The sequence below is a fragment of the Rhyacophila brunnea genome, unplaced genomic scaffold (assembly GCF_057557595.1).
Source record: "Rhyacophila brunnea isolate RB1 unplaced genomic scaffold, BYU_Rbru_1.0 scaffold_5, whole genome shotgun sequence".
NCBI lineage: Eukaryota > Metazoa > Arthropoda > Insecta > Trichoptera > Rhyacophilidae > Rhyacophila > Rhyacophila brunnea.
The window spans coordinates 1,042,332-1,186,510 of record NW_028233170.1 but is presented as its reverse complement, the minus strand read 5'-3'; the positions used below and the strand labels follow the sequence as shown (position 1 = coordinate 1,186,510).

The 144,179-nt window shown below is 32.7% G+C and overlaps 1 protein-coding gene across 1 annotated transcript; it reads left to right on the top strand.

The window, feature by feature from the left end:
* The first annotated feature begins 44,770 nt into the window (after positions 1-44,770).
* LOC147065874 (inactive dipeptidyl peptidase 10) lies at positions 44,771-141,829 on the top strand. The gene is made up of 16 exons (XM_085955574.1): positions 44,771-44,878; positions 61,160-61,266; positions 61,972-62,170; positions 66,031-66,105; positions 91,392-91,444; positions 113,094-113,308; positions 114,792-114,958; positions 117,147-117,250; positions 118,154-118,283; positions 136,792-137,032; positions 137,795-138,005; positions 138,122-138,361; positions 138,444-138,629; positions 139,109-139,266; positions 140,614-140,819; positions 141,701-141,829. Exons 1-16 carry the CDS (start codon positions 44,771-44,773, stop codon positions 141,827-141,829), a joined length of 2,529 nt encoding a protein of 842 aa, XP_085811700.1.
* The last annotated feature ends 2,350 nt before the right edge of the window (positions 141,830-144,179 follow it).

Sequence of the window (144,179 nt, the reverse complement as noted above, 5' to 3'; positions counted from 1 at the left end):
AAATTTTGTCTTCCAATAAATCTTTTCCAATTCCATCAAGCATATTTTTTTTTATTCTGAGTCATTCACTCTTTGCAGATGTCTCGCCCATCTCAGTAAAGTGAGGAATAATAGATTAATATTAAAACGAATACAAAAGTCCAAGTATTGCACTAAGTGCAAAATGATCAAACACTACATAGTAAATTGTTTTGAGATTCTAAATAATATTTTGAGATACGAAAAGTCAATATTTTGTTTGTCGTTGTGCCAATTAAATTTAGTACACTACTCAGGATATTATTATTTGGCAAAAATTCAGAAATGCGAGCAATTTCACGGAAAATGTGTAATCTTTTAACGCTTGTTTTAATATCTCCAATGCGGTCAATGTTAGGCATGGCACGAATTGTTAAGCAATTACATTTTTTACTAAATAATCATACATCCATGAAACCGACGTGTTCATTAAATTACTTCTAGAAAATCAGTCAGTATAAAATACCATATCTCGAGATCTCTCCGAAATCATACACTGAATTACGCGAATTAGATGGCAGTATGATTTTGTAGATTAATCGAGTTTTTTTTTATATAAAACTAAAGCTTTAGTGTTTTGTCGTTTAATAAATTAATGTGTGGGCAACGAGAAAAATGGCGCCAAACGCGAATAAAATGGCGGATTTCACCAACGGTTGCTGTGTTAGTAAAGCGTGTTGTTGTTTTTGCAATAATATGTGTTTAAATCAGAGCATTGGAGCGGACCCTTTTTTGAGCTGCTTCGCTCCAGCTCAGACCTAATACTTGCTCCAGTTCCGCTCCAGGGTCTGCTCCGCTCCGGGTAAAAAGTTTTAATAAGTATTATATGTATATAAATGTTAAAAAAATAAGTAGCAACTAGCAAAGTGCAGAACTACCATGCAATTGCTGATGCCAATTGGGAGGGACATAACTCTGCTCCCACAAATCGCTTCGGATATTGGTATATTCCACTTACGTGAGGATAAGTATTGATGAATGTTGTTTTATAATTTCTTAAAATGGAGTCCACTTCGCTCAGATGTTGATATAGTCCACCTGCGTGAGGATGAGTATAGGTAAATTTTGTTTTATAAATGCTTAAAGTAGGTTCCAGTTAGTTCATTCGGTGTACTTCCATGAATCTACTTTATAATTTTTATACCTATTCACTCTTTATACTGTTTTTCTGTGGATATATTTCTTTGTTCTTTATAGATACTGTGTTAATATTATTTCATTATTTTTTTAAATACCATGTAATGAACGTCTTAAATTTATAATTTGTAAATTTCCCTACTTATATAAAAAAAATGAATTTAAATTTGAATAATTATTATAAAAATCATATACCTACATTGAAAGTTGTTATATTATAATCTATTTAACAAATTCTTTCTACAATCTTTCACAGGTCTTGGGCTGCACCAGAAACTTCATTAGGGATGATACAGCAATGTCTTTTTCCAAGTTTATTGGTCAAGCATGTCAAATATCCTATGGCATAGTACAGCTATCACAATATTGCCGCCCAAGTTTTTTTTATCATTAAAAAATTATACATAAGTATATCAGTTATATATAAGTAGTAAATTTTGCGGGTAACTCCTTCAGTATTTTATACACTTGGCGCAGTATTTGCAATTTTGTGAATGTCATCAAAAAAGATAGTTATCGTAATAGTAAGTATACACGCACGTTCTTGCTCGATGGTTTTACGCTCATTCCAACATGTGTCAACGTGTGTACCATCTGGCTCGATGGTTTTTTGTTCGACATAGAACAAATTGTGCTACCCGAAAAATATTGAAGGTCAGTAATTCTTGCTCGATGTAAATTTAGTGAGGGAGTGAGGATGCACCGGCAAGGCTAGTATGGCCTCACTCTCACTCATGGTCGAAGTCTTGGCGGTGCGACGGTGGCCTCACAGCGTCTTGTGTCGAGTTGCTCGATTGTGTGGACGCAACGACGAGCATGCTTCCAAGTCAACGTGCTTGATCGAGCAAAACCGTCGAGCAATAACGTTCGTGGGTACTAGGCTTAACAATACAATATTCGAGCACTTCTATAGCGAAAATCGGCAAGGGCCCAAGATGACGTCATATCGGGTCAGTGTCGACGGCACGTCCTCGCTCACCAACGAGACACCGCGACGAAAAAGATACGTCGCGGTTCTATTCGCGCAAAAATTTTCACGCGCGCTTTTTTTCGTTCGTCGTCAGTCCATACCGTCATAGCGCTCAGATGTGTGTTGCAGATTAGTGGATTAGAGTGCTTGTGACGTGAAAAGTGTATTTATGTGTGAAGTGCTTTAAAATAAAATACTTATATTATTATTATTATTTTAATTTCGTTGTTTTGTTTTTCATTTTTCTCTCAAAAAAATGTGACCAGTTCAACACCTTGATATTTCATTAAAAATAGTTCTTGTTATAATTAAATAGGTATGTTGCGATAGTATTTTTTGTCGGTATGATTTAAATATGTTATCTTCAAGTGAAGTCTTCGTTTGTGAATTTAGTGATTAAATAATATTTATTATTTTGATTATAAAGTACAATATCGTTAATCAATCGACGACATTAGGATTACTTAGGATCAGACCTGCATAAAGTAAGTAGTAAGTTTTACAAATTGCGTTTGCATGAAGTCATGTATTATGTTTTTTACGATATTTACTTGCAAATGGGGAATATGGATCCTTTAATATTATGAAAATATATATAAATATTGAAGATTTAAAAATATGAAATAGGTTTTGCTAACTCCTGGATAACTACGACCTATTCTATTCGTGTATGTAATAATTTACATAATTATTTGATTACCATTTAATAAAACAATACTTTTAATAAAAAAAGGCTTCATGGCAACATTTTTATATTTAAATTTCTAAGTGTGGTTCACGGTGGGTTGTTTTGGAGGGCTCTATACTCGTATTGTTATTTATGGATAGTTCCGATGAGTTATACTGCTTCCTGTTCCGCCAGAGCATGCGGTATTACCATTACAACGAATCTGTCATCTCTAAGATTAATTTTTTGATACGAATATACATCGTAACAGTAGTTCCCTCCCAAATTCCTTACTCAGTATCTGCCTTTCAAAGATGTCCAGTTTACTCTTATCGTCCTACTGAAGTTTTTATAAAGCTTTATTTGCTTCATTGATAGTCTTTATCTGACGTGTTCTGTAAGCTTTAATAGGATTTTTATGCCAGAGTAATTATTCAACTAACTCTTTGGATGATAATATCATACGTAATTAAACATGGGTTTAATAAAATACAATAAAACTTTTCCCATAGTTATATTTCAAATCGTAAGCCATTTCTCAGCCTTATTTAATGTAAAACTTTTCTTTAAAACGTCTCTTTAAATTACATTAACGCTTGTAACTGAATTTATTCAACGTCTCCCGTAATACGCATTATTCATAGACTCTCTTGCAGAGCATGTCTCATTCATTATTCCGGGCACTGCTCACTGTATAGAATTTATCCTACGTGAAACAGCTGATACGCTGTGTTATTATCTTTTGGGTCTGAATTATATTTTTATTTTCTTGTAAACTGTACTTTACAAGTCATACATACTTACATTAATACTTGGGTAATTATAGTCTAAATATGCATGATATAAATATTACTAATATTGATTTTCTAAAGATATTTAAAATTATATACACTACTGTAGGACATGGGTAACATAATATAATCCATATAGAATTATATTTTTCTTATAATGTCATTCTCTAACGGAGGTTGGCCACCATCATTTGCGAGCTGGAACAGTTCAGTGGCTAACTTTCAAAACTGGACATATCCCATATATGCCGATAATGAATTACTATCGGAAAATCATTCTATAACCTCATACACACTTTGTTGACTTTCAAAAATAGCCACAAAACACCAATTTCATATTGAAAAGAGGTTTCAAAAAGAAGGTTGACATTCAAATAGGGACACGTCCAACGATGTTGACATTCGAAATGAGACATGTCACTTTCAGCTAATGGCGGGACTATATTAAGTCACGTGACCAAGTATGTTGTCATACAATCTGACAATTTGGTTTTTGTCGCATGCGTGTTTTTATTTGAAAAGTTCATTTATCTCTGAGGAGTGAATAGTGGACATGTCCAGTTTTGAAAAATAACCACTGAGTTCATTGAAGCTGCAGTCGTAACAATCACGGACGTTCTTGACCCACGAAATACGGCGTCGTCCTCTGCTACGCTTAATGTTGATCTTTCCTTGACAAGTTGGGGAATATTGTACTTTTGTCGTCTCATAATGTCGTAGAGGGACTGTAGTTTTCTGGTTTTGATACTACCCAAAACTTATCCGTCCTTTCCCATTCGATTGAAAATTTCAAAATATTTTAAAGATTCAAAAGCTTCAACTCTCTGTGACATCTTTTGATTTAGCATTCATACTTCCATACCATAGAAAAAATAAGAGAACATAACAAATAATCATACGAAGTCTCAGACTTGGGTTAAAGTCTTGATTGTCTAGGAGGCGTCTGATTTTGAGTAAGGCACCCTTACGATCTCAATTCTAGTTTTTATTTTCTGACACTGATCCCATTTCTCATTGACTCATGTTCCTAAATTCTATTAATAACAAAACTTGCGTTAGTGTTTGATGTCAATATTTTTGATACTAATAATAATTGTGTTTTCTTGAGGTATATTTTTAATCCATAAGAATAAATTGCTGGCTCATCAACCCTTTCTACCAATTGATGCAAAGCCTTTAAGCTATCAGTAATCAGCAAATCCCTTCCCGAAATGACATAACTAAATACCAATGACAGGTAATTTCTACACCATTATTGATTATTGAGTCGCAACGACTACGATGATCGGGTCATATTGAGATAGTGCTGGATGGTTGTATAGCCAAAATCCTGACTAGAAAGATATACCAGCTAAATCAACCTGGAGGTAGACCAGGAAAAGTGTGGATTGATTGTATTAATGCAAGAGAACTGGAGCAGAAAAATGAAAACTGAGGAAGATTGGCGTGGAACATAATGACGCCTTGTGGTCCATTTAGCTCCAAAAAATAAAGATAATGAACCATAAATACTAAAATATTAAAGGTGTTAAAATAAATTATTAGTACAAATAATCAATTATAAATTTATATAATATCATAAACAATGAACCCACATCAAAAAATATTCTGTATTTTTTAAACCTTGCCGCCAACTAAGAAATACCCAATTGAAATATCATTGTTGAGTGATCGTTTTAATGTTTATATTCATTTTCCAGTCTGGAATTGAAGTTTCACGGAATTAAAGAAATATTACTTAAATTCTATTTTTATTGGTAGGATTATTCTAGTAGTATTTATTTTTCAATTATACATGTATCTGAAATATACAGAGTATACATAAATATTATATTTGTAAAAAATAGATTCGAGAATATTTTTTACGTATTTATAGAATGACACGCTTTTACAGAGAGACATTATGTACGTGGATGGAACGAGCTTTTCACCATACCGCACGTGCGTGAGTCAGTATCCAGTTTGAAGCTTTAAGCTCAACTATAGTCTTCGCGAAGCTTTTGTTTACGCCGCGTTAAGAGACGCGTGATTTATCTCGGCCCCCTGAATAGGTACACTTCCCCGTGATTTAGTGGAGTGCAGTGATTTGAAAGATTGCGGCGTTTCATATGGCCGTTGAGCGTAAATATTTTCCTCTGATAAATGAATAACACCCCCGATACAACCTTGCTCACTTTTGTGCGGCAATTTGTTTGAAAGTTATCCATTGGAGTTCTGTGACCCGTAAAGATCAAACGGTTTGATTGAATATTATATTTTTACATTGCCGCTTATAACTTTCTACAAGTTTTTTCTTGTGAACGAGGGTTATTTATAATATTTCCAAATTTTGCTTTATTAATAAATATTATTTTCTTTTTTAAGTAACGTTGTACATGGACTACATAGAAGCCTTCAATCTAAAAAGGGAAATGTATTTAAATCAAAACAAAATTTAAAAAATAATTCACAAGATTTAAGAATGTAACATTCTTTCATTGAACATAGCTACATAATTTGAAAACACTTTTGAGAAATATAACATAACCACTAAAACATTTTTGAAAAAAATAGTATTTAAAGGGGAGACGCATGCCAGCAGAGAACCTAGCGGAAATATACGAAGCTTGCAATTTGAGATTTTTTTTTGATAATTTACAATTTCAACTGTATTATTTAATAAATATGTATCCGACAACGTAATATAAATAAAAAGGATTTCAAGTTATACACATTTATATTTTTTTAAAAATCGATGTTTTTTAAAATATATATAAAAAATATTAAAACGATGAATTAGTCAAAAATCTACACTACATAAAATCTAAAACTTAATAAACTAAATTTTAATAATAAATATGGCCATAAAATATAGTGTAATAATAAGATTTGACCCTGCAACGAATTCACATTTTATTATATTTTTTTACAATTGCCAGTTTATCTTTAAATTTAAAAAATAAATAAAAAAAATTTTTAGTGTTTTCAGATACATATTTATTAAGTACTACAGTTGAAATTGTAAATTATCAAAAAAAATCTCAAATTGCAAGCTTCGTATTTTTCCGTTAGGTGCCTCTTTTCGCTTCTGATAGTATAAGCATCCCCCTTAAACTTGCGCTACCTGGATTTGCGCCCATGTGCTCAGACTGTTAAGCTATACGTTTCCTATCTAATTGCGACAAAGTTTACTAATGTTTTCATAATAATCTTTGATGCGCTTTATTTGCAATCGGTGTTTATATTTTAAATCAAATTGTTCTCGATTACCTTAATTACTAACCGGCGTCAGGATCACCCCATTTTTTGTTATGGTGTGCCTGTACTTGTTGATAATTATCACGTGGTCAACATATTTATTTTTCCCTGTTCAACAAAAACTTATAACTACGTATGTTACACAGTTATTTGTTATATAATATACAGAACTAGGGGCATCAGGACATGGGTCCATCCTTCGAAGAATAAAATTTGATGGCGTTGTCACGTGATTATATTGATGTTAGTACTAGAGTCAGTATACAGCCTTTTTATAATGTTCGGCTATCATTTTTTTCTAGTTAAAAAATGATTATTGCCATCGACGGATTTTAAGAGAAACCTTTTCCGTTGATACCTTGCGAAATATTATAAATTAAAAAATTAAATGAAACTCTTTTTGGCCAACTTATCGTAATCATAACAATACGTTAATTTACAAGATTCCAATTTATTAAACTGACGGTCACAATACAATCCAAACCGTAGACAATACAGAACTAAAACTTATTTCAATTTCTTAAAGAGCAATGGCGCCCAATTTTAGCCCTGCGGAACACCAGATTTTTTTTAAATGTACTTATATATTATGAGTGGTTCACAAGCATTGTGAACCAAGTCCATTCTGGGGTTTTTTGAGTGAGGTAGGTTCAAACATAATATTTAAGTATTTCTAATTCTGAAGTGTTATTTTGAGACATTTAAGTTATTATGTAAGAGAAATCATACCCTTATAGAATAGAAATACTCAAAAATTATGTTTGAACTTATCTTACTCTAAAATAACCAGAATGGACTTGGTTCATGCTTGTGAAATACTCATATAATATAAGCCGTTACATTAAATCAACATAGTTGATCCTATAATGATTATTTGGGCCTCAACAGATTGGAGATTGTATTAACAGATTATTGTTTTTAAGAGAAATAATCACATCCTCAACCTATTAGGTCTATACTCTGGGTCCAAATACACATAAAAAAAGAACATTTAAATTTTCCAGAACCACGATTCCAACCCGGAACCCACAGCATTATAAGCTGACACATTACTGTTCGGCCATCGTAGACATACAATACTTATTAATTATTGACGATTCCTAAAATAAATCACGAATAACCTAAGATATCGATTCGACAATCCAATTAGTTGGAGTTTTTCCACTGAGGTGTTGTGATCGACTCTGTCAAATGCTTTCGGAAATTCATTAAAAGAGCATTCAACGTGGTAATCTCTTTTCAGTATTGACGACACTTAATCACTAAATGCAATACATGGTCACCTCAAAAACTTAATCACTAAATGCAATACATGGTCACCTCAAAAACTTAATCACTAAATGCAATACATGGTCACCTCAAAAACTTAATCACTAAATGCAATACATGGTCACCTCAAAAACTTAATCACTAAATGCAATACATGGTCACCTCAAAAACTTAATCACTAAATGCAATACATGGTCACCTCAAAAACTTAATCACTAAATGCAATACATGGTCACCTCAAAAACTTAATCACTAAATGCAATACATGGTCACCTCAAAAACTTAATCACTAAATGCAATACATGGTCACCTCAAAAACTTAATCACTAAATGCAATACATGGTCACCTCAAAAACTTTTACTCGTGCAAAGAGAACAGTTTTCAGTATTTAATTATCCACTAATGTCTCTGTACCCAGTAACGTCCCGTGGGAGTAGGCAGATTGAGCGTCGCTTGAAGGCGGCAGTTACTCGAAGGGCGGCAAATCGAAGAAAACCATTCGGAATATGTTCGCGATATCTAGTTTACTTCCGTTGCCCTTCAACGTCCTTGTGACCAGAAACGACACGTGCAGATTTGCGAATAATTAGTCTGATATTTTGTTAGTAATGTATCAATACAACACATTTATTAGATATTGGACTCATGAACAAAAAACACGGTGGCCGCGCGGCGTAAGCGTTAGACTATCACGCCGTGGGTCCCAGGTTCGAATCCTGGGTCTGGTAAGTACATATAATGTTTTTCAATTTGTGTCTTTCAGGGTATGAACCTAATAGGTTGAGCAAGTGGCTGACATCCATTTCTCGTAAAAAACAAAATTTGTTAATACAAACCTCTACTCTGTGGAGGCCCATATGATCCTATTAGGATCGGACATGGTCAAAAAAAAAAAAAGTGGCGGCATTTTATCTGGGGACGTCACTGTCTGTACCACTCTTTAAATTAAAGTAACCTTTACGTTTTCGGAAAAATATCCGTATCTATTTTAAGATTAAGTTATTAACCTTTGGACTTAAATAAAAACTTTCGCGGCTTATTTCAAATACTAAATACCGTGTAAAAGTCATCACTTTGCGCAAAGTGCTAAATATTTCACAAATAATAACATCAACGATCCTGGCAAGTGCGTATCACGTCTGCTTCTGTGCGGCTTCTGATTCCCGTCGGCGCCGAACGCGTTACACCAGTTTTAATAATAATTCTGCCGACAGTCGTCAGCCAAATTGTTGGGGTAATCCGAAAATTCGCTTGACATATTATTATGTGACAAATTATGTGGAATCTTAAATGCGTGGGTGTCTCGCGGAAGCACTCTGTACCATATTTCAACCAGTTTCTTAATGTGCAGTCAAATTAGGATGCACTAAATTGTATATTATAATCTGTGAGTAGCTTATAATATTATACGGGAAATTTATTGTGACTATTAAAATTATGAAATTAATCGTCTTATATATTTATTAAGATTTAGGCATATAGATTTTTTGCAACATAAATTAGGTAGGTACTCATATTATAAGAAAATACATATTTTAAGATACAGTTTTGTAATGTAACTATATAAGCCAGGGGTGTAAGTGAAAATCGAAATGATACGAACATTGAAACCGATGGACTTGCTATGTTAGAATGGCGTGTTGCATTCTGTCTGTCATACTCGGAGTATAATATTATGTCAATTGAGGGAGTGGCTAATTTCTGTATCGCGTATTACAGATTAACGGTCTAACACTTGTTTACTTTGATTTAAATGGGTGATAATGCTAGATAAGTATTTATAAAATAATTACAAGATAAAAAAAACTTTATATACACATCGTTTTTAAATTTTCTGTTGAATCATATAAAATTGACTTGACTAGCTTAAACGATCATAGAATACTGAAATGTCATATTGTCATTTTATTTTTCCATAGTAACGCACGTATATATTAATAATTTAGTTGCTAGGACAATCCGCTTAGCAACCAATAATGGTGTCGAAATAACTTTTCATACAAAACAGAGAAAAACAAAGAAACAGTGTAAAGAAGAAATTTAGTATTAAAATGCGTAGCCAATATCCGATAGAGGATGGTACGAGAAGAAGAATGTTGTATTTACAGATTCTCTTTCATTATTAGATGATTTATGATCAATTTTGCATAATACATAATACTATCTCACTGTGTTATAATAATTGATAATAATAACAAGATAAAAAGAACTTTTTATATAATACCACGTTTTTAAATTTTCTGTTGAATCATATAAACTTGACAATTCTATGTATTAATAATTTAGGACAAATAAGGTCAACAAATCATTTTTTTGATATTTTGCAACAAACATATATAGAATATTGAAATGTCATTTTGATTTCCATTGTAATGCATGTATATATTCATAATTTAGTTGCTAAGACCACCCACTTAGCAACCAATAACAGTGGATTGGATTACGGATATCTCCCGAAATAACTTTTCACACAAAATAGAATTAACTGAAAATAAATTCAATTCTACTTAAAGATGGCTAAAAGTATTTAAAAAATGCATAGGCATCGTGTTCTGATATATTCTAAAAGTTTCAAATGTTTAACTAGTCGGAAAGTTAGTTAAAAATCGATTGCAAGATTTGTACCGGGCAAGGAACCATCGGAAAAATAAGAATACGAGCTAAGAAAAACGTAAAATTATCGTAATCTATGATTTTCGTTTCGTATTTCAGTTATAATAAATCGATAATCTCATCTTAAAATTATTAGTAAATGGATACCTAGAGTATACGCTTCATAATTTTGCACTTTTTACTACGATACCCTTTGTGTATAATACACAGGGCTTGAAATTAAATCAAATCATATTAAGATGTATTAATATATGTAATAATAAATAAATAAATATATATATATATACTTAAATATATAATATAATTAAGTACTTATATGTTAAAAAATATTTATAGAATAATATATTACATCATGGTCACTCTAGAGCCGGAATTCAAACAGCTGAAGTGGCAACACTACATACTATTACAATGTTATTCTATTATTCTCTATGACATTAATTATTAGTACATTTACGGTATGTATGATTGTTGCAATATGTCATTAATAATTGCTATACGATTGACAAGTTGATACTTACTTTAATAGTTAATTTTACAGATATTCCATCAATTAGTCACGATATTTCAATTTGTGAATTGGTGAATTACCAATGCCTACATCAAGTACACAATGAAATAAATAAAATTAATATTATCGACCGAAGGTACTTGATGAAATTTGAATTTAAATTCTTTACAAAACTTTAATCCATTAGAAATAAATATAATTACAAGATAAAAAGAACTTTTTATACATAACGTTTTTAAATTTTCTGTTGAATCATATAAACTTGACTTGACTAGCTTAAACGATCAAAAAAAATAATAAAAACTTGATAGAAATAATACTGAAACGCCATATTGATTCCCATAGTAACGCACGTATATATTAATATTAATAATTTATTTGCTAGGACCCACTTAGTAACCAATAATATTTTTTTCTTTTTACGGATTTCTTCCGAAATAACTTTTCATACAAAACAGAATTAACTGAAAATGAAGTCAATTCTACTTAAAGATGACTAAAAGTATTAAAAAATGCATTGGCATCGTGTTTTGATATATTCTAAAAGTTTCAAATGTCTAGCTAGTAGGAAACTTAGTTAAAAATCGATTGCAAGATTTGTACCGGATAAACAACCACCGGACAAATAAGAATACGAGCTAAGGAAAACCTTGTAAAAAAAATTAAATGATCGATTCTAAAAGTTTCACCACCTACTTGTTTGTTCTTTGTTACACACAACATTTTTATGTACTGTGACGTTTCTTATGCACATAAGCTAGCGCCAAAAAGTCTGTAATATTTTATTTGAATGAAAGAAATTCATTGGGAAAATAATAATCAAAGCGGTAGAATAAAATGATACATACGTATCATTGATGGCACCTTACTAACTACTAACGCACGTATATCTTTTATATACTTCAACTACTGATGAAACCAGATGAAAATCGTATGATATTTAGAAATGACATAGGTATAAATATTTCAAGATACTCTGCGAACACACCCGCACGTGAATACGACATTTATTATAGTTTATTATCTCGCGCGAAATATTTCAGATTTTTCTGCGTTACTGCATTATTATTTTCAGATACTATTTTGTTCTGCTTAATATTTACAAAGTGGCGACATGCTTTTAGGTTAGGTGTGAAATATATATGAAAAGAAATATTGTTTTATATGTCAAAAAGTATATACGATTATCGTTGTTTACTTTTGTCATAATTTTACATGATAATAACAATATTATACATAAAAACGTAGAAAACCGTCGTTCTACCATAGCGTTAAAATAATTATTATCAAAATACAGCTATGGGCTACATACGTAGTAATTGTACCTAACGTAAATGTGAGAGAGGATGTGCTCTAAAAAGATAAAAGAGTTAGAATTAAGAAATTAAGCGCGTATATTGTTATACTGAACAATCTGTTAAATTTGTAGGAAAGATACTTGTGTCATTATTTTACTTTGTCTCTTCTCAAAATATAAATAAAATTAATATATAATGACAATTTAAAAACTGTTATCATAAATATAATACTATCTAAATAATGTAATTTATTAATATTCCGTTTTAAAAATTTAAAATAAAGTCATATTTCGCTTCATCATATTTCCAGATTTCAAAAATATTGATTTGTCTCCATTAGCAATATAATAAATTAACATTCACCAAAAATTATTTATATAAGTAAGTAGTTATTTGGAATTGTTTTTTTTTATTATTATACATACTGAATTAACCTACGACGATTACACATATGGACTGATAATAACAGTATGTGTAATTATCGTAGAATCCAGTGGTTAATATGTATAGAAAAAATATTTAAAGGTACAAGTCGATTACAAACTCGAATATAAAGTTTTTCCAAAAATATTTTAATAAATAATGTTTCGTCAACACTGCATTCGGTATACTTAAATCAACTGTTTTTAAGTATGCATAGAGTTGGGTTTCGGGGATTTTCCATCCTGAATCTCGAGAATTGAAATTTTTAACATTTCGGGAAATCCCGGATCTCGAGACTCTTTTTTCGGGATTCAGGATTTCTTTATTATCAAATATTAATTGAAAAAACGATTTTCTATATGAAAAAAGTGAACAGAAAACATAAAACGTTCAAAGACTGATCGGGGCATTTAACACAATTAAGCCAACATCGACTCAAAATGAGCTCAATTTTGCAACATCAGGGAATTTTGTGTCTCAACAGCATACGCGATAGTCGGTATGTGTTTTTTGAAACTCTATTTTAATAAGTAATGTTTCGAATTATTTTTGTTTTCCTACTTTTGTTTTGATTGTCTTCTTATATAAATAAGAAAAAATCATATCTTTTTGGAATTTGACTGTTTTTACACTGATTTTAGGATTTTTACAGGTTTTTTTTATTTCCCGATATCTCGAGAATTCTCGAGAACTCTTTTCTGAAAATCCTGTATCTCGAGAAATACCCAACTCTAGGTGTGCACGTGTTCAGACGAATAATTTGGAAAGGTGCAACCATTACGGAAATTATTTCAAACAAAATATGGCTTTGACTTAAAAGGGTGTTTAAAAATATTGATACAACCATAATATTATATGATTATATATAAGCTAAATTTATTTTCTCACAATGAGAAAAGATACTTAGTATTTTTAATAATATATTTTTTTCAGGCTTGGACTTTTAATGCCCTAAATTCTTAATTTCGACTTATTTTGAATCATTTTACTCAAAGATAAATATTATAGTACTTCAAAGTCTTTAAAAATATTATTATATCTTTACAGTTATTTATATATAATTACATCAGCTCTAACAATAGTAAGACAAAAATCCGTTTGTAAATTAATACAGCAATTACTTATCTGCATTCCTAAAAAGTTTTAATGTATATATTATTTTTAGAATGTGGCAAACAAAAAAAAAATAATTTTCCAATTTGAAATTTCGAATGTGGCAAGTCTAATCATCTGTAGTGACAGATTGTTTTTTCATGTCAACACTGCTCAAACTATGGCAGACTAAAAGTAAAATATTATTTCTACAAAGTTAAAATGTAGTTCGCGATAATAGAACACAGCAATGCGTCTCCCATTTTAATATAACTTTATTGTTACTACTTTATTATACATGTTGTCAATATCACGATTATTTCCTGATAATAACTGTGAATCTGGACAAGTATGTTTGCCAAGTCATATTAGTATGTTAATAAAATCTTATCACGCCAATATTAATTATAGACAATGTTATTATTGAAGAAGTCCTTCGAACGGAGATCATATCGAACACTATAGTCAAACAAAACATAATTATATCTCTCAAAATATAATACTATAATAAAATCTACAGAGTATCATTTAGTTTACCTACCTATTTCTTATTTTGAAATGGTCACAAATTATTCTATAAGATCTTGCTGTTAATACTTTATATAAAGCTAAACAAATAACTTTGATTTACTACATTTTATATAACGTCTGATTATAAGTTCAAAATATTTGCATGACAGAAGAAATCTGTCTGAATTTAAAAAAAAGGTTTTATAAATGTTGTGTTTTATCTGAAATATGTAATTTCATAGTGGATGATTGAGCTAGGAACTACATTACTGTAAAATAAAATTCATAATCACATTGCCAGATAACCTAAAATTGTGCAATATTTCTAAAAGAAGCAATACCAATATAAGTACTTAGTTTAAAATTGAGTTCATCATCTGGTATCGATCCACTGCTGGATGAAGGCCTCTCCTATCTCCCTCCAATCGTATGACGGCATTTTCCATTAGTTGTCCACTCGCCACGCGATATGTCCAGCCATTGCCGACTCCAGTAGAAAGCCGATACATTCACAACGATTGGTCCTACTTTTTCCGCCCCTCCCGTTGTTGTTTATGGATGAACTGTCATTGCCTTTATGTCATTATTCTATAGAGTGCTCATACTGACGCGTCTGTTGTGTTCACACAGGGAATGGTTTGATTTGGATAGATGAGTTACATGATAAATAATACACTAGCATTAACACACCTTCTATAAATGTAATGTATAGATCAATGCTATATATTTTTTGGAAATCGATATTACCACCGGTTTTTGTGTGAAAGACTAGTCTGACTTTGACAGCTGATGAATAACAGGAATGTAAATTATTTAAGTATAAATAACGCTGATAGTTAATATATTTGATTTGAGAATTTTGTATAATTCAATTTGAAACGAGAAAGAGCAAATCAATATGTCAAGCAATCTAGGATCTGATTTTGACAGCTAAACAATGGACCACTCGTTACTTGTGCAAAAAGATATGCTTAGGCTCTATTAATCTAAAGATGGCGCTGGTCCAGCCCATTGTCATTTCACCTGCTTAGCGACCTCTATCTCATCGCGCAATCTTGTCTGATTCATTATCTATTAGCTTCTTTTGTGATATTTGCGCGTCATGCCCAACATGTACCTCTCGTAATTTTTGCATTTTTCTTACATCAAGAGTCCATGTTTCACACGCATACATTAGCGTTGGTAGCACACGTTTGTTTAACACTTTACACTTATGACACGATGAGAGGTCACTTTTAAAGATACTATTCAGGTGCCCAAATGCAATCCATGCAAGTTTGGTTCTGTTAGCAATCTCGTCATACATACCACTGTTAATTGAAATAATAATTGTCAAAATTAGACGTAGTTGTTGACACACTCGATTTGAGTGCCATTGATGAGGATCGCTTTTGGTTCAGCAAAGCAATTTATCAAATGTATGAGTATCTCTAAGAAATATAATGATTTAAACATTCTCATTAGGTATTTAAGTTAAATTAAGTGCAATCTAAACATGTAAATTCATTCCGTTATAGGTATATCGGGGGAGTCTGTAACCCCTAGAGAGCGCGTCTCCAGGTGGCGGATAGGAGAATGCCCTAATCAAGGGTAAGAGAAAAGTAAAATATCTCCCGCGGACCAACAGACCTGGTCCTCCAGGTTGGGGGTTGGGCAGAGGGTTAACCACTCTCTCCCGTGAAAACGCCAAAGGTTACTAATACTACACAATGCCTCGGACATATGGCAACCGCTTCTAGACGACCCGGACCAAAAAATAGACTACGAATAGAATTTTGGAACGTACTCAGCCTATACCGAGCTGGCGCAGCTCAAAACCTAGTGGAAGAACTGTCAAAATATAAGGTCCAAATTACCGCCATCCAGGAAACCCGTTGGCCGGATAGCGGAGAACTTATAGTCGGACAGCATGTTATCTACTATAGCGGAAACACAGAAGGGAAACATGTTTTCGGAACAGGTTTTGTGGTCTCCAGAGAAGTAGCAGATGCTATACTTTCTTTTGAACCCATAAGCGAGCGCATATGTGTGATCAGAATCAAAGGAAGATGGTTTAATATATCACTTGTGAATGTACATGCCCCGACAGAGACTTCAGAAGAGGCCGAAAAGGATGATTTCTATGATCTTCTTGAAGCGACTTTTGACAGGCTACCGGGACATGATATTAAATGTGTGCTAGGAGACTTCAATGCGAAAATAGGGAAGAAAGCTGTATTCAGACCCTTTATTGGAAAAGAGAGCCTACATGATCATTCTAACGAAAATGGTAAAAAAGTGGCTCTCTTCTGCAGCGCCAAAAACTTAATCGCCCGAAGTACCACTTTCACTCGTAAAAATATACACAAAGTGACTTGAAATTCAAGGGACAGGAAGACCTTTAACCAGATTGACCATTTTCTAATTGATAGACGACACCATAAAGCTATTGAAAACATTCGAAGCTACAGAGGCGCTGACTGTGATACGGACCACAACTTATCGATAGCAACCTTTAGGGAAAAACTTAAAAAGACAGCCCACGCAAATGCGAAGACGAGAGTGAATTACCATATAGAAAAGCTGACAACTCCTAACGGAAGAGATAGCTACAGAAAAGAGTTAAAAAACCATGTCGTAAAACTCACCGAAGGAGAAGTCTGAAGTATCGATGAGAGGTGGGAGAGACTAAAAGAAGGAATGGTAAAAGCTGCGGAAGTCTCGATAGGACTAGCACCCAAGAAAGTAAAGTACCCTTGGTACGACGACACTTGCCGACAAATGGTGAAGGAGAGAAGAGCAAAAAGAGCGCTCTATCTGCAAAATACGCAGAGCGAAGAAGCACAGAAACGATATAGCGAGACGTGCAAAAATGTCCGAAAGCATCTGAAAAAGTGCAAACGAAGTTTCATCAAAAGTAAGTTTGAGCAGATGGAAGAAGAAGCAAAGCGAAATAAAACTCGATCATTCTTCTCGAAAGTGAGCTTTGAAAAAAGAGGCTTTCAACCTAGCACGCTACAAATCAAAGATCAACAGGGTCAGATAGTGGCAAACAAAGAGCAAGTGCTAAACATATGGAAGTCCCATTTTGAAAACTTACTTCAACGCTCTGTACCAGATGAACCTTTGGAATCGCCAGAAATCGCGACAGCAGAACCTCTTATACCGCCACCAAATAAGGCAGAGTTGATGGGAGCACTGAGTTATTTAAAGAATAACAAATCGGCAGGAAACGATAATATTCCATCGGAGCTTCTCAAGCATGGAAGAGAAACCTTTCTTAGTGCCATGCTTGAGCTACTGCAACAAATATGGGAGGAAGAAAAGATCCCTGAAGAATGGAAAGAATCACTAGTCTGTCCTATCTTCAAGAAAGGGGACAAACTCAACTGTGCAAACTACCGTGGCATCTCTCTTCTTCTTACTGCATACAAAGTTCTGTCGAACATTATTCTCGAAAGAATTCTGCCATATGCCGAAAACATTCTGGGTGACTACCAATGCGGCTTTAGACGAAACCGCAGTACTACCGATCAAATCTTTACACTGCGCCAAATCTTTGAAAAGAAATGGGAATACGCCCAAAATGTACACTGTCTCTTTGTAGATTTTAAAACCGCATATGACTCTATCGATAGAGAAGCTCTCTGGAATATTTTGAAAGAATTTGAAATACCGTCAAAACTTATAAATATAATAAAAGTATGCATGGACGGATCCAGAAGTAGAATTCATATGCAGGGTAGTATATCAGAATCTTTTAAGGTGACAGCAGGACTAAAACAAGGTGACTCCCTATCACCAATGCTGCTTAACTTAGCTTTAGAGAAAGCCGTTAGAGAAGCTCTGAAAGCAGAAGGTGGAGTTACCCTGAACGGGTCCCATAAAATATTGGGCTACGCAGATGATTTGGTGGTGCTCGAAGAATCGGAAGAAGAAGTCAGAGATATTTTCACTCCTCTGGAGGACACAGCGAAAAGGTTGAACCTACGAGTAAATGTGGGAAAGACCAAGTATTTGAAAATGACAAGAGGCATTGAACCCTCTGGAAACATTGGAATAAGAAACTCTTCGTTCGAGAGAACCTCTCTCTTCAAGTACTTGGGCTCCAACATTACCTCTAAAAATGAAATGTCCCTAGAGCTCGCTGACCGACTGAGAAGTGGAAATGCAGCATACTTCGCGCTGAGTCGTTTGTTCAGGTCCAAAATGCTGTCCATTAAAACGAAATTCCGGGTGTATAACGTAGTCATCAAACCGATCGTCATGTATGGATGTGAAACGTGGGGTTTAACGGAAAAACAAGAAAAGGCGCTCCAAGTGTTTAAAAACTTGGACCCGTCAATGAGAACCACCGGTGGCGCATCCGCACAAACGCTGAGCTCTTCGACCGATACCAACCTAGAATCACTAATATTCTGAGGTCTTAGGCTCAGATGGGCGGGCCACGTTGTACGATCTGAAAGATCTAGAACTCTCTATAGGATTTACAAAGGCACACCAGCTGGCACTCGACCTCTTGGCCGCCCTCGACGGAGATGGGCGGACAACATTCAAAGGGATGCGGAAAGGCTGGGGATAGTCAACTGGGAAGAGAGAGCGCTGGACAGAGATGCCTGGAGGAACGTTGTGCAGTCGGCCATGGACCTGAACGGCCCCTAGCGCCAGTTTAATATATAATATAATATAGGTATAATAAAATGAACTTGTTAGCCCCGTATCAGTGCTTAATTTAATTTCATAATACGTTCTCGTAAAAATCCTAATATATTTTTTATAATTGTTAAATCTCTTTATACATTATTATTTTTTCAGGCAAACCACGGGAATAATTGAATGAACTTAACCTCCAATTTAACTCACGACGGGTGTGTGTCTTATCATTGTTCTGAATGCTTACTGAAATACATGAAGTTACAATTACGTATTGTATTTTATTAGAATTATTATTAGACTTGAAATGAGAATCTTGTATATTTACATAATAATATAATCATTATTAATTATATGCCTATTTAATTTTGCGTAGAAAATTACAGTCTATGGTTTTACGATAAATAATGTTTCTTATATAATTATTATAGTTTAATTTTGTTTGATAATAGTCTTGAGCGCTCAGCTGTCCGAGGCAAGGTTGGAAGCTATTTTCGCTCCTTTATAAAAGTGGCATTGAAAATAAAATTGGAAAATCTATTTTCATATCACGCGACAGAAATAAAAACATGAACGACCGGGAAACATTATAGGAATTCAAAATTATCTTGGAACTCACACTGTGTTTACACTGTTTACTTATAATGTTTATGGAGGTACGTAGATGGTTGTAAAATTTATCAAGAGGTGTTATCTCTTAATAATTTTGATCAAACTAGTTTCATATTATTATGGATATCCATAATGAAGATAAAATTAAAATAAAGCCCAATCAATCTTTGTATTATTTCATGTCCATCTTCACGCCTTCTAGTTAATCGTCGCTCTGCTATGTCTCTCAGGGAAGAAAGCAAAGGAAACAGGTAGCTTGGGTTGACAGTAACCTGATGTGGTTTGATGGTGTTATATTTCTTTCGTCCCGTTACCAAAGACTGGACTTCTGTGCAACTCCTGAGTAGTATTCACAGCTGTTACTTTTAAAGCCCGTCGTCTTGAAGGTAATTGTCAGGTGATTTACCTTCAAGGATATATTTAGACTAGATGGCGAGAAGATGCTTGGGAAACAATTAGCTTTCATGAAATTTAAAAACAGCGGACAAGATATACCCGTTACAATGATTTAAAAATAATAGACGAAGGGCGCGAGGTGAGTATCCCTTATTATACATTTTTGGTGATATCATTTTAATTAGTTTATCGACGTCTTGTATGTGATATCCGGCGTGGCTCCAACGTCCAATGATCGTCTCTGTCCTACATGTGTGTTTATCAAGTTCTGTAGGTGCTTCATCATATTACATGGCTATTGTTTATTAACCCTTATAAACTTGCAAAGTTTGGTAGGTATAACCTACTCTGAGACTAGGGATAATGTATAATAGCTCGTTCCTCTTCTTACATGTTGTAGCTTCGTCATATCTACACTATGGCTAGTATTTAGTGGCCTTACAGGATGCTGGTACTTGGTTAATTTGAAGAGAAGAAGGGCCAAGTTTAGGTAGCTTTGAGGCAGCCATAATACGTGACCGAGGTCCAACGCCACATTTTCATCTAGGATGTTGCATGTGCATATTGAATCTTATTCATATTTTGGTAAAATCGTACACTGCACACTCAGTATCCAATTGAAGCTCACAAAGCTATAAGCGAATAAACGTAGAGAATAAACATAAAGTAGAAGTTATATTGACAAAGTTTTATGATAAATAATAATATAATACTGTTATCTATTTCTTCAACCCATTAAATTCTTGTACTGAATCAAATACATATTGACAAAATAACATGTACCTCTCTCCTCTTTTAGCCTTAAAGAGAATGACTCCAACTAAGTGACTGTGGGTTATTTTTTCATTAGATAACTACTCAATACATATACTTTACTAACGATCAGAAATTGTTACATTCACTTAGACTAGTGGTAGGTATTTACTACAGTTTGCAAGCCATACGTAGCTGTTTGGTACGCGCGCGTGATCCAATAGAAATAGTGATTGGAAACATAATGTAAATTGTTTATGAACATGGAATATTCTTGAAATATTGAATCACCGGATTTTGAACCAAAAACAAAAGCATTCTTAGGAATAATTATTAAAATACTAGCTGAAGTACCCGGCTTCGCACAGGGTCGCTTCGTGGTTATATTTATCTTAGATATTTAAAAAAATAATAAGAGGTAATTATTTTTTTAATATTAAAATATCTGTGTAATACAATATTGCAATATGAAAACAATTCTATTAGGAGTAAAGGTCAAACAAAAGAACACTAAATTAAAATCGAATCCAAAATATGAAAACGTTATTAATGTTATTAATATGTAGTAAGTATAAAAAATCAAAATTGGATGGAACAAACAAACAACAAACTTTGTATTTTATATTATACTAATTTAGAAACATTCGCAGGTGTGCGCAAAACAACTGACAAAAGTTTCATCGCAATCGGATAAATGATATAGGAACGCATACGAATAGAAGAAAAAGACGATTTTCTAATTCTGATATCTTCGTGGGCATGCGCACCACAACTCACCAAAAATTCATTGCAATCGGATTAATGGTATAGGAACGCATACGAATAGAAGAAGAATAAGATGGTTGTACTAATTCAGAAACCTTTGCGAGCGTGCGCACAACAACTGGTCAAAATTTCATCGCAATCGGATAAATGGTATAAGAACGCATACGAATAGAAGAAGATGGAATAGAAGAAAAAGAAGAAGAAAATGGTTGTACTAATTCAGAAACCTTTGCGGGCGTAAGCAGAACACTTGATCAAAATTTCATCGCAATCGGATGAATGGTATAGGAACGCATACCGGACAGACAGATAGACAGACAAACAGACAGACAGGCATTCATTTTTATATATAAGTTATAGCCTATGCTCTTTGCACAAGTGCAAGCAATAAGTTGACAAAGTTTTATTGCAATCGGATGAACGGTATGGCAGCGCATAAAATACGAACAAACAAATATTGATTTTTATATATGAGATATTAATATGCTTATGGTAGTAATTTATATTTAACCAATTTAAATATATTATAGAAAATGTTTTGGAAATCGTATATACTAGAGACGTATATATATGATCTCCGCAAAACTTTTCGTTAGAAAGTATCGATGAGAGATAAACTTTCTTCTGAAAGAAGTTTGCTTCAGCAGATATCCACTCAATAAATTCGTAAAGAGTAGGTGCATTGGACGAACCAGCTTCCCAAACTCTTCGTAAGTAATTTACGTTTATAATGATTTTTTCAAGTCACCGTGATAAACTTAAGAACTTTGGTGCTATTGTAACACCAGTAAAAGTTTTTAATGATGTTACTTAACTGTAAATTTGTGGTAGCAAAAACTGTTTAAATTATAATACAACGCAGAATATTATACCTATATTATCCACTTATAATAGGCTTCGTAGGCGGAAATTTTGAGAACAAATCAGTTGATAACTTTAGAAAATACATTGAAAAAACATCACCAAATTTTAACGAGTTGAACTATTAAATTCTAAACTAGAGGTTACCAACTGCTTTTTGATCAAGAGGTCATTAATTATGATCAAGAAAGGAGTGGTGGGTATATATTTTCTCAGCGAAACTTTTATAATTTCAGAGTACCTAGACATAATTTGAATACCTCCAATTTTCTAATAGCATACTATTTGTTTTTTTTCTGATTGAGTAACACAGTATTTATAATCTGAGAAGCAAGTAAAATTGCACTGTAGGTCGCTTTTTTCTTTGTATGAAACAGAAAGTGAAAGAAAATACAATTTCTTATCGGAATTAACAAAATTTAGGAGGAGAATAAGATTATCTAGAGTTTTTTTACACAATTTTGTAACCTGGTGATGAAATTTTGTTTATTCATCGCTTGGACTGACGTCTAAGTCGATTACTTGTACTCAGACACAAATAAAAATATTTACCCGAATATTATCAAAATGTCAATATATAAATAAATTTCGTAGATTTTAACAGGTTTGATCAATATTTAATAAGAAACTAAGATAAATATTTTTAAAAAAAAATAAAAAATAAATCTTTTCGTTTATCGACATTAATTTGCTGTGGGTGCAAATGGTATTAAGCTATTAATAATTAATATTGTGAATCCCTGTTATGAATGGTTGCGTCAAATATACTTATTTTAAAATATGAAATAGCTATATAGCTAAACACTCATTGTAATGTAAAGCTAAATGAATGTAATAACAAACATTTTTTATTGTTAATTTTATTTATTTTTTTGTATTTTTCACAATTTAATTGACTGCAAGATCGGTTTCGTTCCTCAACTATTTATTTTTAAAGCGTCTATTAAAATACTAGTACCTTTTCTTAGATGGTTCAGTTTTTTACCTTATTGTGAAATATTGTTTAATGATCATATTATTAATATACAAAGGAAAAAAATATTTCATTTCATCCAATGATTTTATAAGCGGCATTTTATCGCATTGCTTAGACTGTAGAAACAATTTTATTTGAGTGGGTAGTTATTTCATACGGTCGGCAACTACGATCAGTGGAGTGCATATATATTGATACCGGGGGGAAAGAGGAACTCACATGTCTTCTGGGTAGATGTCCTGATCCGGTATCACTTCGGGTTGCAGGTCATGTGTGGACATCAGGATACATAATTCAAGATAAAACACGTCTTTGATTTGACAGTCCCACGTGGAACTACATTTATTTACGCTAGGGCATAGGCAAACATTGATAATATTACATCGTTTTACATCTAAAGAGGTCTTAAATTAGTTACCGCACTGTCTTTATATTAGGGGTCGGTTTATCATTATTATCCCGCGCACTGAGCACTGATTCACTTTTTCGCTCACTAGGGAATTGATTAACTTTCGTTGGGTTTTTGCGCGAGTCACCGATTGGTATTACAACGATTGCGGGTTATTGACGATTGATTTAAAAATGGGCCGGGAGCGTCATTAATTGCGCGGGGGCACGCCTCACGCCCCTCCGGCGTGAAACTTATTTCATGTTATCGCTTTGGTAGGTAGGTCCGGACTGACTTTTCTTTTCAAAAGCGTCTTTTAATTTTGGCGGGTCCATTCTACGGAGGGGAAGAGAGAGGGGAAGGTTCCTGAACTACGATACTTCACTTGGCCGCTCGATCCCGTGCTAGGTAAAAAAAATTATGCACCCTTGTCCCTCGTCGGCACGCTGCTTCGGCCGACAGAATGCGTTTTGCAATTATTATTACGTGGATCAGGGAAGCTAAACATTTAGCCGGGGGCGTTTTGATTAGGTTGTGGATTTGTGATTTGAAACTGCGGACCAAGGGTTTTTTTGTCTGGTGACAATATATATATCTAGTTTTGTATTGAATGGCTAGTATTGTCTTTGTCACATATAAGCATAATTATGATAGTGGTTGACATATTTATTTTTTATCGTGAGGTCTCATTTTGAAAGTCTAGCTATCGGATAAGGATACTATTTTTGTCGGACATCTCTATTAAACGGTGGCACCATAATACTTTGTCATGTGGAGTAATTTTCTTGGTGGATTTAAAAAATATATATTAATACTTAAACTGTTTCAAAATATTTTCCACAATTATAGGTACCTATGGCAGGCATCTAAGATGAAGCTGGGTTGACGAATTTTCATCTGATAATAAACCCGATGATAGAGCTTCCAGTAACCCACCCCCGTAATTACACTGTAGTCTTGAACGTCGCACGTTGCATATTATAACATGTATAAATGGGAATTGAATCCCTTGCCTTTATGTGAGTGTGGATAACTCTGAGAACCTGAGAATGTTGTTAAAATGTATGTTAAGGCAAGCTGCAGGCTTGGATTTAGGTCCTACCAGCGCCTCTCGAGCTTTTTCTTGACAATACTATGATATGTCTACGATGTTGCCTATCTTTGATGTCATACGTGTAAGTAAATGAATGAAAGGATATCTTAGAAAATGGTAATGTAGAAGCAGAAAACATCAAATTATCTTTAATCTAAAAAATGCAAATTTGCATGCATTAACGTAAATATTAGTGACTACTCATCGCTGGTAGAGACGTGACATTGCGTCACATGTCAATATTATGACCATTTTTTTTTTTAAATATTTATTCCCTTATAATAGTTATAAAAATTGAAATCGTAAAAAAGTGTGGAATTAGTATCCGAACTGCATAGTATAAATTGAATAATTATAAATGAATAGTTAATATTAACTATAAATGATTTCTTTACTAAGTACTTTAAAGTGTTTTCATAATAGAATTGAATTTTGGATAAAGTATTCCCAATAAATAATATGTATTAAGTAGTCGAGTGGCCATACAGTTTCGCTTACCGCAGCTAACTTCATTTCTGTTATGAGATAGCTGACGAAGGATTGACTTGGAATTGACTGGAAATGAAAAGGGATCTACATATTAATGATCTCTATATAATATTATCATGTATATCAATCATCATATGACAATCTTAATATCACCAGTGTGTTTGAGACTTTGTTGCCTTGTTTATTACAGTTCTCTTGCAATTACTACCATAGGAGATATTTTGAAAGAATGCAAAATGCTTCCAATTCTTCCAATTGCATAATATCTTAATGCCAGATAAAGCAGTAACTTTTTAGTTGTAGGTATTTTATCATAATGTTACACAAATACATCTTATCCATTGGAAATACTGCGTTTATATGACATCTTTAGTGAATAATCGACATAAAGGAGCATTGCATCTCGATCTAGACTATGGATCAAAATCCATGATGTACGTATTTTGTGGGTTTGGATCGAAATCCCGAAGGCAATCCCGAAAAATAAAAAATATTACAAAGGTTAACAATTGCGCAATCTTAACACTTATCTTGAATTGCGTAAATTTTACAAGATAAAAAAAAACCATGTTTTGTGGAAACATGGGTTTTTGTCTCTCTTGTAAAATTTGCGCAATTCAAGATAAGTGGATTGAGCAATTATTACTGTTTTTTTATTTTTCGGGATTTCGGCCTTCGGGATTTCGGCTTTCGGGATTTAGGCTTTCGGTATTTCGGCCATTTGAGGTTTCAGCATTTGGGATTTTGGCCTTCGGGATTCCGGCCTTCGGGTTTTCGTTCGGCTCCCGTATTTTGTAAACGGCATGATTACTATTTTTAAAGTTCGTAAATACTCTGCAAAATCTACAAAATTAATGAAGCTTTCAATTATAATTATTAATGATGATTCTTACCAACAAAAAATACTGTCTCACTGACAGGAGGCAGCCGTTTGCAATTACGCAGTGACGTCACATTGTTTACATTTTTTTTTATAAATGTCTTATTAAAAAAACTTTCTTAATAAGATTACCTTCAGTGGGGTTTGGTATGTCATGCATTCGCCTCGATCTTTACTCGTCTATTTGATCTGTGGTAGATACATGTAAGTATAAAATTATAAGATTGAAAGAATATTAAACTTTCATATTATTAACTACTAATTTTGAGTTGTAAGTATACTCTATATCAAAGTCTGTGTACGCCACTGCTTACGATAGGTATCTAATGAATAAGCAATCCCATATAATATTATCGACTTTTGAAGCGATTTCTGTGGACATTGATAAATGGCGGCGCAGAAAACAGCATAACAGTTTGAGGAAACCGATTAAGAATTTACTAAACGGAGCATCCTCTCCCAGAGTTGTGAGAAGATATAAATATGCGATAGAAAGAAATGGAAGGAGCGGAGAAAGTAGACCGTTACATTTTATTGGCGGGGTGAAAGGGAAATTAATGGATTTCTAGCGAAATGCAGGCTCGCAAAAACAAGTAGATACCGATCCACGTAAGGATTCCGTCCAACTAAGCATCAGGTGCGCGTATAAAAAATATTCAATAGTTTATTTCACTATACAATACTCTCTCAGTAATCCGCCACCCCAAAAACCAGACAAGGGTCCAATTAGTGAAAGCGGCGGATTTATAGTGCATACATACAAAATATGGTAAAAATTAAAACAGGTATTACGTAAAAATTGTTTTTTTTTTGGGAAATTTGTATTTACTAGCACATTACAGTTTTATTTATAATCAAAATCAAGTATTTACTAAATTATACATCAATTTATAAACTAAGTTTATTAACTAAATATTAAACAGAAAATCACTTGAAACAACCAGTTGTTCAGTGAGGCAGATATTCTTGAATGGCTTAGGATTCCTGGCTTTCCCTATGACCAAAAGCTGCAGTTTGTGTGTCCCGGTTGCATTGGAGCACGGCATAATTATTGTGATGCGGTCATTGGGCAATTTCCTCCCTGGTACATCACTTTCTTCGCGATGAACGTACGTTTTACGAAGGAGAAGTTTCCAAAATAAACCCGTCTCATCTGCGTTGTATACCTACTTATACGCGGCGGACTACTGAATTTTACAATCGTATACCAGCTTATTGTAGAGCTTGACTTTGTACTTTCAACTAGTAAAAATAAGCGCGGATTATAGTAGTTGTCGGATAATCGAGAGGTGGATTACTGAGAGTGTACTGTACATACATAATACTCGTAATATATTATAACCCGAACTAAATAATTTTGTCTTATATTTTTATCCTCAATCTTTTAATCTCCCTTGAGAGAATGAGTAACTTATCCTTGTGAACATTTTTTTTATGAAGGTTCCTCCGACCGTTGGTACAATACCGCATTATGTTCCGTTGACGCATAATAGGGCAGAGGAATTAAATAAAATACGTATTCAAAGTATTCCAAAAGTATGTAAAATGTTGGGGGCGGTTCGGACTCCAAAACTAGTTTTCGTTTGAGCGTTTTACCTATTATTTAATATGCTTTTATGTTAATATTTCATATACTTTTATTATAATTTCTATGAAATGTAAATCAGTTATAATATTTTATTAAGGTTAACTAACTTAAACAGAGTTTTTTTAGTTTTCTCTGGAATCATCGCATGATACTTAGTGTATTTATATATTATATACAAAGTTTATTGAACCGTTATAAGTTGAAAGACTCTTTGAGAAACACAGTTTAGTTGAAACAAATTGATTGAGATGGATTTCATTATAATCGACGGTCTTGTTTTGTATGGTGTATTGATTTTTGTAGCGATTTTTACCATTATTAAAATTGCGGCGTAAAAATGCACTGAGAAAATAAGGCAATCTATAATCAACAGAATTTTGTATGAATCGTCTGAAAAAAACATAGACTACGATGATTGCGTATAATATGGTAGTTATAAGAGAAAAAAACAAAAGCAGCCGAATTTGGTTTTCAGTGTAACAGTCTAATAAAAGAACATTACCTATAGGTATATTTTAAATCAAAATCAATTCGATATATTCAAAGTAAGGTATCTGATTAGTAGGTATTATTGACAATCAATAATTTTATTAGTGACTAAGTACTTGCAGTTTTAATTCTTTAAGTAATTATGTTTAAAAAAACATTCTAGACATAACTTGCTAAAACCATGTACTTAACAGTTTTTCTGACAGTTAAATCCTAACCATCTAGAAAGTGTTGTGGTTTAAGTTATTTTTTGGCAGAAAATGTACTTATTAGTTAAATAACTATGCAATTTAAACATATTATCTTATTACAAAGGGGTAGGTATACATATGATGGTTGTCAATAAATGACTCCAATTAATGCATTTTCTAATATTGACCTGCCTGATTTTGATAATTATTTGCCGTATCAGTTTTATCATTTATAATTAAGAAAAATAGTTTATAAAGATTTTTTTAAATCAGTTGAGAATGTCCAAGATGTTGATAAACTTCTCATCACCATCATTAGGGGCGCGACAACCCGGTGTGGGTCCTGGCCTCCTCCAACAGCTCCCTCCACCTGTCCCTATCCAGTGTAGCTGCTTTCCAATTTGGTACCCCCAGAATACGGCAGTCACTAGCAGCTCCATCCAACCAGCGAATCTTTGGCCTCCCTCTTCTTCTACGTCCTATCGGATTGCTGGACATCACTCTCTTTGCCGGTTCATTGTCATTCATACGGTGCACATGACCTTGCCATCGCAGTCTCCCAATCTTCATTGATTGAACTGCGCTGCAATCTTCGTACAGCCCGTAGAGCTCAGCATTATATGTTCTCCTCCAATTGGTGCCATCCCTGATCGGTCCATATATACGGCGGAGAATTTTTCTTTCAAAGATGTTCAGGGATCGTTCATTTCTCAGAGTTAATGTCCAGGTTTCCGATGCGTAGGTGAGCACTGGCTTTACAAGTGTCTTGTAAAGAATGCTTTTAGTTCGGCGGAGATACTATGCGGGACTTAAAATGTCTTAACAGGCCAAAGTAGCATTTATTCGCAGACATGATTCTCTTGTTGATTTCTTCTGTAATATCATTATGTCGAGTTACAAGAGATCCAAGGTATATGAAACTGTCGACCGTATCAAACTTGTATGCACCAATATCTAACTTTGGTGCGACTTCTCGTGGTGTGACATAGACAGGCATGTATTTAGTTTTTGCCTCGTTTGTTCGTAAACCCATTCTTTTGGCAGAGGCTTCTAGTACTGTGAATGCCTTTTTCAGTGCCAATTCTGATATTGCAGTGATGTCGATATCATCGGCATACGCCAGCAGCTGCACAAGCTTAGTTAAATATCGTGCCGCTGCCACGGGCATCAATTTTTGCATCCCGTATCGTCTTTTCTAGCGCAATATTGAAAAGAAGGCATGCCAGAGCGTCACTTTGCCTGAGGCCATTCAGTGATATAAATGGCTCAGATATTTTTGCTTGAAGCGTCACCCGGCTCTGTACTGGTGTCATTGTTATCTCAACAAGTTTAATTATTTTCGTCGGAATTTCAAATTATTTCATTGCTTCGTATAACCGGTATCGATTAATGCTATCATAAGCTGCCTTAAAATCGATGAACAGGTGATACGTGTTAATATTGAATTCAGTGGTCTTTTCTAGAATCTGCCTTAGAGTGAATATTTGAGTAACACATGATCTCCCTCGTCGAAAGCCTCTTTGGTAGTGCCCGAGTATTCCTTCTACAATGGGTTCCAGCCGCTGGAATATCAGAATGGACAACAGTTTATATGCAGAGTTAAGAAGTGTCACCCCTCTGTAGTTACTACGTTCTAGTTGGTCTCCTTTCTTGTGCAGGGGACAAATCAGCCCATCCTTCCACTCCTCTGGCATCTTTTTTGAAGTCCATACTTGGTGGATGCAAATGTTTGAGCAGGCTTTCTCCCCCACGTTTTATTAATTCACTCTGTAGGTTATCTATTCCAGGCAATTTGTTTGTTTTTAACCTTGTCATGGCACCTTTTACCTCATTTAATGTCGGTGGTTCTTCGTTATCATCCATGCCACATTGTACTATATAAACTGCTCCTGATCATTATTAAATTGTGTGGAATAATTTATAATATAACAATATGTAAGAAGGTTTATTGTAATTCATTTTAAATGATACTATGTATGGCCATGCCATTAATAATTCATAATATTTAGTCATAGTGTTCAGTTACTTCCATAATTCGCTATTTTGAGTAATTGCAAAAAACCGTAAAGCAAATTTAGTAATTTAGTACCTACTGCAATTAACACAATACTTTATGTTTGCAAATATATTAGTGAATAATCACAAATAACTAAAACATATTAAGTATATAAATTACATAATAATTGTGTCGATATTCGACAACTCCATAATTCAAGTGGATTTGTTCAAGAATATAACAAAATCGGTAAAACTACCCTTAATTTTAGCCGAAACAACATTTAGAAAACGATTCTGTAGAGCGTCTCACTGCCTTTAAATCTAGATGGGTAGGGGGTCCGACAAAGATCCTGGCCTGGGGCCCCGTATCAAGATGTAGGTGCCATGTTAATTATTATAGATTATTCATTTATCAAGGTTAAAAAGTTGACATACTTAACTGTAATTATTTTAATTATCTCAACGACCTAGACAACTATATCTCGATCAGGTAAAGAATTTGTTCAAATACCTAAATAAATCAGTACAAAAATACAAGCTGAATATAATGACTTTAGGTCGCCAGAAAGACAAAGACGGATGGGTATGGTAAAGAAAAAAAGCACCTCAAGGCTTTAGTCCCAGGTATCCTTCATAAATAGTGAATTATGATAAATCTAATATTCGGCAAACTATTAACGTTATCCGGTGACAGTACTTATCAAATTATTTCTGATAGATTATTCAAAACATTGTCACAGAAATGTTAAAGGCTGACTGTTTGAATAATAACCATTTATATTTGACGGGAAATAGCTGTGTAATCATTATTGTTATGTTCATGATTGTTTATGACAGAATATAAGATATAAATTGCAATACACAATAGAGACTGCTACACTAACCAAAACATTAGGTTTTACGCGTCACCATTTGAAGCCTGAAATTGCCTAAAGGGCTAAAAACAAAAAGCCCTCACAGTCCGGGACTCCAATTTGAATAACAAAACAAAATTAAATAGGAAAAAGACAATGGCGGGCCTGGGGAACAATTGAGGCACAATTGGGGCAGGAGATTGGAGTATTAGCAGCGACATCTCCAATGAAATATATTGCGCCCGTTCTGAGAAAGATAAATGTCTTTCGCTTGAAGTGGAATGCAAATAAAACACGTCATTTGTATTTTTTTCTCTGGCGTTTTTATTATACTCGTTCAAATATCCGAAATTTTCATATTTTATGAAGCTTTAGTGTCTTAAATTTCTCTAACTTCTTTTCGTTCTGGCATATAACTTTTTACGAGAATTTGTTGTTTATCTACTCTTAGCCTTATTTTTCTGCTAATTTAACAACAGTCTTGCGATTAATAAAAAAATCGTTTATCATTTTCTCTTGATGGACCATATGACATCCATAGATTTTTTTACGATCTTTGCTAAATGCCTAACCTACAGGCGGAAACACATATATATATATATATACTTATAATGTCTAAATAAATATATGCACGCTTAGCTATTGGACGATTGCCACAGAAAGCAATTACACGGTCGACAATTTTTAAATGACTTAATTCGAATGCATTTTTGCAGTTTTAGTTGGATCCACTAAATGGAGACCACTACACTGTTCAGTTAATTAACTCTAGCCAGGATTAAGGCTGTAGCAATTATTACATTATTACACATCCAAAGTATTTTGTCCTTAGAGGGCCAGACACAGAAAATATCTTTATTTTGGTGTGGTTGAATTTTGTTGTAAGAAATTAATGATTCAAATTTTATATAGTTATTCAGACCCTCTTTTCAATTCTCTTTAACAATACTTTAAAATTTTGCCTAGCTCTTCCGTCTTCCCTAATGTTTGAGCACACTCCTCGTCCATTCACGCGTCCTCATATTGCAGATCCACTATGTGCTGTTCAAAGTTAGAGAATTGTACCACTTTTTGTGCAATGTCCTCTTGAATATCATAATATTAATCTTATATTCGAATGAATTTAAGTTTTGTACTATTCCATTTGAGTCACTTTTGGTGACCCGTATTTCACCTTTCGGCATCTTCAGGCACTGTGTACACTCACCAAGAGGCAAATAAACACTGACCAAGTTTAAAAAAGGCTTGATATAAAATGTTTTGTATTAAGACAATTTTTACCACAAAAAGTATCGTATATTTCTAAAAGAACTCGCGTTGATAACAAAATGTACATATTATATTAACACGCCTCTTCTCTATATTCTAGCCTAAGCGGAGTAGGTAGGTATACATAATATTATATACTTCTATAGAGTGGATATTTTTTTGACTGGCTTGTATTATGACGAATAGTTATTAACTATTTACTCAAACTTTTGGATAATTACTATAGATTAAACATACATGGCAAAGACAATACGCGAATTTGCCAAACACTAGATTCAATGTCATCATAGCAATCTCTGATCTTCGTCAATTCATACTTTTCCTGCTTTACGTTCAAAATAGGCACAACAAGTTTATAAAAATAAGCGTGCAAGTTTATATTTGTTATTTGAATTTTTAAATTCAATAAAATAAATGCATATATTTTAACGAATGACCAAATTGATATCGAAAGTTTAAAATTGTACTCACGTATTTACATTTAAGTTAATGATATGTGTCCATCTTTTGATATTGAAAAATGAATATTGTACATACGTAATATTGAGATCGTAAATCATTTTTTATTGTTATGTGTTTCAAAGTGTTTCAAAATAAAAATAAAATATTTAAAAACATTTTTATTGTTGCTACTTTCAAACTATAATAAACATTTTTTTTAATTTAAAATTATTATAGGTACTTACTTAATGGAGTTCTACCACGTAAACGCCAATTTAATATTAAAAATCTTTCTAAATAATATTATTCATAACATTTAAATATCAAAAATAAAAAAATACTTTGCTCTTCGTTCAGTTTTATTAAATTTTACAAGCAAAGTTTTCTCTCCAAATGAACATGAGAACTGCATAAAATCACAAAGCTCTCATGGACCGTACAGGGTAATAATTTCATTCCGTCCGGTACCATTTAAATGAATGTTGCCAGGCACGACCTGTTAATTGAATTTCACAGTTCAACGACGGCCAGTGTTGCCAGCGCCTGTCTGAAATATTCATTCCAGTTCCACACCCAACCAGAACAGCTGTTCGATCTGACAACTTTTACAAGCGTTTGATATATGGCCGATATCAATCGGACACATTGAATTTTATCGTTACAGTCGAAAATGGCATTTTTAGCAATTCAGTTTTTGCGCACATCCCCGCCTTCGTGAATTAATTATACACCGAATTCCAGTCGACATAGATTTTTCATTATAATTTTCATCTCTACCAAGTCTAGCTTTGTCAGTATAAAAAAGTATACTTGATAAAATTAATATGTCCAGCATTTTGTTTTCTATCAAATAAAGACCGTAATGTGATGTAATAAAGTTTCCTAAACACCTTAAATGGATATAAGTAGGACATAATTGCTGGACACATATTCCGCTGGATTAAGGGCGGACGTGCTCAGCGTGGGTCAAAATGGAGCTTTTATTCTATTTTCTAAGCATGATCCTGGACACTCCTTAAACGTTGTAGATAATCTATTTATATAATTTTGAAGCCTTATTATCCTTTATATTTATTTTAAACATTTGATGACTGCATAAAGTATTTTTATTACATAAAATAGTATTCTTTTAAACCTCTCGTTCTAATGTTTTAGAATATAGTCATATTTCAGTACATAACTATGCAGTGGTGTTAATATTTTTTACATTTATTAATTTTTAAACGCATTTATAATTTATGACGAGATAATTTTAGTAAAATATTTACGATAAAAAATTATATTGATAATCTACTATAATATAATAAGTACCTATATTAATTTAAGTGTCAAACACTAATACATCTAATTGTGCATACTTTTTCATCCATAATTTTTTGTTTTCGTTGAATTAATAATACATATTATTACACATGTTGTTTGTCTGTTTTTTTAAATTCATTAATCCCTGCTTAACCAAGCCATAATATATAATAATTACAAGATAAAAAGAACTTTTTATATACCACGTTTTAAATTTCCTGTTGAATCGTATAAACTTGACAATTTCATGTATTAATAAATATTTTATTTTTGTACTTGAAATACTGAATAAATATAGAATACTGAAATGTCATTTTGACATTTCATATTGATTTCCATATTAACGCATGTATATATTAATAATTTAGTTACTAGGACCCCCTTAGCAACCAATAATAGTGTTTTACTTTTTACGATTTTTTTTCCGAAATAACTTTCGTTTACAAAACAGAATTAGCTGAAAATGAATTCAATTCTGCTCAAAGATGGCTAAAAGTAATAAAAAAATGCATTGTAATCGTGTTCTGATATATTCTAAATGTTTCAAATGTCTAGCTAGTCGGGAAGTTAGTTAAAAATCTTCAATCGTCCAATACAAATATTTAACAAATTTGCAGTGGACAAACAAGAATACGAGCTAATAAAAACGTGGTAAAAATATACGCAACCCCCGATAGCAAGAGAAGACCTGGACGGCCGAAATTGAGATGGCTGCACTGTGCCACGAAAGATTTAAAAATGCTCGGTCAAAGCAATTGGAGAGTGACGGCGCTGGATCGTCCAGGATGGAGGAAGTTTTTGAAGGAGGCCAAAATCTACCAAGGGTTGTACTGCCATTTATGATGAAAATGATAATATAGAGAAATATTATTCTATCTATAAAATATTCCAAAGTATGTATGATTTAATGACATAATTATGGATATATTATAGATAGACGAATATTTTTTGACTATTATCTATACGGCTTGGTTTTTAGAGGGTTTAATTGAATTTTAAAAACTAACCAACAAAATCTGTAAATTGTAGACTTAGTTCAATGAAAAAAAAATACGTATAATAGACAAAGTTTAGTATGCACTATTTATATCGGATCTTAACAGCCTACCTCCATCCTTTCGCAACTGATATATACGTATGACGTAATATGATTTTCAAAACTTGCAGACAAAAGCTCAGTATTGTAAGCGCTACTTGCTAAGTAATAATATGAAAAATTGGATTTACCGGTTCAGTGAAAAGTTACACAACAGAAAAGTGAAGGTTGATTTTCTCACCAAAGGATTACGCCGGCGGCGGCATAATTCCGGCTTCGGTTATTATCATAAACACGCTGCAATATTTTGCCACAATCTAATTATAATATTTTCTCGAGGCTGAAGAAGATTAGTACAAAAACCTCGACTTTTGAACGAAGCCTTTGGCTGGAATATTGCCAATATCTACCGTAAATTCTTATATATAGTGTTGTCATAAATTGTCACGCAGTAACATATTATATTCGGATGATTTTCTCTTTCGAATTTTTATTTATCTGCTGTTCAGAATAGAAAGTTAAATAATGTAATGCTGGAAACCATTACTGTGTCAATGGTTATTTAAAACAGTATTATCAAGTATAATCATACTAAGTATATCAGTGCATCTATTCTATACACAAGACTGCTATCGGCGACAATAAGTTAGTTATAATTGTCACAATAAGTGCTATGTTTTAACAGCACCTCTCTTGGATGGGCTAAATTTTTTTTAAACACCACAACAGACCGCGAAGCCCAATAATAGTGGTAAAACTCCCAGGCTTGAGGAATTTACATATTAGATTATGTAAATATAATTTGACCACCCAGGAATCGAACCCAGAACTCCGGGATGGAAGGCCAGCGTCTTACGCATTGCACAACGAGAGCCGCCTAAAGAGACGGGCAGACGGCTAACTTGTTGTAACAATTATAATATCTCAATACAAACATATAATAAACTACCCTCTATAACCGCCGATAGCGGCTGATAGTAGTCTTGTGTATAGAATAGATCGTCAGATGAATGCAGAACTATTCTAACTTACATTTGAAATTTTTGAGGAAAAACAACTTACTGAATTTATTTATTATCGTTATGGATAAATGGGTGCATCATATTTTAGTAGGATTATTGATGAAAAAAATGGTACAAAGACTTGTCCATATAAATAATAAATAACTGAAGTAGGCTGTTTCAAAAAACTCTTCTGCAAAATATTTCAAATGTGAGTTAGAATAGTTCTGCATTCAGCTGAAGAGATGCTCAGCAGTGATTTCCCTAGGTAAAGTGCCGCCCTTAAGCTGGCTTTGAATGCCGTCCTCTTTCATTTTTAATTTCGAATTGTCTGAAAATTTGTTAAGTACCTATTTATTCTACTTAACAGATAAATACACGAAAAAAATCTTTAAATTATCATACACATACCATCCACTGAGAATTAGCGCATTTCCATGAAACTTACTTTTAAAAAGTGGTTGTTTTAAGTATTTCAAGGTCTGGAGGTTTACAGGAACCCTCGTGAAAGTCTATAGTGCCTATGCGATAAACCGCCATTACAATATGTATTATAATACAACAATATTATAGATGTCTGATCTTAAGCTGTTGGTTGTGAGACATAACATCTATCAATTTTATGCAGAAGGTTGCGTCGCGTGAGTTATATTATTATATGTTCGGGGCACAATAGAAATAAAACACAGTGATGTTTTTTCTTGGGTTTATATTATAGCACTACATTTTAGATTACAGATATTTCGTGCACGGCATTAAAGAATAGTGAGACATTCGTATTGATGTTATTTTACGTAAGATTTGCATTATGATTTTAATTGAATTTGGATATTCACTGAGTTTCGCGTGAATATTTGACTGTACATTAAATTTCTAGACCGAAAATGCAACTAATTTGTTAACTCTCATTTCCGCTTAGTATTATTTTCTGTACTATAAAAATGACCATAGATAATAATACATCGGTTGTAGAGTTGGGTAAACCTCTACAGGAGTCTGCCTATTTTTTTTTTTAAGAAATTTTTTGAGAGTAAAGTTGTGGGTGAAATTACATTTCGATTATTGCAGAGACATCTGTGAAACATTTTGTAAATTTGGCAGTTGAAATTAGTATACAATATATTAATAATACAATATGACAATTGATATTAGCCTAAATAATTATTCTATATACAAATAGATAGATGAAAAAAATTTAGAAAAGGGTTTTTTTGTATGAAAATTTTTGTTATTTAATTTACGTAGCACGTTTGGTTTGGATTGCACTGATTGGAATGGTTTTCACTGATTGACTTTTCACTTCTTTTTGGTTTTCACTTGTTTGGATTTTCACTTTGTTTTGCGTGTTGTTGTTAGGCGATTTTTATGACATTTCAGATGTTTTGATGGGTGAATTTCATGTTGATGATGAGTGATCGCTATGTAGATGATGCTGAAAGCTGATTGTTTGTGACCTATTTGTTGCGTTAGGCTTATCCAGTGTGGATCCATACTAATGCGTGCTAGGGGGATTGTATCCACAGCCGAGGGCGTTTGTTGCTTGCTTGCTGGCAAAAACGATCTATCACGAGGGAATGGTGTTCGACTGCCCGTCTTGGTCCGGGATATCAGTGGCTCAGCTGCCCGAGCCCAGGACGAGGGAACGGTGTTCGCTGCCCGTGAGTGAATTTGCTGTTCTCACTCATACAGTAAGTCAGTTACGTACAAGTGAGAGTGTCTACATAGTACATGGGAATCGTTCCGCAGATCTAGAGGGGTTGCTGGTTATATAGGCTACCGGGTGAGTTGGGACTTACCTAATAAAGCTTGTGTGCAATATGGGTTGGTGATCTAGGCTACCTAGTGAGTTTGGACTTATCTTGAGAGAGAGTTGCTACGTGAGTATCTACATATTGTGCATGTACTGCAGGTGGGTTGCAAGGTCTTTGTTTGGTTTGTTCTACATGTTAATGATGATGATGATGATGTATGAAACATTCGGAGGTAGTGAAAATAATTCGCTTTTATCTGCGGCCTCCTTTTGTATGTAGTTATCGTGCATTTATATTCTTATGAATGTTTTTATGCCTGCATCATAAAACTTCCAGTAATTCGATTTATGCAATGTATTTATTATGCATATTTGATTAGGAGCTCAATAGTTTCTCAAAAAAATTAAACATTTAATAAGAATACATTTCATTAAGTGTTATTCTTTCATACTATTATAACCACTCTTTCCAGCTCAGCCTTCGTCACTGTAGTCAAAATACCGCCTGATCCGGTAGTCGTGGGCAGCAAGTTTTAATCCCGCGTCTGATATTTTAGCGTTTTTCACGTGTGTTTGGAACCAAAGCATTGCACCCAATACATTGATCGAATTACTAATAATAAGTTTTCATTTTTTTTTTAATAAACCTCTTCAGGAATCAAAAGACAATCATTGTAAGCATAAATATTACAATATTATGACGTTAACAACTTGACATAGCTTAGGTAATGAAAATAAGGAACACAGTGAAATATAATAAAAATACTAAAAAGGAGCAGTGTAATAAAGCAATAATAATATATACAAAATGATAAATTATAAGTACTTATAAATAATTACCTACACCGATGGGTCTGTTCTATAAAAAAGACGGCTATCGACTGTAGTTTATCATATGTATGTAGGAGGTTAATTTTTACAGTTATAGTTATATAATTGTTATAATGAGTATAGAATAGACCCACAAATGAGCTAAATATGATTTATAAAACAATTCTCACCTACATTTACCTCGAGACACACAGAATATATCGATATCTGAAGCGATTTGATCTAACACAGTTATTGACCATCCCAATTAATATTACCAATTAATAGCAGATTAGTTCCTGAAGAATAAAAAAATATACTTCAAATAGTTATCGGGGGGACACACCATTCAAAACAAGGAATAATGGCAAAATTTCAATTTTTTTAATGTTTTTTACCATGTCCGATCATATTAAGATCATATTATGGGCCTCCATAGAGTGGAGGGTTGTATTTACAGATTTCCAGGGTCTGGTTTATTTTTTCTTTTATCCTGTCATGCTCCAGCCCTACGCCCCAATGCATAGGGCAAGCATAAATTCGCGGCAATTCCCTCGGTAAATCGCACAACTCTCGCGTCTCCCGCCATGCCAGACCTGCGTAGATTGCTTTTGTAGTACCGCTTTAGGGTGAGGGAGATCCAGCCACGGCGACGGAACCCTTATGGCAAAAATTTCATATTCTTTTTCGGTGTGTGTTTAGACCCAAACTTTGGAACTATTAGGTTGAACAAGTGGCTAACATTCGTTTCTCGTAAAATCAAACATCTGTTAATAAAGCCTCCACTCCGTGAAGCCCCATATAATATTCGTGGGATCGAACTTGCTAAAAAAATTTAAGAATATCTCAAATACATTCTACCATTACAAATTACTACTCAAAAACAATAACACAATTAGGTAGGTAGCTCGTATGTTACCATAATTCATCACTCGCAGTTTGAGAAGCACTGGTTGGATTGCCACGATGGCATGCGACATTATACATTACACACCACGTTAATAAATTTTGTGCTCATGTTTTTCTGTCACATTTACATACATATGCTTGCCTTCAAGCGCTATTTATTTGAACTGATTTTATGTTTAACCATAGGCACGGGAATCTAATAAAAAAAAACATGAAATTAAGTTTTCCTTTACTGCAATGGAATATAATAACAAATGTCTGTATATATTATATTATCGATTATTATTTAACAGATTTTTGTGACTCTCCCTTATACGTCGTTCTCTATAGTATGCCGTATTAATTCTAGTAAGTATAGTAAAAAATAAAGAATTTAAACCAGTTAGCCTCCGGCAACCAATGACAATAAATTACTTGAACAATGAAAGCTTACTTCCTATATAAAGTTTTTTTTAGTCTCCTGATAATAATAATATATCATGTGGATAAAAAGACCATTTCGATATCGATAAATCATGCGTGAGAAATCGAGAAATTAGTGTCATTAAATCTCGATTGTCTCACAAGCGATACAGTCTGTATCCATCCCCCATAATTCCATCCCCCTCCGCGTTGCAGGCAGGCTTCGAATCTCAGCGATCCCACCCCGGAACACCCCGGTCGTTCAATCAGTTCCAAGTAATTAATTCTCTATTTGGGTCTCGTCCACACAGTGAAGCCTGTGCTATATCGTTAGCCACTTGAAACAATTGCCCTCAAAGCGGCACGATGATGGCTTAATTAGTTGGCGACCTCAATGAAAGTCTCAATCGAAATAATTGATGATGGCATCAACGAAAGATGCTGAAGTCAAGTCTTGTTTACGAGGCTCTGTCACATTTACAGTATTTTATATGTGAATGAAATGAATTGATATAGGTTTTCTTATATTTAAATGGACTACCATATATATGTAGGTATTCCACTTCAGCGGTGGATATGTGTTACAGACGAATGACGGTAGTAGTTGTTTGTGATGATGGAGGAGGCGAACATTAATTTACTATTATAAATTAAATAAGAACTCTGCCATTCTGGGCAGTGTAAGTTGACCTGTGTGTCCCTGATATCTATGTTAGAAATAGAGAGCATCAGTTGTTTATGTGCAGAACAAACCTGCCACTGGTAATGGTAATTGGGAGGGCAATAATTATGTTAAACCAAATTACTTCGGGTGTTGATATATTCCACTTGCGTCATGTGAGTTTAGGTGGACGCTATTTTATAAATTCTTAAAATAGGTTAAGCAAACTCGGTGTACTTCTTTGAACTTCTATATGAATAATTGTGTTTTCACTGCTTCTGTGTGTTTATAATATTATTATGTTATCTTTTTATATTTTCATTTTTATCGTTTTTATTACTTTTTTCTTTATAATTATGTTTCATTTCATGTTGTAAACGGCTTGACCTTATAAATTGTAATGTCCACAATATGTTAAAAAATAAATTGAATTGAACAATATAATAAATATAATGTCAATTTGAAGCGATGTGTTTTTAACGGGAACTTATAATCAAGTGACATGTCCAATTCATTCATAGGCTATCAATATATTATTTATAGCAATGAAGCAGTTCCGCAAGAATATTTATAAAATCACTAAGTTTCCGACGATGGGTACTAACAAACCACCCTTTGGCTGTGGACGAATACGTGGAGGAATAGAGAAAGAAAGAGGTGGACTATTTTTGGTGGGGGAAGGGGATTCATTAAGATGAACACTGGTTTGGTGAACTTACTTATTAACACAGTATAAATTATAAATATGAGTACAATATAATATTATGTTTGATTACACAGTGTGTGTAGGGGGAAAGTATTTAGTAAAGAACGCGTCTTCTTGGTTTAACAAGCAGGTCGGAACCATTGCCATTATATACGAGTCAGAACTGGATTCAAAACACTATTCAAAATTCAAATGATGGTGAATGAACTCTGTGATCACGGCGTAAGCGTAAACCAGAATATGTGACGAATCGGTTTTATTGTCGTCCAGACGGGTGCCGTCATAAAAAGAGGGTGCTAGTATGTATGCAAAAGTGTTAGTTAATTATTATGCATCAACTCTACTGACTTTAACATTCTAAATGGGCTCAAATTAATGAAGCAAAGCGAATAAGATAACATTAGAGCTTAGATTCCACGAAAATGATGCTAATAAACTGTTAATATTTGTGAACATGTAGACGCAAATAAATAAAAATAATAAAATTTCGTAGGCAATAAATTTACATACTATTAACGTTTTGGCTGTTTCCGTGATATAATATAAGCACAATATATAGTTTCTTTTCTTAAGTTTATAATATGAAGTCTGTTAGAGTAAGAGTATCCCGGTATAACTCAATTACTCATATTTTGACCGATATTCATAAAACTTGCACAACTTGGCTGCATAGTTGGTAGATAATATTTAAGAACGTTTGATCTCGAGATCTCGAAAGATTCGAAAGTTAAAGATAAAACTTATCGCAAATAACGCACTAGGTGATAAGGTGAGGTGTGGGTAGATACATGTACGCCTACATTCAACCGTTAGCGATCGCGTGAGGTTACTCAACCTCTTAAGTCGAGTGTGATACTAACATACGTGTCTAACTGGCTGGTTATTCACAGAGCGTTAGAGCGCAGCTCGGAGCAGGAGCACGGAGCAGTGAAAATTTGTAGTGCTCCACTGCTACAGATATTTTTTTATTATTATTATAGCTGAATGCAGATGAATTAAAGCGGCATTTCGAGTCGTATCCAGTATGCCCACTACCCAAGCGAGAGTTAAGAGGTTATTTTCAGTATGAAAATTAATTTTAATTGAGAAGAGGCAAATAATGAAAAACGATTTACTGTCGGAAATTTTGTTTAACATAATTAATAATGAAAATGACCAATAATGCCTTGTTTTAAAACTACTTATTTTTTACCATTTGTATACATATATCTAATACCTATTTTTTTACCCAGAGCGGAGCTGGAGCAAGTGTTTGATCCCGGAGCGGAGCAACTCGAAAAAGCTTCCGCTCCAACCCCCTGGTTATTCATAAATATAGAACGGCTAGGAAGAGGGGTGCGCGTATAGATTTGTATACCCATATATCGTTGTATATCTCAGTGATATGACAAAATTCAAATCAAAACAATCTATTTCCTCATTCTGTTTTTCAGGCGAACTAGGTCGTTGGCTATCACTAATCAAAATATTATTTATTATGATAATATTATACGCATATCTAATGGAAATGGAATAAAAACGATATTTGGAAAGAATTACATTTACAAAATATCTGTGGTTTTCATATGGGAATAAAATTAATTAAAAAAATATTTACGTCACATCGTGGTTCACAATATTCTTTGTACTATGTTTGCTCCTTGGTTGAAACCATGCAATTTCAGGTCTTCTTCAGTCTTCACAGTTCTTCTCAGAATTCCCGTTCAAAATTTATATTTAATACGAGGCATATAATAGTGTGTTTTTGTTATCACCCACTATCTTCATGAGCAACGTGTTTTCAACCCCTGTAAGAAGATTGAGTTATGGGTGAATAAAAATATTGGTAAATATATTACATGGGGGATAGGCGGTAGTCAGTGTGTAGTATTAGCTGTGAAATAATCATAGAAACATCCAGACCTGAAAAAATGATAAAGATACCTATATTTAGGCTTACCATACGTCCCAGTTTGACCGGGATTGTCCCGGCGTTTCGGCAGGTTTGGCATTTTGTCCCGGTTATTCCACGTATGAATGATTGTCAATGATAAATTATCATGATTAACCGTAGTAGCATATATTTATGATGAGATAGCGGGGAATGGTGCTAAAAAAGTTCATTCCAGCGAGAAGTACAGCTGGTACAATAAATAAATAAAATAATTGAAATTTCTGCTGCATCAGACTTGCATTCTTCTTTTGTAGGTACATACTTTTAATAATAAAACAATTTTTGGTGATTAACTTTGTTTCTTTACCATATACCTATCCCGTTTCTGTCCCGGTTTAGAGTTTCACAATTATGGTAAGCCTATCTATACTGCTCTCATAAGGAAAAGGGCAGCTTTTCACCAAAAATCACAAATTTAGTTAGTGTACAGTTAATGCTCTACGTGGAATTCTAAACCATTTGACATAAAGTCAAAAGCGGTATAAAATTTATTTCAGTATAATAATCGATATTTTTTATGTTTTTTTCACAAAAACGGTAGTTATTCTAAACAAAAAGACATTACAACGAGTTTTCTAAGCAAAAACACAGCATCGATTGAAAATATACTGGCTTTTGCTAATACCATATATCAAATTAACGATCCATATTATTTAAAAAAAATATTAAGAAAAGTTGAAAAAACGTTAATGTCTCATTATCTCAAAATGTGACTTTGGCAAATAGCTGCCTTTTTGCTTATGGGGACAGTATATTGTAACCTCACTGTGAATTGAGCCAAAAATACCTGGTATAAAAAGCCATTGCCTTACGAATTACACTATGAGGTTTGCTGATCAAGTTATTACGACAATATCAATCGTTGTCTGATTTTACAATTTTCCCCTCTTTTAAAAGGCTTCTGAGCGTCATCAAATACGTATAATATGGTATTAATAGGATTGTGTTTTTCTTGTTTCAGTCGTGGGTTCGGCGGTGGAGGCGTCTTCGCGGGCTCGGGCGGTAGCTTGGGGGGCGGTGGAGGCGGCGGGGGGAGCCAGGGGGGCTTATGCACGCCGCCGGCCAGGCTGACCGCTCGGGCGGCGGCGGGGGCGGCTCCTGGAGGCTGCCCCCCGACGAGACCTTGCAGGTTGCTGACCCCAAGTCCAAGGAAGACGTAAGGATAAAACTCTTTCCACTAGTTTTAGATATAAATCTTGACCAACTTTCAGAAATATGTGAGTACAAGATTACAGATCCCATATTTATAATTAAATGCGTTGTGTTGTAAGGTCTACTATAAGATCTACCATCGTAAATTGGCATTTCAGCGGGGGCGCTAGTCTCACATTAAGAATGTTGCCATACTTAACTAAAAAAAATGGTAATTTATAAAAAAATATTAGTAATTTGTACCTGTATATTGAATTAAAGCGCGTTACTCTTTTTTATATAAGCTGGAAAAGTCATAAATTGGAAAATATGTAGTAATATTGTGCTAAAATGTTAGTTTAGTCTCTAAAATAAATATAATGAAAAAGCGAAAAAAAACATCATAAATTGTCAGGTGTTCGAATTTAGAACTAAGCTCATCTCAGTATAAAAAGTGTGAAATTATATGTCAAATCTTAGCATGTGGCGCCCTTACTCAGCGGACAACTTATGCTGGTGGATCTATAGTTACATACAATTAAATAAATTATTAAATATTCTCACCCCTTGTCGCGGAGATAAATAATTGATACCCACTTCAGTGGGAGTATTGGATTGTATTTTTATTAAATACGACAACATATTGTTAAGTAATCGTAAAATCCAGGGAATTCAGAAATAATGGAAACTGAAATACCTAACGGGTGTGGAGTAATAGGTAACCGATCTCGAGTGTGGAAGAATATGTAATGGATTTAAACACGTATCAAAAATACGCTTTTCCTTCATTCTGACAACTGCTCTAGGTTTATGCACTGACGCTCATTCAATATTGATGAATGAGATATTTGAAGGTTACAACATACACTATTACAACACGTGTGTGGTTTATTTTCGTAGGACACACACACACATTCAAAACCCTGCGTTAAAATGTAGTGTATTTGGGGTATGGCCTATCGGAATTTTATTTATTAATCTGTTGTATGGTAAAATCATTAATAAATCGTCATATTATTATAATAGTCACTACGGTAGTATCGACTTATCGTCGTTGAGCTGTTAAAAGCTCCGATGTGACAAAATTTAAAATTGACAGGAGATAGATAATTGCTATATAATCAATTTTTGCATCCTCTGAATGAATTGATTCGTCTACCTACATAAAAGATTGTAAAGGCCTAGAGCACGATGTAGAACTATACTAATTCCCTAAGATACGCGCTAATCTCTAGGCTTCGCACATTGAAAATCGTCTCGACTGGGATAACACTCATAAATCAAAACTAAGCGCAACATGCAACTTTCTTATGTGCGTACAGCAAGGCCGTGTAAGGACAGTGACGTCACTCGGGAAACTAAAATGAATGCCGAAGTGCGACATTACGGGTATAAATAGTTGCACGTAGAGATTGCAATACAGAATGAAAATATCAATACCGGTTTTTCGGTATTTCTTATTCAATACCGGTATTAATACCGGTATTTCTTAAACATTTAAAAAAACAGAAATAGGTGGTTATCAATAAATATAGCTATTAAAATCTTTTTACAACTTTATTTAGTAAAAACCTAAATAGGTACCTACATTTATTATGTTAACATTTAAAAATATATATTGATCGTAATTATAGAACTAGCGATTTTTTACAAATAATTTGAATACTTATATTAATAGTTTTAACCAAATGCCTCAAAAGTTCATCAAGTGCCAATAAGTCCGACTGCAGGAAAAGCTTCTTAAATGCAACACTTATAGAAATAATAATTAAACATTTTTGTCACGGATGTTTTTTACAAAATAATATTTTGATAATTCATCGCGACAATTATTTATATAAATATATTTGATGAAATTTGTTTTATTACTTTTTCACCTCTGTTGGATTCATTCAATATACTTGCATTTTATCACCACATAACTTATAGATCATTTTCAAAAACGTAAACGAGTGTGCTTTCTTAATACCGAAAATTCCGGTATATTAGATTTTTAAAACTGGTATTTCGGTATTGATAAATACTGGAATACCGGTATTGCAATTCCTAGTTGCATGTATCTCCAAATGTTTTTTTCAAACTAAAATGTTTTATTCCAGCAGTGTGCGAAGGTCTATAAGATAAGTTACACGTATGTTTTGTGAATAACGATAACGTCACATCGACGTATTCGACACGTTGAATTTGAGACGAGTTTTGATGTGAGATCCGGCTTAAGAGGCCATTATCGGCAATTTAGATTGCATCGCTTACAAAATCCATTCTTAATAATACATCATAATATTATAGCAGATAGTAATTTTACAGAAAAAAGCAGTGGTTCAAAATGAAACCATTAAAAATACGGCTAGTACATGCCTAAGTCAAGCTAAATTCTAAATTAACTACTCTGGATGGTTTTTAATGTCAAGGTCAGTCCAGATGTTCTGCATCGCGCTCCTAGTAATTATCGATTATTCTTACTTATTAAGCTCTAATGTAATTTTTGCGTAAATTTGAAGTATTACGGTTTTATTAAAATGAGACATGTTAAATCAGAAGTTTTTATAATTAATTTTATTAAAATTTTGTGGTAAGTATATTATATTATGAGGTGTAATATAAATACATAGAAAATATTTGCCGACAATTTTCCGCGTTAGTCTTCGGCATCGCAAAAACTAGAATAAAGGAATAAAGGGCCGCTGATTTATTTCTTTATACTTTAACTTATATCACTAAATAATTTATAGAATTATTTCTCGTTTTTATTTTATTTTGGCCAACAATAATAAATTCGTTGCCTAGGCAACGGAACAATTCGACTATCAAACTTGCGTTTGTATGAAGCTGACTGTTCGCATATTCGCGTTTGGTGTATGTGTGGGTCGCACTTTAACGTAACGGTGTGCGAGCCTACCTGCCATACCTACTTCTTAACACAGCTCGGATGCGACATTTTATTCAGCAAAAACAGTTGGTATCGCAAGCAACAAATTTCACTTGACACTCGGCAATACCAAAATTTTGCTTCAGCTCATATGCATGAGCTGCTTTTTTATTCATTTCAGCTAACCACGTGACCACACTGTTACGGTATGGCTTCGCCTGTGTGCACGGAAGAAAGTTGCAACATTGTGCCCAGTTTTTACTTTTGACTATCTCAGTCGAGACGATTTTCAGTGTACGGCGGGGCTTATTTTACATAAATTTTAGACGGAATGTAAAAATATAGGTTAATACACTACATAATGCATTATATTAAAATTATTTCAATAAAATTGTTTATATTGTACCTATACAATTAAAGAACCCTGTTTTTTTCACTCTTATAGGTACTTTGTATTATGTTCGTGCTCAAAGAATATGATATACAGACGTGCATGATTTAAAGAATCGTTTTTTTTTAATAGAAAAAGTTTTAATTTGATTAGTTTAACTTATTCTGTAATTCTCACGCGAGGACAACACTTTATTGTAGTAATAATATTTTTAATACAATGTACAATTTTATAATAATTTTATTCCTATTGTAATGTTTGTTAGTTACAACCTTGCAACAAAAAAATGCATCAGAAAAATCATAAATCATACCACTTAACGATTTAAAAATTAACTAAGTAATAATTTTACTTGCTAATAAGTCTGAAGAAATAATTTGATTCTAAATGTCAAATTACAGCTTGTAGTTAGAATGAATTAATGTTGCTATTTTATATTGGTATGTTTATCATCATTATCTTAACCATTATTGATCTACTGCTAGACGAAAGCTTCCTTTAACATAGCGACCAATGCATAAAATATAATATACGTTATTTAAAATGAACAAATCACGATCTCCGTGCATACCTATATGACATTTTACAGAAACAGTCAATGTCACTTTCCGTGATTGAAATTGTTGCCATTTGTTTAATTACATTTTTTTAATAAATCATAGTAAATATAAATCTAATACTTGTAAAATAATAATTAATATATATTTCAAATAATGTATTTCTACTTTATCAGTGTTTAATTATTGTAAATACACGCATCGTGGATAAAGTATTCTCACCGTGTTTTTTTATTTAATAATAAAAATGCAACACGCTCACCATATTCATTATTCATAAAATTCTCCATTGATTAATAGACTAAGACTAAATTAATACTTGCAAATTATTCATTACATTTTGTTTTGTGTTTTTCTAGATCACTGAACACTAACACAATCTTCCTTTATTCAAAATTATATTTAATAATTCTATTTTTTTTAAACGTAATTTAAAAGACAGTGACTGTCAGTTTTGTTTCAGTGTTTTGCCACCAGCGACATCAGATTGTTATAAGTTCTTTTTATCTGAAAATTAGCCAACTAAAGTACCTATAATAACTGGAGTTAAATAAGTACCATGGTGCATTGACACATAGTATTTTATTGCTACGTATTTTCTATTTAATTCTTTTTCGATTCCTGTAGGCTATGCCTAACATACATCTATCCATATCGTGCTATAATATTCTTAGTTCTTAACCTATTTTAAATTTAAGGTCCATATTTTACACTCATATATTAACACTGAGAGAATATATTGGTTAAACGCTTTACTCGTCGGGGTTACTGGAGGGTCACTCTTAAATATATTGTTATTCAGACGTCGAAGTTGACATTTCCGTATAAGTAGAAAATATATACTTAAATACTCTACCTACCAGAACTTTGTTTTTACCAAATATATTGTAATAGTTATTTGAATCAAACTCGAGCTGAACATGAAATGCATATGGATTCACAAATATTATTTTTCTTCTCGCTTCAGCGTTTCTGAAAGCTTTCGTATAGTCGTAATAAAATGCAATAAAAAGTATGCTTACAAACGTTTCAGAAATATTCTACTTGCCATTTGCAAATATATACATTGACCATGCCTTAAAAACATGTTGTACATACCCAACTTTTACTTTGTTCTCCTTTGTATCTTTGTCAACACATTTTTTTTTTTTAGAATTATTATTAACCATGTCCTTGCTTTTTCTTACAAGGTGGTTATTAGAATTTTGGACAATCACAAACACCCAGGGTTTGAAAAAAACACATAAATATTGTTTCCTCACCGGGAATCGAACCCAGAACTCTCGGGCGGAAGGCAAGCGCCTTACCCACTGCACCACGGGAGCCGCCTTTGTCAACACATTGTGACAGTGTCTGAAGTGTAGAATCGTTTGTTATGCTCTTTCATCATTTTAACATCGATTGTCAATGATTTTTCCAGTAGGAGTCAGTTAATTTTATGGTGAGACAACTGATTATCGGACATCTGTATGCCGTTATAGATTAACGAAATACCGTAAATATAGATAAAATATTCATATTTATGTTGTGACTTGAACCAACAAATAGACAATTAAGTCTTATGTAAGTTTACATAATTATAATAAAGTAAGACTTCAGTAAGTTGTTGCAAAGATTCATGTCGATGGTGTGTTTATTAACACGTTAATAAAATATTGCATAAAAGCGTAGTAATGTTTCACAATAATTCGTAAGAACGAATCAGTATTCCGCAATGTATACCAATAACTTTTGTGGTACAATATAGTACAGGGTTAGCGAACCTTTTTACGTACGCGTGCCAAAATTTCCCGTATATTATTTTTTGATTGTCTGACGTGCCGAAAAGTTTTTCAAATGAAAAAAATAATTATAAGAATTTTACTAAAAACGTTCAAAAATGTAATTAAATTCTTAAGTACCTATTACTGTATTACTTATTTTGATTCTTTATGCACAAATTAACGCCAGAACAGCTCCGATCAGATGAGGAATTCTCTCGCTACAGTAGTCTCAAGCATTGTAAAATGATTGTAAATCGATGTTCATGGCGCGGGTTTCCCCACCGCCTGGTGAGGTCAGTGCGATAATATGATGTGTGGCTCATAAAACTTTAAGACCTATCTATGCAATTTAAATTAAAAGTAATGCTTATTCTTGAAGGGTATCTGCCTGTTATTTGTATACAATGCGATGCGAGTATTTATTTTTTTCTCTTCAATATAAAACATTCGCGTGTCACAGGTTCGCCATCACTGAATAGTATATCCTCACAGGGGCCCGCTTATAATGTGGGGGCCATGATTGTCAGTATAGGTATATCAACAATATTATGTAAACTTATTTAAGTTTGTTCGATGTATTGTAGGTAGGTACTAATAGAAAAATCATTGAAATAAATTGTGCAATTTGCGTATTATCGCCTTATATTTAAATAGTATTGTACAATATTCATGCAGTTCAGTGCAGAATTGGAATCTGAAAGCACACTATTAACACAAGACTTTATAACAATCATAAATTTCGCGTTATTACTTTATATTAGATACGCTTATCTACTTGCTGGTTCAAGTCGTAATGTAAGTCTGCCAGTCGACCAGTTGGCTTAGGGTCTAGTCAGTAGCGTCAAATCTTCCTAGAGTCATCACCAACTGACTACAATGTATTTGAAAATTGCTATGAAATTCATGCGTTTTTAATTCACTGCTGTTGAACAATAAAATTGTGGAAAAGATATAATGTATTTAGTAAATTCGCATCTCCTAACGACGCCGGATAGAAGATGTTTTTTTTTCTGAAGTAAGTCAGTGGTTATTTTTCAAAACTGGACATGTCCACTATTCACTCTTCAGAGATAAATGAACTTTTCAAATAAAAACACAGAGCGAAAACATGCACGCGACAAAACCAAACTGTCAGATTGTATGACAACATACTTGGTCAGTCCCGCCATTTCTTATATTGAAAAATAGCTCAAAAAGTAGGTTGACATCAAGACTAAGGGACTATTTGAATGTCAACCTACTTTTTGAAGCTATTTTCAATATAAAATTGGTGTTTTATGGCTATTTTTGAAAGTCAACAAAGTGTGTATGAGGTTATAGAATGATATTCCGTTATTAACTCATTTTCAGCATATATGGGACATGTCCAGTTTTGAAAGTCAACCACTGAAGTATAGAAAGCAAACTATGAATCTTACACATCTAGTGTGCGTCCTTCAAAACCAGGCTTTTCTGACGTACTCCCTAGGTCGCTCCTTCTCAGCTTTGAACGGAGCATTTTGTTCTTAGCGTTACGATAAAGACATCGCTCGAAATGGACTGGAACGCACTAGACTCACTAGAGCACAAGCTCTTGTTCGTAAAATCCCAAAAATTATCGCTCCGTCTCGTAGAAAAATTAAATATTGCATTCCGGTTCGTGAATTATTAAAAAGCAATAAAATTAATTGAGATACATATTTTTTACAAAATCTGTCGGAATAAATAAAAATATTTATGACGCGACGTAAACCTTGATTTATATCTGCGACGCTGACAACATCATGTTGTAAACTTGCATACAGACAGTTAATCCGTTAAACCATCTGAGCTTGGCAAGAGTATTTCCATAATATAATACATTCAACTATTAGGTACATAAATATGCAAATATTTTCGGAAAATTATCATGCACTCCGGTTTGTAAAGTCTTCTATTTCGAGCGCTGGATATACGTGTACCAAATATTATGAAGATAAGGAGGTGGGTGGAGAGAGACCATTTGGTATTTTATCTGTCTTAATACCAATTAAAAGAAACTGCAGTTACTTTTAAAAGTTAAAATATAACTGGATCATACACATGACATATTGAGAGAACTATATAGAAACTAAAGTGAGAAGGTTATATCGTATGAAGTACGTACATATATTATTATGAACTAGTTAGGAAAATTGCATAACTAAGAAAATGTTCTTCTGCGAAAACCTCTTCTGACACTTTTTCTACATTATGAGCTAAAGTAAATTATACTTCTCATTTAGAAAAATATGAGGCTGTTCTACGCTCCGTAGTAGCTATAAGTTATTTTGGTTTATTGGTTCATCTTAAAGCTCTACTTTGGTAATGTGATCAGCTCAGAAAATCTTCATAGTACACCAATACATCCAAATCTCGATAGCTTCCACTTCCAGTCATTTGACGATTAATTCTTTCAACGTATCCCCTAATCATCCTCCTAACCTAGTGACTTGATTCCAGACGATATAGACGGAGGAATTAAACATTATTATAATAGTATTGGAAACTGAATATGATACTTAACTAAAAGTAAAATATAATTATTAGTACGTAGCATGGTTACTCGACTAGATTATATTCCACACACTTAGTTGTATAATAATATAAAATATATATCAGTAGAAAAGCGCCAGTATGTGAACCGTAGTGCATAAATCAAGAATGCCTGCCCTCTACCGCACTTAGAATATATTAACTGGAGTAATAAAGGAACAATAAAATGTTGATAACATTATTCTATTATGTGTGTTATTATTTTAATGATATATTCGCGTTAATAAAAAAGCTTTATTACCTGCCTGCATTCTTAGTAATACTGTACTACCCTCCATTTAAATGGCAGCTACGAGCCCACTTCTACGTTTTTATTAATTTTACTGAAGGCACATTATTAAGAGTTTTTTTCTACAATAATTTCAGTTTAATAATAACATACATATATCATTGTATTGTATGTTATAAAACATATATGTCATCAATACTGATCAATAAAGAGTACAGCTCTATCTTATCATCATAACGACTATTCAGAATTGGGCAGAAAGCCAGCACTTCCTCGACCGATTGTGCGTTTTTGTGATGGTTTTCGTTAAAATCACATATTCTGTTTTAATTTCCTGCTTTGGGAGTTTATTTTTTTATAAATGAATATATAATAAATAATACATAGGTATATCCATATTTATAAAAATAACTATTAAAACGATTTAATTCAAATGATAATACACTAAATTAAAGAATATTACATTTTAAAAATATATTTTTAATAAACCGTTTCTTTTATTCAACGAATAATTCACAAGATTTGAGAATATAACATTCCATAATGAATTGAACATACATAACCCGAAAACACCTCAGATATATATTACCCACTAGAAAAAATACGATACTCGACGGGATTTGAACCCGTATATCCATTGGTATCGCGCCAATATGCTTTAATCAATTAAGCTACGAGCCTCATACCTAATTGCAATAATTTAAACTAGTAGGTCCTAAATAAAATGCGTATCAAATTACATTATTATTGACTATCGGCTTTTGTGTTTTAAATCAAGTAATAATAATTACCTTAATTACTAACCGTTGTCCGGCTCTCGCTAATTATTTAGTTGTAACGTCTACTTGAACTTGCTAACATTTTTTAATAAACCATTTCTTTTATTCAACGAATTTTCACAAGATTTGAGAATGTAGTAGTTTTATTTAAACCACAACGATATCAACCAATAACTAGCTAACTATATATGCGTCCGACATACTGAAATTACACTTAATTCGTCTTAAATTGACGGCGTCCGTTGTTAGGATTGCTGATACTATATGCGATGCTGGTAGATAGAGGTATCTTGGAAATGTAGAGAATATTGTGGTCAGATCAAGGCCTGAACAAAAACGATGCACGAGTGCGAGTGAGAAAGTATTCGGCACTCTTATAATCTCTGCGATACGCGCTAGAGTAAGATAAAAGGTCTACATAATATCTGTGAGCTAGTTTCCAAAAGTATCGCCAGCAAATCGTGGTGAATCGCTTCACGCAGCGTCGATAACCTGCAAGCCCGTGTTGCTAAAATTGCTATTTTTTGTGTTCAACATAAAGTCAGTGGTAAATATTTTTAGTTAATTAAGTAGGAAAGATGGTTCTGTGTGTTGTATTAAAATATGGTAGCCGTACTGATAAGCAATAAGGTGGTATTACGTTTCATAGGTAAGTTGATACATGATAATTTATTTGTATATTATTATATATTTTAATATCAGTGACCTAGTATTTCTTTAAAATAACTTAAATTGTGGATATCTTTACCTAATGGTTGCATTTTGACCGCTTAAAAATACTATATAACGTTAAAAAATAGAAAATTATATTTTAATTCTGAGCGTCTAGTGCGAGCACTTTGGGCGAGCACTACCGAAATGGTTTAAGATCTCGAACATTTGTAGACGAATGCGTTTGCTCCCACAAACCAAACGCATGGCACGCAGCTTCATTTAGCAATGCAACGGGTGGCGTCTAGATGTATCTATAGTCTATGGGTCAGATCCTTTATCCGATGTTACGATTTTGATTATCCGTCCCAAAAGGCTTAGCGATGAATTTTTTCGGGCTATTCTTCAATATGTTTTATATTGTTCTGTCAAGATCGTACCTAAGCATATTTTGCCTCCATTAGTTTGCGAATTTTATATACGCCCAACTATCACAATCCTCGACTTTCTTTTAAATATTCTATTTAATTTTGTTGGGAGAGATGCAATATTTTAATGCAATGTGTTTGGCCATAAGGATCATTCACGGTCACAGTTTCTGAGCGAGATCATAAATCCGAGTGGCTGTATCAATTATTATCATCGATGTCATATTATAGTCTTCTTAGAGAACTTTCTCCATCTCCCTTTATTGGTCTATACTAATAGATGCTTAATAATACATAATACATCGTTGCAGTTGAGCTATATAGCGTACCCATACGTATTTACCAACTTTAAGAGAAGTGGAGATACATGCACTGAAGAAATTGTAGAACTTCAGATTGTGACGCCATTCGCCCTCTTCTAGTATTATCGCATAATCTACAGGGGCCTTATGTTGTAACTTGCGAGTTGAAGTCGCCCGGTCGACATGACGTCATATGACATCATTGTGACGTACTACCGGAGTGATAATAGCATTCGAGAAATTAACGCTACTCAAACACTGGCGTTATTCATTGTCCCCATTGATACCGGGAAGAATGGTGGGACTCACATGTAGGCTGGTGGGATCCTTCATCAGCATCACTTAGACCAGGGGGAAAGGTGTGACATCATAGGACATAATTATAACACAGAAACTTCGATTCAAAACCTCCGCTCAGAGGATATATTTAATTACACTAAATTATACAAGCGTGGGTTGTAATAACATTAGGGTGGACATCGATTGTTTTACATTATTAATTACACTTAAAGGAGTCTTAGATTTAGCTATCGCACAGTCACTATGTGGGAGCACGTGTTTGAACACATTAGCCAAACTGGCGCGAAAGCGTTTTATCGAGGACGCGACGCGTGGTTTTGAGGTGGTTATAGGGATTATTATTAACACAATAACGGGGAAAGAGATTCACTAATTTATCATATTGAGACAAGCGTGGCTTTGCACTTCGCGTTGAGGAGGGCCGGCCAGGCCACGCCGAGCGCGTGGTCCTAGACACCTACCACTCTCCCGGGAGAATTTGTACTGTCCGCCCTTATCTACAACGACCCTATCGGTGGTGAGACAGCGGGGAGGGGTACAAAGGGAATGCCTTCGGTCAAGTCAAAACCTAACGGTGATTTTTTTCTGTCACTCGGCCGAGCGACGATTTCGACGGTAGGTACAGTTTTTTTTCGCCCATTGAGGGTGCTATTGTTTACTTAGCTTTGTCAGAGATTCTAAATATTCGTCGGGGGCAATGGTGTTTTTGATTAAATCGCTGATCTGGAATTTGAAACTGTCGGGCACCAGGGCCTTCCTTTTTCTTTTGGTGACACCATACACAAATAGGTGTTTCAGCATAATAATATCTTTGGTGAGCCGTGTGCTTGAGCGGCCCGCCTCGATGCGTGTTTGAGCTTACGTCACAATTACGTCATGTCGTCGGGTGACTTCATATCACAAGTTATAACATAAGGGCCCAGCATCTCAAATATGAATACCTAGAGTGCTATTTAGTAAGCCTAGATGAGAATCTAATAGTATGACTCTTAGCCGGCTCGCATATCTAAACTCGCCTCGTCTGCTGCATAGCCATAAATCAAACCTTCTAGAAACGTCGCACCGATGTTGCATATGAAGATCGCGCACATATGCGTCTAGTTTTAGTCGTACGTAACCTCTCTAAACGTAGATAAATTTATAGGAATGATCAATTCGTAGCGTGTGCGTATGAAGTACGTGCATTGGCGGCTTCGACTCTACTCGACGGCACAAACTAAAAAGTCGCATTATACCAATGTGCGGGGCTCCATTTGGTAACGTGTGTTTTGTGAATAACGATGACGTCATATCAACGTATTCGACACGTTGCAGACGGACGAGTTTAAATGTGCGAACCGGCTTAAGTCAATACTGATTGGATAACCAAACAAATTAAAAATTCCAATATATAAATAATTATAATAATGAGTAAAATCACTAAAGTGCAAAAATAATGAGAATAAAATAAAACAAATGTTGCTACATAAGCAACTTTACTATTTTACATGATCATGATGCAATTCCAACCATTTTCCATCATTTAAATGTACAAGTAAGCGGTCAAAATAATTGGCCAGCGAGCGAATAATGTAATCCCTACCGCACTCGGAACTAACCGAACTATCAACAATGCGCCAGGCCCGAACTAGGCAAGCAGAGAGATAGAGAGAGGGCAGAATCACTAACCGCCCACTCATTACCGCTGGCAAGGTGTTCCCAAACCTGCAATTAACCCTCCCGCGGATGCGCTATCTGATTGTTTTCAATTTGATTCACTTGTATGATAACAGTCATTATTTATTACGACGGGTTGCTTTACGATTAAATACTAATGGATGTGTATAATTATTGGAATGATTAATAATATACTAAGAAAATCAGTTTTGTTAATTCTACGATAATATTATTCTATATATTGCCATATGTTTTAAAGTAAACTCATCTTCAAAATGAACCTAATACCCAGTTTACACGTGCATAGATTTACTGATGATGATAGTACGTATTATCGCGGCCATAATAAGAAAATGTCCGTGTAAACATGTATTATCCTGCAGTTGCAAGATTGCATTCATGAATCAAAAAAAAATCTGAATTTTCATGCGACGGTTGGGATTTATTCGATCTGCGCCTGTAAAAACCTGAACTACACCGAGCAGAGACTCATTTTAAAGTTAACCGATTTTGACTACTTGTCAAAAATAGCACCATGAAATGACAATATCGCGTTTCACTTACTCTTGAAGAATGAGATTGGAGAGACAGTCCGCACTTTTACGTGTAAGCAGTTATTGTCACGATAGTTTAAAATACTCACTATTTCTGCTAGTAAATCCATGCATGTGTACAGGCGCTATAAGATAGGTAACTATTATTCACATTTTCCTCTTCACACAACAGTGGCGTAGTTCGTTTACTTTGTTTATTTATTTCATTAGAAAGATTCACTTCTTGTTTAAACAGTTTTACATCTAACATTTGGATTTTTTTGCGATATATTTATTTATCTTAAGTTTCTCCGAGTTATTAAGGGGGGACATGCTCGTCGAAGGTCAAAATTGAGTTTTTATTGTATTTTCGAACCATGATCCTGGACACTCCTTAAACGTTGTAGATAATCTATTTATATAATTTTGAAGCCTTATTATCCTTTATAGTTATTTTAAACATTTGATGACTGCATAAAGTATTTTTGTTACATAAAATAGTATTCTTTTAAACCTCTCGCTCTAATGTTTTAGAATATAGTCATATTTCGGTACATAACTGTGCAGTGGTGTTAAGATTTTGTACATTTATTAATTTTTAAACGCATTTATAAAACCATTAGCATAATTTATTACGAGATATTTTTTGTAAAATATTCACGATAAAAAATTATATTGATAATCTCTGTGATCCCAAATTTGACAAGAACTAGGCATTTTATTATTCAAAAAATCGGCAAGATTAACACATTTTGAAGATGATTCTAAAGTTATTTATCATAAGCTTTGTCTTTGACCATTTAAGTGTGATAAACATCTTATGAATAATGATTGCTTTATAATAATTATTGACCTAAGAATAAGGTAGTGTTTTTTTGAAATACGCCATTTCTTTTGTCATTCCCCAGTGGTTAAGCTACAACATACGGCCGTAGCCATAAATTGACAAACTATAATTGAAGTAGGGAGTATATATAATATAACGCATAATAATGTGTAAGTACGGTAATATTTGAATAATAATGTTGAGGTAGATTTTAAATAACCAGAAATGCAGCGACATATTACATAATATAGCTATATTTCCTTTTTATATCAAAAACTTTTACGAAATTAGTGGAATTAAAATAAAAAAAGGTTTTTAATTTAATTTATTTTTAGGACTATAATTATAGTTTAACATAATATTATAATATACTGATATAGATATAATACGTAGCAATCATACCACTCAGCATTAAATGAGTGACACACTACACATTGACTGCCGACTAGATAATTACTTTTTAATTACCACATTTAAATAGCATGCTGATTATATCGATTGGCCACCTAATCGTTACGCGCTAGGTGTGTCTTTGCCTCCAATGTATTAATATTTCCACACTCATAACTAGATTAATAGGATCTATTATGATTTGTTAATTACGACAACATCTCTTGTAATATATATACTACATTTATATAAATTGGAAGGACAATCTACGAATCCTCACTCACTCATCGAGTCTGTCGCGCGATGCACTACTATCGTCATGAGTCCTTCACTCAGAATGCAGGAACTCGCTGAAGTAAATGTAACAAAGATGAAAGTCATGTTCAACTGCTTTGCGGGCCATAAAGAGATCCTCATCAATGGAACTCAGCTCGAACAGGTGAAAAGCTACATCTATCTGGGACAACAAGTGTCTATAGATGGATGTATATTTGATGAAATTGTTCGCAGAGTAAAGCTAGGCTGGAGTGTTTTTGGCCGCCTGAATAATGTCTTCAAAAGTGACCTTCCACTATGCCTAAAGCGCAAAGAGTTCAACCAGTGTGTGTTTCCCGTGATCACATATGCGTGTGAAACATGGACACTAACTAAAAGAGAGATCCAGAAACTTAAAGTAGCACAACGTGGTATGGAGAGGTGCATGCTGGGCATAACGCGAAACGACAAAAAGAGGAATGAGTGGATAAGGAAGCAGAAAAGGGTTTGCGATGTAATAGAGTTCATTAAAAGCCTCAAATGGAGATGGGCTGGACATTGGCCGGGCATAGCTCGAAGAAGAGATAATCGTTGGACAAATTTAGTCATCCGGTGGTATCCAAGAGATACAAAACGTCCGCAAGGTAGACCTAGAGGCCGCTAGATCGATGAAATGATAAAATTCTGCGGAAGTACGTGGCAACGCACAAGACCGAGCGAAGTGGAAGTAGCTTGAAAAGGCCTTTATCCAGCAGTGGATAGACTCAGGCTGATGATGATGATGAAATTTATGTTGTTATTCATAATGTCAATAATATCGACTCTTATTTACTTTTTTACCACAATTTTGTTTTTTATAATTTTATTATGAATACTTTTTTTGGGTTCTGGGAATCACATAGTCAAAATTCACATACTCGCCAATAGATGGCGCCAAAGAGGGCATCTTATTAAAAGTCTTAAGTGGAGATGGGCTGGACACATAGCTCGAAGAAGAGACAATCATTGGAAAAATCTAATCATCCAGTGGTATCCAAGAAGTACAAAACGTCCGCAAGGTAGACCTAGAGGCCGCTGGATCGATGAAATGATAAAGTTCTGCGGAAGTACGTGGTAACGCAATGCACAGCACCGAGAGAAGTGGAAGCAGCTTGAAGAGGCCTTCATCCAGCAGTAGATAGATTCAGGTTGATGATGATGATGATGAATATAACTTAACAATTCATAATCACTGCATGTCGGCCATTTGGTGTAAAAACGTCAAAAATTCATCTGCTTATTTTGATAATCTCTAGAATCCTGAACTCTACATAATTGAGTCCCGTTTAATTGAGGCTTTCCAGCGATTAGGAATGCAGAAATTATAATAATGCAGATTTTTTTACGGCGTATTGAAAACCTGTGTTATTAAAAATCTATACAATATATAGAGATATGACAATTTCAATATTATATGTTGTATTTTTCTTGAAAGGTCATAGTTCTATTTATCGCTGTTCTGTTTTGCCACTGTTCTGTTTTTTCATATTCTGTTTATTCGTCGAATCCATGTTGTCTCGTCAAACATGCGGCGCATATATTTTTTAGTATCTTCAGAATCTGTGCGGCTTACCACAAAGGTGTGTTGTATAAAACCGTAATCAATTGGAAAGAATGATTCAATGTTGAATACATCTATTTATATAAATGTTTTTATTCGGTACTTATATGCTTACATGTGTTTTTAAAGATGGCGGGATTTCTGTTTCGACCCGTCATCTTAATAATAAACTATATGTTTTATAACAATTGTTATTAACATGTTTTTTTCTTTATTTGTTTCAGGATTTGGTTTATCCGGGTGATGGCCACAACTGGCGAAGTATTATATTCTCGTTGATGGTCATCGGAATGGTGATTGCCGGTATTGTCACTGCCATCTACCTTCTTGGGTATGAAAAACAATATCTATATACATATTTACATGAATTAAAACTTATATTGATATCATACAGATAATCAGATAAACACTAAGGCAGTTGCTTTAAACCTTAGTTATGATTTCACCATTAATAACTTAATGAAACATTAATTGGTTTTTGTATCAAGTCAAAGTCTTTATGTAATAACAGTAGTATCAGTATATTACGTGTATAACCTCTCAAGCATATTGTGTTAAATTAAAGTAAATTTAAACCACATTGGAAGTAAAAGCAGAGGTATCGTGCATTATTTATTTTTTAAAAGGTAGTGGTCACCAAATGGGGCATCATAACTATTCAAACCATATAGAAATATTTAATAATATATTATGAGAGTGAAAGACATAAATACGATATATAGTATCTCTTAGTATTAAGACCGTGAATACACGATAACTACTTAACGGGCCGTAACGACTCGAAGCTGACCATACCATCAGTGGTTTAGTCGCAAGTCAGATATCCATGATTAGAATTAATGCGCGGAATCTCGGAATGTAGACAGAGAAGTGCATGAATCCACTACAGTAAGTCATATGGGGGTGAAACTAAAAGCCAGTGTAAACAGTTAATTTGGAATTTTTAAACTCCGCACCGAATCACACATCGTATGCAGACGTCTCATGGTTGGTAGTCATATATTACAGAGCACCAAAATGTATGTTTTCTTTGCAGATATGTGGACGAGCTCCTGTACTGGTCCGGCCGCCGAATGCGACTCGAGGAGTTTCTTCGGGGAGAGCTGGCGCCGCAAAGACTACCACCAGCCTGGGTTTCACCAACGCACTTCGTCTTCCAGTCCGATGATGGAGGGCTCGCCGTCCTTGATACTGCTAATGATTCCATCACGACCCTTGTCACCAATCATACCCTTGTGAGTTCAATTATCAAGTGATCGATGTATTGTTTTTCAAAAAGTAATTTTTATAATATTTTATTTAATTAGTTCTCATTTATATTGACTTTATTTTCATTATATTAATTTCATAATAATAAGTAGAGGAAATCTACACAAATCTTAAAAAAATATGTCTATTAATCAACACAGGATTATTATAATTTCACTATTTTACCTGTCAATAGAATATAATACTTAAATTATAATTGAAGATAAATTTACACTATTACTTTGGAATCCATTTGCCTTTTGGGATCTACATATATTATGTATATTGACATTATTACATATACTTAGTAGGTTAATTGCCAGGTAACATAGTATAAAATTCTCGTCAATTCTAATTTAATCTTAACATATATTTAATTCCTCTATCGATAGTACAAGTGCTATAAATACCTACTTAGTTCAAATAATTACATAAAAATAAATATCGGTTTTGTAGTAGTAAGCATCAAGATATTATATTGAATTTTCGATAAGAAAATTTGACAGTTTACAACATTCTATGTAATATCATTAAAATTATTTATTTACTACGAAATTATTCAAGTGACTCTGGAATGTTTTTTTGCGTAACACAGAGTCAAAGAAAACTTTTTAGAGCCCCTAAAGCTTATTCAATAAATCTTGGGCTTTTTTTCATCTTGTAATGATTGCAGTGTTTACCTTTTCTACTCCAGCTGTAATAATTATTAATCTCTCCGCAAAAGCTCATATAAATTTTAATATTTATGAAGTGAGACTAAATTATTCACTTTCAACACTGCAGGTGGTTTCGCAATCTGAATGCAAAAATTATGCAAATTCACTTCTCTTTATTAATCGTTGTTTGTTTTAAATTGAAGATAACGAATTTTCTTTGGAATATATTTAATTTAGTGGAAACTATTAACAACTGTTAGAATTCTATAGTTTTGCAATAATACATTTCTATCTTCGTTGGATATTATTTATCAATCATTCTGTCAATTTAGGTTGTCTAAAGAAAATATTAGCTGATTGCTGATAAAATGACATTTTAAGCTAAAGAAACTGATTGTTATTTATTATTTTTCGTACTTGATTTGTTTTTCACCAATTAATAACGTAGAATTAATAATATATTATTTTTTTTTTTAATTGAAAAGGCAATCCATAATTCAGACTAAAAACCTATATTCTTATACTCGTAATATTATTAGCTCATGTCGTATTTGGCAGCGGAAAAAACTTGCCCTATATATAGTCATAATATATTATCATGGATTTGATTCCCCGGTATGGCAAATTCACATTTTTTAATGTGTATTCAAACCTATAAAATAGATAGTTGATAGGTTAAGCACCGGCTTATAGAGTCGTGGGTCCCAGGTTCGAATCCTGGGTCTGGCAAGTACACATATTGTTTTTCAATTTGTCTATGAGTCAGAGTATAGACCTAATAGGTTGAGCAAGTGGCTGCTTACATCCATTTCTCGAAAAACAAAAATCTGTTAATATAAACCTCTACTCTGTGAAGGCCCATTATGATCTTATTAGGATCGGATATGGTTGGGTAAGTGGCTAATATCCTTTACTCATAAAAAACACAAAATACGTATAGTAAATATTTTAAACTATTATTCAACTAGAAATATTTAATATGATTGTTCTTTGGTTCGTGCTTAACATTTAACTGTAACTTTTAGTTATCATAAAAGTATCAATAAAAGCAGAAATAATAGAATTTTCAAAGGTTCTTTTTTTATATTTATAAAACAAAAATCTTACAGTCCTTCCGGTCAATCTCCTATCGAAGGTCACACCCCTTCAATACCACGATGTCTCTTACTATAACAGCAACAGTGCCTAAATTATTTAAATTTACTCTTCTTTGCTATTTTTAATATATCTGTTTGTTTTCTCATATTTTTCAAGATTTTTTGACTGATGATCAATAGTCTTCATATAATATAGTATATTCTCACATAAACCAAGATAAACTCTTCAAAATTGCTTGATTTTCTCTAAATTGAATCAACAAAAGCATTTGTTATTCGTAGTACTAAAAAATTGTCAACAAAAATCACCGGAATTTCCTCGTTTTATTTTGAGGACTCGATGATATAATTCAATTACAGGCTGTATTGTGTTCGGTAGACGGATACGTGTTTCTTGTAGACCTCTTGCATGAGCCATCATCTAAAACAGTGCTTTTTAAATGTTTCCAACTGCGAATTATATATATTTTTGGGGATGCGTGACAATATTTTCTAACCGTAATGTTTACTATTATTTTCATTCAAAAACGATGTCAATATATTAAAATGTACTTATTCTGAGAATCGGCTCGTATCAGTAAATATTATAAACACGCATAGGTACATGTAAAAAAGGACATGTTGGTTTCACCGAATCACTGGATTTAAACTCAAGATCTATAAACAAGAATAAATCTTGTTTTTAGGTTCAATTTATAGAATTAACGTTCTGCATTAATGGCGAATCAAGATAGGCTCCAAATATATTATTGAATATTAGTATTATATGAGTGAATATTATTCAGGTTAACAAAATCTTGCCTTATGACTTAATTAAAAGGTAATAATATAGTAACTTAATACGTTAACCTAACTTATTATCATTGCTAAAGTTATTTTCTTTTCTTTCGACCATGTCCAATCTTAATAGGATCATATGGGCCTACACAGAGTGGAGGTTTGTATTGATAGATTTTGTATTTACGAGAAATGGATGTCAGCCACTTGCTCAACCTATTAGGTCCATACTCTGACTCAAACAATATGTGTACTTGTCAGACCCAGGATTCGAACCTGGGACCCATTATGCAATAGCGTAACGCTTAAGCCGCGCAGCCATAGTGGGTATTATTTAGGTAGTTTTTTTATATGATTGATATGTTTTAGTTTGGGTCTTGCACGTGTTGATATAATTGTTAAATATATGTGTATTTCCATAAGTCATCAAATAATTTTATAAATATTATGTTGTTCTGTAAAGTTTTTTTTACCAGTAATTGAAAATGTTTATCAGGAATAAACTGTTATCAGACCTATATGTATATATTGCGAAATAAGTAGGTACCAATAAATGTATTAGTTAACATCTTGTTATTTGTAAATAACGCGTCGTTACATCGAGAATATTAACAAAGAAAATAATCAATTATAATAATAATTTTAATCCAAATAATGAATTTTATAATAATTATTATTAGTGCAAGAACGTAGTGGTCGCGCGGCGGCGTCTTGCGAAACTCAAACGTATAACCGTGTGTAAAATGTTCGTAGACAGTGTCTTTTTTGGGGCATAATACGCACGGTTATACGTTTGAGTTTCGCAAGACGCCGCCGCGTCGCGCCCGCTAATTCACTACGGCCGAGCACTTACACTTGTCTCGTGAAAAAGACGTACATTTTTTTTAATTAAATGGTACACTCACCGTTTCTACAGAACTAAATGAACTAAGTAACTACTTAGATAATTCTCAAATTCAAATTAAAAATTATTTTTCATATTAAGAGTATGTGTAGTTCATATTAGTATTATACATGTATTAATAATGAATTTTAACAAAATACAATTTTTTGTACTAAATCCACTTCTTTTTTTTTGTGTTTTATTAAAATTATTAATAAAATATATTTTCACCGCGAATTAACAGTTAACACAGTTAAAAGAATATATTTATTGACAAGATGCAAATTTTACGGGAAAAAAAAATAATGCGAACCGCGATATGAGAAACGTTGGTCCTCGCTGTTACTGTAGACCTCTACGAGAGGCATCTACGGCTTAGACCGTCTACGATGATAACCGAAGGTGAAGTAACGAACGCATTGTATTGTTCACAGAGGCAGCTGAACGTGCGAGGCTACCAGTGCTCCCCCGACCTGCGCTACGTGCTCTTCCAACACAACGTCAAAACGGTACGTGATGATTTACTTAGCACGCGTCTCGTCTTTCAGGAACATAACTGCTTCGCGTAGACACATCAACGCAAAGTCTCTCTGTCTGTATGACGTCGTTCTTTGCAAATACCGTCTGCATAATATAAACTCATAATTGGTTTTTCTTCGAAACTTTATCCTTCAAGGTACTTAACTACTTTAACATGGCGTAAAATATATATCTTTCTTAGTGTTAGTATATAATGATATAAATAAAAGAACGTGCTTATATGGTGAAACGTAGAATAATAATAATGCCCTCTGAAGTGTACTTTTATGTTCATTGAGTGGAAGAAAAACTCAAGTACGTCCAACGTCAGTCGATCGGCTATTGCGGTGAGAGTTATTTCACTTTTAGTAATAGCATAGTACGCGATAAATAAGGTATATTTTAATCTTAAAGTCCAACTAATAATTGTACACACTTATAAGTACTCTATTCAAAACTAAAGTTTTGACATTATTTCTTAGGTATACCCATGAAAAGGTGTGGAAACAGCGTGGTGAATGATAATCGTTTTATGTGTATGTATTTTAAAATAATAAAGCTATAAATACTTTATTATTGACGATTGAAGATGTTTTATTGTTCATTTTTTTAGAAATTAACAACGTTTTCTCTCAGCTAAACAGACCCTTTTTCGATACAGTTAATCTAACCTAACCTAACCTAACCTAACAGTTAACTGCAATATATTATCTCATGACATTTACTCTTCAATTAGCTCGAAACTTTGAACAATAAGAATAATGGAGGAGAAACACGCGGTGACAACCCAAACATCTATTGAGATAACGCCAGTCTAGAATCTAAATCTCCCGATCCTTCTTTTCCGTTTCTGTCTACTGAAAATTTTTTAGTTGATTTGGTGTCTTTATCCTTGAGACATGGCCTGCCCAACAAAATCGCCCCGCTTCTATTTGTATTCTATGTAGGTATGTTTTAATATTTAATTAACTATCTTTGATATTTAACGAGAATGTCACTCTTTATATTGAATATACATAGTTTGAAAATACCTACTAAAAAAAAAATCTAGTAGGAATATATCTGAGTTATGTGTATTCTTAATATTTATTCAATTTAAACTGATATCATTATGGTACTCATTGACCCCTTACCTTATAGATCACAGGTTCTCAAACGTATTAGGACCACCGCCCACTTTGAGATTTAAAATAATCTAGTGCCCCCATATTTTTTAACTTACCTTTTTACATTTCCATCTGTTGCGTATCTTAAAAACAGTTAGGTATTGCAAATATACTTTTTAAACATGCATTATTATATGGGTATGATAAATAAGGTGAGATACATATCCTATTTCTGAGATCAAAGAATGTTTCAATGAGAGGAAATAAAACTCATACTTATTCATATTTAGAAGTATTTTTATAAACATTAAAGGAAGGCTTTGAATTTAAAACTTATCTAATGTGAAGGATGAACCTGGTGCATTTTGACGAGTTTGTTAATATCAGGCTCGAATTCACTTAAAAACGTAAGTCGCCGCGTTCAGTAACTTGAAACCGATTTCTCTTTTTAGTTATCAACGTTGCTACAACACTAAATTTACGTTCATACAAATACGACGATGGGAATGCTATCAGAAATCGTTGAACAACCGACCATAACCCAGGGTACAGTTGAGAGATTCGCTTCTGCAGCCAAATCGCATCTCAAGTGGTGTCGTGTCTAGATTCCGTCTAATTTTTAGAGATAGAATTTGTCTGCCGTCACTCCTCTAGATTTTCTTAACGCCCTCTACTTTTTTTGAGCCTTCTACTGCCCTCCTGAAAGCCTCCAGCGCCCACAAGGGGGCGTTATCGCCCACTTTGACAAATTATAGATCTATTATAGATCATTAGATACTTAAACACTACAAATTCATTCAATAGGCGTAAAATCGTCAATACTAGGAAAACATTGGCAACTAGGAATTTAATGGAGTTAACTAATGGTGTAATAATATATTAAGTACAAACTAATAATAAATAACGAAAGGCGAGACCGGGGTCACAAAAAGCGACTCAAATAGAATAGTACAAAACTGAAATCCATTAGAATTTAAATTCATATTCGTTATAGTCTTATTTTATCAATTTTATTTTCATTAAGTAAGTAATCAATATCTACTTTGTAAAATCTTATGATGGTTTGTGGACAGAGTGAAAGTATAAACTAACTACGCGAATAAACAAACTGTAGGCATAACGGTGGTGGAGTTGTGTCGAGTAGTAAACGGCAAGCGGCGAGCAGCAAGAGTTTCACTCAAGTATGCTAAACAGCTCCGAAGCAAATGGGTCGAAAATTTAATTTTCAAATTACAACAGGACCAAAACGTTTCGCTTCGCCTCATCTTTATATGCTTTACCAGTGAAGAAAATCTTTTTAAAAAAAATGTAAAATTGCTTTGTATTTTTAAGGCTTTTTAAATAACAGTATATCGATTGTTAAGTAACCATAAAAAATCCAATGCAATCTGAATTATGCAGTCTTAATTCGAGGGCTTAATGTCAAACAACACTATCTACAAAAGTGCAACTTTACAGGAGAGCCAAAATACGTTTTTTTTAGTTTTTTGTAACTCAACAAAGGAGATGTTTATTTAAAACCTAATGTTCATATTTTATAATTTATTGTGTATTGTACATTTATCTTGCTTATGGTGAATTTATAGGTATGGTTTTTAAAAAATATGAAAACAAGGGTAACTTTATTTAGTTAAATGTTTAACTTTACTGATGATTTAAGAATAAACTAGAAAATATTGACATAAAGTTGTTTGACTATCATGTATCCGAGAATGTAAAATAGCGTTATCTAAAAAATAAAAATAAAAGTTTTTGTAGATAACGTTGTTTAACTTTAACCACTCGAATTTTTACGTGAAATAAGAAAGGTTATATATAATAATATAATAATTTGTGACAGCAAAAGAAAACAATTTATTGAACTGTGGTAGACAACACATTTTTTTTTTAAACTACTACTGCGATTTTTCTTTTCAACATATTATTATACACGATATTTATCACTCCCACTTAATACTATCTAAACAGCGTTAGGTTTAAGAATGACCGCAACTAAAAGAGATAAGAGAGAGATAACATACTTTTTTGATCTCCCATCAATTAACACAGATGTGTGTGGTCTTCCTTCAGGCATTATCATATTTTATCTTACAAAATTCAGAGTGTGCTATCTGGAATTTACTCTGCCACATATTCCAACAGATTCAATCTTAAAACTAGATAAGGTCAAAATAATAAATCGCACTCATAACAAGATATAAACTAGGGGACGATATTATGATTCGCGCACATGATCAACAATTACACTCATCATAACATTGCGTGTAAAAATAAAGATGCTGAATAAATGCTGAATCATTCAGTATGCCTTATTTATGAACGTTTAGTTGAATATCACTTTAACACTTTAGATAGTAAAATTATATAAGGCCCCGTTCAGGGTGGACGTGTTCGGCGGAGCGTTGAGCGGCGTGCGCAACTCAAACTTATAACCGTGTGTGAAAATGTTCGTAAACAATGTCTTTTTGGTTATACGTTTGAGTTGCTCACTCCGCTCAACGCTCCGCCGAACGCGTCCACCCTGGACGGGTGCCTAAGTGTCATTTTTTTTTTACATCACGTTATCTACATCAATTTATATACTTATTGGTTATTTTAAAACTAATAAATCACACTTACAACAAAGTAGAACTAAGATGACAATATGATTCGCAGCTATGTTTTACACACAATTCAAAAAAATACTCGTATCATAACGTCATTATATTGTATGGGTATATAGGGAGACTGAATATTATATCAATATGTCTTATTTACTACATTTTAGTAAACAAATATTTTTATACTTTGGCTGATAATATTATATTCTCAAATTAACTAGTATTATTATGTGTCATCTCAGCAATATCAAGCTGATAATTTACTGGTATTTTTTTTTAGAATTTGCGTTATTTTTATAAATTAAGGACACACGATTACCTACAAAAAAGAAGGAATAATCTACGTCACGTACGTGTGAATCAAAACTCAAATTTGACTTTTGAATTGATTATTCATACCTGTTTGAATTCAGAGCATGGAATTTTAGTGAATATTTAACAACCATTTATATCGTAAAATAAATATATTCACATAACTTTCACAGTGATAATTTAACTTTTTGGTATGTTTTTTAAAACTGTATGTTTTAATCATTTTTAAATACTACCTAATAGTTTCCCCCTTACCAGCCCGCCTTGCACCACACTCGGTTTTTTTCGAACATTTCACGTGTCCCTGCATTTATATGTGAAGCATACGCAGTTTTTTACCCACTGAAGTGTGTTCAGACTGAGTTTACTGAGAGTTAATTTAAAAAAAAAAGTCCCCATAGGAGAGAGAAGCATGGAATATGGAAAAAACAAAGCTAAAATAATACGAACATACTGTAACTATGAAAAACTATTTGTAATTACTGTCAATTCTGACTTGGTCCATTTGATATAACCATAGTAGGCTATTTTAAATAAGAAATTATTAGTAATTTTAATTTGATTGCTCCGCCGTTAGGGCTTTTAGTACATTATATAGTAAATCAATAGATATAGTATGCTTTCCTATTAAATCATAACTAAAATTCATTAAATAAAAAGGTGTTGCTTCACTGAGATAAACTCACTTAACAGCTATGAGGTTTTCTAGCGGCGGACAGGAGAAACAATTTCGTTATAATATTATCATCTTCATAATATAATATTCCGTAGCAGAAGAATCCTCCGTTGATGAAAACATTTCCTCAGATATTCGAGATTTAAATATTATGCAAATATATTGTTTATCGATTTCAATTTAACTACATTCTATAAAAATATATCAAATACATTCATTTTTTTTTAAAAAATATTTTTTTTATGAACTGGTTTTATACTAATTGTATTGTATATAATAATGCAAATATTTTAATTTTATAGGTATTTCAAGTCAACGGCATGTCGTCATTTAATCATACAATCTTTAAATATCAATCATTCTAGTAATTGATTGAATAATTATTATGTACACATATTTTTATTCAAACATTTTAAAATCTCAAATTAAAAATAAATATTAAAAAACGTGTAGATCACTTGGCTTAAATAAGTGGTATGAAAGATTTTATATTTCTATTAATTAACGTATTTAACACTAAAACTGACCACTGGCTATAGTTTTATAAATGACAGTATAGGAATAGTATTAAAATAATCACAGACACATTAGTGTGAGTAAAAACACATGAATGTACTATTTTGATCGTACTAGGGATCGAATCAGAGAAATCTGTTGATTACGTATTGGACAACGTTGGTTTCCAAATGGATACTTACGAAACGATAATCCACTAATTTATGATGGTATTAAAATTTTAAAAACTTAAATATAACACAAATAATAGCAACTACAAAAAAATATTACAAAATTAAATTATATAGTATAATAAGTAAGCGCTTAACGGTGGAGCCTTGAACATTCTTGAATTATTTGTGTATTCAAAATAATATCACGCATAGCATTACAGCTGCAATAATAAAAGAAAACTAAAAAGAGCATTTCAGTTTCATAACTTATTCCCATATTGCATTGCAAACATAAGCGAAAAACCTCTTTTGAGGAAAAACAGTTTACAAAAAGATTTTTCCCAGCTCGCAGTCGTGTTCTACTTAAGAACCTCTCCGGCCCAAGAAGAAAATGTTTGCCCGAGTAAGCTTTCCATCCAGAAAGAGGTGAGGTGATTTTTCCAACCTCGAAAAGTAGAAAGAGCTCTGTGAAAATATAGAAAAGATTTCTGTCAAAACTAAACAAATCTTGATATTCTTTTTGTATGAAAGACTTTTGTGTATTTTGTGCAATTTCTTTTGTATTATTTGTTAGAGAAAAAGTAAAACATAAAAAGACTGTTTTTTTACATTAACATGAGTACTTACTTTTATTTTTTTCAAGTTTTAATTCTAATTTAAATACCTATATATCTTTTAATCTTAGGGAATATTTTCAATAATTTCATAATCAGTTCAGTTATTTAATATTTAAAACGATTAATCTATTAGGCACTAACTTCTTATACGGAAATTCCGGTTTCGATTCCCGACACGGTAACAAAATATCTTTGTGATTTTCTGCAGTCTGACTATTTCTGTGTCTGATAGACTACCACAGTATTGAAATTGGGCCTCGTGGCATGTTATAGTGTTAAATATAAAAATAAATATACGATATTTTCACCTAAACTGAGCATATAATATGCCCCATCGTAAAATGTGTGTTAAAATAGGCTATATAGAAAAACATCACGTAATTGATACTTGTACTTGTCCGTGATTGGTACAAGTGCAGCTCCACTGAACTGTTCTGGGTAGCAGACAACAAATCTAAGATCGCCTTGATGGGGTCCAACCTCCGCTAGGGCATGACACAATAAGAAGAAGACACCATTTTGGAATCAAACTAATCAAAGCAAAAATTATGGACCGTTCTCCGTGAATACACATTCCAATGGAGTTAAATTATTTAAACCTATATATTTTAATTAGTTCAATAGGAATTGTAAAATCCATTAAAATGCTGGAAGCTACTTACCCTAGATAAAAATGATAGCCTTTTGTCTGTCTTCTACGGTTGCTATGTACTGTATAATAATACAGGATTGCAGTTCGCCTTCCTTATTCTTAAAAGACATTTCAGTGAGAAAACAGGTTCATTTCATGAGTACGCCACATTTTTGCATTCATAACTGTTTAATAGGACATAGTGGTTTTCGTGTATGTATATACTTACTATTACAGCTTTTAGTCGTATTGCACTTATATTATTTATGTGTATGACATCTTTATTTTAGGTTTATTCCTGTACCTCTATATAATATGTTTAGGTTACATGAAAGAAATCATAACTCTGTAAAATTAAAACTTGGAAAACCAGTTTTGGTTTCCAAAAAGCACATTGTAGTCGACAAATAATTATTTAAAACGATTATTTTATTATCACATGTACTTATTTTCTATATCCAAGATTATATCAACACCTCTTACATATAAGGTCAGTACTGCAAAATGGTAACTTTAAAGTATTTTTTTTACCATATCCAATCCTAATATGGGCCTCCACAGAGGTTTGTATTAACAAATTTCTGTTTTTACGAGAAATGCATGTTAGCCACTTGCTCAATCTATTACGTCCATATTCTGACTCTAAACACAAATTGAAAAACAATATATGTAGTTGACAGATCCAGGATTTGAACATGGGACCCACGGCGTTATAGGACGACGCTTAAGCCGCGCGGGGGAATGGGACGATTTGGCACCGCAAACTGGCCTCCGCCGATTGGCCGAGAGGCCAGTTTGCGGTGCCAAATCGTCCTAGACCCGCCGCGCGGCCATCGTGGAGTCATTTTCAGTAGTACGATTTTAATAAACTTGAATGACACCACAAAGTTAATTTTACTGCTGGAATCGTATTTTTTCGGTTATGCTTATAAAATAATGATTAAATTTTGTTTTTTTTTCGATATAATAGTTTTATTATCTTTAAAATTATTTAATTAAGGCAATTAAGTCAAAATAGCCAAAAACGCAGTTACGACTTTTAACATAGGAGGTATTGATATTATTAAGGGGTCTATATCCTATTATTTATCGGGTCTAATAATATTTAGAAAATGTCTATTTTATTTCAAATAATAGCTAATTATCAAAAATTCCACCATCAGTTCCAATAAAAGTTAATCTGTTTTTCATTAAAGTTAGCAACACCAACGTATAATATACAATCATTACATAATATTATGTAACGATTGTAATGTTTTACTGGATGTGTTGTGGTATTTTTCCCCAGCTTTAATATGTCATAAATAAAAATGCTGTATCTCATATGTGTATGTAAAGGCTTAACGTCAGGGGCTCAAAACAATTGGCACAAATCTGCTATTAATACTGAAAAACGAAAAAATTAAGTACCTCTAGGTACTATGTATTTATAATACTAAGATGTATTAATAAATTTTATACTAATTTTATCATTAATTAACAACTAATTAGTTAAATACGTGGATTGTTTTCGTTTTATAATGTATCTATCAAATAAGACTTTTTTTTCTTTTTCCTTCCGTATAAATTCTGATAATTTTGATTCTGATGATTGCGCTTCGCGGGGGAGCTCCGCTCCCCTGGGTACCTCAGATGATGGTTACTTAAACCCTGACGGCTAAAATTATTAAACATGGAACATGCTTTGCCTACCAATTCTCTGAATGCTGGTTGTCCAAATTCGAAAGAAAATATATTTGTCAATGTAACCGAATCCAAAGGATTCAAGCAATTTTACATTTTTGAAAATTATGTAATTACAATAATAAAACTAAAGAAGTAATAATAACAGAAAACAATACGTCGTACAGAATGTAGGCTACTGAACTTAGAATGAAAATAATCGGGACGCGTAAGTAATCAGGGCGGGGCGCGGGCCGCGGGCGGGCTGCGCGTCTATAGTTATTATACGTCTATTTTTCGTAACGCTTTTGCATAAGAGATCATGAATAAAACATGTTCCATTTTAAAAAAGAAATAGGAGAGCATTAAACAGTAGAAAAGTGTAAATACAAAAAATATTAATTAGATACAAGAAAGTATACCGAATGAGAATCCAGCAGATCCCATTTTAAGAATTTATAAAACAATGCCCGTCTATAAATACTCACGCAGGTGGAATATGTCAACATCCGAAGTGATTTGGTTGAACAGAGTTACGTTTACGCTTACGTTATTCTGACAAGTGCTCTTCCATACATTAAAAATCCGTATGTTAACAACGATATTGATCAACAAAATTACCCAATATATTAAACTAAAATTGTTGTTTTAAAAAATGATAGGTATACTGCTGACATCGTTTTAAACCTTGTAGATATACAATTATTGAAGTTTAATATTGCAAAAACAATAAATGCACCACATTCTCCAATATACTAATTTTATATTGCACGTGTACGTGTACAAAAAAAATGTTTTCTGTAAAATATTATCGCGTAAAACGAAAGAGAGAGAAGAAACAAGACAAAATTGAGATGGCATAGATAGATACACAAAAACTCTGTAGCAGCGGTCATTCGTCTTTTTTCATACTGAAAAATAATGTCTACAAGTTGAGACGTTATCCGAAAAAATGAGGTTTATTATTATGATAAAACTGGTCACTTTTGATAAATTTGTTAAAATGACGTGCCATAAATATACTAGCATAATACCCCGTTTAGACGTGCATGGATTTACTGTTGACAGTAAGTATTATCGCGGCCATAACAGGAAAATGTATGGATGTATTATCCAGCAGTTGGCAAGATTGCATGCATGAATCAAAAAAGTTTGGAAGCTTCTGAATTTTCATGCAACAGTAGGATTTTTTTGATCTGCGCCTGCATAGTAGAATGATAATGGCGAACCTGCCGGCAAAAAAACACACTACGAACGAATTTTCAGGTTGACCGATTTTCACTACCTGTCAAATAGTACCATAAAATGATAACATCGCGTGTCGTTTGCTCTTGAAGAATGAGATTGGAGTGACATTCAGCACTTTTAAGTGTAAACAGTTATTGTTACGATAGTTAAAAATACTCACTACTGCTGCCAGCAAATCCATGCACGTGTATAGGCGCTATAAAGCAATATTTCATTTCGACAACATTGGCAGGAGAAATAATAAACTTGTGAATGCGGTGCATATTAATTGTATCTTTGAACTGGTGTATCGTGCTCAAATGCTATTATCTCAAAACGAAGATTAGACACAGGTGACACTACTTATACTGAAAGGGGCTCAAATTTACTGTTCAATTCACAATAATATTACTAAGATTTTTAACATAATTGATATGCCCTTATGTGCGCAATCAATTTCTTGCGATCTTTGCGATCTTTTCCCTACGACCTCCCTTAAAAGTGTACGTGCGCGCGCATGTTGGCAGTTTTTAGCGAGTATTGCTGCTTGTCTATGCTTGATTATATAATATATGTGCTTCTGATGAAAATCCAGTTGGTAACTCCTGCTTTACGGCAACGACGAAGGTTGTATTTTGCTTTTGACGCGTTGTAAGTAATTTAAGTTTTCCGGCGCAAAGTTTCGGCGCGATCAGAGTGACAGTTTCAGACCGAGATAATCTCATCTGTGACGGATCAATGGGCAAAAAACTTAACCGTCCCTAATGTCGGATTACGCAGGACAGTTTAAACTTGCCGCGAGCTTTGTTAAATGCCTCCCGGAGATTATGGAGGCTTTGTTTTAGCGCCACTCTGTGGATGAAGGTTAAACCTCGTTCAAATGTTAGCAACACGTGGCTTTTAAAATTAAATAGGGCAAAGTTCTATACAGCTGCGCTATTTTTGGGTTACCAGCAATACAGCTTATAATTTTTTTTTACATTGTGATGGTAAACTTTGTTGGTGAGAACCATCTTTTAAAATTTAGATAAAGAAAATCATTCGACAATATTCGAGTCCTACGAGTATGTACGTTATAATTAATCAATAAATCATACCTATTTGAAAACAATATAAAACAACTTTCAGCTAAACTTAACTAGAATATATCCGTATATACATATAAAATATTTGGTACAATTTAGTCGTCAATTATTACAAAACAAATGGATGAACAACACCATACTATTGGAAATCAAATGAATTCGAATAAAATCTATTCTAATTAACTATTTCTTTTATTCAATAAATAATCCACAAGATTTTAAGAATGTACCATTCTAATTATTGAACAAACATAATTCTGAAAAATCTTTTTTGAAAAAAGTAAGACACCCGGCAGGATCGAACCTGCGTCTCTTGTGTATCGTGCCCTGTGCATTACCACTATACTACAACTGCCATGCTTAATTGCGACAAATTTTAACTATAATAAGTGCTCTCCAAATTTCGCCCAGAGACGCAGGTTCGATTCCTGTGTGTTTTTAGAATTATGTATGTAAAATCTATTCATTTTTAAATCTTCGCTACTCCTCTTTATATGACGCAAGCTCCTTATGCAACATTAGCCTTAGGATGCTGTATCTCTTATTACAGAGTCAAAAAAAAAGAAGTGGAGCCTCTTGGGTGATTGTGTGTCTTCCATCTTACACAAATGACTTGCCCAACTCACCCTACTTTTTTTCATTAACTCCCAGCATAATGCATGTGTACATCGCCTAAACGTCCTAAACAATGCAAGTTCCGTGATTTGTCTCCCGGAAGGCTTGACAAAAAGCGAACTCACCGATGGCTTGTAGCGCTGGCTTGCACGACTTTTCCACATTCAAATAGGCGCATATTGTTGGACGCCGGGAGCTTTTCCGCTTTCCGCGACCGACGCAGTATCTGACGTCGCAATGCTCTGAAAGCTTCGTGATATCAACCTATAAATACTTGAATGCATTGAGATAGATTTATATAACTATCATGCTCTATAGTCTATATTGATATAACCATGAGTAAATAAATTTTAAATGACTTATTCTAGCACTTAATAGGAGCATTTGAATCCCTGACGGCCTAAAGTATTAACGGACATATATTATGTATATGTACCCAAAACTTTGAGCACATTATCTCTTTGGCTTTATATACTCACCCATTGCGTTAAGTACTCATTAATTTGGTACTAATGAATCTAGTCTTAATCGACTATCTAGTACTAACAACTGAAAAGTAAGTTATAAATACCAAACATTTCTGTGACACCATATTTTTATATTTAACATCAGGTTACATCGATGTCAACATTATACTTGTATAAAAAAATAACTATTTCGGTTGATAATGATCAAAACTACCGGAATATCTACTCTTGATAATGGTATTACAAAAAATAAAAGCTATCGACTAAAAAAGAATCTTTATAATTTAATATAATATTATGTTATCATTTTGTAAAATGCAATTCCAACAAATACTTATATTCCTCAATTAATAAATAAGTAATTCTTTTTGTCAACAGATTTAATACGACTAGTACTTCGGTCACATAATAAACTGTATCAATAATAACTACTAAGAGTAGCATGCACAATCTAAGATTTCGTTCCTAAGGATAAGTCACCGAAAAGCATGACTTAACTACAGACAATCCTGAGTATAAAGTTAAGGAATCCTTAACCATAGACTACTTTTGTTATGAACACGCCCCCTTCTGTATTACCATTTACCACTGACAGCTGCTGTCAAAATAAATTCGCATGTCTATAACACAGTCCATACACTCAAATTCAATTAACAATGTATCTCAATATGGATATTGATAGTGTTAATTCGTTTGGCATGTACTTGCAGAATATTATTTTACTTTTATACGCCAAACCCGCAGAAATACAAAATGCCAGGTGAAGAATGACACTTGACGCTAGTGTTACCATGTTAAAAAAATATCTTGCGGTGCCTGTGGAATCACGTATAATGACTTATAACGGAAACATAAGAATATTATAATTAAATATTGATATGTATTTATAGTTATTGCATTTATAAAATGCAGTTGTCATATTTTTGTCATGGTTTAACAATTATAAAATAATTTACCTAATTTACCTAACGAGAATTTTTAAATATGGTATTATTTTCAATAGAAATGATCTTAACTAAGGACAATGTTTCTGCATAGTGTTTTCTGCTAAGGAAATTTTAGTTATGGCAAATGTTTCTGCATTCCGCTCTAAAGCATTAAGTTTTAGTCTTGTCCATCTCTAAAATAATGATCAAAATTACAACTAGTACCTTTGTTCCAATAGAGAAACCAAGGTAAAGAAGGTTTTAAATAATACTTGATAAAATGTGAAAAACTGAACAAAATGTACTTAAAATATTTATACTTATATATAGGACAAGTAAAAGATAAATTCATTTAATAAATTATCATGAAAACACAATATTTAAAACGGTGCAATTTTATGATAATATTGTGCAAATATTCTGATAGAGACATAAAAGCTTTATGAAATAAAATAAATGCAATAAAGTTTGTGCTATTTAAACAGAATCCGTCTGTCTCTTGGTATCGATGTAACCTGAACGAGATATCTTTGATTTTCTTGGAACTCTTGTGAAGCTTCCCTCAATTAGATTAGTGACAGCTGATTAAGTCTGCGATGTGAATGGGTGCGCCAAACTCCTTCGCTTCGTACCATTTCCGATAATTCAACTCGGTTTTCTTAGCGTCTCAAATAATATATCGATACGATATGTTATGTTATATCAGGGGATAGACAAACCTCAGCGAGTTCATACTTCAGATAAATACGAAAATACTTGATATACTTGATCGTGTCATACTTCACTTCTTAACGTTTGGGTGAATAATGTATTTCTTTTTATTTTCTTTTATCACACCAATGTTCACAAAATTTCTCAACTTGTTTTGAAGGAATATGGTTATTTATTTTATACTGTCTCAACAGCTAACAGCATAAGACATATTATTGTAAAATGGATATTTGTGTGTTTGTTCCATTTCAAATTTGAATTTTCACTATAAATTAAGATAAAATTTGAATATTTTGGTTTGGATTTGAATTTGTTGTTCTTTGTTCAACATATTTCACTTCTGTCTAAATTATTCGACGTACTGTTCTATGGCTAGATTAATTAGTTAATTTAATATTAAAATGTAATTATTATGATTTTGTTAGAGAGTATCGATATCTTTAAATATTTAGGGGTGTACGTAATGGCAGTAGCACTTTGTAAAGAGTGCTCTTTATCTGAATGAGAACTGCTGAAGCAACATTCAACTTGGGTATCCTGAACTAAAGGAACGCGGATTTAGACAGACCTAGATGGAAGCTGAGTCGGCCAAGTCCCACACAGGATTGTAGTACCAGTAAGAAGAAGAAGTCAGTGGACCTATGGGATACTAGTATGAGCTGGGAAGATTCAAGAAAATTGGCAAGTGTCAGAGATTCTTGAAAGTGCCTCGTGGTGTCCGTATACTCCAACTGAAAAGAGAAAAAAAAAAGTGAATCTTCTATATCACAAGGGCATGCGAAATAAGTGTAAAACCTTTTAAAATCTCAACCACTAGCATGAAAAATATCCCGGTGGACGTCTCATTTGGTAAAAGTAGTTAAAATGCGAACAGATCGGATTTTGGAAATCATTTTCATTATCTGAAAAAGAAATAAAATTGGAAAGCATAATTATATTTTTGGAATGAAACGCTAAAATTATGTATTTTGAAAATCTTATGATACGTTACCGGTTATTACAAATACTAACTTCAGCTAAGTTATTTATATTTTATTTATATTTATACTTTTGATAGTAAGATAAAAGTAAGATGAAAGTTCTTCAAACACTAAATGAGTCGTCAACATATGATCTTTCGGTGGATAATTAACTGAGGAATACAATACATTAATATTACCCGTATATAGCCACATTAATTTAACCCGCAGCCCGTAGGCTGAATGTGGCCCAAAATAACAAGTACTTCATAATTAAATTTTTCATTGAATACGACAAAATTTTAATTTCCTATATACTATGTCCTATCATTCAAATACATATTATGTATGTATGCAGAGTGAAGAGTGATTGGAGTAGCTGATATGTAACTATTCAATTTACAATATTAAAATTTATGCCTCGTGTATACCTATATCATTATTTTGATTTTACCTTTTAACACTTTTACCCACTGCGGCTCGTCATAAATTATAAAATGAATAAATCAGCCCATCTTTCAAATAGGTTGTATACCACCATTATTATATTAACAGATTTTTTAAGAAAAATATTATTAGCCAGTCGACTTACTAATAGGGTCCTATTGATAAATATTGAAAAAATAACCGGATTTCATTGGCAAGAGCCAGGATTCTAATCTGCGATTCTTGGCTTCATAAGCGAATACTTTTGTTACTCTGTTACAATATATAATGTAGGTATATATATTAATATGGATATGTCTACAAATTGTTTATTTTTTAGACAATAACACCAATTGTTTCAGACCCATAGTCCACTTGTGACTGCTCTTTCTTTTTCTATAGATATATGCACTTTATGACAACAAACACTGATTGCGCGCCTCACCCACGACTACATTTAGAATGGTGGGTCGGACGCAACTATCAAGTAGGTACGTGAATATTTCCACGTGTTCCTTACTGTGCGATATGCATACATCCAATACAAAGTCCTATCTATGCACTACCATTTCATGCCTCATGTAAACGTGACCATTTAAAAATAACACGTGCTTATATAGAACCACAATATATTACTTGGTAGTGTATTTAAAATTCTTTTCTTTCAATAAAAAAAATACGTACCTAACGAAATATTTAAAAGTTTTGTGAATAATAAATACTACGTTACCATTTTTTCTGGGAAAATACATCACCATCGTCTGGCCGCAATGCTATGCACCCCCACTCGGTCAGTTATTGAAAATGTGGGAAATATCCTCATGTAAAAATGCCTTCGTGAAAGGCTGCAAAACAAAAAGCGTTTTTCAGCGGTTTCCCGCGCAGCTTTTTCCATTACACAAAAAGCTGGGAAATAAAAGAAAATCGCTTTTAATATTTTACTTGTGCATCCGGCCACCACATCTCCGCGCTTTTATCATACCCACTTGAGAGTATTGCTTGTATGAAAAGGAAATTTCGTGAACATTTATATTATGATAGTGAAACATTTTTTGCTGTCAAGAAAGAACGGGTAGGGAAATCCTCATAAATGGTGGATATCAGCGACATCTATGAAATACATAATATCTGAGGTTTTATGATTTTTTTTATTATGACGCATGAGTTAGGTGACAGTGATTTTTTCTCTACGTTATCTCTTCCTGGGTACAACAAATAAAGCTAACCAACCACTGCATAATATAATGTCTATAACAATATTATATTTGTTGCCGTAATACATATATTGCTTTAAAAATAATATATACGTGCTCACAGACCAGTTCCTTTCGTAAGGCGGTACCTCTACCTCCCAGAGGCACCTAGCGGAAAAATACGAAACTTCCAATTTGAGTCAAAGATAAACAGACAATTGTAAAAAATGTGAATTTGTCAAAGGACCCCATCTTATTATTACATATATTTTATGGTGATATTTATTATTAAAGTTTAGTTTTTGACTAAGTCATAGTTTTAATATTTTTTATATTTATTTTAAAAAAACATCGATTTTTATAAGAAGACATAATATGTGTATAACTTCTAATCCTTTTTATTTATATGAAATCTCATTTAGGTATGGTTCCAATATTGAAGCTCGATTTGATATAAATAAAAAGGATAAAACATAGACAACTTGATGTCAAAAAATAACATAACAATGGCCGCCACTTTCACTTTTGTGTGTAAGTATAGACGTTTTATATGTAATTTACTAAAACGTAAACTTCGTTATATTTATGCTTGCGTTAGTAGATTTGCAAATGTTAAAATTACAATACGTACTATCATTAATTCGATACCATGCTGCATAGAATATTCAAGGGACATACAAGCGTATATAAACATAATACTTATAATAAAAGTAGACTTACCCATACATTTATTTTATTATCAGCTGTACGAATTGCAAAACCTTTTTATCAGTATGGTTTAAAAACGCCGAATATAATATTATTCTGACACTTTATATTTTATTTTATTTACATCAATGTCAACTCGAAAAATAATGAACGATTGCTTTTGTTTTAAAAATATCATGTAGAATTAACATGAAATTTGAAAATAATGACATGATATCAGTGACAAAATAATCTCGCAGCTCGAGTGTTGATTGGCTGGGCCATGGTGAGCTCTGATTGGTCATTGAACTGGCCTTGTACCGTACTGTCATCTATTAATTATTATCATAACTGGGTATTTCTGATGTATTAAGTGGTCATGATCGCTGTATGGAAGATACATCTCCTGGGCTACACACAGGAAATTAATAAAGCCACCAATCAGACATGAAGTGCTGACAATTAATTACTATCAATGGTCGGAGTGCGTTACGATTATTATTATTACATAATTGTGCCCCCATAAATTTACAGATGCATAATTACATATGCTTGTGAAACATGGACACTAAATAAAAGAAAGATCCAGAAACTTAGAGTAGCACAACGCGGTATGGAGAAGTGCATATTGGGCATAACGCGAAAGGACAAAAAGAGGAATGAGTGGATAAGGAAGCAGAAAAGGGTTTGCGATGTAATAGAGTTCATTAAAAGCCTCAAATGGAGATGGGCTGGACATTGGCCGGGCATAGCTCGAAGAAGAGATAATCGTTGGACAAATTTAGTCATCCGGTGGTATCCAAGAGATACAAAACGTCCGCAAGGTAGACCTAGAGGCCGCTAGATCGATGAAATGATAAAATTCTGCGGAAGTACGTGGCAACGCACAAGACCGAGCGAAGTGGAAGCAGCTTGAAAAGGCCTTCATCCAGCAGTGGATAGACTCAGGCTGATGATGATGATGAAATTTATGTTGTTATTCATAATGTCAATAATATCGACTCTTATTTACTTTTTTACCACAATTTTGTTTTTTATAATTTTATTATGAATACTTTTTTTGGGTTCTGGGAATCACATAGTCAAAATTCACATACTCGCCAATAGATGGCGCCAAAGAGGGCATCCTCCGAATCTATATACTATATATAGATATATTATATCGCCAACTCAATACTACAACTAGATAACTCCGATTTGGTCATTGTTAGGAAAATGAACTTTAAACTTTACTTGATTAACATAAATCTAGTATTATATATATAGTAATATTGTAGATATTTTATTTAATTTATTTAATGAATTTATGGTTTTAAAGTTATCTAATATTTTCAAACACAAAATTAATACAGTTCTCATTAACTTCTGACTAACCTAACTTTATCATTTCATAGAGGACGAAATGTGGAATCATTTTCAATAGCTATCTCAAAAACAATGAAAATCAAGTTAATTAGTTGTAGTATTGAGGTGACGACATTAAAATATAAAAAGTACGTCTGTTATCTCTAAGGGGCCGATCACGATGACGGAACCCTTGAGGTTGTGCCATAAGGGTACGGAGTGTCGTATTCGCTGGTTTAACTGTTAAGTGCCAATTATTGGTGGTTAGACATTGTATTATTTTAAATAAAGCACAATGTTTATACTTAATCCACATAATTATGCGGTTATTAATATTATTGTTATTACAACGACTTATTTAAGGTTAACTTAACATCGATATCTCTGCATTTTGTAATTGATATACAGATATGCATTTGTTAACAGTTAGTAGCGTAGCCACGTCATCGCAAAAATATGCAAAGCATTGGTCTAAGCCGGATAAGAGGCCCTGAATCTCAGTCAGATGCTGTGTTAGCATTATTCTATCAAATCTAGCATTTTTAATATACACCTAACAACAAAATACAAATCTGTCATATGGCATTAAATCTAGCATTTTTTTGTGTCGGTAAACGCTTGAAAATTATCATAAAATATATTGAATAGTACACCAGATTTACTTAGAAATCAACATCATAAGCTTTTGAACCTTACAACGTAAAGTTCAAACAATAAATTAAATACAATATTTTTAAGCAGTGATCAAATTGCATACCCACATAATATATTTTAAATTGCGTGACTTATTCATTATTTTCGAAACTATATTATTTTTCAATATTTATTTTTACGGATTGATATTATGATATTTCTAACTGAGACACTGTTCATTAAAAACGAATGCTATTGTTATATTTATAATGTAACTACCTATATACATGACCATTTTGAAAACGTAACATGGCGTAGACTTTGACTTAAATAGGAACTAAAACATTCACATTATAATACGAACCACAACTCTGTTACTGACTCTAATAGGAAAATAACCTTTAAGCTGCCATCAGTTATAAGAAATATGGACCTAAAGATAAGGTATATTTTCGCAATATTTTATCAATTGATATTTACCAACCGGGATTCTACATTGCTATATATACCAATATCGCACATATTATTTGGATTCAATCGTTAAATATAGTTAACTTATAACTGAAGGGTTGAAAATCTATAGGGTTTAAGTGCCAAAAATGTGAATCTGAGATATAACAAAAAAATAATAAAACCATACATATATGAAAACTTACACTTTTATTTTTACAAAGTTACAAAAAAACATCAGTATAATAATAGTTTACATATTTCTAAAGTTAAAATAAACAAAGGAAGAATAAAATATTTAAACATGGACAATATTGAAATGTTCCATGTAGAGGGTTATGTAGGGGCACATAGACCCCGCCCACATTTCAATGTATTTGTGTGACAAAAATGGTAGAGTTAGGAACTTACTTATTAATTATAAAATGTAACTTATGACAATTATAACTGCGTATGAATAACAAATAATTACAAGATAAAAAGAAATTTTTATATACAACGTTTTTAAATTTTCTGTTGAATTATTATGCTTAATATGCTCAAACTTGTACTTGATGTAAATAAAAAACAAACAAAGAAAAAAAAATACTGAAATGTCATTTTGACATTTCATTTTGATTTCCATAGTAACGCACGTATATATTAATAATTTATTTGTTAGGACCACCCCCTTAGCAATCAATAATAGTCTTTTACTTTTTACGGATTTTTCTGAAATAACTTTCCATACAAAATAGAATTAACTGAAAATTAATTCAATTTTGCGTAAATATGGCTAAAAGTATCAAAAGAATGCATTGGCATCGTGTTCTGATATATTCTAAAAGGTTCAAATGTCTAGCTAGTCAGGAAGTTAGTTAAAAATCGATTGCAAGATTTATACTGGACAAACAACCACCGGACAAACAAGAATACGAGCTAATAAAAACGTTGTAAAATACACCGAACCTTCATTACTTAAATGAACCACCCGTTCATCAATGAACCAACATAAAAATATTAATGTTGTTATAGTTACCAATTCTACCACGCTTAAAATGTTGCGGATACTGTCACATAATATCATTATAGCAAAGTTTATACTATTTCCTCTAGTTATGGTATAAACAAAGAGTTTTTTTTTAACGTAGGGAGAATTAATGGTAACTTTTGGTTCACTTTTTCTGAAACATATTCGATAATTCTTAAAACATTGAACCAGATTTCTGGGGCACGATACAATGAAAGCCTTATAACGTATGTAGCCTGCAAATCAGCAAACTGGCACCTTGCCATACTTTGCCCCCTACACCATACCACTTTGAAATAATAATACTCGATGGGTATCATGTTGGGAAGTAACTACAGAGGCTGGCTGAAAAATGTGTTGCCTCAAAAAATAGTACAAGTGGGACTCAATTAATTATTTATAATATATTACTGCTAGAAACACCCGACTTAATTTTGATAGATTTTTATAACTGTTTCAAACTAAAAACAAAACAGTGGTGGTGTAGCAGTAAAGTTAAACGCCTTCGAAAAGCATCAGCTGGCAAGGTGAAGGTATTAATTTCTATGGTTTTAAACCCATTTTCACGGTCAATCTTTTGATCAAGGACATCACAATATACGAGACGAGTGTTAGTCACAAAACCTTTATTAGGTGACTAAATTAATAAGAAAAGACATGGAATGCTAACAGAATTTGTCAATTTTTAACACGCGGGTTAAACGCCGGTTTAGTCAACGGAAAAGTTTCAATGGCTTTGCCACATATTGAATCCGAAATAATGACATATCTACTTTATTTGCGAGCCTGGTACTGTCAGATGCCTCTTTCTTAATCTGAAATACACTACTCTGCGGGGTGGAAATGACTCAAACAATACTCTCTTTAGAACAGCGTTTTCCAAACTGGGGCGCAGACCAGTGCAAAGGGAGGCCCGAAAAGTTGAACAATGTAACCACTGGTTTTCAGTTTGCATGTGCATAATTCATAAAACAGCATACTACAGTATCTATCTGTCGATGAACAAGATGATGAATTTGGATTGACCACTTACTATTAATTGAAAAGCATAAATTGATAGAATTAAGATTTATCATGCGATATTTTTTCATTGAAACAAACATTTAGTAGCACTCTCCTCAATTTGATAATCTTTGTGTAAATAAACAAGCACAGCCATCTCATTAAAAACAAATTTTTTTAAAATCAATATATTATATTACATAGTTAACCTTCTTATTATTCTGTAAATTACGTTTTTTTACCATTTAAAAATGTGTGCATTATTTTATGAAATTAGGCGCCAACATTCGATTTTTTAAAGGGGGCGTAGTAACATAAAGTTCGGAAACCACTGCTTTAGAGAATTATTTTGAAGACATTTTTATAAAACTATGATGTCGGCTTTAAAGTGTCGTTGGAAAAGGTAGATAATTTGTATGTGCCCGTCTATTCAGTTATGAGACTTACACAGCTTGATTACGTCGTCATTGTTGTCTTAATACATTTTTTGTAGACTCTCATCCCGATTTTCGATCTTCTATATCTAAAAATAACTTCTTAAAAATAACGCATTTGCAACAATATTTGATGAAACCCGTGCCTAGAAATCGAACAATGGATGATATGAATCCGTTTATTTCAAACGGATGAAGTCGCAGGCGATTTCTATGTTGGGTATGTTGCTATGTTGGTTATATATATAGAGATATAGAAAATCAAATTAAATATCTATTTTCCGTAGTGTCAAATTATAACAAACTCGGTAAGGAGCTGACCGCAATAATAAATTCCGCATATCCGTTTTTCACTTAGTCAGTCATACATCGCCGCAAACGCCAGATAATAGCTGACTCGATTATTTCAATAAAAAGAATATTATTTTGATTGTATAAATAGCGAATAATATTTCATCGGAAATTTCACTCGAATATACGTTTCCGGTCTGTTACTATCTCAATCTCCGTGTCGTCCTGCACAATATCTCATTGTACCGAGATGCGGAACTCGGCTCCGTATCATAAGTTTAGTATTGTAACATAACTACTGTAACATACTCTTTTACCGACTGTTTACGCTGCAAATAAAACTTTGTCCTCCTTCCATCGGAGCAACCACCGTATCTCGACTTCTCATCTCTCCTTCTGATGACTTCATCATCCACAACACCATGACTCCCTACATATATGCGGGCTAGTTGAATGTGATATTGTTTCAAGAATTTGATCCATATTCTTGTTATTTTTTCGAGGCTGAGAATTTTTCAGCCTAACATCGTACATGCTCGCCAGAATGTATTTCGCCAGAATTCGGCAGAGTATCTCCGGGAGAAGCGCGACTCGTTACTCGCGAAATATTTCCACAACTTTCATTCGTCGCTCGGGTAATTCCGTCTTGGAGAAATATTATTTATGTGTTTGTGTTGTATTAAAAACTTCCTTCTACGCTGCTTGCATTCAACGTAATAATATTAAAATTTAATAACGTCATATTTTGCGAGGGTTTTCTGGGAATGTTAAAGTAAAGTTCGTTAATGTGACGGTGTTGAAGCTTGCTTTTTTTCACATCACACTAAAACAACTCGACATGAGACGCTGTTGATAATGTCCTTGTCATCTTGCTAAAAAGCGACGAAGAAAATAATATTTTTCACCTCATTATAAAGCAACCATAGTGTAGGTAGGTACCTATGTAAAGATTTTATCATACATTAAAATGAAACAAACCAGCCTGTGAAGTCAACAGAGCTAATATAGGGTAGATATAATATTATATTTTCACATTTAAAAAACGTCTACCAAAGTACACCTGTTAGCGAAAAATCTATTTTGTACATAATTCATTATGCCCAATTTTATAAACTTGATTTGAACACTTTATTTGATCATTACAAAGCTATAAAGAATCATATTAGAATCATTTATATTTGGATTCTATTTTTAATTTAACTATGCGGTTTCATAACCATACAACCTTGTCCTTTCGGTCAGTGGTTCCATAGGTGGATATCGCTTTGATTGATGACCTTCGCAGAAGAGACTGCATTTAAAGAAGAAAATATTTTTAAACAAAATTCCGTGTGAGTAAAGTTTCTTTTTCTTCTACAAACTTTTGGTATAACCATCAGATTTACATGTTATTAGCAAATTCGAGAAGGCTGCTTATTAAGATAACTACAATCTGGTGATAACATCAATGTGTGTTTCCATTAAATAAGTTTCTTTTAATCCCCAGTAGTAGATAATAAAATCAAAATAAATTTTATTCGTTAAAATTTTCAAAGGCATTATTATACGTGTGATTTAATTATTCAACATACACAATAAACATGCATATCATAAGCAATCTTTTAAAATGTGAAATAATTAAATTTCTGTGCAACCATTTTAATGTATATTTATACAATGTATTTACTAAATTGAAAAACTATGTTTATAATTTAATATTAAATATTAGTCTATTGTGCACTTAATTGAAACCCCTAAATTCTTTGAGGGGTAAAAACTACTTTCATAGCGTCTCTGAGGTCGTTAGTAAGGATTCAAATCTTGCGTCTGGCAAAAAATCTAAGTTTAGTTCACAGCACTGACCAAATGATTTGACCATTTTACTAAATGACTATTTTTCGTAAAGAAGCTTCCGTTAAGGCTATACCTCAGTTGAGGCATGGTCTAAAAACATCGTGGCTAGGCGATGCGCGGATTGTGCAAACAGGCCGAACGAAATATAATTTGTCATATAAATCCAACATGCGTCCATTTAATGTTCTGTTTATTGTTCTATTAGTAACAAGAATAATATATTCATTGACATGTTTTCTTTTTCAAGTAAATGGGTAACGTTTTTTAGTCATCTTTACACGATTTAAGAATTAATACCCCCCGTCACCATCACGAAACAAATTGACGTGTTCACAGCTCAACTTTCGCTCTCCGATTGCCAGCGAGTCCAAAATTTCATCGCACCTATAGTTGAAAATTATTTGGCTTTTCACTGAAGTATGTTCTTAATATAAACTCTACTGCATGGATAATTTCCAGTTTTGTTGACAAAATAAACATAATAATAAATACGTGGATACATTATTCTGTAAGATAAAAGTGTTTCGGAATGTTTATGTTTGAAATATTAATAGTAGGTAGATAATGGAGTTTTTACCTACTTTATTGAATTGATTTGTTAGTGTTTATTTGTCTTTTGGTGATTGTAAACAGTGCCTGAAGATGACGAAAGGCGAAACCCGGGTCGCAAAAAAACGACTCAAATGGAATAGTACAAAACTTAGATCCATTAGAATTTAAAGTTTATATGTTTGAACTTGTCTTTCAGGTGGTCTGTATTAAAAAAAATGCTCCACTATAATATTATATGATGGTATAGTCATTGAAACATTTTCAAGTGGACTTATTCACGACGTACACCATTTTTATGGATCATTCATTTATTGGCACGTTCAATGAATCGCGAAAAAACGCACGGGTTTCGAGACACTTTTTAGGCATAGGAAATATATAACGAATAAAACACAATATAAAACTTTTGAAATATAGATATTATATTTCCGTTGATAGTGATTGCTAGTGTTAATATATTTTGTTTAGTTATCAAGGATTTAGAGGATATCTAAAAACCTTGTCAAATGATTTTTTAATTTACTTATAAAAAAACACTGTTACGTACATTAAAAAATACTCCGCGAGAAAACTGCAATATGATAGGCATAGATACATAACGATTATTCCTTATTACACACCTTCAACCATCTGATTGTAATAAAATTATTGTAGAAAATTTACAAAAACATGACTTCAAATCTCTAGTTACTAAAAATCATGACAAATAATATAATATCGTGCATGTTTACAGAAACCTGAGAATTACGGATGATTTCGCGGCTACTCTGTACAGCCTAAATCCTTTGTTATCTTACTTATGTTAAAATCAGTGTGGTTGATTTATTTTCATAAAATTTTGTCACTGTCACGGTTATATATTATATTATATAAATTAGATATTTATATATTATGTAATTATAATTTAATGCAATTATATATTACCTATATATACTTATATTAAAAATTAATTGTAAGGCTATCGACTATTTGTAAAAATATTATATTAATATGTTTTGAAAAAGGTACATTCGACTTTTCATTCTCAGCTAAACTTAACCCTTCATTTTTAATGATTAAGTTAAAAAAGTAAAATTAAACTTTGTTGTCAATTAGAATTTTATTATTTCACTGAGTAGATACCAACTTTTTGTATTAATTTGTTATTCTGTTTTTTTCAGGTTTTTCGGAGAACATTTACAGCACACTATACAGTTTATGACGTCACAAATGAGTAAGTATATATTTAATACAATCCAAATAAGTAAATAAAAGTAACATTGGTTATCTATCTATAATATTATTTATTTTGGAAATTTTCTTGTTATTTTTAACGCAACTTAGCTGATTTTTTGATGTGACATGTATGTGGTGTAAATAGGTTATTACTCTTGTCTCTGTCATGGAAAAATTTACAAGATTTTTTATACCATTTTTTATTTGAGGCAATCACTATCTCATTAGTTAAAAAAATAGCTTTTGCGATCATTTTTATGTAAAAATAGTTGTTTTTTTTTATTACATTCATAGTTTATTTATAAAGCGTGAAGCAAATCTATCGCAACAACAACATTTCTGTATCAGCGCGTTCATCATTACCCGGCAAATCGGAAACGATCACAAAAAAAATACCCGACCCTTTCTTTTTATCTACAAGAAACAACCCTTAAACTGCTGACGTCAGAACCATACACACAGTGCTGTCCCGCAATATAATACGATTGATTACTTCGCTATAAGTATGAATAAAATAGACATTTTGTATCTGAATAATTGAGAGTTTTTAATGTAATGTTGAAAATATTGTACTACCGCTTAATTATTTATTATAAATATGATGAAGTACATTTTTACCACGTTTTTCTTAGCTCGTATTCTTGTTTGTCCGGTGGTTGTTTAACCAGTACAAATCTTGCAATCGATTTTTAACTACCTTTCCGACTATCTATCCATTTGAAACTTTTAAAATATATCAGAACACGATGCCAATGCATTTTTTTAATACTTTTAGCCATCTTCAAGCAGAATTGAATTCATTTTCAGTTAATTCTGTTTTGTATGAAAAGTTATTTCGGAAGATATCCATAATCCAATCCACTATTATTGGTTGCTAAGGGGGTGGTCCTAGCAACTAAATTAATAATATATACGTGCGTTACTATGGAAATCAAAATGACATTTCAATATTCTATATTTATTTGTTTGTTTGTTGCAAAATAGCAAAAAAATGATTTGTTGACAATTGCCGTATTTGTCCTAAATTAATAATACATAGAATTGTCAAGTTTATATGATTCAACAGAAAATTTTAAAACGTGGTATATAAAAAGTTATTTTTATCTTGTAATTATTATCAATTATAACACAGTGAGGTGTAGTATTATATATTATGCAAAATTGATCATAAATCATCTAATAATGAAAGAGAATCTGTAAATACAACATTCTTCTTCCCGTACCATCCTCTATCGAATATTGGCTACGCATTGTCATATTATAACATATATAAATTTATTCTTAACACTGTTATGAACGTCTTCAATTTATGAGTTGTAATGTTCACGGTATGTAAAAATAAATAAATTTGAATTTTAATTTGAAAAAATTACCATATTCCAGTGCTGTTTATAATCTTATTATATTATGCAAAAAGTACATGCAGTGATATAGTGGAATGCTTTTATTACCATTGCTAAATACTGTAAAGTCAGGAAATATCACCAATTTTCATAACAAAGATCACAAAATACATATATATAATATATCTCTTTGATAAATATTGAAAGCAAAATAATACAATATTGCCAAAATTATGAGTCAATTTGCAAACTCCAAAAAAAATTTTGACAAATATAATGTATTTAAATACTACATAATATTAAAATATTAAATGTATACCTAATGAATATATTAACAAAATAATAATTACAAAAACAGCTATAACCACGGATATTCTATTTACCAAATTGTGACTTTATTGTTCATTTTAAACGGTGACGTTCACAGTAATACCGTATTGTAGTATTAATAATAATATAGGTATTTAAAAGTAAGAATTAATTTTGATGTTAAGTATTTCCGATAAAATATCCCATAGCCATCCCACAAAGTCAGAAAATTGTCCAGACTAATCATCCAAAGATACTCAATTGTTGACCTTCACAGAGCATATTATGAGTGATAATCCTTTACTTCTTTATCCTCTAAAATGTCAAGATTCTCTTTACTTGAGAAATTTATATTGATATTCGAGAATTCGTGAAAGTTTCATTAATTACAATTACGATTTTTTATGAATAACATAAAAAAATCTTTCTCGAAAATTCTCGAAAAATCACAAGCTCTACGCATGAGCCCTCAAGTATAATTTTCTACTTAAACTCTCGTTACAGGTACCTATTGTGTAATTCCACCATGATAGTTCAATTATTTTTCTTCTTGTATTTCACTCAAGACATTGTGTAACCGGTTCGCTAACATATTTGCGAGCCCGTAGATATACATCACTGTCCACGTCACTCTTATCCATCGGAACAAGCCAGTCGAAAGATCGCGTGGCAGACCATCACAGCCCTGCTTCGGTTTGACACTCCTTTGTTGTGCGATTTGACAAACGGAGTAAGAGCACAACGGAGGGGGCCGATAGCGGAAGCGATTACTGAAGGTCCGCCATTGTGATGTGGCCTCTGTGGGGCTTCAATTGTTTCACCTTGTGCAGTGAGCTAGTTTGCCTTTCCTAGGTTCACTCAATCATTGCTTGGTGTTGTGATTTCATTGGTTAAGACAAAGTTCCTTGTTCATTTAACGATTTTTAAAAACAAACATATTAAAGGATATGCAATGTAGTGTGAATAATTAGTAACATGGTATTTGTTCACTAATCCATTAGGATTTAAATTTTGGACTATTCCATTTGAGTCGTTTTCTGCGACCTGGGTTTCGCCTTTCGGCATCTTCAGGTACTGTGTACACTTACCGAAAGCCAAATAAATACTGACAAACGAATACTATTAACTCTAACTTATATAACCAATCAGTACAATAAAGTGGGTAAATACTCCATTACCTACCTATCAAGTCAAGGGTCACAATAAAAAATATAACAAACCAAATATGAATAGTTGAAGTGTTTTTAATAAACCTCCTATCTTATTAATAATAATATACTCGATAAGCGTATAGTAAATCGTCAAAACCTAATAATAGATCATTAGTAATTAGTTATCTAATATATAAAAATTAATATTTGTGTGTTTGTGTATTTGTTTGTTCGTATTTAATGCGCAGCCATACCGTTCATCCGATTGCGATAAAACTTTGTAAACTTATTGCTTGCACTTGCGGGAAGAGTATAGGCTATACTAATATATAAAAATGAATGTCTGTCTGTCTGTATGTCTGTCTGTCTGTGTGTCTGTCCCGTATGCGTTCCTATACCATTCATCCGAATGCAATGAAATTTTGGTAAGTGGTTGTATGCACACCCATGAAGGTTTCTGAATTAGAAAAATCCTCATCTTCTTCTTCTTCTTCATTCTATTTTCTTTTATTCGTATGGTTCATATACCATTCATCCGATTGCAATGAAATTTTGGTAAGTGGTTGTATGCACATCCATGAAGGTTTCTGAATTAGAAAAATCCTCATCTTCTTCTTCTTCTTCATTCTATCTTCTTTTATTCATATGGTTCCTATACCATTCATCCGATTGCGATGAAACCTTCGTCAGTTGTTGTGTTAACACCCGCAAAGGTTTCTGAAATAGTACAACTATCTTCTTCTTCTTCATTTTATCTTCTTTTATTCGTATGGTCCTTATACCATTCATCCGATTGCAATAAAACCTTCGTCAGTTGTTGTGTTAACACCCGCAAAGGTTTCTGAAATAGTACAACTATCTTCTTCTTCTTCATTTTATCTTCTTTTATTCGTATGGTCCTTATACCATTCATCCGATTGCAATAAAACCTTCGTCAGTTGTTGTGTTAACACCCGCAAAGGTTTCTGAAATAGTACAACCATCTTCTTCTTTTTCTTCTTCTTCATTTTATTTTCTTTTATTCGTATGGTCCCTATACCATTCATCCGATTGCAATAAAACTTTCGTCAGTTGTTGTGGTAACACCCGCAATGGTTTTTGAATTAGTACAACCATCTTCTTCTTCTTCTTTTTCTTCTTTTTCTTCTATTCTATATTCTTCTATTCGTAAGCGTTCCTATTCCATTCATCCGATTGCAATAAAATTTTCGTCAATAATTGTGCCAACACCCGCGAAGGTTTCTGAATTAGTACAACCATCTTCTTCTTCTTCATTCTATCTTCTTTTATTCGTATGGTCCCTATTCCATTCATCCAATTGCGATTAAACCTTCGTCAGTTATTGTGGTAACACCCGCAATGGTTTTTGAATTAGTACAACTATCTTTTTCTTCTTCCTTGGTTCCTATACCAGCGCTCGAAATGGACCGGAGCGCACCGGAGCGCCGTTCCGGTTCGTGGAATCTGTAAAGTTATCGCTCCGTGTCGTGGTTAAAATATTTTGACCGTCTAAGCTAGATATGCCATATAACAAAAAAACTAGCACACTTATGTTTATAAAATACCCATAAAATTTAATAACCATGTTAATATTCTTAGAAAATTTTCGAGCGCTCCGGTTCGTAAACTTTTCCATTTCGAGCGCTGTCCTATACCATTCATCCGATTGCAATGAAATTTTGGTAAGTGGTTGTATGCACATCCATGAGGTTTCTGAATTAGAAAAATCATCATCTTCTTCCTCTTCTTCATTCTATCTTCTTCTATTCGTATGCGTTCTTAAACCATTCATCCAATTGCGATGAAAATTTGACCAGTTGTTGTGCGCAAGCCCGCGAAGGTTTCTGAATTAGTACAACCATCTTCTTCTATTCGTATGCATTCCTATACCATTCATCCGATTGCAATGAAACTTTGGTGAGTTGTCGTGCGCACGCCTGCAAAGGTTTCTGAATTAGTAAAACCATCATCTTCTTCTTCTATTCGAATGCGTACCTACACCATTCATCCGATTGCAATGAAACTTTGGTGAGTTGTCGTGCGCATGCCCACGAAGATTTCTGAATTAGAAAATCATCTTCTACTTCTATTCTTATGCGTTCCTATACCATTCATCCGATTGCAGTGACATTTTGTCGCAAACGATGTTTGGCGGATGAATCCGAAACTTCGCTTTGCCGTCTGCGCACAGTCGCTTTGCCGTGTGCGCGCAGCCTAATATTCGTATGCGTTCCTATACCATTCATCCGATTGCGATGAAACTTTTGTCAGTTGTGCGCACACTTGCGAAGGTTTCTAAATTATTATTATATAAAATACAAAGTTTGTTGTTTGTTTGTTCCATCCAATTTTGATTTTTTTTACTACATATTAATAACATTAATAACGTTTTCATATTTTGGATTCGATTTTAATTTAGTGTTCTTATGTTTGATCTTTACTCCTATTAGAATTATTTTCATATTGCCATATTATATTACACAGATATTTTAATATAAAAAAAATAATTAACTCTTATTATTTTTCAAATATCTAAGATAAAATAAATATAACCACGAAGTGACCCTGTGCGAAGCCGGGTACTTCAGCTAGTAAACAATAAAAATAATACACTCAAGAGGTGGAAAATCGTCCATTCTAGGAACAATGGTAACGTATTGGGAATTAATGGAGTTAACTAATGAGATATATCTTACATGAATATTCTTACATGATACTAACTTTTTCATGAAACGACTCACATGGAATAGTACTAAGCTTAAATCCATTAGAATTTAAATTCAAATTCCATCAAGTACCTTCTGTCGATAGTATTAATATTAATTAATTATGTATTATAATTTTTTCAGTAGTTTCAATGGTGGTATAGGTAAATCATTCAACAGTGTCACCATAGTATATTCGCGGGTGTATTGGAATTATTTGCTGCAATGCATGTTTTAATGTTGACAAACAATACCACTACAACTGCAAGCTGTTTTTGCCTTACCCATGGTCCCACTGAATAATTATTAGTGAAGTGTAATTGCATGAGAAGGGTGTGTGAGGACTGTAGAGTACTGATCGTAAAGATGCTCTGTAGATGACTGCATGCCCATATTGTGCATTAGAACTTGGATTTAAGGCACATATATTATATTAGAGAGTCGTACTTATTCTTAGTTTTGTTTGACATTAATTGAACAGTTGATAGTTTTATGAATTGAATTTATTCTCTCAGACAGAGTTTTGATACTTGATAAAGTCTTATATGCAGACGAAACACATATTATAATACTCATTATTTTTCTTTGCAAGCATTGTCTGGTCTCCCCTACGTTATGTATGGTCTTTGATCGTTGATCTCCTAAACAGGTCCCCAACACCTCATGTGACAATCTGATCTTAGACGTTTTTAATCATAAAGCATTTATTCTTACTTTACCTCGATACTCCTCATAATTTTCTTCCAACATTAATTGCATCCCTATACCCTTATTTCCCTTCAACATTTTATCTCTGCTATCTGACCACTTTACTTATTCGTAATGAATTGTTACAAGTGCGTCATTAACATATTTAATTCCAAAACTTTTGATATGATTAAATCTGTGGCGTTATGGCAGAAGTTGATATGTCCGTTTTACCTTAGTTTACAGGAGAAGAAATATAAACTTTGATAGGCTATTAAAAATCAGAATTAAAGGATAATGTTTTAATTCTTTCACTAATTGGTGCCTCACTCATCTGGCAAGTAACTCAACAATTGCACTTTGGTATAGTTTACATGGTTAAGCTGTAAATGGTAGTTTTGTGACATAACATGTTTTGCCACCATATGCATAACGCCACAGAAATATAATCTAAACACTGTACAATTTGCATCAATATTTGTCCTGTTTTTTTAGGTTATAACCGAATAAACAGATGACAAAAATAACAATATTTTGTATTTCTAAGTATCATAGGAATAGTCAAAACGCCGATCAAAAGAAAATTCCTTTAAAATCACAGACAAAGTTTTATTTTATTATTAGTAAATGAAGAAATTTACTTTTTAAAATGATTGTTTAATAAATTCTGTCAATATATTATTTTGCAACTTAAGCATTAATATTATTGACATCTATTGTTTTAGCAGCTTTTCGTAATATTTTTCTCAATCATAAATTAAATTTTCCAATTATGGCTTAAACCTCATGTAGAAATAATATACAAACTTATAAGTAGTGATAATACATAGACAGGAGCTTTCGCGTTGAGTATCATAATCATCAGCATTTCGTCTTTCGAGTCATGCTTGCCTGGTTGTAAATAACGAGAAGGCTTTGAAGGATGAGGAAAACTTTCCAGGGAGAAGGCAAATGGGGGTGGAGATTATTTGAAGGCTCTCAGGCTTATCCGCATTCTTGTTTCTCGCCTTTGATGGACAAATCTCAAATTTTTGCATTCGTAAAAAATCACAGTAGAAGAGTTCCTTTTATTTATTTTGTATGTGACCCAAGCTATTTTTAGGTGATATTTTCTGGAGTTAGATTGAAGATTAAACATTGTTGTATGTTTGAGTTGAAACACTGAGGAAATTATATTATATAACGATTTATTTAAGTGAAATATTGACGTCATATTTTAATCAATATTGGACTTGGAATTTGTCTACCTTCAAAAGTTTCAATATCGAATGGAAGTTTGAATTTGTTACAGTTTGTATTTTGAACATGATATTATAACGATAACCATTCGTTTGGTTGTATGATACCAAGAAGAAATAGAGTGCATTTTTCCTTATTGTTTTTTTTTTGCCAGGAATGATTGTCAATCATTTTATGCATTCATTGAGTGTTCTGTATCAAAGTTAATATTGAAAAATACAAACTAAGGAATTCAAAGTTAATACCGAGGAATTATAAGCTGTTTATTCTCCCCCATAATTCACAATAGAAACTTCTATAAAATACATATCTTAAATCATATACAACTAGGTATATAAAGAGCAAATATTTCTTGTTTATTTCTCAGTTATTTGCTAACATATTTTGTTTCTGAAAATCTAGGTAAATTTAATTGATAAATTTTGGAACAGAGAATTTCTTAGAATTCTATTTAATTTCTTTTATGGTGTTAACACTATCAATCCTTGGTGGAAATGCATTGTATTAGTTTTAATAAATCACGGCGTGTAGTATACTACCCTCCACGTAACCTTGCAATTTGGAATAGATTGATTTGGATTGTTTGATTAAATCAGCCATTCAGGCGCCTGGCATTTACTAATACACTAATACGCAGTGCGTATTACATAAAAATCTTGTCACTGTGTACAATCGCAAAGTTGCGTGGAGGATACTCTACTAGTTTCGCTTCTTGTAATATTAGTCAGAACTGGTTTCATCCGCTCCAAAGAGACATTCGACAATGGGACCAGTTGAAAATGTGTCTTTGAAGCAGACGGAACTGGTTCTAACTAATATTGATAGAACTAGAACTAGTCCTACACAGTATGCTTTATTTTAATTATTGTTCAAATATTCAATTAATCATGCTGTCTTTTGATATGCGTGAAAATATCTGTAGATAGTATCACATATTCTATACCAGTTTAATTGAGCTTTGAAGCGGACGAAACCGGTCCTAACTAATATTAAACTAAGTGGAATAAGTACTACTTATATATTTTGTTTTATTTTAAATAACATAATGAATTTCCACAAAAGAGTTTATTCTATACACAATGCGACTATCGACGGCTATCGACGGCTGTCGACGGTAGTTTATCATATTTATGTATTGAGGTATTATAATTGTTACAACAATTAACTGTCTAAACCAGGGGTAGTCAACCTTTTTATACCTACCGCCCACTTTTGTATCTCGATTAGTAGTAAAATTTTCTAACCGCCCATCGGTTCCACAGTAATGGTGATTTATTAAGTAGGGAAGTACTTTACTATATAAAATTTATAAAGCAAAGTTACAGCAAGTTAAAGCAAATAATAATAATTACTTACCTAATACTTTATGTTTTTAAAACCCCTACCGCCCACCATGAAAGCTGGAAAACCCACTAGTGGGCGGTAGGGATCAGGTTGACTACCTCTGGTCTAAACTGTCTATCTCGCTCTTAAAATTCAAACAGCCAAGAGCGGGGCTGTTAAAAGATAGCACTTTTTGATAGTTTTGTTTAGACGGTTAACTTATTGTAACAATTAAAATCCTCAATACATAAATATGATAAACTACCGTCGATAACCTCCTGTAGCCGCGCATAATCAACTTGTATTAATTACAAGGATTGGTAGTTAACATCATGATAGATAAAAAAAAAATTAATAACCACATGTGGACATTGAATTATTAGATTTTTGTTTTTTTAACAGAAAGTTTTTGGAGGAAGACAAGAACCATCATAGGTTGTATATGAATGGAATAGGCAAAAATGATGAAAAAGGTATTTCAAATATCAGATTAACGGCGGCTTTCTAAAATTCTACTTAGCTTTGAATGCGTAGTTGTTTTGATGACCGTGTTTATATAAAATGACACTAGAAAAGTTCACCAAACTATACAATTCACTTTGGCATTTGCACAACAATGAAATCTTACAAAACAAGAGTGCCAATTGAATGAATAATTATTCCGTAAGAGCTTAAAAGCTCACCCGTTGAAAAAAAAATATCAGCAAATAAAAAAGCGTCATAAAACGTTATACGAATTTCCCACCGGTAACAAGGAGTAGTTATTTCCTTTGTTATTTTCTTTCCCTCCCCGCCCCCCCCCTCCACATGCCGGTGGTGCCAATGAGCAAATGAACAGGAAAAAATGGAAAAGTGTCAGAGACTCATTACTCTTTGTGAGTTTTGCCTCATAAAAAGGCCAGCTCACGACTCGCGACTAGGTATTACTGCACCGTCTCGAGTAACGGGGTGCCAAAACAATGGCCTGGGGTGCCGCTTTTCTCATAGTGGGAAATAATTCAGGTAAAGTGAAAATGTAATCAGGCGTGTTAATGACTTAGAATGTGTGATTTATTGTAGGGAATATATCATAATGTTTGTTCTTTGTATTGGCAATTCAAATAATGTATTAGTTCTTATTCCAATTACCTTTCTTGACATGAATAATTTACCTCATTATACTACGTTTGTAAAAATACTTTATAGAAAATTTTATACTGTGTTTATTTTAGGAGATTATTATACATGCAAATAGTTAATAAGCTTATAAACTTATATTCGTACTATTAAAAGCAAAATAAATCTTTTCCAAAGGCGTCGATTCAATAGATATATTGTTAATAGAATAAGTTAAATAATGATTATTATAATATCATATATTTTGTAAATAAGTATAAATACGTTGTCATGACAATGAAGCGTTATAATATAATATGATGATAGTTTTAAAAACCGATGTGATGTTAATAGCTGCTTACACTATTTTGGTGTAATAAATATTTATGTTTTCTTTGTTTAAATACACATTTTATATGATTTTTCCATGTTATGTAATTAGTTTAAAACGATTTTTTTAAAGTGAATATAAAATGCCTAAATAATTCTATAAATTATTCAAAAATCTCTTCGATGTATTTAGATATCTACATTGTAATGGTAAACATAATCATTAAATCATAGTATATGGATATTAACATACATTTTATAACGGAATTTTTTAAGTTATACCTACTTCTTTTGGGGTGTTCGGTAGAGAATGAAATTGAGAGCTGCGCGCGCACACCGTTACGAAAGTGCGCGACAGTATGAAGTTAGGTGCCAATTAGTCAGCTGTATACAAACGCAACTTGGATAGTAGAATTGTTCCGTTGTCTATGCAATGAATGTATTATTATCAGCCATTTGCAATTCCTTACGTAAACAAACGATTAAACGCCAGAGTGACAGTTGTTACTTTAAAAATAAAAACATCGAGAAATAATTATATAATTTAGTAATATAAGTTAAAGTGTAGATATTGAAATAAATCAACGGCGCTCCAATAAGCGGCCCTTTTTCTTGAGTGTGTAATTTAACAAAATATTTAAGAGCTAATCGAAGAATCTAGATTATCACAAGTTTTGTTTTTGTTTTGTTACGCATATAAGTATAACTTCTAATGCGCGTACAAGTACATACACCGATTTTTTTTTTTAATAAATTTTTTTTTTTCACTATTTTTAGATTTCTATATTGATTAATTCCATATTTTGCCTCTAAATACCTTTAGCAGGCTTAATCGCCAATATTGATTAATTTATTTCCATTAATATATTATATATTATATCAACCGTAAACTCATACCATATAATATTATGCATACTCTTGGTCCTTGGAAGATTCGAAGAATTCAGTTTGACATATTTACACATACAGATACAGATACTCTTAATAAGAAGTACATCTTACGTCGCAGTGACTCGTGAATGAGCATTCCACGTTGGTTATTGCTGCAGGTCAGGTTTTCATTGCTAGAATCAATTTGCAGAATACATATGTACTCGTATTATAAAATGTATACCTGGGAACGTATAGTATTCCGCTGTGGAAGTGTTAGGCACATAAGGTAATAAGTGAAGTAAGAGCTAACGTCAGTTACATCATTAAATCATAGATTTTCTGAACATAGCCAAAGGCGACCCTCGTAGTCCAATGCGTAAGGCCATTCTCCTTCAGGGCCTCCTGCTTCGATTACCAGTGAGATCGTTATACATTAATGTGATTGTCTCAAGAATAAGGTGACTTTACTACTGTTTCACTGCACCACTAGCATCGGGCTTTATGACCAGTTGTATTATTTATATGTATCTTATGTTTATTATTAAATCTTATATTTAAAATAATCCTGAAGCAGATCCGTATATAAAAGTCACATGGCAATATTTTTTACGGGATTTATATTTGGATGTACTGTACGGGTTGGATGGATAGAACGGACTTAGGGATGTTAGTTGAGGAAGTCCTCCTACACTCTTGAAGCTATCTTGAATCCCGGGTTACTTACTCGTACACTTTTTTTTATATTATCTGGTTATATAGTTGAGTTACTTATTCACTCGTGCGCTGGTCACCTTGTATTATTATTGTTAATGGGTTTGTAATTGTTCGTTGTTGTTTCTTTTGCGGTCACGTCGGCACTGGTCCACGTTCCTGGACGTATATAAATTTGGAATATAGGGTCCGAATATTGGCGCAATCATCATAGTATAATCAAAAGTAAATTATTATAAGTATAATCCCTTCAAAGTAGATTACCTGCATATGTGCTTCTAATTAAATGGGGGGTCTCATAATATTTTTCTGTATGCGCGCCTGAGAACAAGTGTATTATAAAATATGTAGGTAGTACTTAAATTATACATATACATAGGAATTGAAACGCTTGAAACAACCCCTTTACATAAATTATGGTTGTCAAATTTATGTAGTACCTACTTATATGGGCATAATAAAGTTTGGCGAGCATATCTAATTTGGTGGCCTATTATTCAAATCCGATCCGCTTTCAATGTTTTTTCATATTATTTTGTAAGTTCTTGTTTGATTGAGCCATTATTTTCAACATTCTGAGTGATTGGCGGACCTCACGGAACGCAACATTGATTTATTAATCGTATGAAACTTGATCATATAATATTTAATTTAGTCATAAACAGCACTAAAATAATTAAATTAAACACCAATTTTGTTGCATTTAGTAAATTTGTGGCATCATACTTAACTGTCAATGTGAATATCTCTTTACTTACATTATTTAGCAGATTCGTATTAGCTTTTGTTATGTACTACAATTTTTTATTTTACTTCTATAATATTATGCTCCTCTCTTATATAGGCACTTTTAACTTCGTCATGTAAAACACACTTAATGTGTGCATATCATCTTCAGTCTTGGGTAACTACTCCTGAGACATTCACAGTCATAAAAAATCTTATGTTTTATATCCAAACGTAGGTTATAGTTCAGGGCTGGTGTGGTTTTGTCATTATCTATTACATTAAAATGAACAAGTACAGTTATTATTTCATTCATAAATAACATCATACCATTTTCAATATGTTGATCCCCCACCCCCTCTTACCATCGTCACACTTTGTCATAAAAAAATTAACTCCGCTATCTAAATTTAAAAATATATTTTCTTCGTGTTTTAGATGTCACATTAAATTTTCTAATCCATCCTCTATCCCCATCGTTACAATTAGTCATCAGTCATCACATTATTTCAGACTCCTCCCCTCGGGACTGACGTCACATATGAAAGTCTAGAGTCTAAATATATGAAAGTGAATGGTAGACAAAGGATTATGTAGGCTAATGATTAAATTAGCTGCACGTAGGTTTGCATTTCAGATTTATTTGCAGTGAACCCATACACGTGATATAAAATTTACTTGCGGTTTCACTGAAATAAAAGTTATGGAGAAATCAAGATCGTTTTGGATAGCAAGAAAAGAGACTTTCAATGATCTTGCAGAAGTATGGGGTCATGAATTTCAGGCATCTGGGATGAGGATATGTATTACATCATAAACCCTCCTGTACACAGTGCGGACATACCTGATGTTTATATAGCATTGAACTAATAATACCAATTGCAGCTGATGGTGTTGGTTAGTTTTTAAAATTCAATGAAAACCTCCCTAAGCCGAACACTAATATTTAATTAATTTCGTAATAATTATATAGGATACATGTAGCTGAATTGGTTAAGCACACTGTGGATATGGGTTCGGGTCCCGTAATGTGCAGTATTAATAATTACAAGATAAAAATAACTTTTTATATACCACGTTTTTAAATTTGCTATTGAATCATATAAACTTGACAATTATATTATGTATTAATAAAAACTTTTTATTGTACTGGATAGAAATACTGAATTAATATTATAGAATATTGAAATGTCATTTTGACATTTCATATTGATTTTCATAATAACGCACGTATATATTAATAATTTAGTTGCTAGGACCCCCTTAGCCACCGACAATAATAACTTTCATACAAAACAGAATTAACTGAAAATGAATTCAATTCTGCTTAAAAATGGCTAAATGTATTAAAAGAATGCATTGTCGTCGATATCATCAATCAAAACAAGAAAAAATCTGTACCGGACAAACAAGAATACGAGCCAATAAAAACGTGTTAAAAATGGTTTCTCATATATAAATATCTTATTTTATTATTTATTTACAATAATTACCTTATTATTATTATTTATTTACAAAATAATTTATAAGCATATGATGAAAATATTACCGAAAATTTTAGTTACGTAATAATTAATAATAAGATGTGTCGGGTGCATTGCCAGTTTTAATTAAATCTAATTAAACATAAATGTTATGAAGTCTCAATGTTTCCATGAATTTTAATCATAAGTGATTAACTTTAATAAAGATCCGCCAGCTAGTAACTGCCAAGGCATTAAATTAATTTCCCCCCTTGCCAGTTTTTGCAGATAATAATAATGTTCACTGTCATTTGCAGTGCGTCGCAAAATTCGAGCATTTTCACGTTATTATTGAATTCAGACAGGCTGTTGTGTTGTAAAACGTTGTTTTTTATGGGTGGCATTTTAGGGCTTCATGTCACTAACTCCCCAGTTTGCCATTCAGAGGAGTGATTTTGTTTAGTGGATATTTGTTACATTATTGGGTCGTAAATTAAATTCGCGAACAACAAGGGACCTTTCAACTTTTAGTGGCATCAATAAACGTTTCGGTTGGTGCTTAACATTTTTTATTAGTCTTGCAGTTTCGACATTAATTATATTTTCACTAACTAAAAATCAATACAATTGATTACTGCGGATAATGAGTTTAATAAATTATGCAGTATAAATAAAAATACGTTTATTTGAGGTTTTACATCATAAAAATTCATTAAATGAATTAGATTATTAAAACTATGTATGATAACCATGGTCCCCACAGGGATGGGCTGACAGGACTTTAGCCTGGGACCCCGGGCTTAGGGGGGGAGTGGCATAGTGGGTTGACCAGTGAAGTGAGATAAACACACCACAAATTTTCTCACATAGGAAAAAAAGTCGCCTAAGGTGCTATTTTACTTGAACATTTTAAACTATTTGGCATATCAGGCCTAAAAAAAACGTTATTTATATGATATAGCGTTAATATTGTTGTTTAATTTAATAAAACGCATTTTTTTGTAGTACTTATTCCACTTTTAATCAATAAATTAAGACCGGTTTCGTCCGTCTCAGAGGGACATTTTCAACTGAATACATTTTTTTTAAACAATGTTTATCAAACAAAATCCAAAGCGACAGAAATAATATAACAATAGGTACATAAATTATCCGTCCAAACCGGTCCTATTTTATTGATTAAAAGTGGAATAAGTACTACAAAAAAATGCGTTTTATTAAATTAAACAACAATACAATACAGTTCCACCATGAATTGACAGTTAACAAAATAAAAGAAAAAAAAATAATAGTCAAAAAGTAAAATAATTCCATTTTTAATTAACTATTTCTTTTATTCAACGAATAATTTACAAGATTTAAGAATGTACCATTCTAATTATTGAACATACATAATTCGGAAAACACCTTAGACTATAGATACATCTAGACGCCACCCGTTTCATTGCTAAATGAAGCCGCGTGCCTTGCGTTTGGTTTGTGGACGAGCGAACGCATTCGTCTACAAATGTTCGAGACCATAGACCATTTCGCTAGTGCTCGCACTAGACGCTCAGAATTAAAATATAATTTTCTTTTTTTTTACGTTATATAGTATTTTTAAGCGGTCAAAATGCAACCATTAGGTAAAGATATCCATAATTTAAGTTATTTTAAAGAAACACTAGGTCACTGATATTAAAATATATAATAAAATACAAATAAATTATCACGAACATGTATCAACTTACCTATGAAACGTAATACCATCTTCTTGCTTATCAGTAAGGCTACCACATTTTAAGACAACACACAGAACCATCTTTTCTACTTAACTATACTTTATGTTTAACACAAAAAATATCAATTTTAGCAACTCGAGCTCGCAAGTTATCGACGCTATGTGAAGCGTTTCGCCCTGATTTGATGACGATACTTTTGGAAACTAGCTCACAGATATGTAGACCTTTTATCTTACTCTAGCGCGTGTCGCAGAGATTGTAAGGGTGCCGAATACTTTCTCACTCGCACTCATGCATCGTTTTTGTTCAGGCCTTGGAAAACACTTATGAGAAAATATAGCCAATAGAAAAAATCTTTTTTCGAAAAAAGTAAGACACCCGGCTGGAATCGAACCAGCGTCTCTTGGGTTTCGCGCCCTGTGTATTACCACCATGGCCCTCACAAGGGGGGTTGACAGGGCTACGGCCTAGGGGCCCGGCGTGGTGAGTCGAACAGATACGTGAGATTAACACATATCACAAATTTGCTTTACTAGCAAAAAAAATCTAAAAAGGCGCTATTTTCCTTCAATTATGTATTTAAAAATATATGGTTGTACGATACAATTTTTAATTGTGTATCGATTCTCGACAACTCCGTAATTCAATTGGATAGGTATATGTATTAAAATATACAAAAAAACATTAAATATACACATTAATTTTACCGCGTAAATCATATTATGGTCATCATCATTTTGGCTGTACTATGGACTGTAGAGCGTCACACTGCCTTTATACTTAGCGATATGTAGGGGGCCCCGCCAAAGATCTTAGCCTGGGGGGCCGCTTCAAGATGTGGGGCCCATGATTACCACTATGCTACGACTGCCAACTTTAACTATTGGTTTTTTATTAATACCTGCTCATTAGTGCTCTCCAAATTGAGTTACGGTAGGCGATCAATTTTTGTATATTAAATTAAAGTATTCCATTTTTAATTAATTGATCGTTTACTCGGTAGAATTCCATTTTATAAAATGAAAATATTAATTTTATTAAATTTTACTGGTTAGTTTATTCTTCAATAGCTTTTGGTTGTTACACCATTATCAAAACTTGATAGTATTGATGCCTTGGCAATGGTTTCACAACCAAAATAGTAAACGAATCTGTTGAATTTACTTACCTAACTATTTTTTTATAAATATAATTGAGACTCTATCAAAAATGCCCAACCTCATATTGCGTTATCGACATTTTAATGTGTAGCGCATAACACTAATCATGAATATAGTGTTTTTACCATGGGTTTTTATATCCATAATATATTTTTATCTTTATTCAATAATATATTCTTTGAGTATAATCATAAATATCAATTAAATAAAAATAAGCAGGGCTCACTTTTAGTTAAACATTTTCTTTTTTTCTGACATTTTGGTTCTTTATAATGTACTGTTATGAAACCTGGTTTTAATTTTTTTTAAACCTTCAAATCCAAATTCATAGAACAAAATATTTGCGAAATATAACATTATACGTGGTAATGTATTCATTTCAATTATTTTGGCGTCCGCAAAATTTACAAAATGCTTTTTCCTCGTTCTATTGTAAGGTTCGCCGTAATAATATTTCTCGATGAAACGTGACGCTGCTTTGTAGTTGACTTTCTGGGATAACCGAACAGCCATTCGACCGATATTTTCATTTCCCTGTATAAACACAAATTCGTTTGCTGGATGGACCATAATGTTTTGTTCAAAAAATAACTCTCCCTTTACCATTGAGGAGTATTTATTATTCCTTGCTGTGTTATGATTCGAGTTTGTTTTTATAGCTATTTTTAAACTTTCCATTGAGTTTTCAATCAACGCTTGACACTGTTTAAAATCGGGAATGGATTATTGTTTTCAAAGAAAATATGTATCGAGTCTGTGTATTGTAATAGTATTATCGATCAACAAAATATCATGAAATTAGAGCACTATAAGCGGCTATGTTGGTGAAATGGAAAATAACATTAATTTGATAGTTTCAGTGGGTATATTAAGGGGTTACAATATGTAAGTTGTACGTATGCAGTTGGCCGGATGACACTTATTCGTGAGCCGTTGTCCTTGAAACAAGTGTTCGTATATTTAATCAAATGACTAAAATTGTTCGTTGAACATTTCACCGTGGAGTATATTGTTCATATGTTAAAAAATGCGGCGCTTGTTTCTAGATTATATACAGATTTTATGAAATGTTTTTATTGGTTTTAAAATAATTTAATGATGAAACTAAATAAATATACACGATATGATTGTAATTCTAATTAAGTTTTTTACCTATTTTCTTCTGTCTTTCAGATGGTATTTTTAAATGTTTTATATTGACATGAATATTATAGGTTAACTTATATAACAATATTTACTTCAATATAATAATGTACATTTTACCAATAGGTACATAGTTAATTGTATCCATTTCTTGAAAATACTTCATGTAGCTATCTAACTGGAATATTTCTTTTTGCAAACTACCGTCACATTTTGTAACCTACAATATACTCCACGGTGGAATGTTCAACGAACAATTGTCATTCGATTAAATGCTATACGAACACATGCTTCAAGGACAACGGCTTACGAAGAAGTGTAATACGGTCAATTGTATTCATACAAATTTTCGGACACGATATTAATACTTTGGACGCGGAAGACGCACACGGTGCGTAATGACCAGGCGGCCGATCGATGTAATTAACGTGCATTTTAAAGGGGGCAATTAAAATCTCATTATCTATTCAGCAGCGAAAGCGTTAAGGATTCGACACCTTCATCAAGTTATAAAACTCACATCAGATATTTTTAACAAATATAGAGAGCTGAACTCATTGAAGATTCTCTATAATTAGGCACTAAAAGGAAATAATATTTAGTTAAGTACCTACTTAATTAAATTCATTCTGAGATACATCTAGAAACTAAATAGGTAAGTATAACGGAAAAATTGAAACTGAAACAATAATTATTATCGCACAAGAACTAATAACATAATATATTCCTGCAAGTTGCAGGCTGCAAGTGAGGCTCCTAAGTCCTAACTCACCACTCACGATAATGACTACAAATTTACGACGAAGAATTCAGAAAGGCTGATTTGAGTTACTCCATCTTCACTTGTCATATTTATGTAGCCGCAATTTGTGCACGGCCGTCTTCCGTGACGCTATAAACGTGTTTGAATGAAACGATTTTAGTGCCACACTTCCTTGTCCTGAGACGAAGCCACGTGGGGCTAACGTGATAACCATCTATCGTGGTAGTTAAAGAAAGATTATTTGTAGAAAATAGAAAATAATCTTAACTTGCTCTCTCATCATTTTTTTGTGACATAAGACTACTTACTGTTAGTTGGAGTGTCATTATTGTTGATAATAACGTCTTTATACTGCAAAATACGTCAGTAAAATGTATGTGAAGCGATAGCTGAAAATATATTCATCTTGTGAATCTCAAAAACTTTGTAAACTATAAAATTTCAATCGAAATTTTGTTATTGACTTAGATTAACTTCACCAGCTGGCCGTTGCATAAAGTGGCAAAATATGACATTTCAGGGCGCTGGGCACCAATATTACATTCAACCAAAATTAGTGTCATCAAAATATATTTTTTTAATTTTGTTTAACAAAAAATTGACAGTTTTATATTGGCTTTGAAGATTTTTCTCTAATACACAATAAAATTAGGTGTTCACGTTTTCATTTACCTGTTGGGATTTTAATCGTGGCGTATTATCAAAAACCCTTCTTCAAAGTTGTGCTAGGCAGCTAAAATTTTCAAGTTACACATACAACAGGCTTCTATTCACCGTTTAAAAATCGTTGATCGGAATACAAGTTTCACGTAGTTGTTTTATTATTTCAGAGTTTATATGAAAATTAGTTGTCATATATGCGTTGTATACGTTTAGGCTCCATCCCCGTACAAGAAGGTTTCTGTCGTCAACTTCTATAAGCTACACAGAATGTCACTTTAAAAAAAAATAGAATACCAATACTAAATATATACAATTTTTATGCGATGTCTTAGTATATATACTTTTATAGAAAACTCCACCTATATGACAATATCCTAGTCTTTTATCTATAAAAAATCGTTCACTTTATCTGTTGAATGGCTATCATTAATATCATAGTCGGTCATCATATATCTCTCGTTTTTTATTTAGTGACAGATGTATTACGTGATAATAAAAAAGGTTTCTTATTTTTCTTCCTGTCCTAGATGGGACATCTCATCACGGTCACATTCGATCGTGTATAGCGATATCGTTTCAAAAAGATAACATATATATCTTGATATATTAAGTAAGTATTTATTTATAAGTATTTAAATTCTTAATTCTCACTCACCAATATGACAAATACATACTGAAATTCAAATTCTATGAAATACACTCAGTCGATAGTATAACATTTTTAGTTATACATTTATTTTTAATTAGATTTTATTATTTTATTTTACGTTTTTCTTAGTTCGTATTCTTATTTGTCCGGTGGTTGTTTGTCCGGTACAAATCTTGCAATCGATTTTTAACTAACTTTCCGACTAGCTACACATTTGAAACTTTTGGAATATATCAGAACACTATGCCAATGCATTTTTTAAATACTTTTAGCCATATTTAAGTAGAATTGATTTCATTTTCAGTTAATTCTGTTTTGTGTGAAGTTATTTCGGAAGAAATCCGTAAAAAGTAAAACTATTATTGGTTGCTAAGTGGGTCCTAGCAACTAAATTATTAATATTAATATATACGTGCGTTACTATGGAAATTAATATGACATTTCAGTATTATTTCTATAAAATACAATTTTTTTTGATCGTTTAAGCTAGCCAAGTCAAGTATATATGATTCAGCAGAAAATTTAAAAACGTTGTATGTAAAAAGTTCTTTTTATCTTGTAATTATTTCATTCAAATTTGAATGAGATACAAGATTCAATAATTTACATTAATTTTGAAGATACATAATAATTTTTATCTGGAAACACATCAGAAACATGCGTAAGTATTAGAAAAACTATTGGTGGTGGGAGGGACTCGACCAACTTCTAATGGATTCCGGCCAATATGCTAATCTGGTTAAATTTGTCGATATTAGCTATGGACATGGTTCATGTAGCTAAATCGGTACCTACTATATGAAATGTTTCAATCATCAGAAAGTTTCAATTGAATCCTCACTTGTGTTTGTACAAGTAATCATATCGCCGGCCTTGACTAAAAGAATATGGTATCTCCAAATATCGATAAACGGATGTGTTTTGTCATGTTTAATGATTTATATTACATTTTCATGACCGAGAAGGAATAATAGAATACAAAGCATAGTATAACCCTTTGAAGTTACAAGTCAAGACTTTGTCTCGGGGAGTGATGTGGCAATAGATTTACACAAGTGTGTTATACTAATTTTAACATGGTACTTATCTGTATGCGGTATGGGTATATTGGAAGTACAATAATCAATATATATATATATATATATAACGTGACGGCTGTCATCTCATTGACGGCACAATAGGCGCGAAATTTCACATTTATAAAAATTAACTGGACATGTTTGGGTCAAATTATTCCAATCGTAATTATACATCGATTTACAAACCTCGCCAATGCATTATCACGGTGCAATAACTAATGAATTTAGATAAGAGTTAAAACTTAAAATTGATAACGGGAGTAATAATTTGTCTACGGAGGTCACTGTGTTATTTTTGTAAAACACTACGTTACATGGTTGAATCACGGGACGCGTTCAGCAAAGTTTGGGATGTAACAATGAGAAAGTACAGGTGTGTGATTCTATTGTTTATATGAAACTTGAAGACCGTCGTTTATAACATGTGGCTGGTCATAGTAGCTGGAGTAGATGAGTTAACCTTACTTTTATCTATTTTTAGACTATTTGATTTCAATTTGAACTTTGTTTTCAGTCATCACACTCCCGTTCGGCTGAAAGATTCGTCGCGCGTGCAGCGATCGAGACTACAGTATGCAGCGTGGCTAGGAGTGAAGGGGGCGATGCTGCTGGTGGCGGACAACGATATCTATCTTCGACCCTCGCCCATTGTCGACCAGGAGTGGAGGCTAACAGACACGGGTCGCCCAGGAGTACTATACAACGGTGTGCCTGATTTTCTGTACCAAGGTCAGAAAAATATGTTCTTGTATACATTTTTTTTTACACATATTGCTCATTGTGGAGCCAACAAATTTGGAAGTTGGTGGTTTTGGGTTGCATTCGTGGTTGGCGATATACAAGATGAGTATCACCACATTGGAATGATCAAGTAACCGTAAGGGTTAGAGAGTCATGGTTTTTCAAACGATGGATGCATTTTAGACTAGTCATTATCCTCAGCCATGAGGTAGTTATCGAATAAATATATCACTAATTTTTCTCATATTTATCTTTACACATATACGAAAGAAATGTGGTATCAAGAGAAGTAAAATATTCGGTTGGTTCAGACTCCATTGTTTTTCATATTATTATTAATTAAATATTATTTTGTATTGCTTAGAGGCCTAGATGTTAAAACATTGATATGCATATTATATCGCAGGCTGTATTTTATTTACCTTATACCTAGCGTAGACTCAACCACATACTTATGGTTGAGCGTAACCACCGGTGGCTCCCACATGCCGCACGTCACGAGCTGCGCATGTTCGACGCAGCTATGTGGGAATGTGCCATACAAATTATAATAGAAATGCAAACAAGCTGTGATTAGAGGTTACGTCTGCGTGTGACCTAAGCCAGTCCATACATGCAAACTCGTTTCGACTGCCATACGTCGAATCTGTCGATGTACTTTTGTTTTAATTCACAAAACACGCGTAACTTAAGATAACGCCGCACATAGCGTTGGTGCGACATTTTTGGTTGAAAAAAACATTTTTTGTCGCATGTAACAAATTTCACTTGGCATGGGCTGCATGTAAAATAAGAAAATATTGCATCGACGCATGTGCAGATGCTGCCTTTTCATTCGTTTCAGCTAGCCGCGCGACGTCACTCTGCTCATGTGCTACCGGGCTAAGATGTATATTATCTAGCCCCTTAAGGTTATACTTCAGCTGAGGCACGGTCTAAAAAGATCGTGACTACGCAACGCACAGATTGTGCAAACGACGCGTAACGAAACTAAACGTAACTAAACGAAAAAAACATAATTTGTCATAAATATTCAACATGCGTCCATTTAATGTAATGTTTATTGTTATTTAAGTAATAATAATAATATATTCATTGACATGTTTTGTTTTTCGAGTAAATACGTAACATTTTTTAGTCATCTTTACACGATTTAAGAATTAATTCCGCCAACGCCATCACAAAACAAACTGACGTGCGAACAGGTCGACTATCGCTCTCCGACTGGCAACACATGCAAAATTATGTCCCACCTATTGCTGACAATTATTTGCCGTTTCACTGAAGTATGCTCTTAAATGTTTTCAATAAGACCAATAACTCTGAACAATATATCAAAAAGATAGCCAGCGATAAGAAACCTCTAATATCCAATTCAACGCACAGCAGAAGACAGAAAAAATCCTTTTGTATTTTTATTCGCTTGTTTTATTAAAAGATTGAGTCTGATTTTATTGTTTTTGTTTACCAGAGGATATCTTGCATTCAACTGAGGCTCTCTGGGGTTCCCCGGACGGCTCCCACGTGCTGTACGCCGCTTTCGACGATTCGGCGGTCGGCGCGCTAACCTTCCCATGGTTTTCCACCTCTGTCACCTCCGGGAACTACCCCGCCACCAAGAGCGTCCGATATCCAACGGTTAACAACTTCTTTAAATATTTATATTAAGTACATAATACGACCTAAAGTTTCACGGTCTGGGACAAGAAATCTTTGGCGTGGTTTCAATATAACTTTATGTATGATGTTTGCACCGTTGGGTGTCGTGAAATGTTATATTGCATAGTAAACCAATATTGTGTTCAATTCGCTAATATTGTACCACGTCACGTTAACGGAAATCATTTTCTTTAAAGCCTTGTATATTATAATATTTTAGGATGTGTTACTAATAAAATTATAAAAATGTATATTCTGAACTGTATATAATACAATAGTATTGAATATATTGTATTCAAATACAAATGCGTTACTTTTAAAGTGGTACCTATATTTCTAATATTTTTCTTAATTGTCTTACATTTCTTGGTCAAAAGAAATGGTAGCTCAAATCAACAAAAACACAATAATTATAAGCGTCATTCTTATATGTGTATATTACGTTTTCACGTATTTGTTACAATAAATCAAAACCGGTTTCGCCGTTATGACAATTTCTATTGTTAACATATCTGCCAGTTATTCTAGTTTGTAATTTTGACTTATTTTAAAAATACTATATTTAAATAATTACATGACGATTTTCTTCGATTAATCCCGAGAGACGCAGGTTCGATTCCTGCTGGGTGTCGTATTTATTTAAAAGAAGAGTTTTTCCATCGGTTACATTTATTTTCTCAGAAGTGTTTTCATATTTATATTATAATGTAACCTCTTAAATCTTGTAAATTATTTGTTGTATAAAAAAAATAGTTAATTACGATATTTGGTATCAATAATCCTTACAATAGTTGGATCTACCTAATTTGTTTCACACACAATACATAGTATTCCTTTCTATTCACACATTTCCATTTACTTCCACTTTCGATTGGCAGATCAGGATTTCCAATTATGGTGAAAGCTGTTCAGGGGTTGAATTAGACCGGAGCGCACCAGAGCGCCGTTCCGGTTCGTGAAATCGGTAAAATTATCGCTCCGTCTCATGGAAAAAATAATTTTACCGTCTGAGCTAGATAGGCTATATAACAAAAAATCGAACACACTTATTTTTATAAAATACACCTAAATTTGATAACAATGTAAATATCTTGTCTTATGTTAATAAATTGTCGAGCGCTCCGGTTCATTCCTTTTTCATTTCGAGCGCTGATGCTGTTAAGACTTGAGATATTGAGTGGAAATTTTGATTAGCGTGTATGTTGGATGAATGTCTTATTGTTATTCACATGTTTTTTTATCAGTAGCGTGGATATAATAAATCGAATGAGTTTAGAAAATCAACATCGGATTGTAAAATCAATAATACTTCTGACCAGATAAATAACAAAAAATGGAAAAATATTATTTCTTTCTATCTTATAAAACAGTAAATATCACAGCGCTATGTCCATAATATAAATAATATGGTGTAAATCTTTTACTAATTAGTAGATAACTACCACTTCCTGGTTACCTAATTGCTTTATAATGACTTCAGTTTCCTTTCGAAAGCTTTTCGTTCTAATAAATATTAAGATTGATTATATTTCCATGAAAGTTAAAAGTCAATAACTTATTATTCAGTTCTAATTATCAATATTTTGTAAGAAAGTGTTAACTTGGGTCAAATTACCGTCGATAACAAAAATAGTAAAGAAAAATGTTTTTTATGTAGATGAAGATTTTATATAATATGAAAGTAACGCTATATAAAAAAGTTACCAGGTATATTGATTAATGTTACTACAAGTCAATTCGTATTGTAGATTATGTAGTTATAGCAATATTAAAACTGGTTCTCTAATATTTATTTTAAAATCATTGGAATAAAAATCCATTCCAATAGTCTTACAAGCCTGACAATGTTTATTTCGATGCAATTAACAATCGTTATTTACATCTGAAATCATGTAAAATATCAAAGAATAATATAACGTACGTAACTATATTATAGCCAGACTAACCACCAATCTATTTAAAGCTAACATTTTTCAACTACACTAAAAACATTTTGGTTCATATTATTATCTTTATAATAATATTATGAGATTTACTCAATATACTATATTTTTTAATACTTCCCGTTATCTACTGAAGAATGTCTTTATAGTGGTTATATATATTTTGAAAAATAAGAAATGATGAAACTTTACAATTTTTTATTTGTTAATTTTAAATTTCACAGCCAGGGTCTGCCAATCCAACGGTTCAACTTTGGATTGTGGAGGTGAAGAATGCGAGTCAGCCGAAGAGATGGGAAATTCATCCGCCACCAGCTTTAGAAGGACAGTGAGTATATCCATAGCAGAAACTGATCCAATAATTTAATTTAACCTTTACCATTTTATAGAATTATATAGTTTGAGATTTATCTTTTTACTATCACATCATATTATTTAAATTTCAATATAATATAAGATAACACTGGCTTACTATTAACTCCATAATTTTATACCACGCCATATTCTTGTGATCATAATTATATTACATGGAAAACATACGGCAAAGTATACTAGTGTTTTTTTTATTTTATTGAACAGTGACAAACTGCCACTAAACTTTGCCGCGTACTTTGTATAAATATCAACATACAAACTGCACAGCCACTAGAATTGCATCCATTTTGTCCAGTCTGGCTCTGCATTTCAGTATTTGAAATCGAGACCACTCGGGGAAATTGTTGTGGCACGGAGCAAGTTCCTCTCAGCTTTTTGCTTGGAATTCAAAATTCGAAAGCTGAACCTCCGCGGGTTAATTCAAACTAGAGTATTTTAACGAGCGTCGTTATATTGTTAAAGGTTTCAACTTTTTGTCAACCTTGCATAGCGTCAAACTGCAGTAGAGAACTTTATAGAAAAAACAAGCAAATTTTGCATTTAATTACAATTATTATTGTCAAGTACATAATAGGTATATTTATATAAGTATAATTATTTATTTATAATCGTATACGTATAATATTAAGTACGCTAACAGATTTAAAGAACGCACGGTCATCATGACGTATAAACGTCACTTTTATTGATTGTTTTTTTTTTTCATTAATGTTTGATCTCCGTAATTAGGTATCAAAAATATTTCTGGAAGCAGTTTTTCAATATCTGCTTTTAATTGTTTTGTATGCAAATAGTTTCTTTCAAATACTAGGAAATCAAATGATAAACATGGTTAAAACGCAATTTATGTTTTCAGAGACTATTACTTAACATCGGCGAGTTGGGTGGGAAACTTGAACCAGCACGTGGCCGCAGTTTGGATGAATCGAGCCCAGAACCTTAGCATCGTCAGTGCCTGCTTAGCTCCAAATTGGACCTGCGTTGAGGTAAGGAAACATTGTTTTATGAACATAACATATTTCTTTGTCATAACAGCAACACGTAACTTTTCACCCTTTGCAATTTCCACTACATTTTTTGCAAATTTTCTAAACAATAGTATCCCCAACATAATTATTGTATGAAAATATTTCATGTACTAGAATGATTGTACAATTCTCACATTTATTAAAAACGCATCATAGTAATCAAATAACATAATCATTAGCTATTATAGGATAGGTTATATTAAACGCGATTTACCTTGGTGTTTGGGACTTCCACGATTGTTTAATAGATTTTATGGGTCAGCTCCGCATGTTCTCCCTTCTGTTTCCTCGACATTTTGGAATCGCTGCGGAGGCCATTCTTAAGAGCCCAAAACATCGAAGAAATATGGATAAAGAATATATGGTAACAACCCAAAAATCTATTATAAAAACTTAGAGTCAGCTCAACGGATGAATAAAAGTCTATAACGAAAGACACACCCCTTCGTACTTCAATAGGTAACGAATTAGCTTATACGGTGTTTCTGCGTTCAATTTTTAGTAAGGTCACAAATTTAATTACATCATTGGTTTTTGGTTAATTCCTCTACTACCTATACTACTATAATTATTTGATCTCGTGGTTCAATATAAACATATATAATGTTAAATAAACACATGAAAATGGGCTACTGCCTACTACATCATATTTTTTAACAATATATATTAGCTACATCAGCACATCTATTGTATACACAAGACTGTTATCGGCCGCTACGGCAGCTATCGAGGGTAGTTTTGTATTGAAGTATTATCACTTATTGTGACAATTACAATAAGTTTGTTGTAATTTTTACAATAAGTGCTATGTTTTTTTTGGCTGTGCTAAATTTTAGAGCGAGATAGACAGTTTTGACACGGCTAACTTATTGTAACAATTATAATACTTAATACAAATATAATATGATAAACTACCCTCGTTAACCGCCAATAGTGGCCGATAGTAGTCTTTTGTATGGAATAGATGCGCTGGATAATATTATTAGGCATTGTTTAATGTATTAATAATAACTACAGCCTGTATTTAGCAACATATAACTACGAACTATTGCACTCTATTGGAAATCTTTTATTAATTGAGACTATGAAACACATCTAAAGTTTTATTGTAGGTTTATACCTACATCAGGATTAGATATAAATTACGTTGTAGAAGATTAATTAAAATATCTTAATATTTATAAAAGATTACCGTTTATATTTTAATAAAATATTTTTTGCTATAACATAGTCAGTATTTTAATATTAAATATATAAAGATGTACTTGCTCCGATCCGGCATTAAAACTTTGATTAAAGCCCGCGAAATCTGCACCCAGGTATTTCATTACCCGGCTCCTGAATTTTTCATATCAAAGTTTTTCCCGATTAGGTTAACAGCCGAAGTAGGTAGTCCGCCTCTCATTTCGGGGATTTTTTTACGTTCGGTGTATTTTAAGAATTCTCTCGCTACCATTCCAACTTCTGCCGATATTAAAATGAGAGAGTCGCCCCACGCCGGCAAAAATAATTGCGCCAGAGTTTTAGACATTTTTTTTAAAGCGGGGAGAGCTTAGCGCGCTTAAAAAGCGATGTTTGGGAATTCGAAGCGTCGAATGATAAAGCGCTGCAAAAAAGCGGGAAAAACAATTGAAGTAAACGGAGGGAATGATCAAAGTTCATTTTATTAGAGGGATAAACGCGAAGCTTTCATGTAGCTTAAAATCAACCCTGTGAAATCTTTCAAATAGAACATAGATCAATGGCCTGCATATCCTTCTAAAAGTTCAATACTCGGAAAAGATTACGAAGGAATCTAAACTAGAAATATATCAAATTAAATACTTTAGTACCTATCTAGGGTAACCATTTTTACCACTGTTAATATTTGATTAGAAAACAATATAGTACCTATTACCTATTAAAACAATAATTTGGGGAAAATGTACAAAATTATATTATAACTTATAATATTTAAGTATTTATTTTTATAATATCTAGTGTTAAACTTTATTTTTTGATTTTACTAACATTTTTAGTGCAACACAAAGTTAAAAAAATGACTAAAATAGAACAATTTAAACACATAGGTATTTTAGAAAAAAATAAAACTGTGGCATACCTACATGTAATTGAAATTATATCAAATAAAGTTAATCTTAGAAAAATATCTATGCAATTTTTATCATGCTAATAGAGAATAAAATATAATGATTATAGAAGAGATGGGAATGCAATTTTAATATTGGGTGCCAGAAAATATAATGATATTTTCGTGTAGAAGTTAATTGAATCATAGATTTCAACAATACGTATCGCTTGTTTAAATACTTACTTCCATTTGAGTAGGTACAAAAAATTTCACAGTTTTAAATTAACAGTTTCATCTATTTCAATAAAAAAAAACATTTAAAAGTCGTTAAGAAATTCTAAGATTCATAAATTTGTTTTCGAGTTGAAAGCTATTTTTGTGGTGATAACAAGCCAATATTAAGTCTTCAAAAGTATTCATTTACCGTACAGATAAAGAGATCACGCAATCTACCATCCCACTCTCTCTCTATAAATTACTTAATTTGAATATTGAATAACAGGTAGTTGAAAAGAGATAGTATACTATTTTTCAAATTAGGTCTGACTATGTACAAACAGTTAATGAAAATAGCATTTTAATTTAAATAATCAAATTTGCATCACTGAATGAGTCAGTAGTGTTATAATAAATTTATTAACGTTCCATCGGTAATTTAAAAATTAATTGTCAATGTTCAATTGCATTTTTTTATTTTGAAAAAAACGTTTATTTAATAAGTATTATTATAAAGATAAAAATGTCTATCGTATATTTCTGTGTTGTAGAGTTGACGGTTTAAAAGCTTGACCGGGCTTTACGAGCATCGCAGTACCGTGAGGTTGTGTAACTCTTCCTTCGCGAAACGTTAAATTGTTTTCTCACTAAATTAACAACAGCTTCCACTACCGCCATGCAATTTATATGACCTCGTCTGCGGTTGTAACATTTTAAAACATCCTCTTCCCCAGCTTAGATCTTTCACTGCACTGAATGTTTATTTTCTGCGGCAAAATATAAAACTGACTTTTTTTTGTTCTGAATAATTGCGACTTGTTTATTTTTAGCCTGCACTATTGCAGACATTTCCGATTGACAATAAATAAGCATGCCAATTAAAATACTAATTGGCAATTAGTAATTATTATTCGACTTTCAGTTACCAAACAACTAAGTACACTTTTTATTTTATCCATTTTCTTATTCATGACTGAATAGACAACAGAGTTAAGAAAATAGAATTTTTCATGGAAAATAATAATATATAACTTATAAAATCCTCAAATACACACATTCACACAGTCCGTTAACTAAATTAGACATATTTTCCCTATCTTTTGACGTATGTATGTAACATCCTTAAATCAGTCAGTCACGCAGATTAATTGTGATTTCACGATACTGTCCTTTTTACCACGTTTTTATTAGCTCGTACTCTTGTTTGTCCGGTACAGATTTTTTATTGTGGAGTACAATTGTTTTCTTGTTTGTCCAAGATTTTTAACTAAATTCCCGACTAGCTAGACATTTGAAACTTTTAGAATATATCAGAACACGACGACAATGCATTCTTTTAATACTTTTGGCCATCTTTAAATAGAATTGAATTCATTTTCAGTTAATTCTGTTTTGTATGTTTCGGAAAAAAATCGTTGAAAGTAATATTTACTACACACTACTAACTATTGGTTGTTAAGTGGGTCCTAGCAACTAAATTATTAATATATACGTGCGTTACTATGGAAATCAATATAAAATGTCAAAATGACATTTCTGTATTCTATAATATGTATTCAGTATTTCTATCAAGTACAATAAAAAGTTTTTATTAATACATAGAATTGTCAAGTTTATATGATTCAACAGAAAATTTAAAAACGTAGTAAGTATATAAACAGTTTTTATTTTGTAATTATTTCTCTTAATTTTAAACATCATAGAGTACAGCACAAGAATGAATAGGTACTGCAAGTAATAAATTAAAGCCCTAAAAATTTAAATATACGGAACGCTTCTTAAATTTTAGATTGTAATGATTAATGTTGATATCTACCACGTATTACTGTATTACGAGCAGCGGCGGCTCCTCTAATACCATTCAAGTGCTACGCACTGCCAGCATTTTTGAGGACATCTAGAAACTCTAGAAACAAAAACGCCAGTTTCTGTTTTATAACAATGTTGGCGAGTTAATTTTGAACAATTTCACATTTAAGATTTAATGAATCGCAAAACTTTTACGAAAATATCAACTCCCGCATTTATTTCTAAACCACTCAAATACATTCAATATAATAAATCAAAATTCAAAAAAACACAGCAGCACTACATGAGTAGTAGGTCGTAGCTGAATAATAAATAATAACGATAATATAAGAGAAACATACTTTTAATGACATATAAATACATCAGAAATAAATCTGAGTTCGAAAGAACGCTGATTTACAATATAAATATTACCCACGCAATGTTAGTTTATCTTATAATTTCACTTAAATTAATAATAATGTGAAATTTAAGAAATAAACATACTGCTTTTCACTATTAACAAAGTGACCAAGCGTCCGTCATCCGTTTTTAGAAGGGTTCATATTTGGCTGTCGTATTCATTGTTCGAGCGTAAAGCCATAAACCGTGACATTTATTTTTCATTAATGATATTAAATCATTTTAACTGTTTAAAAACTTTTTTAAGAAAAAGAATAAATAAACAGAGACATATTTAATTTATCTTCTGAGAAGTTCGACGTTTCAGATACGTATTAGTGCACGATACACTAAGATATTATTTTAGCTTATTGACACGGCAGCCTTCGGTGATTAAGGTAATCATGAAGAGACGCTTTACGACCTTTATATGGCTAGGACAAGTGTTCCTGATACGGCCAAAGAGTGTGACACTTCATACCCTTATGGCACAGCCTCAAGGGTTCCGTTGCCATGGCCGGCCCTCTCTCACCCTGCAGCGGTGCTACAAAAGCAACCTACGTGCTGCAGGTCTGACGTGGCGGGAGGCGCAAGAGTTGGCGTTGTACCGAGGGAAGTGGCGCGAACTTGTACTTGCCCTATGCTCCAATGCTGGGTATAGAAGGTAAACCATTGCGCACTACCAGAAAATGCTATTCTGAAGACCACCGGCCGCCACTGATTACGAGTACATTTATATTAGCGTAATTATATTATCATGTAGCGAAGGAAATTTCAGAACGTGACAGCATACTATTCCAGCTAACTGCTGTACTAAAACGGTTACCGTTAATTAATGCATTAACATTTTCATAATTTTATACAAATAGTGTAGGTAGGTACAATATTGCACTCGAATAATAAACAATAACTTTAAACATATCACATAAGCGTGAAATTGGATAGCTTTGGCAGAAAATATGACTTAGATTGAGCGACGCCGAGCGAGAAAAAATGATGCAATAGGCTTCATGTAAGAGCAGTTGGAAATAATAACGGTAACAATAATTAAACGTACCCTATATAATTCGTGCGCACTAGAATACTTTGCAACCTGCGCATTTTCAACGTTAAGTTGTTCCACTATAGCACTACGATATAAATGTACAGTTTAGTGCCAGGGCCTGAATATAGTGGGCCTTAGTTGGTAGCTCAGTTGTCAGAGCCGTCGCCCGGTAAGTGAAAAACGTATGTTAGAATCTCACTTAGTCCAAGATTTTTTCTACTAGGTGACTTGCTGACACTTCAATTTATACACTATCTATACATTATAAATTGCATCATCACCATCACCAGCTGACGTCAATCTAATGCCGATTGAAAATATCCAGTAACTGTTCTTTTGATATTTACCTTTCATGTTTTTCGACGAAATTCGATTAATTTACGGCCGGTAATTATTATTGTTTCTATCACATCCTCTAACTCAGCAATATTTTAAACCATTGCCATTTCATTAAATTGGTATCCTACTGAAATATGGTCTTTCTGCTTTACGTCCAACATGCACGTTTCCATTCCACGTCTTCTTACTCTTGAGTCTCCACGATTTGCATAGATAAATAAGAACTGGAACCACACATTGGTGTGTTTTTAACATAATAGCGCCTGTACACGTGCATGGATTTACTGACAGCAATAGTGCGTATTTTAAACTATTGTGACAATAACTGTTTCCACGTAAAAGTGCTGACTGTCTCTCCAATACATTCTTTAAGAGTGGGCGAGAAGCGATGTTGTGGTACTGTTACTACTATTTGACAGGTAGTAAAAATCGGTCAACCTTAAAATTCGTTCATAGTTAGTTTTTTTTCCGGCAGGTTCGCCACTATTGTACTACTGCGCAGGCGCAAATCAAAAAAATCCCTACTGTTGCATGAAAATTCAGAAGCTTCCAAACTTTTTTGATTCATGCATGCAATCAGGGCCAGCGCGTCCATATAGGCGAACTAGGCAACCCCCTATGGCACAAGACATAAGGGGGCACATAAATGGAGAACTAAAATTAATTTCCATTTTTTAATAATTTTAAATATGTAATACGTTTTATTTTATTTTGATATTTTTATCTGTCGTAATTATGTATCATAAGCAGTGATAGGATTCGGAATCTGGTGGCTTTCCGTGGCCAGCTTCAGGTATACAAACGATATAGCCAGATACAAATGGTACAAACAATACAAATCTCGGGTAGACTAATTTGACGCAAAAAACAAACCAACAGTCAAAATTTGTATATTTAATCGTTGCTATCCTCAATAATAATAAAAATGTTATGTAGGTATATAATATAAATAAAAGCAAGTTTTTTTTAATTGGTAGATGGGTGAGAACCTAAAAATCAAAATACGTTTTGAACACTTCCGATCCAAAAAAAGTTTTTTACGGATTGGCCATAACTCATTCAAAACATTTCGTTAACTAAACAACGGCCGCCATTCAATCGAGGATTTTCCTTTCATCCTTTTCCCGCGTAAATTTAAAAAGGCGACAGTCGCTATCATCCGCCGGAAACTCGGACAGCATTTTCAAAACAATGATAGCTTCTAACCAGCCAGTGACATGCTAAAAAAAAGCCGAATACTCATGACGTAACTGGGTAGCTTTTGTGTAATTTTGAATCAAATGAAATAAGTAAAGGGTTTTTTTTCCAGTTATTAAATTACGATGCATTGTTGTAGAATTTATATACTTAGCTAATTTTTTTCTCAAATATAATTTATGTTATCTTCGAACGCCGTCTCATTTACAAAGATTAGCAATTGTTAAAGAATTCTTCACCGTTGAGACCACTGACCTAAACACGTTTCAACTCTTCTGAAACCATTTTGTTAGATTCTCCATACAGGATATTCACCTTCCGCCTGGACCTCATGGATGGAAACAATATGTTTCCATCCACTATTTCCAATAATTATTATGGAACTTGACTTGACAACAAATTTTCAAAAATTAAATAGTTAAGTACCTATAGGTATATGGGAAATCAAAAAAATAATTCCGCACCGTTTTCATAAATGTTTGTCTAATAATAAATAAAATAGACTGAAGAGACATTTTTTCTGTTACATTCCTGGAAACCGATCACCAGAAATCGATTGGTGAATATATCAGATCGATTGAATCATTAAAAAAAATACTTTTTTTAATGACTTTGTATGTCTGAATTGCCACCACAGTATTTTGATTCGCGCATAACACGCGCGTACTTAAAGACTGGCGAGCGCTCGCGTTTTGCTCGCGAGAGGTGATACAACCGTGAGGGTACGTCGATGGCTGAATAGGGTTACCTGTACCTCGAAAACGCATGAGTTATTACGCGCGATTCAAATCGCGCCATCTCGCCAAGAAGCGTCAAGTCCCTAAGATAGGCATCTATCTCTGAGAGGCCAACATCGGTAACTTATGTTGCGTCGATTACAGTATACACACATAATAATACCAACGATATTATTATATAGCGCATCATGAGTACTAAAGTGTATTCAATGTCAAAAATTATCATTTTTTAGTTAATAATGGAGTTTTATTCAGAAATTTTTGCTTTATCTCAAACAAAATGTGAAATGCGTTGTACCTAATTAGTTACTTCACTAAAGTATTTCCAAATTATTTTAAGAAGTTGACTGCTTTACTATATTGTTAAGATATACTATGGTAATGCATCAATGTGATGTATGTTTTTGGTGCATTAGTGTATTATTTTGATCTGATATACGATAGTATTAAGCTCATACGAAGTTCTTACCACAATATAACAGTACGAAATTGATTTGTAACTTCAAACGCTGATATCTCAAAACTATACTTTTTATGAGTGACCCAGAACAAAACCATTTAAAATACAATGAAGACTCATCTAAGTCGAGCTAAATTAGCAACTCTGTATGGTATTTATCGCCAAGTGCGATTTAGTTAATCCAAGTGATTCTGCGTGTCCGTATAAACGTAACGTTAAAGTTTACTTACGTTTTGATTCAATGGGCATCGCCTTTTTACATATTTTCCTTTCTTTTATGCCCCCTTGAAAATGTCTATATATACAATATAATGATGTGCGGACGACAGCGTCGACAGTTTAATGTCGTATTTACCTTTGGATGCGAACCCTTTGCAAACCTTTTGCGGGCCTTATGTGGCCCTCTGCGGACGTTATTGGGGCCCCCATACGGTCCCATGGCGTCCGCCATTGTCCACGACATTTTGACAAAGCGTATCCATTTTGGCAGGCTGTCAACTTCGACGCTATTGTAAACTCATAACTTTTGTGTGGTGACAGTTAGGTCAAACAGGATTTTAAACTTTTATGTATTATACTATTAGATCATCGCAATAAAGTATGTAATTTTGACAAAATTACTTTGTATATATATATTTTAAATAATTTTGAAAATATCAACGCGTTAATGGTGTGTATTTCTTAAATAATAATATAACTGAAATTGATCGACTGCCTGTGGGGTAGGCTGGTCATGCATTTCATATTATGATTGGCACAATATAAAGGGCGGCTAATGAAGGAACGAAAATAAATATTACTTTAGAGAGCAGTGTCGACATATAAGTTTACAAAGAATCAGGGCTCGAAATGGAGCGGAACGCACCGGAGCGCAGCTCCAGTTCGTGAAATCATCGAGACTACCGCTTCGTCTCGTGGAAAAATTAAAAATGGCGTTCCGGTTCGGAAATTATTATGATAATCAATTTACATTTTTAATAAAGTTTATTAAGAAACTTGACATTATTATCGTAAAAATTCTCTAATTCTCAGTAAATGATGTGATTGTAAATTCGAAGATGTTTGGTATACCTACTTGCCTGTGGTAACCGATTTACAACGTTTTTCTTAGCTCGTATTCTTATTTGTCCGGTGGTTGTTTGTCCGGTACAAATCTTGCAATCGATTTTAACTACCTAACTAACTTCCCGACTAGCTAGACATTTGAAACTTTTAGAATATATCAGAACACGATGCCAATGCACTTTTTAATACTTTTAGCCATCTTTAAGTAGAATTGATTTCATTTTTAGTTAATTCTGTGTTGTATGAAAAGTTATTTCGGAAGAAATCCGTTAAAAGTTAAACTATCATTGGTTGCTAAGTGGGTCCTAGCAACTAAATTATTAATATTAATATATACGTGCGTTACTATGGAAATCAATATGACATTTCAGTATTATTTCTATCAAGTACATTTTTTTTGATCATTTAAGTTAGTCAACTCAAGTTTGTATGATTCAACAGAAAATTTAAAAAAGTTGTAAGTATATAAAAAGTTCTTTTTATCTTGTAATTATTTTGTTTTAAGTCAATGGCTAGTTCGGCTTTCACACTGGTTGAAAGAGACAGAATAAATAATCGTGGAATTAAAAATAATAGTACAAAAAAAATATTTCAATTTAATTTATAAATTGAATTATACCTACTAGTAATAAATTCTACATTAATTACATATCATATTGTTAATATGCAGCCTATATTAATTTGGTAATATGAAATTCGTCTCTGCGTATTTCTAAACTCTAAATGTGTAATTATAATTTATTGATTTGGATATAAAAATAAAAATACATACTTAAAATCAATTTTATAAGTAGGTATGCGTTTATATCATATTATTGTGTCGATTCATACAGAACATTTGGATCCCCTGCCCATATCTACAACATACATAGATTAGGTACAATACGTATTCTATGATTTAACATGACTTGGCGCTATTTTGGAGATATGAATAAAGGTAGGAAATTGAAAACGTTTGAAGTACACAGTCCCTAGATCCGTGTACACAATTTGTATGAAAAAAACATTTTTGTAACCCAAGACATATCTTATCTTATTTTATCGTACAATTTATTACTTTTGATTGAATTTACCTACTTGAAGTTTCAATCCAAATATTATTAAGTACCTATCTTCGAATAATGGCATACTATTACCTACAATAATTAATACTAGTTGGTATCAAAGTCTTTAGCATATTATGGATTAAAATATAAGAATGACGAAAATTGAGTAGACATTAAAACAGAACACATTCATAACTAACCAACTGATAACAATTAATTTATATAGTAAATGTTCCTTTACAGTATTTAGAAATGAAAAATAGACGTGATAGCGGGTAACAAAGTCTTATAGCGCTGACTAAGCTGATAAGTGCTGACTGTCTCTCCAATCTATTACTATTTGACAGGTAGTGAAAATCGGTCAACCTGAAAATTCGTTCATAGTTAGTTTTTTGCCGGCAGGTTCACCACTATCGTTCTACTGCGCAGGCGCAGATCGAAAAAATCCCTACCGTCACATAAAATTTCAGAAGCTTCTAAGCTTTTTTGATTCATGCATGCAATCTTGCCAACTGCAGGATAATACATGTTTACCCATACATTTTCTTGTTATGGCCGTGATACTGTCAACAGTAAATCCTTCCACGTGTAAACGGGGTATTATGCATAATATATAACAGTGACTTTATATGTATTGGTGTGATAACTGACAACTTGAAGGTGAACTAGAAACTTGAGGTTATGTTACTTTAAGATACAATTAATGCGATAGATGACTATATTATTTTGTTAATTTATTGAAATATCATTTACTTGGTAGAATTGAATGATACAATAATATGTAAGTACCTATACTATTTAATAATACTATATTGTTCTATAGCTGCAGTCTCGTTGTCAGTGTAGCTATTTCAAAAAATAGATTAATCATGCCATAATGTTTAAATGTATCCAACACCATTTTATCTCTCTGATGAATACCAAAATAAATATTAACAAAATAGTGTTTATAAGATTTAACATTTTTTGAACTATAACGTTATATTTAAAATCGATGTTTCGTATTAGAATAAGGTAAGTGGTCTTAACAAATCTTTAGCTGTTGGTACAGCTGATATAAGTTAAAGGCTCAATAATATTGAACCAAAAGAACTTGGTAAGTGTCGAATTATAAACTTTACCTCTCCAAACATTAAAGAATCAGCAGTTACAAACTTTTGTCAATTATAAAATTACCTTCCCGTGGTCGGATAAGATCCATTTTAAGCGTAAATATATGTAATATTAATACTATCGACTGAAGGTACTGAATTTGAATTTAAATTCTAATGGATTAAATGTATAAAATGGATAAAATCTAATGGATTAAATAAAAAATTGATAAAAAACGTAGGTACCATGTAAGAGTATCTATTATTAAAGACTATCTCATTATGTAGTTAACTACATTAATTATTTACCAATATATGACCATTTGTCTTAGAATTGACAATTTACACCTCTTGAGTGTAGTATTTTTTTTTCTTTTATTTCTTTAACTGTCAATTCATGGTGGAACTGCATTGTATTGTTGTTTTTATTTTTATTGTATTTTGTTTTATTAAATAAAAACAACAATGTAGTATTTTTATTATTTATAAAGAATAATAATCTGTTATTAGACTTTGACGATTTATTATAAGCTATCGAGTGTATTGTTATTAATAAGTTATGGTTTTTACTAATTAAGTTTTTTACTGACATTTCAACTATTCATAATTTGTTTGTTGTATTTTTTGTGACCTTTGACTTGATAGGTAGGTAATGGAGTTATTACCTACTTTATTTTATTGATCTATAAGCTAGAGTTAACATTGTTCGTTGTCAGTGTGTATTTACCTTTGGTGAGTGTACACGGCGCCTGAAGATGCTGAAGGCGAAACCCAGTTCGCAAAAAACGACTTAAATGGAATAGTACAAAACTTAAATCTATTAGAATGTAAATATATATAATTGATTGTTAACTAAAATATCTCAAAAATTAATGTCTTCTAACACAGTGTTTCCAAACCACTGGTACGCAAAATTTTTTGTCCGGTCTGCAAATGGCTGTCACCCATTTAAAATGCATACTATGCACAAAAATTCCAAGCAAATCCTCGTTGAAAAAAATAACTCTTTCATGGAAGACATCAATCCATTCACATGTTTAATACTCAAGAATAAAGAAACTTATTGGAGTGTCTTTTGATGCCACATTGGTATCCAGACATAAAATACAAACATTATTAAGTTACAAAGCTATTAAATTATCATCCACATTTTAGACTATTATGTAAAATGTTATAATACATAATTTAAAAACTAATATACAAAATACTAGAAAAATAATAGTTTTTTTTCTGTGCTAGTGGTCCCTAAAATATTTCTCATATTTTTACCAGTCCGCAAGGTGTAAAAAAGTTGGGAAACACTGAGCCAATCAACATTTTTTTTTGTTGATCAACTCAACCAGTAAAATTCGAATTGTGTACCTCTGTGTCACACTGGGTGAAGAAAATCGTAAATATTGTTTCTTTTATCTAATATTATTATTATTGTCCCCCGCATAACTCCATTAATTCGTTCGTTTAAAAAATGAATTTCGGTCTCTAAAAATAGAATAACAGCAGATTGCGGTGTGCCCAAATACGTTACGAAAATACAAAATTCCTGTCCAAATTGAAACCCTTTACCCTGACGCACACTGGCACAAAAGTGGGCTCGCAATTCGTAATTCGTATCGTGTGTGTGAGGGGCATAACTGTCTAAATAACGCACGGTCTAAATTTTATGGCCTTTCTCGCACATCCGTTTCCGACATGCGTCGATGTGACGTCACAGGCAACCCCATGGCTAAATAATAGTAATTGTCACGTTAATTTTTTAAAATCTCCTTGTGTAGGAAGTAGGTATTCATATTTTTCAAAGTTTAGGCTAGAAGTTTTTAATAAATAAATTATTGAATATACATAATTTTTGAAAAACACTTTCTGAGAAAATATATTATAACCAATAGAAAAAATCTTTTTTGAAAAAAGTAGGCCACCCCGACAGTATTGATTTTATAAAATATATGCATCTAATTAAATCTAATCTTATATATATTTGCAATACATAGATATTGTAAATTATATTTTAAAATGTATGTTAAAATATAGCACTTTTTGACAGTTAACTTATTATAACAATTAATAGCCCCAATACATGAATATGATAAACTACCGTCGATAGCCGCCTTGTGTATAGAATAGCTTCGCTGATCGCTAATGAGTTATCCAGATTAAATACTTACTATAGTATTTCATTTAATTCTGTATACATTACAGTACATTAAGAATTTAAAATTAATTCATGGACTTGACGAAATTTGGTTTATAATGAATTAGGTTGTTTGGAACTGAGTTTAATAAATAGTTTATAGATTTGGTCACTTAGATACATTTTTAAATATAATTTACAATGTCTCTATGTATTGCAAATATATTTAAGATTAAATTTAATTAGATGCTATATTTTATAAAATCAATACTGTCGACTGAGGATACTTGGATAGAAAATAAATTGAAATTCTGATTGATGATAATTTTGTACTCATCATTAGGAATCGGTTTTAGCGAGCCGGGTTTCGCTAACCGACATCTTCAAAAATTCTACTTCATGTAACATAATAATACTGGAATTAAAAATGATTTTTCTCTCACTTGTGTTCAAATCACGGATTTTATCTTGAAGTAAATGAAATATTGTGTAAAATAATAAATTGTTTTGAAATGGACCTACCAAAAAGTGAACACTTTATCCCAAAAAAATCTGTTCTAACTTACGGTGAGATGTGATTTAATAATTTTAAGTTAACGGAGATTCAAAATTGCATCCAAATATATGCAATTTTGTTATATATGGCTGACTAAAATGTCGGGTAAAAAAGACAATATGGATCAAAATAATGCAAGAGCTTTTTTTTTCTAATAACTAACTGATTCAAAATGCTAAGTTAGCAACGGAATGATGATATACCTAGAGGCATTTGAAAATGTCGGGATAAGAAATTTATATGAGTTTTGTTTGTAACGTATATAAAAGTGGACCTGGATGGTTTTGAAATTGAACGTGACAATTTATTTACGCTGCAAACTTTCCTCCTTAAGCTTTTTGGGGGTGGATCAATATTTTGTGTCAACAAGTCGTGACTTGCAGGAGATTACTTGGGGGCCATTTTCCTTAATCCTTTACTGATGAGAGAGGATCTCAAAAACCTACTTTTGTCAAGTAATGTTATGTCTACAGAGTAACGCAGATTAACTGTTTGCAAAACTCATTCCACCTACGTAATTCTGACTTCATATCCTATTTTGATGTAGGTATATTATATCAATCATAATAATTTAAAAAAAATATATTATTCATAGTGAATGATATATTCTCTTGCAAGATTTTATAATATAAAAAATACAAAATTAAATGAAAATTTAAAAATCCTTCTTCACTTCATTGGCTCCACAATCTGGTGTGAATCTTGGCTTCCTCGTATGAAAATACTAGTATTTTAACATTTTTACTTGGAATGATTATTAACAATTAGACAGACCCACTAGATTTAGAGACTAGGAGATTATTTAGGTTTTTATAGTATGACTATTTGAACGTGAAAACGATACCATATATATGTTACGCCGATGTGCGAAATTTACTATTACATGAAATGGGCAAAATTTTGCCTAAATCATGAAAAATGCAAACCCGTTGCCTTATTCATGAATTAGGCACAATATCTGCAAAGTGCGTGAATTCGGCAGTATTTTTCTGCCTATTTCATGCATTGGGCAAATTAGATAGTAGCACTACGGTGATGTTTTTTGCAACTAAACTATTGGTGTAAAATGCTCATGCATTGGTCAAAATAGATGGTCGCGCTCCGGTGGTGTTTTTTGCAACTAATCAAACTAACCAAATGTGTCAAATATCATTGATTATATAAAAATACACCAATCAATAACTACAATGACGTTCATATCCATTTACTATGCCCAAAAAAATCTAGAACTATAATACGAGTATGATAACGAAAGAATTTTATTGAAAGGTATTTTCGCGATTTGATTCGTGCTTGGGTATCAATCGTGCAATGGTCGATTGTTTGTAATAGTATGATTTGATAGTTTGTTGACAGTTGTTAGCTAACCTCAAAATGCACATTCAGTTGAATTCAGAATTACAAAACCTAACCTAACCTAATAATAATAATATATTATGTCCAATTATAACTTTACTAATAAAACCATCCGTATTAAATTTACTTTTCCTACTGTCATGTTGACAGTTTAAGAATTCCATACCCTGGCGAATTCACGTACTCGGCAGATAATTTACCTAATTCATGAATAAGGCAACGGGCTTTACTATTACATAATTAGGCAAAATTTTGCCTATTTCATATAATAGTCAATTTCGCACATTCGGCGTAGCATATACAAATACAATAATATAAAATTGTCGTTAGTTGAACTAGGTAATTATTTCTGTCGAATACCTATATGGAATTTTCGAAGTATAATCAAGAATACATATTGTATGAAAACCGATGACACCATTTAGCGAACAATGATTATTATTAAAACTGCAATGCATAGCACTAGTGACTAGATAGTCGGTTTTTCAACATATTATTCTTAGTATTGTACCTAAATCTATCGAATAATTAGGATTTGGCAATGCCAATGATTTTAAAAAAGCCCTCAGAAGCATAGGTACCTACCTATTTTTTCACCAACAATGATATATAAATATGCCATACATTGCTGACTTTTTTTATCAAAAATGTTGGTATTTTACAACGTTTTTCTTAGCTCGTATTCTTATTTGCCCGGTGGTTCTTTGTACGGTACAAATCTTGGAATCGATTTTTAACTAACTTCCCGACTAGCTAGATATTTGAAACTTTTAGAATATATCAGAACACGATGCCAATGCATTCTTTTAATACTTTTAGCCATCTTTAAGCAGAATTGCATTCATTTTCATTTAATTCTGTTTTGTATGGATAATTATTTCAGAAAAATCCTTAAAAAGTAAAAGACTATTATTGGTTGCTAAGGGGGTGGTCCTAGCAACTAAATTATTAATATATACGTGCGTTACTATGGAAACCAAAATGAAATGTCAAAATGACATTTCAGTATTCTATATTTGTTTGTTTTTTATTTACTTCATATCAAGTACAAGTTTGAGCATATTGAGCATAATAATTCAACAGAAAATTTAAACACGTTGTATATAAAAAGTTCTTTTTATTTTGTAATTATGTTGTTTTAGTATAGGTAAATCACTATACAGTGGTATATGGCTATACCATGTACCAGTTGTAGTGGTTTCGTTTATCGCCATTAAAACAGGCATTGCAGCAAATAACTCCAATACACCCGCGAATCGCTTATGGTGCCACTGTAGAATGATTTACCTATAGGTACATATTACTGATATTTTTTTATAATTGATTAATTTTATATAATTGTGCTTTTGAAATTTCATCTACTTCGTGTTTCGATTTAGATGTAATAGAAATATCGTTTTACTATTATTATTATCTACTTAAGTCTCGTCAGTATGACTGACCAAGTGTGCTATATTCCTTTGGCTACACATCAATTATCATCTCCCTCCAACAAACTTTTTCACCAGTGTTAAATATACATACGTATCTACGAACAGGATGTATGTACTAACACGTAGAAAGCTTTAAAAAATCCCTTGAGTAGGGCTACTCCTGACTTCAGACCATAGCTTATCATCTTGGAATATTTAATCCGTCATGTAAATATACCTATAAGAAAAAAAATTAAGTCAGGAATGAGTGCGTCCAATACTTGATTTTAAAATTTCGAAGCGCCCAATCGTAAAGTTTATATTAGGGGAGAAGCGAAAATGTCAATAGGTTAATTACTGCGTATTTAATTACTGCCAACTTTAAGCTCGATATTGGGAAATGATAATTAATTTAGAGAGAAACTCGCTCCCAAAGTATTTTCTCCGCCGATCGACGCAGGAGGTGTTAATAAATAAACGACGCTGGAATTTTTTAATAAGGATACTTTGAGAAAATTCATTAATCAAAGGTAGAATTGTTAATTGTTTTTGTTAAGATGTATTGTAGAGATTTATTTAGAAACACTCAACATTTCCTTGAGCAAATTGAGAAATTTGATTATTTATCAAAACAGAAATAGCACTTGTATTTTATCAATATTGGGCATCACGAAATTTGACGAAAACTCCGTTTATTGTGGTTCTGAACACCGTACTGTACTTTTAAAAATTTTCAATAGATAAATGAACATATTATTAATATTGATTATCGCAGATGGGGGAGGCTTGTACCTACCAGAGGCACCTAGCGGAAAAATAATCTAATAAATAAGCTAATCAAGCTTGCAATTTGAGACATTTTTTAAATAATTTACAATTTTAATAAATATGTATCTGAAAACATTAAAAAGTTTTTTTTTTAATTCGAAGATAAACTTACAATTGTAAAAAAAATCTGAATTTGGTACATATTTATGTCCACAGTTACGTTATTATTACATTATATTTTATAGTCATATTTATTATTAAAATTTAGTTTATGAATATGAAATCGTATTTGGGTATGGTCCCAATAAATAAAAAGGATTTCAAGTTATACACATTTTTATTTTTATAAAAATCGATGTTTTTTAAAATAAAATAAAAAATATTAAAACTATGAATTACACAAAAATCTATATGTCAAAACATAGAAAACTTAATAAACTAAATTTTAATAATAAATAATATGACCATAAATATAATGTACTAATAACGTTATTCGTGATATAAATATGTAACAAATTAAGATTTTTTGTACAATTGTAAGTTTATCTTCGACTTAAAAAAAAATCTTTTGAATGTTGTCAGAATACTGATACATATTTATTAAAATAATTGTAAATTATCAAAAAAATGTCTCAAATTGCAAGCTTCGTATTTTTCCGTTAGGTGCCTCTGGTAGGTAGAAGCATTTACCCAAAAATGTAAAATGCATAAAAAATGTGGACGATACTGGGCGGGTAGTTAGAGAAAAAAAAGTTTTATAACATTCATTTTAATGTTGTATTTTTACAGACCCATTCAGAGCGTGCCCTCGAGGACACGTGGTTGGACGTCCAGCCGGCGCCACTTTTCGCTCCAGACGGTGACTCGTTCCTCCTGCTGGCGGAGATCAGAGAGGGCAGCACGGATCGGTTCACGCACATCAAGCACGTCACCATCACGCAGCAGCGCATGGCCGTCATCAGCCACGGAAGATACGAGGTCAAGAAAATCCTCGCCTGGGATACATACAATCACTTAGTTTATTATTTAGGTAAGAACATATTTTATTTCGTGTAAAAGGGTCATTAATTTGATCAACGTATAGTATTATCTCCGTTAAATTTATACAGTGACGCCCCTAGACAAAATGCCGCCTCTGGGCAAACGCCAAAATGCCGCCCCATTTTTATACTGTATTTTTATCACCTGTGCACGTGTCGTTACTGGTCACGGTTACGTCACTATGGACGTCGAAAGGCAACGGAAGTAAACTAGAGATTGCGAGCTCGACAAAAAAATTACAGTCCTTTTAAACCTTTTATGTTTCTTAATATACCTACAGTGAGCTGATTTTTTTAATGGAAAGATATTTTTGTTATTACTAAGTTTAGGTAGCTATTTCTATATACGAAATGATTCTCCTCGATTTGCCGCCCTTCGAGTAACTGCCGCCCCCATGCGACGCTCGATCTGCCTACCCCCACGGGACGTCACTGGATTTATATCTGCAAAGGTGTCCGGCAAGATGATCCATTCTCACCCCAACTAATCATTGCTACTTTTGAAAATATTAGAAAAGCGGAAGAACGCAAGTTGACTATCTTAGTCGCACGTTATTGCGTTTTGAATATCACCTTTTTTATACAAAACCCGAAGGATGTCCAGGATATGACGCAAGAGCTTGCAAGTAAAAACTATAAATATAAGGTTTAAAATATGCGTGTTCAAGGCAAGATAAGTATATTTTCTTTTTGTAATTCATTACATGGCCTTGGGGCGTAAAATGCATTGATGTGATATTTTATTATTCAAGGTACACAAGATAAGAAGCCTGGTCAGCAGCACCTGTATGTGGTGCGAGATCCTGTAAACGAGGACCCTCGAAGATCAGAGCCTCACTGCGTAACCTGTGAGCCCTCCGCAGCGTTATGGAGTAGCAGACTGTATTACTCAAATTGTAGTCACTTCGACGCCATGCTTGCACCACAGGCACCAAATGCAGGGTGTAAACACTATATTCTAAAGTAAGATATTCATCAATAACAGATTACTAACTTGTCCAATGTGTTTTGTGCACATGTTCAACTTTCTACGTCATTATTCTATTTCTGAAAGTTTAATTCTGATTTAATGTTTGTAGGTGCGAGGGTCCTGGCCTCCCTCTGGGTGGTGCCCACGATACCCGAACGCACCGGCTGTTGCGCGTGTTGTACGACATGCGCGCCCGCGGATCTCCTCGGTTGCGCGAACTCGCTCTGCCCACGCGCAGGACCTTCGAAGTTCCGCTTCCGGGAGGCTGCAAGGCGCAGGTGCTGCTGCTACTTCCGCCTAGTTGGAGAGAGGAACTGAGAGACGCTGCGTTTCCGGTTCTTGTGCAAGTGTAAGCTTAACACTTGTATTAGTGTTTAATTCGAAAATAAAATGCAAGCTCAAACTTGAATAACTGTACTGTCTTATTGTAGTGACGGTCGACCGGGTAGCGCCCAAGTATCGGAGCGCTTCGAGGTGGACTGGGGTGCATATATGTCTTCCCACAACGACGTGGTCTACGTCCAGCTTGACGTGCGAGGAGCCACTGGTCAGGGACGACGCGCCCTCAACAGAAGGCTGGGTAACATCGAGGTCAATGATCAGATCACTGTCATCAGGTAAGTGAGAGCCATAATAATATCCAGTAATTAATAATCTGTTCTTATTGGAAGTTATACCTTAGTTAGTGTATATAGATGACATTTCGGTAATGTAACCCATTTAAGATATAATACTGAAATATCATAATATTTAGAACTTTTTTTTCAAAATTTGTACTGACTGACTAACCGTGATGCCACCATGCTAGATTTACAAATTATTTATATTATTCATATGAAATTTCACGTAGGTACAATATTGTACATATTATTTTTCTAAAACCTCACCAAAAGAGCAATGGTTGTAAATATCAGTGGACTGTATAGACAAAGAGGATTAGGTTTTAACGAGAGGAATTATTGAACACGGGCACTAATTTGGTGTTGTCTGCAGCAGATGAAGTCCCTCATTGTCAGCACTAGCTGATTGACGGCTTTTAATAACACTACTCACTGATCTAGTATATAGCTACATTTTTGAATTCACATGTTTTCAGATACCTGTTAGATACGCTGAAATTCTTAGACGAGACTCGGGTAGGAGTGTGGGGGTGGGGGTACGGTGGATATGTCACTGCGATGCTTCTTGGCTCTCAGCAGAGCATCTTCAAGTGCGGCATTGCTGTTTCACCAATTACAGATTGGCTATATTATAGTGAGTGTACATTCTATTATCATATGTATATTATCATTTATTATTCTAAGAGGAGATTGTATTCCTCCGAATTGGTCTTACTTAAACGATTTGTATTATCCTTAAAATATACTACAAAACAGGATCAAAAATTTTTGTGGGTATAAAAACATTTTACTCCAATATGATGCGCCTCATGCGCAAATGCAAGGCTAACCAATTTTCATAGGAAAAATGTTATACAAAATTTCTTAGCAAATTTGTTCAGTTCACAGTGACAGATTTTTCTGACGCTTTCTGACAAATTTATATCATTTGCCTAACCTAACTCATAAAGTCTGCTCTAGATCAAACATAAAAAAATGACAAAAACAACGTGTGATTCTTGACTAAACGCAGGATTTAAGTGTACATGCATAGCTTCGGAGATGCGTATTCTCCCATTGCTCCATAGTGAGATTATATAAAATCAATAATCTCTATTTGTGTATCTAAATATTTTATTGTTCAGCAACAGAATAATAAATTGATATTACTTGCTCCTAACGAATATGAAAAATAGTTATGATTTTAATAATTTAAAATTAACTTTGTCATTAGGGCCCTACTTTTATTCAAAGATATCATATTGCTTTAGAAAGACAAAAATAGCTGCATATTTAATTAAATAAAAAAATAGTATTAGATGTAAAAAAATATATTATATAGGTAGGTACTTATTTTATAGATAGGTAGGTACCTAAGTTGAAATCTTTTTTTAATTCATGATATTATAACAATCATGTAGGTTCCTAAATTTTCTTGCATGAGGCCCTATCCATAGTCATACGTATGTACATAATATAGGTTTATGAGTTGTTTGTTGCATGGAATCAGAATTTGTTATTATTTTGACCCATTCCCACTCTAAGTAATATTACATAATGAGGTTGCCTAGTTTAAGAAGCCATTCATAGACTAAAACCGCATGTGGTTATGAACAGTATGCTATTCATACTAAACTTATGATTTATGTTCATGGAAATATAATATTTTCAATAAGTATATAAGAATCTTACCATATTCGTTTATATGTATAACGTAAATCCTATGTTTAGTATAGCATACTGTTTAAAACCACAAGTAGTTTCAGTCTATGGATGGCCTCATAGTTTATGGAAATTAATTGGTTGTATGGCTACTATAAGATATGAATAGTTAAGCAAAATACTATTACTGTCAAAATTCTGTGCATTTTGGACATACATAATATTATTCATAAATAGTACCTACCTACTACATTAAAAGTACTAAATTATGTTAAATAAATTTTCTGTTTCAAAAAACTGTCATGTGCCACCATCATCAACATAATTGATTTAATTTCAGATTCAGCGTTCACGGAGCGTGTCCTGGGTCTCCCGACGGATAATTACAAAGGCTATGTGGAGTCGGATGCAACGCAGCGCGCGCGGAACGTCCCTCCCCACTCCCTGTACTTGCTGCACGGGCTAGCCGACCTCTCCGCACCCCTCCAGCATGGCGTTGGCCTCGCCAGGGCGCTGGCTGATGCTGGTGTCATATTTAGATATCAGGTAACTAACTCTTTGTACCCAACACCATGTTTTTCTGTACTCATTAATAAGTGGTTAAAAATCTTTTTTTATACCTTAGTTAGTGTATAATTATTAAACTGCCAGATACATTTCCAACACATCATCAAAATAGTAACATTCTCAATTTAGACTTTTAGATAAGAGTAGCACAAGCTCTACCACCAATTCCCCATATACAACTTTCCCTGACGGATGAATGTGTATGCAGCGACTCGCATAAAATTATTCAAACCATCCTTGAAACGAATACCTGGCCTGCAACCACAACTTATACTAACATCTAGTGGTTGTCGTATGCACACAACCTTATGGCCTTGTCCAGACATGCGGCGTGTCTCACAGCGCTTTATACTTGTGTACCAAATGTGGGCTGCATCAATATAACACATTTCATAAGCGTGAGTTTACTATACTAGATAGTATTCAACATGAGACGTAACAATAATAAAATAATTGTTGCAACTATCGGCAATTATTATCGCCTATAGCACCACGCCTCACCCGTAATACACACATACTCGAGAGTTTGGTGTATGCTTGTGCTTGTAGTGCAACAAAATACACAGTGCAAGGAAATATGGACGGCTCAATGAGGTCACATGAACCTGAAGTGAACGCAAGTCAAATCGCGCTATCTGGACAATGCCTATAACGTTTCAATGTATTGTGAATGTACATTTTATCCAATAATAAAAATAAATCTAAATTATATTGTATTATTATAATACAATAATGGAAAAGGTTTTGTAAATGATTTTGCCTCTGGTAGTCTTTAGAAATAGTGTAGATGACAATGAAAGATTTTGTCTAATATTAGCTAACATTATCGAACAATGATATATTATTGTTTTCAATTTCAGAGTTATGCAGACGAGGATCATTATTTAGTAGGAGTTTTAGAGCATGTTTATCGCTCGATGGAGGACTATCTGAGAGAGTGTCTCAGCCTAGATCCGGACGATACCAAACCTGCGCCTCCCGACAGATAAGCAAGGAATCAAACCACACTCTTACAAATCTACAATCATAGATGGTGCAAGTATAATAACATTTATAAAAAAAGATCCATAAGTGTTTTTATAGTGCTTAATAAAATTGAAGGTAGTTTCAGTTTATGAATAGAATAGTCCACAACGATAGGTTAATAACTAAATAACGACATCTTATCAAGTCTTGATTTCAAGAAATGAGACATTTTTAAATAATTTTAGGTAATTAATGAAAAGTTTTAAAGCGTGTAATTTTTCTTCAATAATAACGATATGTAAGAGACATGGTGAACATTTTTAAGGTTGTTATAAAAAATAAGTGAACAGTTTCAAAAATCACGCATGTCTTTCATCAGTCAAATTATTATTAAAGTATATTGTTGATTAATATTACATTTAATAAAGCTAGAGATACATTTTATTCAAACATTTCACTATGTTAGTTAGTTATACTAAACTTATGTACTTATATGTATATGTGAAGTATTTTAAATGTACATTTTTCATGAATAATAAATAATATTATTATTAAATGATAAAAGAAGCGATCGATAATGAAAATATATAATTGTACTTCGCCTTAATAATTGTTTGCAAACAATAATGTCAATCGAACTTAATTAAAGTTAAATAATTCCAATGAATGATTATTACTCAAGGTCTTCAAAAAGATAAAACCGTTGACAATACAATTTTGGATTACAACCGGTTCCAAACCTACATTCACTGATTTAAAGTTTATCTACATTCCAACAATAATTTTTGCTAGATTCATTATTAATTTTGGAGAATGAAATTTACCGGTGTCACTAGAGAATCTCTACTGTTGTCAGAAAGCTTTTAAATATCTTCAATAGATGTCACTATAACGATTTAAGAAAAATTCTCAATTCAAAACCAAAAGTGAATGTTTGAAAAAATGATTGCAAACACAATGACTATTGTAACCATTATACAACATGAATACATATTATGATTCTATGTATATATTATTACAGTCTAATGTTTTAATCTTCGGAACTCTTGGTGTTTGAAGTAGATGAACTCAATTTGTTGTGTTTTATTTTCTTGGCGACCTATGCGTAAAACTATCTTCATTATGTACTTACATATTTATACCTATGAATTAAAATAATGTGCGAAACTCCCTAAATATTTTACCAAAAAGCATTTTACGTTGCTTTTTTATATTATGCAAAAAGGGGATTATTTTTATTGCCGTGTTTTTTGATAAAAATATTGTTGACTGCTTGGCAATTATTTGTTGCGAATCTTTCTTGACTAAGGATATTATATTTATGTATTATATGAAAACAAACAGGTGGGGCATTCGATGGCCTAAATAAATAATAATCTCACTAGTTTAATTTTACAAATGCGAAATACTTATTACAATAAGCTTATTATAATGTTTCGAGCTTAACCAAAAACTTCCTTTTGCATTGACAATTCAATACAGTGACATAATATTGTTATATTAATACTCTCTTTAATAAATTCAATTATAATTAATATCATCGATAAGTCTATCTCGATAAGTGCCCTGTAGACTGAATAGGCATAGATTATTCGAGACGAGAAGGTAATGATTGTAATCAAACTCTATTAAAAGTATTTTTATTATAATCTGTCAGACGTTATTCCGTAATCATATTTAAATCACAACAATAATAGCTCTAATATCTACTTTACCCAGTGAGTGTTTTGCCAAAATAACATTACAAATAAATTAGTTACTCGGTTGATTAATTTTTATGTTCTACGTACCAAAATACAACTAAATAGTGTTTCGTTTCTTCCGATATAGTTGACACATGTACAATACCGTCACTGTAGGATTGGTTTATCGAATAGACCAAATTTTAATGTCAAATGTTCAGGAGACGAAAAACAAATTTCATTATTCTATATTTAAATACATGGAGGTATTTAAATTTTTTTACAGCATAATATGAATGCTGTATTTATTACAAAGTAATTTAAAGAAAAGGATGGTTCTGGTCCATTTAGATACAACAATCATTCTGCCTTAAAAGGTCGATTTTTACAAAAACGGATATTCGGCAACCAATCGTATAGCGATGATACGGTAACTACAAAATCTCAATGTAATTTTATTACAGACTAGTTATTTTACCACTTTATAGTAGGTAATTATTGGTTTCTTCAATACGTACTCATAAAATATATTTTAGGCTAAATTTAATGAACAAATTTGGAGCAATATTTAGTACCTACTGTACGAAGTTATAAAATTTCAGTCATTTAAAAAAAAAAACAATTAAAATTAAATACAGAATTACACTCAAATTATCAGCGCCATCTATGAATATTGAATCAATATCATTTA

Bases quoted from the DNA above. Each gene is read 5' to 3' on its own strand.
- LOC147065874 (XM_085955574.1), top strand. From the start codon at position 44,771: ATGCACGCCGCCGGCCAGGCTGACCGCTCGGGCGGCGGCGGGGGCGGC. The intron at 91,445-113,093 runs GTAAGTATATAT...CTTTGTTTTCAG, and splicing joins GTTTATGACGTCACAAATGA to TCATCACACTCCCGTTCGGC. The intron at 138,630-139,108 runs GTAAGTGAGAGC...ACATGTTTTCAG, and splicing joins GATCAGATCACTGTCATCAG to ATACCTGTTAGATACGCTGA.